At 42.8% G+C, this 144179-nt stretch overlaps 5 protein-coding genes and 2 long non-coding RNA genes across 11 annotated transcripts in view; 2 read left to right on the top strand and 5 right to left on the bottom strand.

Annotated features, from left to right (window-relative positions):
* Nucleotides 1-54497, bottom strand: part of galnt2 (UDP-N-acetyl-alpha-D-galactosamine:polypeptide N-acetylgalactosaminyltransferase 2) — a 93370-nt gene extending 38873 nt beyond the window's left edge. For both annotated transcript variants that reach the window (XM_036956100.2, XM_036956101.2), the window contains exon 1: nucleotides 53969-54497. In XM_036956100.2, coding sequence (XP_036811995.1) covers nucleotides 53969-54064 — 96 coding nt within the window. In that variant the 5' untranslated portion in view covers nucleotides 54065-54497. The remainder of the gene's footprint in view (nucleotides 1-53968) is intronic.
* Nucleotides 54498-68721: 14224 nt separating this feature from the next.
* LOC110499274 (URB2 ribosome biogenesis homolog) lies at nucleotides 68722-91019 on the bottom strand. Its single transcript, XM_021576306.3, has 10 exons — nucleotides 90440-91019; nucleotides 89604-89743; nucleotides 89313-89489; nucleotides 85400-88730; nucleotides 84875-85035; nucleotides 84440-84550; nucleotides 83168-83410; nucleotides 74138-74234; nucleotides 72199-72338; nucleotides 68722-71140 (listed from the first exon to the last, which is right to left on the bottom strand). The coding sequence occupies exons 2-10, from the start codon at nucleotides 89727-89729 to the stop codon at nucleotides 70943-70945; spliced, it is 4584 nt and encodes a 1527-aa protein (XP_021431981.3). The 5' UTR covers nucleotides 89730-89743; nucleotides 90440-91019; the 3' UTR covers nucleotides 68722-70942.
* Nucleotides 90954-98879, top strand: LOC110499275 (ATP-binding cassette, sub-family B (MDR/TAP), member 10). Of its 2 annotated transcripts, XM_021576308.3 has the most exons (14): nucleotides 91322-91987; nucleotides 92146-92297; nucleotides 92504-92704; nucleotides 92858-93060; nucleotides 93648-93782; nucleotides 93947-94093; nucleotides 94323-94458; nucleotides 94626-94721; nucleotides 94867-95076; nucleotides 95182-95261; nucleotides 95374-95554; nucleotides 95780-95823; nucleotides 95920-95954; nucleotides 96132-98879. In XM_021576308.3, the coding sequence occupies exons 3-14, from the start codon at nucleotides 92521-92523 to the stop codon at nucleotides 96382-96384; spliced, it is 1704 nt and encodes a 567-aa protein (XP_021431983.1). In that variant the 5' UTR covers nucleotides 91322-91987; nucleotides 92146-92297; nucleotides 92504-92520; the 3' UTR covers nucleotides 96385-98879. The 2 variants fall into 2 exon arrangements, with proteins under 2 accessions (XP_021431982.3, XP_021431983.1); XM_021576307.3 differs by having other exon boundaries at nucleotides 90954-92297.
* LOC149974566 (uncharacterized) lies at nucleotides 95814-97265 on the bottom strand. The gene is made up of 2 exons (XR_016489468.1): nucleotides 97132-97265; nucleotides 95814-96351 (listed from the first exon to the last, which is right to left on the bottom strand). It is a non-coding gene; the product is annotated as an uncharacterized LOC149974566 (long non-coding RNA).
* A 2348-nt stretch (nucleotides 98880-101227) lies between the features above and the next one.
* Nucleotides 101228-111302, bottom strand: LOC149974565 (uncharacterized). 2 transcript variants are annotated; one of them, XR_016489467.1, is made up of 5 exons: nucleotides 111003-111136; nucleotides 103325-104286; nucleotides 102024-102102; nucleotides 101534-101775; nucleotides 101228-101437 (listed from the first exon to the last, which is right to left on the bottom strand). It is a non-coding gene; the product is annotated as an uncharacterized LOC149974565 (long non-coding RNA). The 2 variants fall into 2 exon arrangements; XR_016489466.1 differs by lacking the exons at nucleotides 101228-101437; nucleotides 101534-101775; nucleotides 102024-102102 and having other exon boundaries at nucleotides 102623-104286; nucleotides 111003-111302.
* Nucleotides 111303-111378: 76 nt separating this feature from the next.
* LOC110499273 (actin, alpha skeletal muscle 2) lies at nucleotides 111379-114302 on the top strand. The gene is made up of 7 exons (XM_021576303.3): nucleotides 111379-111437; nucleotides 112213-112349; nucleotides 112504-112828; nucleotides 112956-113117; nucleotides 113254-113445; nucleotides 113544-113725; nucleotides 113858-114302. The coding sequence occupies exons 2-7, from the start codon at nucleotides 112221-112223 to the stop codon at nucleotides 113999-114001; spliced, it is 1134 nt and encodes a 377-aa protein (XP_021431978.1). The 5' UTR covers nucleotides 111379-111437; nucleotides 112213-112220; the 3' UTR covers nucleotides 114002-114302.
* A 17376-nt stretch (nucleotides 114303-131678) lies between these two features.
* Nucleotides 131679-136957, bottom strand: LOC110499272 (ras-related protein Rab-4A). Of its 2 annotated transcripts, none has more exons than XM_021576301.3 (8): nucleotides 136788-136957; nucleotides 136286-136366; nucleotides 136003-136117; nucleotides 135284-135346; nucleotides 134860-135014; nucleotides 134375-134470; nucleotides 134059-134203; nucleotides 131679-132795 (listed from the first exon to the last, which is right to left on the bottom strand). In XM_021576301.3, exons 1-7 carry the CDS (start codon nucleotides 136801-136803, stop codon nucleotides 134088-134090), a joined length of 642 nt encoding a protein of 213 aa, XP_021431976.1. In that variant the 5' UTR covers nucleotides 136804-136957; the 3' UTR covers nucleotides 131679-132795; nucleotides 134059-134087. The 2 variants fall into 2 exon arrangements, with proteins under 2 accessions (XP_021431976.1, XP_090069027.1); XM_090212901.1 differs by having other exon boundaries at nucleotides 134059-134200; nucleotides 136788-136949.
* Nucleotides 136958-144179: the final 7222 nt, after the last annotated feature.

The raw sequence follows: 144179 nt of genomic DNA, 5'->3' as shown, positions 1-144179 counted from the left end.
CCTTAAAGGTTCATTTGTGGAATTTCTTAACTTCTTAATGCAGTTGTGTTGTGAAAGGGTTGGGGTGGTATAAAGAAGATAGCCCTATTTGGTAAAAGACCAAGTCCAAATTATGGCAAAAACAGCTCAAATAAGCAAAAGGAAAAGGACACCAATAAGAAGAGACTTGATTGGGCCAAGAAACACAAGCAATGGACATTAGACCGGTGGAAATTTGTCCTTTGGTCTGGAGTCCAAATTGGAGATTTTTGGTTCCAAACGCCTCGTCTTTGTAAGATGCAGTGTGGGTGAACGGATGATCTCCACATGTGTATTTCCCACCATAAAGCATGGAGGAGGTGTTGTTTTGGGGTGGGGGGTGCTTTGCTGATGACACTGTCTGTGACATATTTAGGACCCAAGGCACACTTAACCAGCATGGCTACCACAGCATTCTGCAGCGATACGCCATCCCATCTGGTTTGGGCTTAGTGGGACTATCATTTGTTTTTCATCAGGATTATGACCAAATACACCTCCAGGCTGTGTAAGGGCTATTTGACCAAGAAGGAGAGTGCTGCATCAGATGACCTGCATCAGATTACCTAGCCTCCACAATCTCCCGACCTCAACCCAATTGAGATGGTTTGGGATGAGTCGGACAGCAGAGTGAAGGAAAATGTGCTCAGAGTGCTCAGCATATGTGGGAACTCCTTCAAGACTGTTGGTAAAGCATTCCAGGTGAAGCTGGTTGAGAGAATGCCAAGAGTGTGCAAAGCTGTCATCAAGGCAAAGAGTGGCTATTTGAAGAATCTCAAATATAAAGTATATCTTTATTTGTTTAACACTTTTTTGGTTACTACATGATTCCATGTGTTATTTCATAGGTTTGATGTCTTCACTATTATTCTATAATGTAGAAAATAGTAAAAATAAAGAAAAACACTTGAATGAGTAGGTGTTCTAAAACTGTTGACCGGTAGTGTACATACAAGCACTGAATTATACAGTGAGTTAACATAGTGCATGCCAATCAAAGCCAAGCTACTCTTAGGGGGAGGGGAGAGACTGAAGACTGAATGTCCACTTCTGCAGATGAAGCCAGCTCTGTTAAGAGGTTAGGAGCTGTGGAACCTGAAGGTTTAAGTGGGTTTCGATGGTGTCTCAGCTGTTCTAGATACATGGCTGAAAGCCCTGCAATGAACAGTGAGCACATCTCTTAGAGCTGGGAGGAGGAGAAACATTCCACCTAATAACATCAGCCTGAACATCCCACAGAGAGGAGGCAGAGCAAGGCTGGCCTCACACCAACTGTGCTCAGATGGATTATATTTGCCTGGCTAGACAGGGCTGCAGAACTGCACAACAGCATGTGCAGTACACAGAAGTCCCGTTATTTGGCGATAAATTGAAAGAGACCGCGAACACCATCTTCGGTTGCCAACTTCAGTTAGATTAATGACAAAGTATGAATCTTGAGGGTATTCTTGTACACACTGGCTTATGGTGCTGCACATGCTGAAATGTCAGAGCCAGGCAACACTATGATGTCAAGCATGTAGTATTACGTTATTTATACTTTTCACATTTTGGCATAAAAACACAAGATGAAGAGTCTGCAAATCTATGAACAGACTAGGAATCTTGAAATGTTCTTATAGCTTATCTCACACAGCACAGGCTTTTACCAATGGACAACTGAAAAGGTCTACGTCACCTACTGACAGCAATGGAGTGATTTGCAAAGGTAATTTCAAGATTCTGACAAACTACAAGATGGTGATGGAGAGAAGTCAACCATTTAGGCTTATTCAAACTTAAAACAGCCATACAAAGTGATCAAACAGCACCAGAGCAATAGCAGACCTCAGACAAAGTTGATATTTTCTAATTTAGCTAAACAGTTCTCTGTGTACTTCTCATGAGCCAAACAGTCAGCCAGACAGACACTTATGCCATGAATGTGACAAACCACCACAGCTAGACCTAACCACCACAGCTCATCATGGATGGAAAACCAAACAAGAAAACCTGCTTCACACGTCACCTGAAATAGAGTTCAGGAGGATTCCTTCAACATACTGAAAGTTGCAGATAGAAATGCGATGAATAGAACAGACACAATGTCCAAGACGCGTGTTCTGTTGTACACAATATATTTATATCTTAATGTTCATGAATGTGTCCTAGTGAATGCGGCCTTAGACGTGGACCTTTCTGCTTTGCCCAAAACACTATATACAGCACCTTAGCTAACCAGGAAAAAACTCCATAAAACACAGTGTAAAAAAATCATCTAGCTTTATTTAACCCTCAGTAATGACTCATCTGGCATGGGCAAGTGAAATGGTCAGCACAAGCTAAGCTTAATCAATAAATCAATTAGAAAAATACATATACGAAAGGCTGCCTTCTGCCAAAACGCTGCCTCAGACGGCAAAATTACTCGCTGCAAATAATCATGGCTAAAATGTTGACATTCACTTCTCTAATGTTCTCTTTTTTTGACAAGTTTGACAAGTTCTGGGGTAATCTGAAGTGCATGCTGGACAAGCTAACGAAAAATGAATCAAACGTCCTCCGAAATCAGACGTCACTCAGTCAATTGAGCAAAATTGTGTTGTTTCTTGCATATGTTATATGCAAGAAAGATATATGCAAGATATATGCATATCTCCCTCACTGATTGCTCAGCAAGTCTTTGAATCATCCCCAACAGTTTGAAGATTATTAACCAAAGCACTTGCAGCAGGACGCCTTGGGCTGACTAGGATCTAACATCACACATTCTTATGGCCACCAATTGGGTACATCACAAATTTGTCTCTTTTGGCTCATTCTTACCGACGAGCCTCAAAGATTGTTATCTGGAAACTTGGCAGTCCAATGGTATAGTGGTATATAATTGGATGGCTTTGTTGGAGGAACATGAGGAATGATATCACTAATGTCATTACAGCTAGGATATCAATAATAGATTAACCACCAATGGCAATGGTTCTGCCAAACATTCCTATCATCCTTCTGTAAGACACCATGCTTGCTTAAAAACACTAGTGAGAAAAGCAGCAGTCATATTACCTTCAACCAAAGAATCTTACAAAACATCGAATCATAAAGACACTGGGCTGTTTTCAGATTTGATTATAAAAGCACTTTATAGCATCACTTTCACTCAATGATATACTCAGTTCCATCTGGTACTGGTCTCCAGGAACATGTACTTTCATATCATTGTAAAATGTGGACAGCACACAAGGGTTTGTTTTTCAGGTGGTGAAACAATTCACCCAACAAATATTCATAATAATAGCATTTTAAAGTCATCTTGGGCCCACGTCACAACGGTGGGCCTCGTTAAAATTGTTATATTTTGCCTGTCTTTTCAATTGCCAGAAGATTCAGACCCTACCATTACGCTTGTTAACACTGAGCTGCACTGGGAACGGAATGCAATCATGGTAACATTAAGACACCGTGGGGCGCAAGATATAGATAGGGAAAAATGCTCAAAATTTTACCTTTATCCACACCGATATATCAAGATAAGATGGCGCCGGAGAGGATGGCTGACGTTTTACAGTCGGAAGTTTGTATACACCTTAGCCAAATACATTTAAACTCAGTTTTTCACAATTCCTAACATTTAATCCTAGTAAAAAATTCCATGTCTTAGGTCAGTTAGGATCACCACTTTTTTAAGAAAGTGAAATGTCAGAATAATAGTAGAGAGAATCATTTATTTCAGCTTTTATTTATTGTATCACATTCCTAGTGGGTCAGAAGTTTACATACATTCAATTAGTATTTGGTAGTATTGCCTTTAAATTGTTTAACTTGGGTCAAACGTGTCAGGTAGCCTTCCACAAGCTTCCCACAATAAGTTGGGTGAATTTTGGCCCATTACTACTGACAGAGCTGGTGTTACTGAGTCAGGTTTGTAGGCCTCCTTGCTCGCACATGCTTTTTCAGTTCTGCCCACAAATGTTCTATAGGATGAGGTTAGGGATTTGTGATGGCCACTCCAATACCAATACAATATAATTGACTTTGTTGTCCATAAGCCATTTTGCCACAACTTTGGAACTATGCTTGGGGTCATTGTCCATTTGGAAGATCCATTTGTGACCAAGCTTTAACTTGAGATGTAGCTTCAATATATCCACATAATTTTCTGTCCTCATGATGCCATCTATTTTGTGAAGTGCACCAGTCCCTCCTGCAGCAAAGCACCCCCACAACATGATGCTGCCAACCCCGTGCTTCACGGTTCGGATGGTGTTCTTAGGCTTGCAAGACTCACCCTTTTTCCTCCAATCATAATGATGGTCATCAGGGCCAAACAGTTCTATTTTTGTTTCATCAGACCAGAGGACATTTCTCCCAAAAGTCCAATCTTTGTCCCCATGTGCACTTGCAAACCGTAGTCTGGCTTTTTATGGCGGTTTTGGAGCAGTGGCTTCTTCCTTGCTGAACGGTCTTTCAGGTTATGTCGATTTAGGACTTGTTTCTCTGCGGATATAGATACTTTTGTAACTGTTTCCTCCAGCATCTTCACACGGTCCTTTGCTGTTGTTCTGGGATTGATTTGCACTTTTCACACCAAAGTACATTCATCTTTAGGGGACAGAACGCGTCTCCTTCCTGAGCGGTATGATGGCTGCGTGGTCCCATGGAGTTTATACTTTGCGTACTATTGTTTGTACAGATCGGGCTGCCTTCAGAGAATCTGTAAGCGAGCGAGTAAACTCCCACTGCCTTCCGTTCTACTTGCTAACATGCAATCATTGGAAATTAAAATTGAGGACCTACGATTACAATTATCCTACCAACGGGACATTAAGAACTGTAATATCTCATGTTTCATGAGTCGTGGCTGAACGACGACATGGATAATATAGAGCTGGTGGGATTTTCCATGCACTGGCAGAACAGAGATGCTAAGTCTGGTAAGACAAGGAGTGAGGGTGTGTCTTTTAGTCAATAACAGCTGGTGCACGATGTCTAATATTAAAAAAGTCTTGAGGTATTGGTCGCCTGAGGTAGAGTACCTTACAATAAGTTGTAGACCACACTATCTACCAAAAGAGTAAGAGAGTACGCATCTATATTATTCGTAGCCATCTATTTACCACCACAGACTGATGCTGGCACTAAGACCACATTCAACCACCTCTATACGGCCATAAACAAACAAGAAAATGCTAGCGGTGCTCCAAGTGGCCGGGGACTTTAACGCAGGCAAACTTAAATCAGTTTTACCAAATGTTTACCAGCATGTCACGTGCAACCAGAGGGAGGAAAACAACTCTAGACCACCTTTACTCCACACAGAGATGCATACAAAGCTCTCCCCTGCCCTCCATATGGCAAATCTGACCATAATTCTATCCTGATTCCTGCTTACAAGCAAAAACTAAAGCAGGAAGTACCAGTGACTCGCTCAATACGGAGGTGGTCAGATGACGCGGATGCTACGCTACAGGACTGTTTTGCTAGCACAGACTGGAATATGTTCCGGGATTCATCCAATGGCGTTGACGAGGATACCACCTTATTGATGAAGCTGATGGCTAAGTGCATCGACAACGTCATCCCCACAGTGTCCATACGTACATATCCCAACCAGCAACCATGGATTACAGGCAACATCCACATCGAGCAAAAGGCTTGAGCTGCCGCTTTCAAGGAGCGGGACACTAATCTGGACGCTTATAAGAAATCCTGCTATGCTCTCAGACGAACCATCAAACAAGCAAAGCGTCAATTAAGGATTAAGACTGAATCCTACTATACCGGCTCTGACACTCATTGGATGTGGCAGGGCTTGAAAACTATTATGGACAACAATGGGAAACCCAGACACAAGCTGCCAAGTGTCGCAATCCTACCAGACGAGCTTGATGCCCTTTATGCTCGCGTCGAGGCAAGCAACACTGAAGCATGCACGAGAGCACCAGCTGTTCTGGATGACTGTGTGATAACACACTCAGTAGCCGATGTGACCAATACCTTTCAACAGGTCAGGCTCAATCACACTCCATACTACCCTTTCCCACCTGGACAAAAGGGACACCTATGTGAGAATGCTGTTCATTTACTACAGCTTAACGTTCAACACCATAGTGCCTACGAAGCTCATCACTAAGCTAAGGACCCTGGGACTAAACACCTCCCTCTGCAACTGGATCCTGGAAATCCTGACGGGCCGCCACCAGGTGGTAACACATCTGCCACGCTGATCCTCAATACTGGGGCCCCTCAAGGGTGTGTACTTAGTCCCCTCCTGTACTCCCAGTTCACCCACGACTGCGTGGCCAAACACGACTCCAACACCATCATTAAGTTTTCTGACAATAAAATAGTGGTAGGCCTGATCACCGACAACGATGAGACAGCCTATAGGGAGGAGGTCAGAGAATTGGCAGTGTGGTGCCAGGACCACAACCTCTCCCTCAATGTGAGCAAGACAAAAAGTAGCTGATCGTGGACTACAGGAAAAGGCGAGCCGAACAGGCCCCCATTAACATCAACGGGGCTGTAGTGGAGCAGGTCGAGAGTTTCAAGTTCCTTGGTGTCTACATCACCAATGAACTATCATGGTCCAAACACACCAAGACAGTCGTGAAGAGGTCACAACAACACCTTTCCCCCCCCAGGAGACTGAAAAGATTTGGCATGGGTCCCCAGATCCTCAAAAAGTTATACAGCTGCACCGGTTGCATCACCGCCTGGTATGGCTACTGCTCGGCCTCCGACCGCAAGGCTCTACCGAGGGTAGTGCGTACGGCCCAGTACATCACTAGGGCTAAGCCTCCTGCAATCCAGTACCTATATAATAGGCAGTGTCAGAGGAAAGCTCATAAAATTGTCAGAGACTCCAGTCACCCAAGTCATAGACTGTTTTCTCTGCTACCGCACAGTAAGCGGTACCAGAGCGCCAAGATACATCAAAAAGCTTGAAATGCGGCAATTTTTGTCATCCTCATGCTAGTTAGCAGTAGCCACAGCAGCCATTATGGAACGGCACTGTTGTGTTGAACCACCAAGGAGCTGATTGGCTGACACTGACATTCCAAAATGGCTGCAGTGGCTACTGCTAGCTAGCATGAGGATGACAAAAATTGCCGTATTTCAAGCTTTTTGATGTAGCAATGTGGATAATGGTACAATTTGGAATACAGTGGCATATCCCATCCCTGCATTGAGGAACGTTTTCCAACCCATATCTTTTGCCGGCTTCACAGTGTCTTAATGTAGTCATGATTTCGTTCCGACCCCAGTGCAGCTCAGTGTAAACAAGCGTAACGGTAGGGTCGAATCTTCTAGAAATGTTTTCAAGTGCTGGATTGGATGAGCGAGAGAGAAGAAACAACCATCAGTTTTCTGCCCAGGGCCCTGGTGCTCAGAAAGTAGAGGGCTTACTGAATACCACCTGGCCCAGACACTTAACACTGAGCCACTGAAGAGCTCAGGCATGGCTGCCTTACTCCTGCCCAGGGACAGAGCCTCTAAATAGGTCCAGAACAACTGCTTTACTGTAATGGCCACAGTCAGTAGATCAGGCCAAGGCATCCTCCGTCTCCTCCGCATGGTGACATGCCACCTCAATGTTCTCACTTCCAAACTCACTCATCCTGAAAGCCACTTAAGCCCTGTGTAGAGCCGCCAGAGTCCGGCCTGACCTGGGAATGTCAGCTGGGATGACAATGGAGGCGGCTGTGACGCGAAGATACAGTACTAATTAAAACAGAATGCTCTGGCCTGTCAAGTGAGAGATTCTTACCCTTGATGGATGCAAATAGAATAGCAAAAATGTGAATCCTAATTAAGAGCTAGAGTAGCAAAAGAGACACCAATTTCCATATTGTAAAGACTCACTTGATGAAGTTTGCAAATGATAATAGTAGACATTTTGTTGACCCTTTTGTGAATCTGGATCTTTTGTAATGAAACAATCTGAAGCTGCTATACTCCATTCGGTTTCTTAAGGCTCTGTTCGGAGCAGATTGGTGTGTTGGCTGGTGTAATGACCTTCTCGGAGTTCGTATTAACCTGGGTGATAACAGTCTGTGGTAGGAGGCCGCTTCCCTGTCAGTTTAGATCTGTGCTCGGTGCATCGCCACAGACTCGCTGTTCATGAGTTAAAAATGGAGTTGTCCATTAGCAGACTATCACTAATGTACCAGTGGAGGAGGGTGAACTTTCCCCTTGAGAGAAATCGATACCATCCCCTTTAAACACCAAAACCAGAAAACAACAGAAGAGCCTCTGGGGCCAGCAGGATTCAGGAGGAGTGTAGTGTCACCACATCAAGACCACATTCAGACATAAAAAACACAACACAAAGAGTCTTCCCTCAATTTAGTCTTAGCTCAGGGCAGACAGAGCCAAATGAATAAGCCACTAAATCTTCTTGCAGTCAATCTTTCTCTGAGATTAACACCTGGCATCCAGTCTGTTCCATTTACAGTTTAAGAGCCAACCTGGAACAGAAACACCATCCGTATTCTTCAGAGACTTTGTCCAGATGACACACACTCAAACAATCCACCACTCATGGTCAAACCCATACAGTACAGAAAGAGTGTCAATATGAAGCTGCCATACAGTTAAAGTATATCACCGGGGGACAGGTCATAAAATCAGTCACGGTTCTTTCTTGAGAGATTTTACTTTGTAGGGTTCTAAAGCCACTAGCCTATAATCTTGAGTAATAGAAGGATCCGTTCTCATGTGACGGTCCACTGAGTCAGTTCACCTTGAACTCTGGAATCACAGTGATTCCTGTATGTCATCACAAAAGCCTCCCTGCCTTGATCTCCAACATGATGTGGCCTCATCTCTGGAATGCAACAGAGACTTTACATCCCACAGGACCTGGCACACACTGATTACGCCATAAAACACGAGACTGTGGGATTGCATTGCTTGTTGCAACCAGACATAATTGCATTTAATGTCTAGCTAGTTTATTGACTGTCGACTATGCTCATGAAATTAGATTTGAGCCAACACGGCCAAGTATAGGTTGGGTTTTTTAAATGTTGGGCTTAGTACTGGCACATGTTTAATCAATTTTCACAGCAAAGCAACTGAAAACATCTCGAGTTGAATCTCAGCTGAGTGTATGAACATAGTTTTTAGAGGTCTGGGCTATATGCACAGTCACACGGGCTGATGTCGAATTAGGACTCTGACCCTCAAATGAACCTACATGTGGCAGAAAAGTGAGTGCAACAAATACGCTGTGGACAAAACAAGCTTTATTGTTACTCAGATTATGAATTTAACACAATTGTTTTTTCTATTGTGAGGAGATAAACAAGGCTTTAGTCTCTTAAGCCAAGATGTTATCATAGAGCCCAACAAAATTCCAAGGTAATGTTACATTTTTTATGGAAAGATACAAATACCTGAATTACAAATCAATGTTAAAAGGAGTTAAACTTGCCAGTTAAATTAGTACCAATAATGATGTAATGTGATCAGAACCTTGTAATAAGAAGATGAAAGAAAGTGATCCAGTGCAGTAGCTAAAGAATATCCAAAATAGAAGTCGACCGATTATGATTTTTCAATCGGCCGATTTTTTTATATGTATTTGTGATAATGACAATTACAACAATACTGAATTAACACTTATTTTAACTTAATAGAATACATCAATAAAAATCAATTTAGCCTCAAATAAACAATGAAACATGTTCAATTTGGTTTAAATAATGCAAAAACAAAGTGTTGGAGAAGTAAAAGTGCAATATGTGCCATGTAAAAAAGCTAATGTTTGAGTTCCTTGCTCAGAACATGAGAACATATGAAAGTTGGTGGTTCCTTTTAACATGAGACTTCAATATTTACAAGGTAAGGTTTTAGGTTGTAGTTAATATAGTATTTATAGGACTATTTCTCTCTATACCATTTGTTTTTCATATACATTTGACTATTGGATGTTCTTATAGGCACTATAGTATTGCCAGTGTAACAGTACAGCTTCCGTCCCTCTCCTCGCCCCTACCTGGGATCGAACCAGGAACACAGACAACAGCCACACTGGAAGCAGCGTTAACCATCGCTCCACAAAAGCCACGGCCCTGGCAGAGCAAGGGGAATAACTAGTCCAAGTCTCAGAGCGAGTAACGTTTGAAACGCTATTAGCGCACACCCAGCTAACTAGCTAGCCATTTCACATCGGTTACACCAGCCATTAGGCTGATAGGCTTGAAGTCATAAACAGTGCTGTGCTTTTGAAGAGCTGCTGGCAAAACGCACGAAAGTGCCGTTTGAATGAATGCTTACGAGCCTGCTGCCTACCATCGCTCAGTCAGACTGCTCTATCAAATCATAGACTTAATTATAACATAATAACACACAGAAATGCGAGCCTTTGGTCATTAATATGGTCAAATCCGGAAACTATAATTTCGAAAACAAAACGTTCAGTATTTTATCTAACGGGTGGCATCCCTAAGTCTAAATATTCTTGTTACATTGCACAACCTTCAATGTTATGTCATAATTTACGTAAAATTCAGGCAAATTAGTTCGCAATGAGCCAGGCTGCCCAAACTGTTGCATATACCCTGACTCTGCGTGCAATGAACGCAAGAGAAATGACACAATTTCACCTGGTTAATATTGCTTGCTAACCTGGATTTCTTTTAGCTAAATACGCAGGTTTAAAAATATATACTTCTGTGTATTGATTTTAAGAAAGGCATTGATGTTTATGGTTTGGTACAGTCTTCCAACGATTGTTAAATCATACCCCAGCATTGCATCTATTATATGCAACGCAGGACACGCTAGATAAATGAGTAATATCATCAACCATGTGTAGTCTTAACTAGTCTATAACTAGTGATTATGATTGATTGATTGTTTTTTATAATATAAGTTTATTGCTAGCTAGCAACTTACCTTGGCTTCTACTGCATTCGCGTAACAGGCAGGCTCCTCGTGGAGTGCAATGAGAGGCAGGTGGTTAGAGCGTTGGACTAGTTAACTGTAAGGGTGCAAGATGGGATCCCCCGAGATGACAAGGTGAAAATCTGTCGTTCTGCCCCTGAACATGGCAGTTAACCCACCGTTTCCAGGCAGTCGTTGAAAATAAGAATATGTTCTTTTAACTGACTTTCCTAGTTAAATAAAGGTATAAAAAAAAAATGATCGGCAAAATCGGTGCCCAAAAATACTGATTTCCGATTGTTATGAAAACAACCCTAATCAGTCGACCTCTAATCCAAAATGATCAAAATGAAGTTCTGCACTAAATCTAATTTCTGGGAAGCATTGGACACTGTGGACACTTTCATGGCTTTTGAGCCAGAAAAGGGATAGACGTGTCATATTGGCCATCAACACTTTAAACAAACCAAGAGATAAACCTGAGCTAAAACATACCCATTATGTTTTGCTGATGATTAAGTGTGTTTTATTTGAGTCACGGACTGGAGGAGGGGCATTGGGGAGTCTCTGTCAAAGCATTATTGTTGCCTGAATTGACACTCAGTCAGTCACCAACATGACATATTACTGCTGAAGGGCAAGCGGCTGACAGTGTGTTACTATGTGAGAGACAGAAAATAAACAACTTTATGAATAGGAGTTATAGTCTTTTGAAGGAGTAGGTTTATGGTAAAATATCAAACTACAGTATACTAATCCTGTTGAACTATTTTAATAATTCCCATAATGATAACTGTTATTAATTCATTTCTGTTAATATTTTAAAAAAGGATAACAGCTGAACAGTATAGTGATGAAAAAGTAGTTTAAAAAGTAACGCGGCTATCACTTTTAATTTTCATTCCATCTCCTCCGATCCTTTTCATGTCCTTCCATGTCAGTGAGATTACTGAAGCGCAATTCCTCAGTGAATTGCGGTTTAAAACCACAGCAGTAAATTACCTGTCACCCCACTACAATAATAGCGGTAATGACATATCACAGAAACCAAGAATGGATTGAACTATGACAACCTGCAAGTGCCTGTTCAAACGGAGGACTCTTCCCTGGATGTTACAGAAAAATAACACTAGTCAAAATGATGATCATGACTATGGCATCAGCCTAAGATACGTATATAGCCTACCCATGACATTAGACCGTCGTGAGACAGGTTAGTTTTACCCTACTGATGATGTGTTGTTACCCGAATTGACAGCCAGTCAGTCACCAACATGACATATTACTGCTGAAGGGCAAGGTGGCAGTAAACCCTTAATACAAATAGGAGTCTGATTCAATTAATCATTTAGTAATAATAAATAACACTATAAATAAATAACTATAAACTATTTATGCCTATGTGCAAAAAATAAACAGATGTTAGAGATGGAGAGAGTAGCCTCATCATTGGTGTTTCATATTTTTCATGTAAAGCTATAATCTCAGAGATGTAGTGTGTGCTTCAGGGGAAATCGCCAAAGCATACACTGCACCTCAGGGTCCACACAAAGCTCACTGATTAGTCTTGTAACTATGGTTACCACCCCAACCCCATGTTCCGACAACCGCTGCTTTGGAATAAACAGAGATATTCCTTCAAGTCCCCTGCTGTTTCTAATTTATCACTAAAGGCGTTTTCAGTTGGACCCTTGAGGCCTTTGAACACAGTTGGAGCTGGGGGCAGTTACAAATGAGCTACCTGAGAGGTCGACTTCACTTAATTTAACAACCAAATCAGGAGCTGGGAGGCCTAAGGAACCAGGAAGAGCTGCCACCATCAGCGGCACATCAGGGTGCCAAGTACCCCATAACCTCTTCATAAATACCAAACCTACTGGGATTTCATTTTTATTTTTGAGGAGTTTAATTTCCTGCTCCTACCTTGTCCTCAACACATCAGAATCCCATTATGCGTGTGAATGGGAGAACAGATCACGCTAATAATACCCAAGTTGAAGTCAACATTTATACTTCAGAGAAATGGTTGAATGACCGAGCTTGAGAAGGCTTGTATACCTATAGATTATTTCTAAGGCACCACCTTGACGAATGTAAATGGTAGGTCACAAATACTGTAACCTAGCATTTTCATAGAGGTACCAATTGCGATAAGTCCCTGCCTTACAGTAAACCTACACCTGAGGGAATTACTGTTTAACAGTCTCCGGACTGTAAGCCTGGGGATTTTGGGCTTTGTATTAACCCCTTTCCATTCTCAAGGTCTGTGGTCCACTCCACCCTCTCACACACACACACACACGCTGGGACTGCAGTGCCCACCTGTTCAAAGCTCTGCCCAGTAATGCTGCTTTTGTGCTTGATTACAGCAGCTTGACAGGGAAATGTCCTTCTTCCTTTTCCTCACAGGACTTAGGAGAGAGCTCAACCCCCAGTCCCCCACTAACCCTAACTTTACACTTGTGATAACAGTGGGGTCATTTCTTTTGTTGAAATTTGTATGGCTGCCATATAAACGGACAACTCTTTTTCTTAGAGTGGGTACAAAGTCCTCTTCCTGCCAGTCTCCTTACCTCCTCCCATTGGAGCAATTAGACATGAGACAGCAGATCTGCATGTGTTATGTTGGTTTACAGGGAAAGGGAAGGTAGTACTGATGGACAGTAAGAATTATTGGCAGGTCAATACATGGGACATGTCAGGTGTGAAGATAGTCTTTTTAACTTTAATCTATGTTGAGTTAAGTAAACTACACGTCGAGTGTGACAGATGGTCCAATTTGACTGAAACATCCACTGGGCGGATCTCTGAGCCTGTCATTTTCTGCAGGTCTAATGAAAGCGATTCTGCCACTGCCCTCATGGTTATTTCAGATGTGCAGGATGCATGGGCTGCTACTGAAGGCTACAGATCACTGAGTGGCAGTTCAAAACCAAAGGCCTGGCATTTGAAGTTAAATGGTCTTGCCTCTCTGACTGAAATGATCAATGGACCAAGAAGTTTCACTTGTGCATTTTCCGGCCTAGTCTCTTTATAGCCTTTGATGAGCTTGACCAATACTTTCTGAATTAAAGCCTTTGTCAGGTTTTTTCAAAGGATTAGTGGGAAGAAAACACACAGAGCGTACCAGATGCTTGTATTTAACTAATGCTTTTAACATTGCAAGCGCGTAGGGGCTCCACGAAGGCTTCATCATTGCTTTTATCATACCATACAGGGTCAATGGAGGCTGCTACACATGAAAATATGCCTCAAGAGTGACATTTTAAAAGACATCAAGTGAATCACAGTGCTTTGGACTGATGGTTTATGTCAAGCAGTCACTTGTCAGCCAAAGAGCAGACATCAATCTAATGTCAACCTGGAATGGCAGCCAAAAAAACCGAACAATTAAATAAAGATGCTTCCAGCACTTGTCCGCTGTCATCTTCACCTAACACACAACATGATGTTGTTAAGTTTAATGGCCGCATTAATGGGTGAGGTACATCCTTCACACCGTTTAGGAGTAAAAACAGCCCATTCAAACCTGATTTATAGAAAAGGGGAGGATAAATTCCACCACCGTTCACTGCACCATTAATATGGACTTGGTCCCCCCTTTGCCGCTTTCAGCTATACTTTTCGTGGCTGTTTATTTACCACCACAAACAGATGCTGGCACTAAGACCGCACTCAGTCAGCTGTATAAGGAAATAAGCAAACAGGAAACCACTCACCCAGAGGCGGCGCTCCTAGTGGCCAGATAATTTAATGCAGGGAAACTTAAATCAGTTCTACCAAATTTACATCAACATGTTAAAAGTGCAACCAGAGGGAAAAAAATTGTAGATCACCTGTACTCCACACACAGAGACGCGTACAAAGCTCTCCCTCACCCTCCATTTGGTAAATCCAACCACAACTCTATCCTCCTGATTCCTGCTTACAAGCAAAAATTAAAGCAGGAAGCACCAGTGACTCGGTGTATAAAAAAGTGGTCTGATGAAGCAGATGCTAAACTACAGGACTGTTTTGCTATCACAGACTGGAACATGTCCCGGGATTCTTCCAATGGCATTGAGGAGTACACCACATCAGTCACTGGCTTTATCAATAAGTGCTTTGAGGACGTAGACCCCACAGTGACTGTATGTACATACCCCAACCAGTAGCCATGGATTACAGGCAACATTTGCACTGAGCTAAAGGGTAGAGCTGCCACTTTCAAGGTGCGAGACTCTAACCTGGAAGCTTAGAATAAATCCTGCTATGCCCTGCGACGAACCATCAAACAGGCAAAGCGTCAATACAGAGCTAAGATTTAATCGTACTACACCGGCTCCGACGCTCGTCTTATGTGGCAGGGTTTGCAAACAATTACAGACTACAAAGGGAAGCACAGCCGCGAGCTGCCCAGTGACACGAGCCTACCAGACGAGCTAAATCACTTATATGCTCACTTCGAGGCAAGCAACACTGAGCCATGCATGAGAGCATCAGCCGTTCCAGGCGACTGTGTGATCACGCTCTCCATAGCCGACGTGAGTAAGACCTTTAAACAGATCAACATACACAAGGCTGCGGGGCCAGACCGATTACCAGGACGTGTGCTCCGGGCATGTGCTGACCAACTGGCAGGTGTCTTCACTGATATTTTCAACATGTCCCTGATTAAGTCTGTAATACCAACATGTTTCAAGCAGACCACCATAGTCCCTGTGCCCAAGAACACAAAAGAAACCTGCCTAAATGACTACAGCCCCTCACTCACGTATGTAGCCATGAAGTGCTTTGAAAGGTTGGTAATGGCTCACAACACCATTATTCCAGAAACCCAAGACCCATTCTAATTTGCATACTGCCCAAACAGATCCACACTACCCTTTCCCACCTGGACAAAAGGAACACTTACGTAAGAATGCTATTCATTGACTACAGCTCAGCGTTCAACGCCATAGTACCCTCAAAGCTCATCAGTAAGCTATGGATCCTGGGACTAAACACCTCCCTCTGCAACTGGATCCTGGACTTCCTGATGGGCAGCCCCCAGGTGCTGAGGGTAGGTAGCAACACATCTGCCACGCTGATCATCAACACTGGAGCTCCACAGGGGTGCGTGCTCAGTCCCCTCCTGTACTCCCTGTTCACCCACTACTGCATGGCCAGGCACGACTCCACCACCATCATTAAGTTTGCAGACGACACAACAATGGTAGGCCTGAATACCGACAACAACAAGACAGCCTATAGGGAGGAAGTCAGAGACCTGGCCGGGTGGTGCCAGAATAACAACCTATCCCTCAACGTAACCAAGACTAAGGAGATTGTGGACTACAGAAAAAGGAGGACAGAGCACACCCCCATTCTCATCGACGGGGCTGTAGTGGAGCAGGTTGAGAGCTGCAAGTTCCTTGGTGTCCACATCAACAACAAACTAGAATGGTTCAAACACACCAAGACAGTCGTGAAGAGGGCAAGACAAAGCCTATTCCCCCTCAGGACACTAAAAAGAGTTCCTCAAAATGTTCTACAGCTGCAACATCGAGAGCATCACTGCCTGATATGGCAACTGCTCGGCCTCTGACCGCAAGGCACTACAGAGGGCAGTGCGTACAGCCCAGTACATCACTGGGGCTAAGCTGCCTGCCATCCAGGACCTCTACAGCAGGCGATGTCAGAGGAAGGCCCTAAAAATTGTCAAAGACCCCAGACACCCTAGACTGTTCACAGGAGTGCCAGGTCTAGGACAAAAAAGGTTCTCAACAGTTTTAACCCCCAAGCCATAAGACTCCTGAACAGGTAATCAAATGGCTACCCGGACTATTTGCATTGTGCCCCCCCCCAACCCCTCTTTTTACACTGCTGCTACTCTCTGTTTATCATATATGCATAGTCACTTTAACGATACATTCATGTACATACTACCTCAAATCGGGCTGACCAACCAGTGCTCCCGCACATAGGCTAACCGGGGTATCTGCATTGTGTCCCACCCACCACCCGCCAACCCGTCTTTTACGCTACTGCTACTCTCTGTTCATCATATATGCATAGTCACTTTAACCATATCTACATGTACATACTACCTCAATCAGCCTGACTAACCGGTGTCTGTATGTAGCCTCGCTACTTTTATAGTTTCGCTACTGTATATAGCCTTTCTTTTTACTTTTGTTTTATTTCTTTACCTACCTATTGTTCACCTAATACCTCTTTTGCACTATTGGTTAGAGCCTGTAAGTGAGCATTGCACTGTTGTATTCAGCGCACGTGATAAATAAACTTTGATTTGAACAGCATCCACTCTTCTGGGCTTTCAAATAGATGTTGGGACTTGCCTCCATTCAGCCACAAGAGCATTAGTGAGGTTGGGCACAGATGTTGGGCGATTAGGCCTGGCTCACAGTCTGCGTTCCAATTCATCCCAAATGTGTTTGGTGAGGTTGAGGTCAGGGCTCTGTGCAGGCCAGTCAAGTTCTTCCACACCGATTTCAACAAACCATTTCTGTATGGACCTCGCTTTGTGCACAAGGGCACTGCCGTGCTGAAACAGGAAAGGGCCTTCCCCAAACTGTTGTGACAAAGTCGGAAGCAACAAAATCATCGAGAAAGTGGTATGCTGTAGCGTTAAGATTTCCCTTCATTGGAACTAAGGGGCCTAGCCCGAGCCAAGAAAAATAGCCCCAGACCATTACTCCTCCTCCACCAAACTTTCCAGTTGGCACTATGCATTCGGGCAGGTAGCATTCTCCTGGCATCCGTCAAACCCAGATTAGTCTGTCGGATTGCCAGATTGTGAAGCGTGATTCATCTGTCCAAAGAACATGTTTCCACTGCTCCAGAGTCCAATGGTGGCGACCTTTACACCACTCCAGCCGACGCTTGGCATTGTGCATGGGGGTCTTAGGCTTGTATGCGGCTGCTCGGCCATAGAAACCCATTTCATTAAGCTCCTGACAAATAGTTCCTGTGCTTCCAGAGGCAGTTTGGTTCTCGGTAGTGAGCGTTGCAAACGAGGACAGGCAATTTTCACACACACACAACACGCTACAGGACTCGGGAGTCACGTTCTGAGCTTGTGTGGCCTACCACTTTGCGGCTGAGCCGTTGTTGCTCCTAGACTTGACCGTTCACAATAACAGCACTTACAGTTGACCGGGGTAGTTCTAGCAGGCCGAAATTTGACGAACTGACATGTTGGAAAGGTGTCATCCTATGACGGTATCACGTTGAAAGTTACTGAGCTTTTCAGTAAGGCCATTCTACTGCCAATGTATGTCTATGGAGATTAAAATGGACCACACAGCCATGCATACACCGGTCAGAAACGGGTGTAGCTGAAATAGCCCAATCCACTAATTTGAAGGGGTGTCTACATTCTTCGTATATATAGTGTATTTTCAGATCACAAAAATGTTGGTCTTATGTCATCACAACTGAAGTGCAAAATTCTCTCAATGCAAGTCATTTCCAATTAGGCCTATACTAATATGCCTTTGTTACACCCTGAGCAATTCAAGAATTCAAACAAACACCTTGTTGTACAACCATTCAGTGCAATTGTAAATACTCCAATATGTTGTTCAGTTGGGCATGAAATTGACCAAGAGAGATCTCAGCAGCACAGCAATTTGGATACTCAGTAGCGAGATGATCTGAGAGCAGCCTGGGCTATCTTAGGAGAATTCCTGCAATAGAAGACCATTACAGCTCTACCCTCAGGGCAGGGCACCGACACACACTGCCTGGACAAAACCCAGACCCAGCCAGGCAGGGATTACAAATGATCTGAAGGAGTACCTTTTTTTTCTCTGCGTTTCAAATTGCTTCTCTGCGTTTCAAATACACCATGGAGGGTCATAAAATAGGGGAGCCCTGACAGTGCAGTAACTGGCCTTCCCCTATCAAGGTGTAGCAGAGCTGGGAGCCCACAGCATAGTGTAGCACTTCATAACACCCTGCTGAATCTCAAGACTCCGCAGAGCAAACTGTGAGATGTCATGCAGGCGTGCAAAACTAGGAGGGAGGAAACTCAATGGGGCAATTGTGTGTGCTGGCCAGCCGCCTGGACCCCCATCTGCGTGAGGAAACCAGACTGCAGAGTCAAGGGAGTACAAGTGGAACCAAGACTGAGGCAAAACACATGGCAACCCAAACTAGCCATCAATACCACCCTGCATTGCATGCAGCAAGACTTGGGGGAAGATTTGTGTGAAACAAGAATAGCCGTGCGTTCGCCGGAGCCTCACCTTTTGGAGGACAGAATGAGTACTGTCCATTGGAGGCTCACGTAATGTCTAGGCTTACCAGACGCAATTGACTAGGAACACCATAGAAGCACAGCCAGGTACTTACTAAATTACCAAATATTTCATCTAAATCTTCCAGCATACAAAGAGCTAACTGAAAAACTGAGCTGATTTACAAGAGGCTTACATTACGGCCCTTGTTCGATGCATCCGTTCCCTCGCTTCTTCCCAACCGACACAGACATGGTTTTATGTTCAGCGAGGCACAAAGTAAAAGCAGATCTTTCACCATGCCTGTCTATGAGTTGCCTGAATGAGAGACGTAGCAGGTCAGAGGATCTGGGCTGCTGGAATTTCAAACAACCTTTCTGCAGACAGAAATACAAGAGTCCTAAGGACAATCAGACCCCTCGTCATTACAGCCGGCAAGAGGAAACACGAGGAAGTTTAATGACAGCCTGTCATTGGAGAGCTTGGTTTCTCTCTCATTCCCACAACCACACACACAGCCAGCCTGGGACCAGCCTACATGCAACAGAACAGAGCATGTTCTGGCTGACTAATCCTTCCTTTACAGGTTAAATTTTGTTACATTTTCTTATTTATTAGTATCAAAATACAAAACTCACTTGCTGCAGAAAATATGCTTTTGAAACTCGGGGATAGGGATGGCTTTAATTTCCTGAACTGACAAGACTTCCAATTAAATTGACACCAAGCCCTGAAAAAAAGCCATGTCAAATATACCCTACCAGTTACGGTTGCAAAATGATCTGATATTGGGCAATATTTCCATGCAGCCAAAAGCACATTTTTCACCAAAAGCACACACAGTGAGTAATGAACTGAATCAGCAGGTCAGAGTTCTCCCAGAGCATTCTGTTACCATGTCAACCCGCCAGGGAATGGTACAAACATATCACCCCCATCACTACCACCACCAGCCTGGGGAAGAGAGAGAAGGTCCCCAAGGGAACAATCCTCACCACTGACACAATGTGACAGGTGGCAACAGGGCTGGAGACACATGGTAGGATGAATGTTTTATAGTGCAATGACATCACACTGAAGAAAGAGGCAGAGAAAGATTGAGCGAGAGAGAGAGAGAGAGAGAGAGAGAGAGAGAGAGAGAGAGAAAGATGAATCATTTATGTGTCAGCATAGAGAGAAAGTAGGTCATGGTGAGGGTGGGGGATAGAGGGGTAGGTCCCCACACTGTACTTTGCTTCTAATTATCTTCGATTCCTTCTGGCAGCTGTGTACGATGCTGTATAAAGTGGCACTTGCTAATTGTTCAGCAGATCAAATCTTCCTTTACATAATGTGTGGCTGGAGTCATAAGTGCCAATGATGCTGATGAAATGGCACTTAGCTCTTTGATGTTCAACCATTTGGACTGACCAGATTAGAGGGTGGTGACATTTGCCCTTTAGTGTCCATTGTCAACGTCTCTGGAAGCCTGGAAAAGCATCCACTTAACTAGCTACAAACATTCATGAATTGACCTTAATCAATGGTTTTCTGATACAAGTTGACATACTGGTAGCGCTGTTCAATATCCATGGACAAAAAATCTATCATCCATATTGTGATCCTTGCAACACTTATCCCCACCTCATCCGTATGGCAGTGGAACAGTCTTTTCTCCCATTGGGAGGCTCAGCCTATAGACTGTGACCCACTGCATCCGAATAGGAAAACCAATTGGCCCATAAATGGGTTTGGGTACACAGAGGTAAACACTGTGTTAAACTCTGACCATGTGAACATCCATATAGCAATAAATCTAGATTAATAATCCACAACATATCATGCAGCAGGCTGACAGATCATTGCCCAATTGAAATCACACCCGTGTCCTTAGGGCCATCTAATTAATATTCCTGCCATGGTCGCAGTGGAAAGAAGTGATGGCACAAGATAAGCCTCAAAAAGACTACGCGCAGTTGTAATTCAGGTGCCCAATTCAGCCGTGCATTAATCCAATGTCACACTCCCCATTTCTTGCTCTGCCCACGGGGAGGACGAGAGAAAAAGGAAGTGTGACAAGTGAGGAGACAGACATTTAGCTGCCTCCCGCCACAGATTTTAGAAGCTTCTGCTGAGACTCTCGCAGAGGGAACAGAAGGAGAGAGGAAGGAATGGAAGGAGGAATGGAGGAAGAAAGAGCCGACAGCCTCAGTCAGTGGATCCGGCTGTGTGGGAGTCACTCAGACATGTGCAGTGGAGTGTGAATATTACACTCACACTTCAGCCTATGAGGGCCACCTCCTCTAGGGAAGGCAAGGCAGGCAGTCCCTGAAGGTCAGTGAGCAAACCTGCTCCAGCTGGGCCCAGGCAGGGTAGATGGGTAGGGAGACGGAGTATACCAGACCACCTTCCTCCAAGTACAAGTAAACTTTTCATAGGCTCACTTTAGGTAAAAGGTAAACTGGATGTATGGTTTAAGAATGACCCTGTCGCCAGATGTCCTGTCAGGAGCGGTAGAATGAGGCCAGCTTTTAATATTTGCTTAAATACAATAGGTTTTTAATGGTGCACCTTTTCCTTATCAATGATAACAGTTTAGACTAACCCAAGCTGTTGTTATCAATAACTCACACACACAGCCAGACTGTTATGATAAAGCATTCCAAGTTCTTGCTCGACTCAGTGGATAGCAGACAACAGCCTGCAGTTCCATCCTCAGGAGTCACCATCTTGACTAATCCAACCATGTCATGACAAGGCAGAGTTGTGCCAAGAACTCTGATGCAGAACATTTAAGGGAGCAAATAGTTTGGCCATTTAGTTCATGATTCCACCCCCTGCTTTCATAATTTGAACTGTCCTTGAGGTAACAAAGATGGTGAAAAAAAGGCAGGGAGTACATAAAACTATAAAGCACTGTCAAAAGTAAAAGGCTGTCTCTTGCAATTAAAAGGCTCTGAGGTCATCTGTTTAAAGCAATCAGCTCTGACTACAGCGGCTATTTTTGTGGCATTTCACTGTTTTCTTATTTTGTTTCATATAGCCATAACACAATCTAAAAGAAAAATACAACAATAGCAGTTATTATAGGTTACATCATACCATGTAAGTGGTGGTGGAACCACTTCTCCCAAAGAACTTTGGTTGGAAAACAAACAGATAAAAAAATAATACTAATCTTCCCATACCAGCAAAAACCCATTTGTGGGATGCAGCACGGTCTCCAGTTTCAGGTTTTGCTACATGAGCCTACATTCTGTCAGCTGGGGAGCACTTCCTTTGGGCTGTTCTCACATGGGCCCTATGGCTGTGGACGCTAATGGCTACCGAAACCCAGCTCTTCAGTATAATGCTTCAAACAAGGCACCTCCTCGATAAAAGGGGGTAAAGTGACGTGGCTAACCAGTGACTATACACTGTGATGAAATGCCTATGTGCTGGAGTACTGTATTTCATTAACAAATTAATAATAAAAATGGGTTAGTTAGAACCGGTCCTTACATCTGACTCGTTGCAAAATGTGGCAAACGCTATTTCTTCAACCCTTTGTCATGACATTTGTTATAAATTATTTGTGAAGAATCTATGAAAGGGTTTATGAAGACTCCATGAAGCCTTAAAATTGTTTGTGACCAAAAATAGGCAACCTACAGAGAGAGTATTCAATGCTGGGGCAATTGAAAATCCACAGATGGAAATTTCGGTTCAGAAAGGCAAAATCTTGCCAGTGATGATGTAACACATGACAAAAAAAATGTAAAGGTAGAAAACACAAAATAACTGCCATCCAAACTGGTGCCATTCTCCTCTTTTCACAAGTCTGGCAGCAACTAAAATAACATTCAGCGAGGTTTGGCACACCAGGTATAGCAGCTAACACAGAGCACATTTCCATATGGCAAAAGGGTAACTAAAGATTTTATTACATCAATTCACAGTGAAATATGGCCTGACAAAGCATTTGTAACCATTTACCATCAATGCACTGCAACAGAAACACTGTGCCAGACTAAATGTCTACCTCCCCTCATGCTGGGCTCCCGAGTGATGCAGAGGACTAAAGCACTGCATCTCAGCGCAAGAGTCATCACTACAGTCCCTGGTTCGAACCCAAGCTGTATCACATCCGGATGTGATTGGGAGTCCCATAGGGCAGCGCAGAATTGGCCCAGAGTCATCCGGGTTTGGCCGGAGTAGGCCGTCATTGTAAATAAGAATTTTCTTAACTGACTTACTTGCCTAGTTAAATAAAGGTTAAATAAGCTAATTGCTGATCTTACATCTGGCACCAAGTATAAAGCTCAACTCTGGAGGACTAGCTTCATGGTTATGTTGAATGATCACATGGTGGAACTAATCAGCATGTTAAAATGTGAACCAACTAGCGCTGTCCCCGACTAAACTAAAATTTTGGTTAACCACAAGTCATCTGCTATTTGCGCAAGGGATAACAAGTAATCAGGAAGGCCTATTTTAAGACGTTTCCACTGGATGAGAGCATGACATTTCTCCCTTCCACGCCAAATGGTTATCGAAAGGGAGAGAGCTGAGTAACTATTGTCGTTGGATGTAAAAACATACTTTGTTTGCTTGCTGTTTGAGATGACGAATGCATTACTTTGAGAAGCATTACTTACAATCAGATGCCCAAATGGGCACATTTATATGTCTACATTTGCGTACATTCCAGGTAGCCTATAGGCGTACTTCAATATGCAATCAGGTGCATGTCCTTGCTCAACATTGACAGGAGCGCTCCAAACGAAAGACAATGACTACATTTACAAAACTCATAAAACAGAATGAAATAAACCAAAACTTCTTCTCACAAATGTAGCATAGGTTGTGCGCTCTGCAAACAATGTGTCCACTCTGACAATGAGAACGGTAACTCTGGAATAACAATATATTGAATGCATTAACAGAAATGACCGTAACCAAACAAACATTGTAGATTAGAAATTCTAGGAATGAACAATAAATGTACTACTGATGATACATGTAAATGGGGAATTGAGAGACACTAACAATCAAACGCAAACTATTTACACAATGAAGTTATGAAAACAATGAATGTGCACAAATTGGTGGGAGAGAGCGGATTCTGGGGAGAAATGTGCATCTCAGCCACACTCCCATTCTTCTTGGACTGTGCCATCCCGTGGCCTCCACAATAGATTAGTTCACTGAGATGGGCGCGAATAAGACAGGTGTCTCTTGTGCCATAAAAAAATAAAACATATATATATTTGCTACAGCTCTACAAAAAAAAAAAAATCTCGGTCGACCAACAGCCTATTGACCAAACAATCAACCGGTAGACCAATTGGGGTCAGCCCTAGACCAAACCAACCAACCAAAGGCTCCTGATCATCTGGTAACATTGAAGGATGTGTTCGTGTGTGAAAATGTGTTATGAATTTGAATGAGTAAGCACATTGTTGATAACAATATGCTGCTATGAAATCAATCAAAGCATTTGCAATACAAGACAACTAGTAACAGGATGGTTTTAAATCGGGATATTCTTATCTACATTAGTCAGTGTTCCTCCCCAAGGACTAAAACAATGAGCCGTTTGGGGGAGCATCCGTCCGCTTCACAGAGCAATTGGTTTGGAATACTGATTCTAGAAAACTAAAGACAGGGACAGTCAGATATTTTATATACTTGGAGAAAATAAAAACACTTTCTGGGACCCTTAGCTGCTAATCAGGAAGCATTCAGGTTCTTCAGAAGAACACACACAATACGAGGTGGAAAGGAAGAATGTCATGGTTTGGATCACTCACTACTATACTTGAAGTGGAAATGCAAGGGGAAAAGTGGATGGTTCAGACACAATTTCAGAACCATCTCTCTGTGGTACCTGCCTTCGGGAAAAAATGGTATGTATGACATAGCCTAGTTTGATCAATCATTCTGTTTTTTGTGCAAACTAGGATACCTTTAGAAATTAAATCTTACTTCCCACTACATATCCAAGCATTTTCTTTTTTGCACATCAGTAAGGATTTTTTTCATTAGTAAAAGGACAGTCGGATATTCTCCTTTTCCCCCTGTTATTATCAAACTATAGAATTATCTGACCGCACCCTAAATCATATTCAACCAAATCTAGGCAATGTCCTACTAAACCACCACATTGCATGGCTGTTCAAAATCACTGCTGTTATAATTCACAAACAATGTGCTAAGATGACTTTACATGTCTCCCCCACTCACAGTGACAGGCAAGCTCACAGTTGATGGAATAAGAGGAAGCATCCATCAGAGCCTCGGCTCATGCCCAGCAGTGTTAAAGACCATAGATATCATTGTAAATTACCTTCTCTGTGAAGGTTGACACGCAACGGGGCAAGGTTAAATGCTGATGAAGACATTTTAATTTTGCTGTTGATGGCTGCAGATACAGCCAACTGCTTCGTCACTGCACATCCAGCCGCACAGAGTCAGTATTAACTTCAGACTTGCACTTGGGAGCAACTTCTCTTCTTTTGGGCTCCTTGTCTCTTCTAAATCAGAATTATTAAAATGCAGTTAAAGCCAGGGCCTGTGGAGCATGAAAGACATTCTTCCAATCCTACAGTTGGAGCTATAATTAGTAAGTAGCTACTAGCAAATCAGCATGAAATGAAAACGTGCTAAACACACTGCGGTATTACGCCAAACTGAATCAGACACCTTGTCAGCTGATCACGCCAACGCGGATACGAAGGGGCGGATTGGTTCTGAAAGAAAAGAGAAGCAGGCGGGAGGATGAATTTATATTGGGCATTCATTTTGTTAAATAGAGACAAGGGCAAATTGGAGGCCTTCCGCCTCAGTGTGTCAATCAGGCGTGGCCTTTTCCTCACTCTCTCTGATCCCAAAAGGTGTTGTCCTTCACCCATGTAACAGAAACCCAAATAATCTCCTGCACTCAGATGTGTAGCTGTGGGTTACTCGGGGAATATGAAATGTGGTGTCGAGGGGAAGACGACCTGAATTGCAATGAGCCGACTTCATACACAAGGTCTTTCTAGCCAAACCGTTCAAAAATATTAAATATTCTGGAGATGGAGAAGAGCAAGGGCAGGGTACAAAGGCTTTAACTGTGCAAGTGATTCCTATAAATAAGTCCTTGCAAATAGCAAGGATGACATTTTTAGAGGCATGGGATTTTTGGAACAGGCCTAACCTCAATCAAGGTTGTAACTAGTAGGATACTCCATTCCTTGATTGACTTAAAAGGGAAATAAATCCATACATGTCTAGCAAGCTGATGTTTATAGGGATACTTCAAACAACAAATCAAATATTAATCACATGTGCCTAATACAGGTGTAGGTGTAGACCTTACTGTGAAATGCTTACTTTTTACATTTGTTTAACTAGGCAAGTCAGTTAACAACAAATTCTTATTTACAATGACAGCCTGCTTACAAGCCCTTAACTATATTTCTTGAACTGCATTGTTGGTTAAGAAAATATTAACTAAATAACGCAAAGTGAAAAATATAATAAAAAGTATCCCAATAAAATAACAATAGTGGGGCTATATACAAGGGGCACCGGTACCGAGTCAATGTGCAGGTGTTCAGGTTAGTCGAGATAATTTGTACATGAAGGTAGGGGTAAAGTGACTATGCATAAATAATAAACAGTGAGAAGCAGCAGTAGCAGGAGTGTCAATGTAAATAGTCCAGGTGGCCATTTGATTCATTGTTCAGCGGTTTTATGGCTTATGGGTTGAAGGTAGGAGCTGTTAAGGAGCCTTTTGAACCTAGACTTGACACTCTGGTACCAACTAACAGAGAACATAAAATATTTTTTGGGTCGATTCATCGGGTTGTTTTTGAGCAACAAAAAAAGTTTATCCGTTTTAATAATTCAACTCTTCAGAGCATCCGCCTTGGTGTTTCAATACCTTCTGGGATTCAATCCAACGTAATAGGTTGAGATTGGCCAATTTCCCCTTTAAACTCTAGCCATTGGCAATTGGCATGAAGCAGAGCTCAATTGTGGAATGCAAGAGCCTAGATTGGCCGAGGCCAACTCTCATTATCCAAAATGGCACTGAATAAAAGCCTCCAATGTTCCACCAAGATCACAAAAGGAGATTAGTGATAAAATCCAATAAATATCCACATCGTTTTGGTAGAACCAGCAGACACAGTGCAATCAATCTACAGGGGACTGATTGAGAGTCATGAGCCATCAAGTAGGCTGTTTTTAAAAAATTATTTAAAAAGGCGGTATTTCATAATCATGATAACTCAAGGTAACGGCACATTGTTGATTATTTCTTAACAGCTTGTGTAGATGTGAGGAGCAAGGAGCTCTGTGCTGCCAGCCAAGGCTGTGAAGGTGAGTTGGGTCTGTGGAACGGGGGAGGCGGTAGTCACGCTCTGGATGACATAGCGAAGCGTTTGGGCGGCAAGGGGTTGTCAGGTGATGATGCATGGGCAGCACTGAGGAAGTCGCAGGCTTGGCTCCAGCTCCCGTTCCCGGGAAACGTCTGCTGCAAGCATCAGATAAGCCCTGAAAATACAGCAGACACTCCCCAGCTGATAGTCTTGGGAAAGACCAGATTGTATCCAAATGAGTGGTGGCGGATGCAAATAGGCACTTCAGTGGAAGAGAAAATATCTCGGATACAAAGACCAAATCACTGGAGGGACTGCGTAGTTGGGTGAGGACTGTAGAAGGGGAGGGGGGGGGATCACTGGAGGGACTGCGTAGTTGGGTGAGGACTGTAGAAGGGGAGGGGGGGGAGATCACTGGCGTGACTGAGTTTAGTAAGATGAGGACTGTGGATGGGTAAGGTCACCACTTAAGAGGCAGATCGGTTGATAACATTAAACAGAGATTATAGACTCCATTGAGAAGTTTGTACGCATGTACAGTAGATCCATAACATGATAGTGTTATCTTCCGAGCACAGGATGACTACAAAAAAGGATTCAATGAAACCAAAGCAAAACTATTTTGGATGAACAATAGAATTTGAATGAAAACACCAGATGCTTTGATCATTTGCTTATTTTTCTTATCTTTAACTCATTTTGTGTAACTTATTTTGCATTGTTTGGAAAAGGACCCGTTAGTCAGCATTTCACTGTTAGTCTACACCTGTTGTTTATGTGATAAATACAATTGACTTGATTTAGTATTAATTCCATGAGAATTTGTATTCAAATTTCTTAATTTGTATTCATCCCCATATATAAACAGAGAGCCAAGTTAGACTAAGTTTTACTCTAAATAGATGCCAATGAAAATTGATTTCAGATTTGTTTTTTAAGTAGTCCTGGAGCTTTCCCATGGTATTGAGAGGCTCAACTGGAACCTGTAAGCTCCAGTCTCCATAGGGGCTGAGGTTCCAGCCTGGGACAGGAAGGTTTCCCACAATACAGCCAACGAGAATCAGCATATTAACTGTTGCTCATGTCTCCACTAAGTAGCCATGACGTGCATCATTCACTGGACGGGGGTTAAAAGTTTGACAAAGTCATGTGGTTTGCCCAATTTCTCAGTTTCATCTGATTTGGAGGCTTCTATAAAAATTGTTGACAGGTAGAAAAATAGCAGAGGGTTTAGCTACAGTCATTGATGTCTTGAAGTTCAGCCTACCTCCATGTCAACGTAAACCCCTGAGTGTAATGAATTTAACATATCCCCAACAGTAGTACTGATTACATTTTTATTTTGGCATTCTCAAAAGATCTTAGTTGAATTGGAATGCAGACATTTTGGTTGGCCTGAGTGAGTAGAATAGAGTGCTGAGAAGCGTGACATATACAGAGAACAGGAAACATTTTCTTATTAGAGCCTGGGTTTCACAGACAGGCGGATGGCTCCCTTAACTGTCAATCCATCAGGATCCATGGGAACAAACCCACTATTTTCCTTCTCTTCATTTGCCAATAACTCCCCTATACTCCAAGAACATTGTCCTTGGTCCACCGTGCTGGACCACCCTTGCTGCCAGCTGCGACTGATATTCTTTGGAAGCCATCATTCACACACTCACGTTGCCAGTTTTTAAGTCATTCTAGAAACGGTGCCTATAACAATTCATGCTGCAAGCTCATTTCACAACAAACCATTCAAAGTGTTCATTAAGTATTTCCCCAAAACTGGAATGAAATAGAGGCGTCATGTAAAAAAGTGAAAGCTGACATGATTCTGATACAAATTTTTAAAACCCCTAGGAGAAAGATGGTGTTTTAGATCAGATCAATAAGATTGCTATCTTTACTTAATTCAGTGGTAAAAAATCCTACCAAATGTCTTTTCCCCCCTTTGGAGACAGAGATTCCAGTGAAATTAGCATAGGACAATCACGACTGTATCCCAAGACTGAGGCCTGTATACCGTGTATCCATTCCAAACGGCTTTATAGTGATTTTTGACAATATATCCTATCGCTTTAACAATATCGCCATATCGTTTTTGCGCTAGTTGGCTGTACCTAGGGGCAGGGTAGCCTAGTGGTTAGAGCATTGGACTAGTAACCGAAAGGTTGCAAGTTCAACCCCCCGAGCTGACAAGGTACAAATCTGCCGTCCTGCCCCTGAACAGGCAGTTAACCCACTGTTCCTAGGCCGTCATTGAAATAAAGGTAAAATAAACCTGCAACAAAATTCCAGTACGCCAATTTGTTTTCAGCACTTTTATTTCCATGACTGATCAAAACTCGTTCTCATGTCTCTCGCTCTACACTTCAAACATTTGAAATAGTTATTTATTTATTTTATTTTTTACATTTGGATAAAAGTAGAGACTCAGAGCTACAAAATGTTTTATCATACCCTCCAGTTGAGGAACTAACGGAAAGCAATTCTGCTTTGAAAATGGATAAACTTGTAACCCCACTTTTGAGAAAATGGCCCTTGAATGTTTTGTTACATCTTCTGGAGAGCTCTTCTTTGTCGACACCTATTTAGCATCTTTCACACCATCTAAAGCCTTGGTCCCACCCATCTCTTTAAGGATTCACATGAGACCATGTGCTAATCCGAGTAAGTAAGGTAGAGTAGTAAACAACTAAAGATAAAGACTAAAAGTTGTCAATGTAGTAGCACACAATAAAGGAAAAACTCCAGGTAAAAATACACTTTATCTAGTCCTTCACATTACCGTCGCTGGTAAACAGACACTATATCAAATCAAATCTAAGTTTGTCACATGCACAGAAGTTGTATACCGTACAGTGAAATAGTTAGTTGCATATTAGCAATATCAAAAACAGAACATGTCATTGTTAGATGATGCTTACCCAGACAAATTGATGGGTCATATGAAAGAAATGTATAACCACACCCCAGCCACATCTAGCTAAGTGGATGGGTCACTATTGTCTAGTCATGTACATAGGTAGGCCGTCATTGTAAATAAGAATTTGTTCTTAACGGACTTGCCTAGTTAAATAAAAGGTTCAATAAAATATATAAATAAAATGTTCATGAAATACAATATTATGGTGAGCAACATGTTAGCAATAAAATCACAGTATTGAATAGAGTCGCAATACATATCATATCGGCACCTACTGTAAATATCGTGCTAATATCCTATCGAGGTCCCTGGCAATTCCCAGCCTATTGATTTAGGAGTGAGTTCAGTCAGGCTTAAAGTCATCGATAGAATAAGATGGGGATCAGGGACTCATTATGGCAATACTCATGTTGTATGCACAAGTAAAGCAGAGACAGCCTGTTCGACCTTTTCTCTGCAATGGAATTACTTGGTTTCAAATCAGAATGATTTTGGAAGAACGGGGCAAGAGCTTTTGCCTCATTGTGTTGTTGCAGCCACGGAGGGAAACAAATACAAAGGTTTTCCATCAAGCCAAATGCAAACAACATCGCTTTATATTGGGGTTTATTTTTTAGGAAGGTGATGTGATATTAATTGACAACAATCCTTGAGATATATTCTACAAATATTTTTGTGTTGCATTTGTGGCCACCGAGCAAGAGGGGTGAAATGTATGACTTCCGCTTGTGATCTTCGTTGCTCAGTCAAATCATGGCCTCTAGAACACTGGTTAGCCTAAACATCCATCTTCATTAATTAACTGTAACAGCAGCTTAATTTGCTGTTAAATTAACTTATGTCAACAGCAACAAAAAAAAAGACATTTGAATTTGGTCTCAACTGTGAAAGCATTGTAACAACAATCCACAGATTTACATTTGTTTGCCTTAGTAATTTCCTCTTGTTACAGACAGTCATCTCTCTCTGGATGTCTCAAAGTTGCCCCCAGGTTTCATTGCTAAGCCAAGTTTTCATGAGAAATCTCAAATGTGACATCATTTACAGTATATCAACAACTGCTAATGTCACAGAATGGTTGTCCTAGAGCTCTCTGATAGTATAAGTACTACTCAGAGTAACAACTTTGGTGTTGACTGTACCTAACACAATCAGGATAGTTGTAAACTGAATTTAAGATCCCATTCATTTGAATTCATATCTGTCTTGCTTCCCATATGCTCAACATCTAAATGTAAATATAGCAGTGATATCAAAACATGGATGTCTCTGAGAGATGGGTTGGTTATAAACTTAGAGCTACGAGCACGGTGTTTTAATGGCATGGCCTTACAGCATTTCCTGATCTATTTGCAGGTTATTCTGGTTAACCAATAGCAACATGTCAACCATGGAATTTACATCCCAGCACCTAATATAAGGACTTCTCTAAAGAAGCACACAGCTTCAATATATAGTATTTAGGTATTTTAACTTAGATTTAGGAACCCTAAAAAACAATTTTGTGCAGTGTGGATCTACTGTAAAATGTACGGCTAGGGAGTGAACATTACTTAAATAAGGGTTACATGGAGAAAATCTGACCTTAAAATGGACAGCCCTCCATTCAGCAAAACATATTTCACCTAAACCCTCCCTGAACGCTTGAATAAACAAGCGACACTGCCATACCCAAAATAATAATTCAAACAAAGTGGATGGCAGAGAATATGTCTGCCGTTTACCCTCACTTCTTGGACAGACCAGAGCCTTAGATATGTTCTTCGTCCTATAAGCATTACATGGCAACGCAGAAATTGTTGTACTGCACAGGGCTACAGGCCAGAAAAAGCCTTATATAGAAATGCATGCAAGACACACATCAGTGTGTCTTATTTGCAACAAAACTGTCCCTGTTTGCAAATCATTGAATCTGAGAAGTCATTAGGAATTAGGAATCTGAGCAGAAAAATGTAAGCTTTAACTGCTGGCTACTCTTCTTCCATGGCTTAACCCAACAAGTGTTTCCCTAAAAGCTGTCTGGGTTTAAACACTGATTGTAAAGAAAGTGAATAGCTTAATCAATTGATAGTGACAGAATTAGATTACTTCCCAAGCAAAGTCAGCCTCAATGTCAAAGAATGGAAACAATGATATCCCCATATGCATCAGAGTCACGTCTTTCCCTGGTATTTATTTTACAGCTTGTTTCTAGCATAAAGGATCACAGACCAAAGCTCTGTTATAGATCACTTTATATCATTGGATAATTTTCTTCCAAATCTTAAGTTAACAAGGGTAGGCCTGTGCTTTGACATTTTCTTTAATAAAAAAGGTAGGCCTATGGCATATTGTCTTATAAAACCAAGACTCGAATTGAGGGTGTAACTCAACAGCCCTTCACTGACACAGAGGTAGGCTATTTAGAGTGTGCATGGTGGGTGGAGGAATTGACCGACAAATCTAAGAATATAGAAGCCTATAACCTAATGTCGTCTGTGAAACAGGTAGGCCTAACTCTTATTTATTAAATAGGAATAAATAGGCTCCAACAGAAAGCCCGCTTGTTGCTTGTAAAGTCTAATTCAAATGAAAAATGGAATTTAAATGAATTTTGCCTACTTGCAGCACCATGAGCTTTCCATTTCCAATTGATTGTGCCGTGGTTGCTGCTTCAAGTTTCAGCACCACAATGTAAGTCACTCGAAATCGGGCTTATTGGCAGGTCTATAACTCTGATAAATAAATAATGGGCGAGAAACATTGTTTTTAATCAAATTAATTATAGCAGTAGCAAGCTATCAAAGTTGACCTCCGGTCCTCCTCCTCAAACTGAACAGAAGAAATGCTATAGGATAGTCTGCACACAAAAATATGCATTTTTTTGGACTAGGACTAATCAACAATTATTTTTTGGAATAAACCTTCGACTCTCCTCCTGAAGTGCCATCGTAGCCCTACGTGGCACAGCCATTGCTTAAGCAGTACACAAAAAAGTTTATGATTAGCAAGAGCAGACCGGGGCTCAGGGTTGGAATATCCATTGCAGTGTTATTTAGATCCATCCCATCAGCTATCTTAGAAATATAACTTTGCTCTCTGCTTCTCCGATTATGCACTTTGTAGCCTATAGGCTATGGCTCATTTAATTGAGACTACACTAAATAGCCTATAGACGCACTTGACATTGCATGGCAAGTGGAGAATGAGAGATGAGGGGCTGCATCGGGCACACATCGAAACACAGCCTAATAAGCAACTAATTCTTAAAAACAAAAATATTGAAATTATCAATCAAATTTCGATCCATCCCGTAGTGAGTAAAATAAAAAGTGGTAAAGTTTAGCTAAATTACACTGTTTTTCGGGGTAATATCTAATGACCGATGGATGTGAAAATTAGACCATTTTTCTTTACGTTTAAACTGCAAAAAAAAAAAAAAAAAACATTTAAGTTGAAAATGTCAAAATTCCATATCAAATCCTTTTGCGTGGGGGAATGAAGTTCTACTGCAGCCACACAATCTGCTTCGGGCAGGTGAAATGTTGTCCCGAATACAACCGTTAGGCCTAATTCACGTTGACTCTAGTATCCCTAACATGGGATACACAAACAAAACTACAGACGAGACACATTCCTTGCCAAATCACGACAGCTTTATCACAAATTCAAAATGGACTGGCTGATTAAAGTAGGTGCATGTGGTCCAACCGTGAGCTTCTTAAAGTTAAGGATTCGATTTTGTTTAAACGTACACAGAACAAGAGAAAATAAGAGGGTATCCTCTACTGTCTTACATTTATGCCTCCAGGTGGGCAAGCCTCTGGCTCAACTTCCCGTATGAATCTACAGTGCATTCATACAGTATTCAGACCCCTGGACCTTTTCCAAAGCCTTATTCTACTTTATTTAAAAACATTTATTCCCCTCAATCACACAATACCCCATAATGACAATGCAAAAACTGTTTTTTAGAAATGTTTGCAAAAGTATTCAAAAATATATATATATATATATTAATGCCACATTTACATAAGGATTCAGACCCTTTACTCAGTACTTTGTTGAAGCAAGTTTGGCAGCGATCACAGCATTGAGTGTTCTTGGGTATGACGATACAAGGTTGGCACACCTGTATTTGGGGAGTTTCTCCCATTCTTCTCTGCAGATCCTCCAGAGATGTTCCATCAGCTATTGTTGATCAGGTTCAAGTCCGGGCTCTGGCTGGGCCACTCAAGGACATTCAGAGACCTGTCCTAAAGCCACTCCTGTATTGTCTTGGCTGTGTGCTTAGGGTCAGTATTCTGTTGGAAGGTGAACCTTGGCCCAGTCTGAGGTCCTGAGCGCTCTGGAGCAGGTTTCCATCAAGGATCTCTCTGTACTTTGCTCCATTCATCTTTTCCTCGATCCTGACTAGTCTCCCAGTCCCTGCCGCTGAAAAACTGGCCACTCTACCATCAAGGCCTGATTGATGGAGTGCTGCAGAGATGGTTGTCCTTCTGGAAGGTCCGCCCATCTCCACAGAGGAACTCTGGAGCTCTGTCAGAGTGACCATCGGGTTCTTGGTCACCTGCCTGACCAAGCCCCTTTTCCAAATTGCTCAGTTTGGCTGGGCGGCCAGCTCTTGGTCTTGGTGGTTCCAAATTTCTCACATTTAAAAACCACTTGATACTTCCCATCCCGGGTCCGGGAGCGTAATCATCATCTGACAATAATTAGCATAACGCAACGGACATAAATATTACTAGAACATATTCAGATTCATGAAATCACAAGTGAAATATGTTGAACCACAGCTTAGCCTTTTGTTAATCACCCTGTCATCTCAGATTTTGAAAATATGCTTTACATTCAAAGCAAGACAATCATTTGTGTAAGTTTATCGATAGCCTAGCATAGCATTTTGCCTAGCTAGCAGCAGGCAACCTGGTCACGAAAATCAGAAAAGCAATCAAATTAAATAGTTTACCTTTGATGAGCTTCGGATGTTTTCACTCACGAGACTCCCAGTTAGATAGCAAATGTTCCTTTTTTCCAAAAATATTATTTTTGTAGGCGAAATAGCTCCGTTTGTTCTTCACGCTTGGCTGAAAAATCGACCGGAAATTGCGGTCACGAAAACGCCGAAAAATATTCCAAATTTGCTCTATAATATCAACAGAAACATGGCAAACGTTGTCAATAATCAATCAATCATGGCTACCTCTGTATTTTACGCAAGAATCACTCAGAGCCATCAGGTGACCACTTATGCAATATAGTCGCTTCCGCTCATTCTTCAACATAAATTCGCAAAACTACGTCAAAATGCTGTAGACACCTTGGGGAATACGTAGAAAAAGGAATCTGGTTGATAGCCCATTCACTGCTCAATAGGGACGCATCGGAACGCAGAGCTTTCAAAACATGAGTCACTTCCGGATTGGATTTTTCTCAGGCTTTCGCCTGCAATATCAGTTCTGTTATACTCACAGACAATATTTTTACAGTTTTGGAAACTTTAGAGTGTTTTCTATCCTAAGCTGTCAATTATATGCATATTCTAGCATATTGTCCTGACAAAATAGCCCGTTTACATTGGGAACTCTATTTTTCCAAAAATGAAAATACTGCCCCCTAGTTAGAATGATGGAGGCCACTGTGTTCTTGCGGATCTTCACTGCTGCAGAAATGTTTTGGTACCATTCCCCAGATCTGTGCCTCGACACAATCCTTTCTCAGAGCTCTACGGGCAATTCCTTCGACCTCATGGCTTGGTTTTTGCTCTGCCATGCGCTGTCAACTGTGGGACCTTATATAGACAGGTGTGTGCCTTTCCAAATCATGTTCAATTGAATTTACCAGATGGACTCCAATCAAGTTGTAGAAACATCAAGGATGATCTATGGAAACCTGATGCACCGGAGCTCAATTTCGAGACTCATAGCAAAGGGTCTGAATACCCGTTTTTGCTTGGTCATTATGGGCTATTGTGTGTAGAATGAGGGAAAAAAATACTTGAATCCATTTTAGAATAGGGCTGTAATCTAACACAATGTGGAAAAAAGTAAAGGGGTCTGAATAGTTTCAGAATGTACTGTATGCACCCTACTCTCATTGGTTGACCATTTTATGGATAAAGTACTAGCCTGCACAGATCATTTACATAAAAAGTTAAGTTTTCTGACCAAACATTTCCCTAATCCTTTCTAAATCTACCAATAGTTGAAAGGAGAGTAAAATCTGGTGTTTTGGCTAGGTCGAACACAAAACAAGAAACAGGTCAAGTAGGCATATTAATTAAAAAGGAGCGCAAAAAGCAGTTATCTAGCCAAGGTATGACTCAAGCCAAAAGAAAAAAACAAGAGGCAACAGATACTACTACAGCTCTTGAAATTACACTGAACAAAAATCTAAAATGCAACATGTAAAAGTTTTGGTCCCATGACTCATGAGCTGAAATAAAAGATCAGAAATATTCCAGACGCACAAAAGCTTATTGCTCTCAAATTGTGCAAAAATGTATTTAGATCCCTGTTAGTGAGCATTTCTTTTTGCCAAGATAATCTATCCACCTGACAGGTGTGGCATATAAAAGACGCTGATTTAACAGCATGATCATTACACATACCTTGTGCTGGGGACAATAAAAAGTCATTCTAAAATGGGCAGTTGTGTCACACAATACAATGCCACAAATGTCTGAAGTTTTGAGAGAGCGTGCAATTGGCATGCTGACTGCAGTAATGTTCACCAGAGCTGTTGCCAAATCATTTAACGTTCATCTCTCTACCATAACGCTGTTTTAGAGAATTTGGCAGTATATCCAACCAGCCTTACAACCACAGACCATGTGTATGGCGTTGTGTGGGAGAGCGGTTCGCTGATGTCAATGTTGTGAACAGAGTGCCCCATGTCTGCGGTGGGGTTATGGTATGGGCAGGCATAAGCTACGAATGAACTCAATCACATTTAAATGGATGGCCATTTGAACGCATAGAAATACCGTGATGAGACCCTGAAGCCCATTGTGAGGCCAACACTGTTAGAATCATGCCTTCACTTAGGCTGTCTGCAAGCCTGTACATGTTCAATAAGACCTGGAACGGGCCATCTTCTTCAAACAGTGCCTTCGTTGTGTCTAAGGCAACCAGCATATTTCTGAGTGGGTGGGTGGGGGGGGGGGGGGGGGGGGGTAAAGGAAGGAAAGAAATCCCAACATTGTCTCTAAACCCCATCCATACAATGACTGAATACATAACAAAAATCTTAGATACCGTAAAGATTGACAGTAAGAAGTAATTCAAGCTATATAAAAATAGACTCAGATCTTCGGCATCTGGTAAGATACCTACTGTAGATCCAGAGATACACACCACCACCCCCCAAACCTCTACAAGCAGCGATGTTGCTGATAACTACTATGTTGAGTGAAAATGTATTTGCTCTGATCGTAATATGTTGTCGTCTCACCTAGTTATCATAAAATGAATGTACTAATGTAAGTCGCTCTGGATAAGAGAGTCTGCTATATGATGGCAATGTTAAATGTAAGAAGCGTATATAGCCGGGGGAAAGGGTTGAGAGCAGCAACCTACGAGTGCTAGAATGTAATGGGTGCATTCTTTTCAATTCACAGTGAGGGGAAACATCCACACACAGCAAATTGAAATCTGAATATCAAGCATGAGACAGCACTAGGGCTGGGGAGTATTTGTAAATTGTAAACTCTAATGCTGAAATTTGGCTGGCAAGTGCATTGTTCCTCCTTCCACTAAAACAAAGCACGTCATTGTTGAAGAAGGCTAGGAATAGGACTTTTTCCATGTTCTATAAAACTTCAATATGCATGATTAGCCTAAGGCAAATACATTGCAACACGGTCTTAGGGCAAATCTGAGGCAGCAGCACTGTCATTAAGAGCACAAAGAGGCTCTATTACAGTTAAAGCTGCTAGTCCTCCGCTCATCACTACTGGCCTGTGGCCGTCACACAATCCAAAACTCTACTGTGAAGTGCAATCTCTCAAACACATGAGATTGTTACAAACTCATTCTCAGCTATGACAAAACAAAAATACACACGTGTTTTTAGGGCTATGGCTCTCTCTCTCCCTCTCTACACAGCACAAGCAGTGAAAAAAAAAACTGTTTTATCAGCGGAGTAGTGAGGGTGGCCTGTGAGTTAAATCCTTGTGTCAAAGTACACATTTCTGCTGGTGCCATCCCTGGCCAGTCCCTTCAGAGTCCTATTACTGTCTTATAGTGGCTTTAGCCCCTTGTTAGATAATACTGTAATACTGTCAGGGAGACAATCTCCTCATTTATCCAAGTATCACAACCATGTGTGGGTCACCAGAGTCTGAGTCAAGCTGTTTTATTGCCCTCTATTATACAGAGACTAAACATTGCAATACTTTGTTAATACCTCATAGTAAGCACTGAGGATATGTATTTCTTACAAATTACTATGAACATATTTTAAACTTGCATGCCTAATCTTTACAGTCATAATACATTGGAATTGCTTTACATTCACATGATATACACAAAAAATATAAATAAAATACAAATCAACCAGCACTTGCACTTGTAAACACCAGAGTAGTGGGTTTGATTCCCGGGACCACCCACACATCAAATGTATGCACGCATGACTAAGTTGCTTTGGATAAAAGTACCTGCTAAATGGTATATATTGTTATTATTATCATATTACCTGTTACGTAATCAGCAGTGATGAATATGTCCTATGAATGCTTTATTATGAGAGTCAATGCAATCCTTCTCATGGCCGTGGTACATCTTTAGAGCGACAGGACTTATGGAAAATGGAGCCATTGTGTATGGGGGCAGCGCAGACAAGTGGGGTTTTGCCCAATAGAGCCTCTGGCTCACTTGACAGAAACGTGTGGTGGTGAAGCATTTGTGACGATGAATCTAATGACTACGGCTATGAACTCCAAAATCATTTCTCCACTCAAAGCAGCACTCCTCCGTCACTTTTGTCTTTGTCAAATATCTCCATTGAGCAGTGGTGGAAAAGGTACCCAATTTTCATACTTGAGTAAAAGTAAAGATACTTTAATAGAAAATGATTCAAGTAAAGGTCACCTAGTAAAATAGTACTAAAGAGTAAAAGTCTAAAAGTATTTGGTTTTAAATATAATTAAGTATCAAAAGTAAATGTAGTTGCTAAAATATACTTATGTATACAAAGTACAAATAATTTCAATTAACCTTTCTGGTCTCCCCATCCCGGATCCGGGATCGTGAATACAGACTCAAGCTCATTACCATAACGCAACGTTAACTATTCATGAAAATCGCAAATGAAATGAAATAAATATGCTAGCTCTCAAGCTTAGCCTTTTGTTAACAACACTGTCATCTCAGATTTTCAAAATATGCTTCTCAACCATTGCAAAACAAGCATTTGTGTAACAGTATTGATGGCTAACGTAGCATTTAGCATTAGCATTCAGCTGGCAACATTTACACAAAAAAACAGAAAAGCATTCAAATAAAATCATTTACCTTTGAAGAACTTCAGATGTTTTCAATGAGGAGACTCTCAGATAGCAAATGTTCAGTTTTTCCTGAAAGATTATTTGTTTAGGACAAATCGCTCCGTTTTCTGCGTCACGTTTAGCTATGAAAAAACCCCTGTATCCAGGATTGTGTAAATCTATCAGCAAGCTCATTAGCATAACACAACGTTAACTATTTATGAAAATCGCAAATGAAATGAAATAAATATGCCATCTCTCAAGCTTAGGCTTTTGTAAACAACACTGTCATCTCAGATTTTCAAAATATGCTTCTCAACCATAGGAAAACAATCATTTGTGTAAAAGTAGCTAGCTAGCGTTAGCATTTCGCGTTAGCATTTAGCGTTAGCATTAGCGTTAGCATCCAGCACGCAACAAAAACATAAAAGCCTTCAAATAAAATCATTTACCTTTGAAGAACTTCTGATGTTTTCAATGAGGATACTCTCAGTTAGATAGCAGATGCTCAGTTTTTCCAAAAAGATTCCTTGTGTATTAGAAATAGCTCCGTTTTATACATCACATTTGGCTACCAAAACAAATCTGAAAATTCAGTCCTCAAAACGCGAACTTTTTTCCAAATTAACTCCATAATATCGACTGAAAACATGGCAAACGTTGTTTAGAATCAATCATCAAGGTGTTTTTCACATATCTCTTCATTGATACATCGTTCTTGGACACATGCTTTCTCCCCTGAATCAAATGGTAAAGTAGAAGCAGCTGGCAATTGCGCACCGAATTCGACGCAGGACACCAGGCGGACACTTGGAAAATGTAGTCTCTTATGGTCAATCTTCCAATGATATGCCTACAAATACGTCACAATGCTGCTAAGACCTTGGGCGAACGACAGAAAGTGTAGGCTCATTCGTTGCGCAATCACAGCCATATAAGGAGAGAATGGAAAACAGAGCTTCAGAAATTCTGCTAATTCCTGGGTGATGCATCATCTTGGTTTCGCCTGTAGAATGAGTTCTGGGGCACTTACAGACAAAATCTTTGCAGATTCTGAAACTTCAGAGTGTTTTCTTTCCAAAACTGTCAAGAATATGCATAGTCGAGCATCTTTTCGTGACAAAATATCGCGCTTAAAACGGGAACGTTTTTTATCCAAAAATGAAATAGCGCCCCTAGAGCTCTAACAGGTTAAGCAAACCAGATGGTACCATTGAATTTTTTATTTTAGGAAAGCCAGGTTCACACTCCAACACTCAGACATAATTTACAAATGTGTGTTTAGTGAGTCCGCCAGGTCAGCGGCAGAAGGGTTGACCACGGCTATTCTCTTGATAAGTGCGTGAATTGGACCCTTATCCTGTCCTGCTAAGCATTCAAAATGTACTTTTGGGTGTCAGGGGGGAAAAAAATCTTTAGGAATGTAGTGAAGTAAAAGTTGCCAAAAAATATAAATAGTAAAGTACAGATATCCCAAAAAACTACTTAAGTAGTACTTTCAAGTATTTTTACACCACTGCCATTGAGACGTAGTGACACTTGTCAAAATAATATGCCTAATTATCTGTCCCCAGTACCCATGATCATAAAAAACATGCATAATTTGTCATTCATGGACGTCACACGTCATAGAAAAGGGTCAGTTATATATTTCTCCGAACAGGAAATGAGTCAGCAAATTGAAAGCAGTATTACAACATTTATTTAAAAACTCACAATGGGATATCAAAAAACAAATGATTTCTGTGTAAGCTACTTTCCCTCATCATGGCACTGAGTGGCAGCACTGTTGGAGGTGATTGACCAGCTCGTGGAAGAACACTAGCAGTTTTGTTCATCAGTGGAGCTCCTCAAGCATGGCAGATTAGGACAAATCAGCTCTCTGAAGAGCAGAGCGTTAGTGCTCCAAACCAGGTCCATTTGTATGGCTTAGCCTGGCAGCAGACAAGAGTAACACACATCAGATAAATAAAGGTACACAAACAACCTACAAAACACAGTAGTCCAGGGTGCTCATGCTGATTAGATATGTTTATTAGTCACATGAACATGTAATTGCAGGGTACAGTGACATTCTTAAGCTCCAAAAGGTCAAAAAGAGAAGTGAATGAAACAATATACATGCATTTACAACTGTAACAATGACACTGTAAATGTCTATTGGAGGGTGAAGACATGTTTTTTTCCATGATGCTCCTATACTGCCCGCTTCTGAATGATGGAAGGGTGAGAACAGACAGTGGCTCGGCTGGCTGAGGTCCTAGATGATCTTCTGGCAAGATGGCGGCGACGAACACGGTAGCTCCTACACTCAAGCTCCTACAAAACTTTCCAGGTTTCTACTTTTTCTTGTGTTTTCCTCAAATTTTCATAGACCCGGGTAGAACTATTGGAATATGAATCGCTGGTTACTCACCATCCACCCGACCTTCCCAAATTCCCGGAGATGGTGGAACAATGGCGCCGGGTAGCCTGGGAGTCCTACCGGAGAGAAGGAAACGAAGATGCCGGCGGAGAGGCAGTCGTGCAGGGGTCTTTGTGAGATTGAGAAGCCGGATGACCCATCCTCCATTACAGAGCATACTACCTCGCCAATGTTCAATCATTAGTGAATAAACTCAGCACGAGGATCTCCTTCCAGAGGGACATCAGATTACGCATCACTCTCATACTGCAACAAAATATTTAGCAGTTTTTTCTGAAACTTTTGCTTTCCTTCGACATCCAAATGGATTATATAAAACCAGCAGGTTTTACAGTTTATCAACTGGATAGGAAGCAGGCTCTCTCTGGCAAGAACAAAGGCGGAGGTTTCTGATTCATGAACAATAACTAGCGGTGTAATGGGGGCAACGTGCAGGAAATTGTGAGCTTCTGCTCTCCTGAGTAGGAATACTTGGTCATCAAATGTTGCCCTTTTTACTTTCAGAGGGAGTTCTCAGGGACTATCGCCGTGTATATCACGCCCAGGGTTTCCGTTAGGAAAATGTGGCGTCAGACATTTGACCGGCAGTATTTTAATTAAGAAAGACATAAAATCACATTTAGTTTAGGGAAATTCATTTCAACAAGCAACTCTGACGCAACCGCATGCCTTACCGAACTCTGATGAGCAATTTGAAGATGTTAGAAAACATAGGCGGCGTATCCACAAAGCTCGGAGAATCAAGGCATTCCCTAAAGTGAATTGAATTGCCAAAATTATATAGCCTAATTAGCTTACTCCTGTCTATACAGAAATAAATAAAATCATTCAAAATAGGCCACTACACCAGAAAGCATGATTTGGCCACAGAGGATCATTAGTTCATAAGTAATAAACTAGATTGTTTTAAAAGCGCATCGCCTACAGTCAGACGGGCCCACAATTTGCGCAGAGCACAACGCAAATAGCAAATCGATGATTATAAATCATAAATCATAAGTCACAACGCAGCAAAAAAGACCCAGCAAGGCATATCGCAGTATTTAAAAATACAAATCACTGAAAAACTATTCAGAAAACAAATGACTATTGCTGTAAAGAGAAGACAATAAGAAGACTCCAATCAGTCTTTTAGTTATCAAAATTCTCAACTTAATTGAGCAAAAAGTAGCACAATGGCACCAGCAGAGAACATCAGCCATTTCCCCGGTAAGTAAGCATATTCACTGTCTTTATCATTGGATCAGTGCCACTTTTGTTTGTTTTTGGAAAATAATTTCCTCCTCCAGGTTATATGGACGTCATATTGTATGACTTTTTCCACTTTGTTAGGTTACAGCCTTATTCTAAAACTGATTAAATAACTGTTTTCCCTTATCAAACAAAAGGAATTGTCCGTGGAGCTCAGAGACAGCATTATGTCGACACACAGATCTGTGGAAGGGTACCAAAACATTTGTGCAGCATTGAAGGTCCCCAAGAAGTCAGTGACATCCATCATTCTTAAATGGAAGAAGTTTGGAACCATTAAGATTCTTCCTAGAGCTGTCCGCCCGGCCAAACTGAGCAATTGGGGGAGAATGGCCTTAGTCAGGGAGGTGACCAAGAATCCGATGGTCACTCTGAAGGAGCTCCAGAGTTCCTCTGTGGAGATGGGATTCTGGAAGGTTCTCCCAACAATCTCCGTAACATGCCAAAAGGCATGTCTCAGGTCATGAGAAACAAGATTCTCTGGTTTGATGAAACCAAGATTGAACTCTTTGGGCCTGAATGCCAAGTGTCATGTTTGGGAAAAAATCTAGCACCATCCCTACGGTGAAGCATGGTGGCAGCGTCATGCTGTGGGGATGTTTTTCAGCGGCAGGGACTGGGAGACTAGTCAGGATCGAGGGAATGATGAATGGAGCGAAGTACAGAGAGATCCTTGGTGAAAACCTGCTCCAGAACCTCAGACTGGGGGGCGAAGCTTGTAGCGTCATACCCACAAAGACTTGAGGCTGTATTTGATACCAAAAGGTGCTTCAACAAAGTACTGAGTAAAGGGTCTGAATACTTATGCAAATGTCATATTTCCATTTTATTTTTGTATTTTTTTGCAAAAACTCTGAAAAACTGTTTTTTCCTTTGGCGTTACGGGGTAGTGTGTGTAGATTGATGAGGGGGGAAAAAAACAATTTAATCCATTTTAGAATAAGGCTATAAAAAATCAAGGGGTCTAAATACTTCCCGAATTAACTGTATTCAATGCCAAAGTGACAACGAACAATGAAATATTAGAATCAAATGTGAAAATCATTATCATCACAACAATTACTCTAGCAAATCAAACATCCAGTAACCTGTTCAAAAATGTAACCTGAAGATGATCAGTTATGATGCTCTTTGTCAAGCGTAACTCATAGTCCTGTGATAGTCCAGTGTCACTTTGTGACATAGCTACGCGGTTCTGAGACCACCATCCGCAGGGGACAGGGATGCACAACTCGAACGAGCACCTCCCCACCATACCAAACCAACGTGACTCCGGTATGAGTCCTCCTTTCATTTTCAATGTATTGACAGATGGCGAAATTGCATGAGCTGCGCTGAGAAAAGTATGAAAGCCTACGGTCCAATATTCTAGAATGCTGCTGTGCGTACTCGTTCACATTGAGAAATTCTCTACCTTTTCTTCAAAACCCACTTTTTCATTTACATTTCTTTATACTTGCAAATGAATCAATTCCAAAAAGACCTTTGACTTAAAAAGCTGAGGAAGCACAGCATGGCCCTTCTTTACACTAGTGGGCGCAACTACACTGTTGGCCGCTGAGCAAAAGCAGAACAATCAGTTTATCAATAATTGTGTTGCAGAGCAGAAATCAGATCAAACCCTTTGGAGCAAGAGATAAAAGCTGACAATCTGGTTACCATACACATCCAGTGAGTGCATTCTCACCAAGCCGCAGCAGCTCCCAATACAATCAAGTGGGAGGTTGGGGAAAGCATTAACCCTCTGACCCGGCTGCTTACATTGAGGATCTCAAACCTGCCATGACTACATACGCCTAATTTTAGGCCTCTCGGTGTATAGTTTCCTCAGTTCAAGGCAGCCACTCTCTGGCGTCTTCACAGTGAAACTGTAGGTTTGGAACTGTAAATGTCTGGGTGACGTTTGTTGGTTTGTGTAAAATGTAGGTCTGTAAACTAGAATTTCCTAGGTGGAGAGCAATAAATAACATTCAATTTCAATGGTTAAAGAGGCCTCTTGAGCAGTCATAAAGATAGAAGCCTAAACATCTTCTGTATATTCCATATCACACGATTCAAACTAAGATGCAGACTTCCTCAGAAAAAAAGCATACTTCATGGGATTCATTCAATTGAAAACATGTTTAGGTGCCATAAGGATATAAATACATTCTAGCTAAAATTGGATTACTACAGGAGCAGCAGTAAAGGGGACTTTCAATAGTCCAAAACAGCAGAGGGATCCAGTCTGCAGGAGCCTGACTCCTGCTACTGCAGACTGGATCCCTCTGCTGTTTCGGGCTGTCGACAGGCTCCTGCAGACTGGATCCCTCTGCTGTTTCGGGCTGTCGATAGCCCGAAACAGCAGAGGGATCCAGTCTGCAGTAGCAGGAGTCACAGGACAAGAGGGAGCATAATGGTGTTTGGCTCTCTGCTACTGTGGGCACCTTTTACTGCTGCTCTCCTACAAAGCAAGATCTTCACCTTCCCAAATCACAGACAGACCTAGAGCTGACGGACTAATTGTTGAGATAGCAATAGCCTGTCTAACATATGGATAGAACTACAATAAAAGTGCATTATGTTTAGTGATGAGGGAAAAAAACTGATAGTTACAGTGCCTTCAGAAAGTATTCACGCCCGTTGACTTTTTCTACATTTGTGTTACAGCCTGGATTTCAAATTGATTCTATAAAAATAAAAATAATGTTGTCACTGGCCTAGACACAAAAACCCATAACGACAATATGGAATAATGTTTTTCCAAATATTTAGAAATTAAATTACAATTGAAAAGCTGAAATGTATTGAGTCAATAAGTATTCAACTCCTTTGTTATGGCAAGCCTAAATAAGTTTAGGAGTAAATATTTGCTAAACAAGTCGCATAATAAGTTGCATGGACTTACTCTGTGTGCAATAATAGTGTTTAACATGATTTTTAAATGACTACCTCAGCTCTGTACCCCACGCATACAATGTTCTGTAAGGTCCCTCAGTCAAGCTTTCTCCTAAGGATGGATAAACAACATTGTAGTTACTCCACAATACTAACATAATTGACAGAGAGAAAAGAAGGAAGCCTGTACAGAATAAAACATATCCAAAACATGTTCCAAACAGGATGCAAGACAGTAATACTGAAAGAAATATGGCAAAGCAATTCATTTTTTTGTGTTATGTTTGGGAAATCCAATACAACACATTAACTACCACTCTCCATATTTTCAAGCATAGTGGTGGCTGCATTATGTTATGGGTATACTTGTAATCATTAAGGACTGGGGAGTTTCACGATAAAAAAAATAAACTAATGGAGCTAAGCACAGGCAAAATCCGAGAGGAAAACCTGGTTCAGTCTGCATTCCAGCAGACACTGGGAGATGAATTCACCTTTCAGCAGGACAATAACCTAAAACACAAGGCCAAATCTACTAGTTGGTTACCAAGAAGACAGTGAATGTTCCTGCATGGCCGAGTTACAGTTTTGACTTAAATCTACTTTAAAAATCTATGGCAAGAACTGAAAATGATTGTCTAGCAATGATCAACAACCAATTTGACAAAGCTTGTAGAATTTCAAAAAGAATAATGGGCAAATATTGCACAATCAAGGTGTGCAAAGCTCAGAGACTAAAAGCCAACTTATGCTTCATCTGGACATGAGGTTTCGTATGCAGGGTGTGACGAATTGCAGAGCCTCTGGAGGCATACAGAGGCCAAATTGAGCTCCGTACCGCATCATTGTGTGCCTCCCAGATTTTGTAACAATGCGGAGGGCACCGTATAGCTCCGCATTGACATGATTGGTTGAAGGTAGGTGGGTGCAAGAGGTCTTGTATAAACACAAACTCACTTCCTTGAAGCACAAAACATGTATGAATCATCCTAACCAGCTTTCCCTCCAAATACACCTCCTCTGTTTTCAACCAACATCTCAGCGATCACTGCCTCATTGCCTGCATCCGTAATGGGTCTGCAGTCAAACGACCACCCCTCATCACAGTCAAACGCTCCCTAAAACACTTCAGCGAGCAGGCCTTTCTAATCGACCTGGCCCGGGTATCCTGGAAGGATATTGACCTCACACCGTCAGTAGAGGATGCCTGGTTAGTCTTTAAAAGTGCCTTCCTCACCATTTTAAATAAGCATGCCCCGTTCAAAAAATGTAGAACCAGGAACAGCTATAGCCCTTGGTTCACTTCACCTGACTGCCCTTGACCAGCACAAAAACATCCTGTGGCATACTGCATTTGCATTGAATAGCCCCCGCGATATGCAACTTTTCAGAGAAGTTGGTAACCAATATACACAGGCATTTAGGAAAGCTAAGGCTAGCTTTTTCAAACAGAAATGTACATCCTATAGCAAAACAAGTTCTGGGACACTGTAAAGTCCATAGAGAATAAGAGCACCTCCTCCCAGCTGCCCACTGCCTGAGGCTAAGACACATTGTCACCACCAATAAATCCACTATAATTGAGAATTTCAATAAGCATTTTTCTATGGCTGGCCATGCTTTCCACCTGGCTACCCCTACCCCGGTCAACTGCCCTGCCTCTCTTTCTAAAATTATCTGACGAAATTGTTGCAACCCCTATTACTAGCCTTTTCAACCTCTTCCGTATCATCCGAGATCCCCAAAGATTGGAAAGCTGCCGCGGTCATCTACCTATTCAAAGGGGGAGACACTCTCGACCAAAACTGCTACAGACCTATATCTATCCTACCCTGCCTTTCTAAGGCCTTCGAAAGCCAAGTTAACAAACAGATCACCGAGCATTTCGAATCCCAACGTACCTTCTGCGCTATGCAATCTGGTTTCCAAGCTGGTCACGGGTGCACCTCAGTCATGCTCAAGGTCCTAAACGATATCATAACCGGCAATAATGTGCAGCTGTATTCATCAACCTGGCCAAGGCTTTCGACTTTGTTAATCACCACATTCTTATCGGCAGACTCAACAGCCCTGGTTTACCTGGTTTACCAACTGACTGAGTTCAGTAGGTCAAATCCGAGGGCCTGTTGTCCGGACCTCTGGCAGTCTCTATGGGGGTGCAACAGGGTTCAATTCTCAGGCCGACTCTCTTCTCTGTATACATCAATGATGTCACTCTTGCTGCTGGTGATTCTCTGATTCACCTCTACGCAGACGACACCATTCTGTATACCTCCGGCCCTTCTTTGGACACTGTGTTAACTAACCTCCAGACGAGCTTCAATGCCATCCAACTCTCCTTCCATGGCCTCAAACTGCTCTTAAATGCAAGTAAAACTAAATGCATGCTCTTCAAACGATCGCTGCCCGGACCTGCCTGCCAGTCCAACATCACTACTCTGGAGGGTTCTGACTTGGAATATGTAGACAACTCGGAAGTTTACACACACTTAGGTTGGAGTCATTAAAACTCATTTTTCAACCACTCCACAAATGTATTGTTAACAAACTAGAGTTATGGCAAATCGGTTAGGACATCTACTTTGTGCATGACACAAGTCATTTTCCCAACAATTGTTTACAGACAGATTTGTTCACTTATAATTCACTGTATCACAATTCTAGTTTGTTAGAAGTTAACATACGCTAAGGTGACTGTGCCTTTAAACAGCCTGGAAAATTTCAGAAAATGTCATGGCTTTAGAAGCTTCTGATAGGCAAATTTACATCATTTGAGTCATTTGGAGGTGTACCTGTGGATGTATTTCAAGGCCAATTGTCAAACTCAGTGCCTCTTTGCTTGACATCATGGCTGATTTCTTTTGATTTTCCCAAGACCTCAGAAAAAAAATTGTGGACCTCCACAAGTCGGGTTCATCCTTGGGAGCAATTTCCAAACACCTGAATGTACCACGTTCATCTGTAAAACAATGGTACGCAAGTATAAACACCATGGGACCATGCAGCCATCATACCGCTCAGGAAGGAGACGCATTCTTTCGCATAGAAATGAACGTACTTTGGTGTGAAAAGTGAAAATCAATCCCAGAACAACAGCAAAGGACCTTGTGAAGATGCTGGAGGAAACAGGTAAAAAAAAGTATCTATATCCACAGTAAAACGAGTCCTATATCGACATAACCTGAAAGGCTGTTCAGCAAGGAAGAAGCCACCGCTCCAAAACCACCATTATAAAAGCCAGACTACGGTTTTCAACTGCACATGGGGACAAAGATTGTACTTTTTGGAGAAATGTCCTCTGGTCTGATGAAACAAAAATAGAACTGTTTAGCCATAATGACCATCATTGTGTTTGGAGGAAAAAGGGGGAGGCTTGCAAGCCGAAGAACACCATCCCAACCGTGAAGCACGATGGTGGCAGCATCATGTTGTGGGGGTGATTTGCTGCAGGAGGGACTGGTGCACTTCACAAAATAGATGGCATCATGAGGCAGGAAAATTATGTGGATATATTGAAGCAACATTTCAAGACATCAGTCAGGAAGTTCAAGTTTGGTCTCAAATGGGTCTTCCAAATGGACAATGACCCCAAGCATACTTCCAAGGTTGTTGCAAAATGGCTTAAGAACAACAAAGGCATGGTATTGGAGTGGCTAATACAAAGCCCTGACCTCAATCCTATAGAAAAAATTGAGGGCATAACTGAAAAAGCGTGTGCTTTGTGAGGAGGCCTATAAACGTAAATCAGTTACACCAGCTCTGTCAGGAGGAATGGACCAAAATTCCCCCAACTTATTGTGAGAAGCTTGTGGAAGGCTACCTGAAACGTTTGAACCAAGTTAAACAATTTAAAGGCAATGATACCAAATACTAATTGAGTGTATGTAAACTTCTGACCCACTGGGAATGTGATAAAATAAATAAAAGCTGAAATAAATCCTTCTCTCTACCATTATTCTGACATTTCACATTCTTAAAATAAAGTGGTTATCCTAACTGACCTAAGACAGGGAATTTTTACCAGGTTTAAATGTCAGGAATTATGAAAAACTGAGTTTAAATGCAGTTGGCTAAGGTGTATGTAAACTTCCAACTTCAACTGTAGGTGTCTGGTTAGACTGTAAATTTTCCTTCCAGACCCACATTTAGCATCTTCAATCCAAAATGAAATCTAGAATCGGCTTCCTATTTCGCAACAAAGCATCCTTCACTCATGCTGCCAAACATACCCTTGTAAAACTGACCATCCTACCGATCCTCGACTTCGGCGATGTCATTTACAAAATAGCCTCCAACACTCTACTCAACAAATTGGATGCAGTCTATCACAGTGCATTCCGTTTGGTCACCAAAGTCCCATATACTGCCCACCCCTGCGACCTGTACGCTCTCATTGGCTGGCCCTCGCCTCATACAAGTCTTTGCTAGGTAAAGCCCCGACTTATCTCAGCTCACTAGTCACCATAGCAGCACCCACTCGTAGCACGCGCTCCAGCAGGTATATCTCACTGGTCACCCCCAAAGCCAATTCCTACTTTGGCTGCCTTTCCTTCCAATTCTCTGCTGCTAATGACTGGAACGAACTGCAAAAAAATCACTGAAGCTGGAGACTCATATCTCCCTCACTAGCTTTAAGCACCAGCTGTCAGAGCAGCTCACAGATCACTGCACCTGTACATAGCCCAAATGTAAATAGCCCATCCAACTACCTCATCCCAATACTGTATTTATTTATTTATCTTGCTCCTTTGCACCCCAGTAGCTCTACTTGCACTTTCATCTTCTGCACATCTATCACTCCAGTGTTTAATTGGTATATTGTAATTACTTCACCACCATGGCCTATTTATTGCCTTACCTCTCTTATCCTACCTCATTTGCACACACAGTATATACTTTTTCTACTGTATTATTGACTGTATATTGTGTTTATTCCATGTGTAACTCTGTGTTATTGTATGTGTTCTACTGCTTTGCTTTATCTTGGCCAGGTTGCAGTTGTAAATGAGAACTTCTCAACTAGCCTACCTGGTTAAATAAAGGTGAAAAAAAGGTGTGTGTGTGTGTGTGTGTGTGTGATGTATGTATACACATTTAATCAATTTTGAATTCAGGCTGTAACACAACATGTGGATTGAGTCAAGAGGTATGACTACTTTCTGAAGGCACTTCATATTGTACCGTTTTGACAATAGTGCTAGTTTGCTGTACCTGCACCAAAACTCCAGTAACTCCAGTTTCCATCATAGCTTGTCCTCCAACTTCTTTTTAAAATCAGGAGCAAATTTGTTTTCAGCATTTTTCTTTCCATGACTCATCTTTCCAAAACTCATTTTCACATGGCTCTCTAGTCTCTCTGCAGCAGACATATGGTGAGCAATATGCTGGCAACATTGAATCACAATAAAATCGCTAAACATATCGTATATCGGCACCTAAATATTGTGATAATATCGTGAGGTCCCTGGCAATTACCAGCCCTAATTCTGTTGCAGGCTCATCTCCCTCCACAACAAAAGTCAGACATCAGATGCCCCCTTCCCACAGACAGGAAACCAGCAGCATTGTTATCACCCCTATTTGAGTCCAACGTGGGAGCTTAGCATTGTGGTGGCGTTCCTGAGCAGTTCCTTGTGATTTGGCCTTGAGGTATCCCTCTGCCTTGCACTCGCCAGGGAAATTGGAAACTACTCACTGATAACTACCTTTAGTGGAGACTGGGCCTTTGTTAATCAAATCAGAATGTCAATAGGTCCCTTATCTAGCTGCACCACCTATCAGCATAATGTCAAATGAAAGGTGCCAAATGACAGAGCACACACTGACAAGAGGAGAGCAAATAGTGGCCCAATAAAGGGGACAGGTGTTATCACAGGGGTTGGTTACATGATAAACCACGTTAATATATTTGCTGAATGCACAACTTAACAATAAGTGACGTGTTTGACCTCGTAGTTTTTGTTTATTAACGGTTTATTAACGGTAACAGAGAAAGAATAATAAGCCTTGGGAGAGAGCTATACAGTACTTAGGTTATAAACTACAGGCAATAGCCTATTCCTCACTTGTAATCATATGACCATAGATAAGCATGAGTTTTAAACAATGGCAAACAACACAAAAGGTTTGAATATTTTGTTACAATGTAGCCGATATAGGCTACTTCCTGCCACTATTGCAGCAGTCATAGTTGAATTAAGGAAGTGGTGTGTGCATTAAACACAGCTCTTGATAAAGTGGTTACGGTGGCCTAGCTATTCAATCACACATCAAAATGATAGGCTACGATTAGTCCGATTAATTGGTATGTACAGCCTGAAGCTAATGCCTGAAAAAATTGGTAAATGTTCCTTACGAATGTTGAATAAAATTACATTTAAACTTACTCTACCTGTTGTCTGTGTGGTTTGTCATTCAGCTGCTCGAAATATCCACAGAAAAGTATTGTTTATCTGACTTTTTGGAGATCATTAGGTATGTTATATGTTTGGCTCAGAGGTCAAATTAGTTTTATATTGGATATTCGGTTCTCTCGTCAATAGCAAATTAACCAAGCACGCCGTGACAAGGAAAACGGCATATCCTGAATCAGGGGAGGAAGGAGGACAATCAACACATTTTCTGTTTGAATTGTACATTTTTTATTCAGATCTTAGCCTTTAAAAAATGTACTATTCCCCAAAATAAAAGTGTGGATTGTTCTCCACTCTCCCTTAAATCGATTATAAACTGGGCGGTTTGAGCACTGGATGCTGATTGGCTGACAGCCGTGGTATATCGAACGGTATACTGCGGGTATAACAAAACATGTATTATTTTTACTGCTCTAACTACTTTGGTAACCAGTCTATAATAGCAATAATGCACCTCAGGGGTTTGTAGTATATGGCCAATATACCATGGCTAAGGGCTGTATCCAGACACTGCGTTGCGTGTTGCCTACGAAAAGCCCTTAGACGTGGTATATTGGCCATATACTACACCCCCTCATGTGTTATTGCTTAAATATACAATTTTCATGGCATGCTTGGTTCATTACCTATTGACGAAAGAAACTAATTTTATATCGGTTCCCGAACCATACAGCCTACCGGCTCTCTGAAAAGTGGGGTAAACAATACTTTTCTTTGGACAATTTGTCTCAAATTTCGAGCAGCTTAAGTACAAACCGCAAAGACAACCCGTGGAGTAAGTTAAAAATATAATTGTATAAAACATTCTTGCTTGTAAGGAACATTTACACGATTTTGTAGGCATTAGTTTCAGGCTGTATATACAAATTAATTGTGTATTACAGCCTGTTTAATCAGACTACGCTACGATTAGCTTCCAGACCGCACAACGTTCAAAGCATGCAATAGCTGTATTCCTATTAAGCAAATACAAATAATCTAGTTGATCATGGAAACAATAGATTTCTTAACGGTATACACTCGGAATTTGCTTTCCATAATATTAGCAGACTATCAAAATAGCCATGATAAAAATCTACACAACATGGTTCGCTTTTGTCTTGAAGCCATTCCATGTACTGAATTCTCGTTGAAGCGAGCTCTAATGAATTTTCAATAAGCTCAGAAAAGAGTCGGGGAAACATACCTTTCGGCTCAACGTTGTTCCTGAATAGAAATAATATGCTATGCCAAGCACCCAGAGGACAGCAAAGCATAGTAATATCCTCGATTTCCTTCGCATTGCTGTCTGTTTGAATGTGAAATAATTGTCTGATAGGCTTTTGCTTTGATTAAAGCGTCCGGTATCTGAGCTGTGTTCAGTGGAGCTTCAGCAGTCGAGTAGAGAGACCAGGAAACAGCCAACATCACCGGGTTAGAGGGGAAAGGGTAACCGTCTCTAATCCAATCACACTCCGTGGAGACACCATCGAAGGAGGAGTGATGGGGGTTTGAGACGCTTGTCCATGCATTCTCGAATTTGACAGAATAAACATTGTTTACAATATTGTAGCGATTTATTAGAGAATGTATCATTTGAGCGTTTGCAACATTGTCGCAGTGGATTATAAAACGATCCAGCAGTTTGTGTAACAGATTAGGCGGAGCCTACCTTCATGGTCAGTGTAGATGAGGTGGTAGCCAGCAGATCTGACCAGCTTTCTTACAGCTGCAATAGGGTCGGACAGCATTCCTGTGTATATTATTAAGAGACCACGGAACTGTGCGAAATATTGCTCAGAAAATGTACCTTAATCCTTAGATGATAAATGTGTTGTACTCCGAATTGCTCATTATCCCAACTGTTACACAGGGAAGATTGAATGACTGCTAGTTTAAATGAACTGCCATTTCGTCCTCATGCTTGCTAGCAGCAACAGCAGCCATTATGGAAAAATTATCCCAGCCATTATCACCTTGGCTGCTATTGGTTCATGCACCTCAGTCATCTACAAACACATAGCCCATTAGCTGTAGTGGCATACAATTGTAATGTCATACCCCTGAAAGGGGGGAAATATGATAAATTATTCACACTGACACATAGCATCAGCGACAACCAATCAAATTAATTGTTTTTAACTGTAGCCTATTTGCATGTGATGTACCCAGGCCTATATGGAAGATGGGACATGTGGAGCTGTATATATATATTTTTTTATTTATTTAAAGGCCCTAACTTGTTTGATAAAGTTAGTACAGGTTTTCTCAGAGGACCCCCCATTTAGAAACCACTGTACTCTCTCTCGGTCTCCACTGCTTCCTCCTGCATACATTGCAGCCTGCCTCAGCTTCACCACTGAGCGCAATGCAAAGACGCATGAAAGCTGTGATTGGAAATCAGGGTTATTCCACCAAATATGGATTTCTGAACTCTTCCCAAGTTAAAACATTAGTATTGTGTTGTTTAAAAATGAATATGAACTTATTTTCTTTGCATTATTCAAGGTCTTTTTTGTTGTTGTTATTTTGAGCAGATGTCATTTTCTGCAAATAAATGCTCTAAATTACAATATTTTTATTTGGAATTTGGGAGAAATGTTGTCAGTAGTTTATAGAATAAAACAAAAATGTTAATTTTACACAAACACATACCTATAAATAGTACAACCAGAGAAACTGATCATTTATCAGTGGTTTCTTAATTTTTTCCAGAGCTATATTATATATATATTTAGGGGGTGGATCAGCTTTTATATTGCAGATTGATGGAAGCTTCCATATATTTTTGGTAAATACAGTGCCTTTGGAAAGTATTCAGAACCCTTTACTTTTTCCACATTTTGTTATGTTATTCTAAAATTAATTATATTCGTTTTTTTCTCCTCATCAATCTACACACAATACCCCATAGTGAGAAAGCAAAAACAGGGGTTGGGTCATTGTCCTGTTGAAAAACAAATTATAGTCCCACTAAGCCCAAACCAGATAGGATGGCGTATCGCTGCAGAATTCTGTGGTTGCCATGCTGGCTAAGTGTGCCTTGAATTCTAAATACATCACAGACAGTGTCACCAACAAAGTACCCCCACACCATAACACCTCCTGCTCCATGCTTTATGGTGGGAAATACAAATGCGGAGATCATCTGTTCACGCACACCGCGTCTCAGAAAGACACGGCGGTTGGAACCAAAAATCTCCAAATTGGACTCCAGACCAAAGGACAAATTTCCACCGGTCTAATGTCTACTGCTCGTGTTTCTTGGCTCAAGCAAGTATTTTCTTATTGGTGCCTTTAGTAGTGGTTTGAGATGTGTTGATGTTGAGATGTGTCTGTTACTTGAACTCTGTGAAGCATTTAATTGGGCTGCAATGTCTGAGGCTGGTCACTCCAATGAACTTATCCTCTGCAGCAGAGGTAACTCTGGTCTTCCATTCCTGTGGTGGTCCTCATGTGAGCCAGTTAACTCTGATGAACTTATCATCTGCAGCAGAGGTAACTCTAGTAACTCTAGCCAAATACATTTAAATTCAGTTTTTCACAAACCCTGACATTTAATCCTAGTAAAAATTCCCTGTTTTAGGTCAGTTAGGATCACCACTGTATTTTAAGAATGTGAAATATCAGAATAATAGTAGAGAGAAGGATTTATTAAAGCTTTTATTTCTTTCATCACATTCCCAGTGGGTCAGAAGTTTACATACATTCAATTAGTATTTGGTAGCATTGCCATTAAATTGTTTAACTTGGGTCAAATGTTTCGGGTAGCTTTCCACAAGCTTAAGTTGGATGAATTTTGGCCCATTCCTCCTGACAGAGCTGGTGTAACTGAGTCAAGTTTGTAGGCCTCCTCACTCGCACACGCTTTTTCAGTTCTTCCCACAAATTTCTATAGGATTGAGGTCAGGGATTTGTGGCCACTCCAATACCTTGACTTTGTTGTCCTTAAGTCATTTTGCCACAACTTTGGAAGTATTCTTGGGGTCATTGTCCATTCGAAAGACCCATTTACAACCAATCTTTAACTTCCTGACTGATGTCTTGAGATGTTGCTTCAAAATATCCACATAATTTTCCTGCCTCATGATGCCATCTATTTTGTGAAGTGCACCAGTCCCTCCTGCAGCAAAGCACCCCCACAACATGATGCTGCCACCCCGTGCTTCACAGTTGGGATGGTGTTCTTCGGCTTGCACGCCTCCCCCTTTTCCCTCCAAACATAACGATGGTCATTATGGCTAAACAGTTTTATTTTTGTTTCATCAAACCAGAGGACATTTCTCCCAAAAGTACGATCTTTGTCCCCATGTGCAGTTGCAAACAGTAGTCTGGCTTTTTTTACGGCAGTTTTGGAGCAGTGTCTTCTTCCTTGCTGAGCGGCCTTTCAGGTTATATCGATATAGGACTCGTTTTACTGTGGATATAGATACTTTTGTACCTGTTTCCCCCAGCATCTTCACAAAGTCCTTTGCTGTTGTTCTGGGATTGATTTACACTTTTCGCACCAAAGTACGTTCATCTCTGGGAGACAGAATGCGTCTCCTTCCTGAGCGGTATGACGGCTGGGTGGTCCCATAGTGTTTATATTTGCGTACTATTGTTTGTACAGATGAACGTGGTACCTTCAGGCATTTGGAAATTGTGACCAAGGATGAACCAGACTTGTGGAGGTCTACAATGTTTTTTCTGAGTTCTTGGCTGATTTCTTTAGATTTTCCCATGATGTCAAGCAAAGAGGCACTGAGTTTGAAGGTAGGTCTTGAAATACATCCACAGGTACACCTCCAATTGACTCAAATTATGGCAATTAGCAAGCTTCTAAAGCCATTACATCATTTTCTGGAATTTTCCAAGCTGTTTAAGTAGATGTCCTAACCAACTTGCCAAAAGTACAGTTTGTTAACAAGACATTTGTGGAGTGGTTGAAAAACTAGTTTTAATGACGCCAACCTAAGTGTATGTAAACTTCCGACTTCAACTGTATGTATGTATGTGTGTATGTATATATTCTACTGTTCAAAAGTTTGGGGTCACTTAGAAATGTCCTTGTTTTCCATGAAAACATACATGAAATGAGTTGTCAAATGAATATCAAATATAGTCAAGACGTTGACAAGGTTATAAATAATTATTTTTAATTCCTCATAGAATCCTCCATTTGCAGCAATTACAGCCTTGCAGACCTTTGGCATTCTAGTTGTCAATTTGTTGAGGTAATCTGAAGAGATTTCACCCCATGCTTCCTGAAGCACCTCCCACAATTTGGATTGGCTTGATGGGCACTTGTTACTTACCATACATACGGTCAAGATGCTCCAACAACAGCTCAATAGGGTTGAGATCCGGTGACTTTGCTGGCCACCCCAATATAGACAGAATACCAGCTGACTGCTTCTTCCCTAAATGGTTCTTGCATAGTTTGGAGCTGTGCTTTGGGTCATTGTCCTGTTGTAGGATGAAATTGGCTCCAATTAAGTGCCATCCACAGGGTATGGCATGGCATTGCAAAATGGAGTGATAGTCTTCCTTCTACAAGATCCCTTTTACCCTTTACAAATCTCCCACTTTACCAGCATCAAAGCACCCCCAGATCATCACATTGCCTCCACCATGCGTGACAGATGGCGTCAAGCACTCCTCCAGCATCTTTTCATTTTTTCTGTGTCTCACGAATGTTCTTCTTTGTGATCCAAACACCTCAAACTTAGTTTTGTCTGTCCATAACACTTTTTTCCAATCTTCCTCTGTCCAGTGTCTGTGTTCTTTTTCCCATCTTTATCTTTTATTTTTATTGGCCAGTCTGAGATATGGCTTTTTCTTTGCAACTCTGCCTAGGAGGCCAGCATCCCGGAGTCGCCTCTTCACTGTTGACGTTGAGACTGGTGTTTTGTGGGTATTATTTAATGAAGCTGCCAGTTGAGGACTTGTGCGGCGCCTGTTTCTCAAACTAGACACTCTAATGTACTTGTCTTCTTGCTCAGTTTTGCACCGGGGCCTCCCACTATTTCTATTCTAGTTAGAGCCAGTTTGCGCTGTTCTGTGCAGGGAGTAGTACACAGCATTGTATGAGATTTTCAGTTTCTTAACAATTTCTCACATGGAATAGCCTTAATTTCTCAGAGCAAGAATATAGTGTCGAGATTCAGAAGAAAGTTCTTTGTTTGTGGACATTTTGAGCCTGTAATCAAACCCACAAATGCAGATATTCAACTAGTCTAAATAAGGCCAGTTTTATTGCTTCCTTAATCAGAACAACAGTTTTCAGCTGTGCTAACATAATTGCAAAAGGGTTTTCTAAGGATCAATTAGCCTTTTTAAATGATAAACTTGGATTAGCTAACACAATGTGCCATTGGACACAGCTGAAAACTGGCGTGATGGTTGCTGATAATGGGCCTCTGTACGCCTATGTAGATATTCCATTTAAAAAATCAGCTGTTTCCAGCTCCAATAGTAATTTACAGCATTAACAATGTCTACACTGTTTTTCTGATCAATTTGATGTTATTTTAATCAACAAAAAAAATGTGCTTTTCTTTCAAAAACATGGACATTTGTAAGTGACACCAAACCTTTTAACGGTAGTGTATATATTTTTTTCCTATATTCTTTTTCACTAAACAAATCAAATGTATTTATATAGCCCTTCGTACATCAGCTGATATCTCAAAGTGCTGTACAGAAACCCAGCCTAAAACCCCAAACAGCAAGCAATGCAGGTGTACAAGCACGGTGGCTAGGAAAAACTCCCTAGAAAGGCCAAAACCTAGGAAGAAACCTAGAGAGGAACCAGGCTATGTGGGGTGGCCAGTCCTCTTCTGGCTGTGCCAGGTGGAGATTATAACAGAACATGGCCAAGATGTTCAAATGTTCATAAATGACCAGCATGGTCAAATAATAATGATCACAGGCAGAACAGTTGAAACTGGAGCAGCAGCACGGCCAGGTGGACTGGGGACAGCAAGGAGTCATCATGTCAGGTAGTCCTGAGGCATGGTCCTAGGGCTCAGGTCCTCCGAGAGAGAGAAAGAAAGAGAGAAAGAGAGAATTAGAGAGAGCATACTTAAATTCACACAGGACACCGGATAGGACAGGAGAAGTACTGCAGATATAACAAACTGACCCTAGCCCCCCGACACATAAACTACTGCAGCATAAATACTGGAGGCTGAGACAGGAGGGGTCAGGAGACACTGTGGCCCCATCCGAGGACACCCCCGGACAGGGCCAAACAGGAAGGATATAACCCCTCCCACTTTGCCAAAGCAAAGCCCCCACACCACTAGAGGGATATCTTCAACCACCAACTTACCATCCTGAGACAAGGCCGAGTATGCTAGTTGGACTCTGGAGGGTCCGGGCTAAACCTACCACCCCTCCCATAATTGGAGTAAACGAATGAACAACAACACTTGGGCTTCTCTTTCCAGCTTTTACATACTGTATACATTTTACAAACACAATCTATTTTACAATAGTTATATTTTGTAATTTTTTCTTACAGATTGTTGTTTTAAATACAACTAGCATCCTACTGGCTTTCCAATTGGACCACTGTTGGTTACCCCATGTTTTTACATTTTTATTTGTGTAACGCTTCTCGTTGGTGGAAGGAGAAGAGGACCAAAATGCAGCGTGGTAAGTGTTCATCATGTTTTAATTGAACAAACTGAACACTACACAAAATAATAACGAAGAGAAAACGAAACAGTTCTGTAAGGTGAACAGACACTAAACAGAAAGTAAACACCCACAACCAAAATGGGGAAAACAGGCTACCTAAGTATGATTCTCAATCAGAGACAACGAACAACACCTGCCTCTGATTGAGAACCATACTAAGCCAAACACATAGAAATATAACAACCTAGAAAAAAAAACATAGACTACCCACCACATCTCATGCCCTGACCAACCTAACACAAAGACATAAAAAGGAACTAAGGTCAGAACGTGACAGTACCCCCCCCAAAGGTGCGGACTCTGGCCGCAAAACCTGAACCTATAGGGGAGGGTCTGGGTGGGCGTCTGTCCGCGGTGGCGGCTCTGGCGCGGGACGTGGACCCCACTCCACCATAGTCTTTGCCCGCTTAAGAGGCGCCTTTGGAGCGGCGACCCTCGCCGCCAACCTCAGACTGGGTACGCTTGCAGCGGGCCCCGAATAGATGGGAGACTCCGGCAGCGCCGGATAGGCGGGAGACTCCGGCAGCGCCGTAGTGAAGGGCGACTCCGGCAGCGCCGTAGTAAAGGGCGACTCCGGCAGCGCCGTAGTGAAGGGCGACTCCGGCAGCGCCGTAGTAAATGGCGACTCCGGCAGCGCCGTAGAGAAGGGCGACTCCGGCAGCCGGAGTGACGGGCGGCTCTGGCAGCTCCTGACTAACGGGCGGCTCTGGCAGCTCAGGACAGACAGGCGGCTCTGGCAGCTCAGGACAGACGGGCGGCTCTGGCAGCTCAGGACAGACGGGCGGCTCTGGCAGCTCAGGACAGACGGACGAACCTGGAGGGAGGAGACGGAGAGACAGCCTGGTGCGTGGGGCTCTGGCACCTCAGGACAGACGGGCGGCTCTGGCAGCTCAGGACAGACGGGCGGCTCTGGTAGCTCAGGACAGACGGACGAACCTGGAGGGAGGAGACGGAGAGACAGCCTGGTGCGTGGGGCTGCCACAGGACCCACCAAGCTGGGGAGACCTACAGGAGGCCTGGTATGTGGAGGAGGCACCGGATGGACCGGGCTGTGAGGGAGCACTGGTGCGCATCCTTGTCATCACTCCTCCAGGCTGGATGACCACTTTAGCCCGGACCCTCCAGAGTGCAGGCACAGGTTGAACCGGGCTGTGGGTGAGCACTGGAGATCTGGTGCATACCACTCGCACCTGTCCCTTAGGCTCAATGCCCACTTTCGCCCGGCACGGGCGGAGCGCAGGCATAGGACGCACTGCACCCTCCCAGCGCCCCGGAGACACAGCACGCAGAGCCGGCGCAGGATACCCTGGGCCGAAACGGCGTACCGGAGACCAGACACACTGAGCCGGCACAACACGCCCTGGCTGGATGCCCACACTCGCATGGCACTTGCGGGGGGCTGGCCTATAGCGCACCGGGCTATGAAAGCATACTGGCGACACCGTGCGCTTGACCACATAACACGGTGCTTGACCAGTACTGCGCTTCCTCCGGTAAGCACGAGGAGTGGGCTCAGGTCTCCAACCTGACTCCGCCACACTCCCCGTGTGTCCCCTCCCAAATTTTTGGGGGGCTGCCTATTGTGCCTGTTGCGCTGCCGTGCTACCTCCTCATATCGCCGCCGCTCAGCTCTCGCTGCCTCCAGTTCTTCCTTGGGGCGGCGATATTCCCCAGCCTGTCCCGAGGGTTCCTTACCGTCTAAAATCTCCTCCCATGTCCATGAGTCCAGAGAACGCTGCTGCTCGATACCACGCTGCTTGGTCCTTGATTGGTAGGTGTTACTGTAACGAATCTTGTCTTCGTCCGAGGAAGAGTAAGAAGGATCGGACCAATATGCAGCGTGGTAAGTGAACGCACAAAACAATATAACAAAGTGAAATGGAAGAAACGAAACAGTTCTGTAAGGTGACATACACTAAACAGAAAATAACCACCCACAAACAAGAGTGGGGAAAACAGGCTACCTAAGTATGATTCTCAATCAGAGACAACGAACGACACCTGCCTCTGATTGAGAACCATACTAGGCCAAACACATAGAAATATAACAACCTAGAAAAAAGAACATAGACTACCCACCCCAACTCACGCCCTGACCAACCTAACACAAAGACATAAAAAAGGAACTAAGGTCAGAACGTGACAATTTGATCATTAAATGTACATAGAAGTCTGTTCCAGCCCAACAGTGAATAGGCCTACATCAAATGATCTGGGATACATAATAAAGCCTGCAGGCTTATTTCCATTATTTCCACTGTGGTCCTCTCATAAGTTGAGCACAGCCAGATGGTACTAAATCCATTAACAAAGCATTGTTTAGTAACTGGAGATTCTATTTGTATTATTTCCAACGTTTATTCACAAGTTCTCTCATATCAACAAACTGTTGACCCACAGTGAAGAGGCTCACTGAGTATTTTGGCTAATGTAACTAGCGAATAGTATGTCATCTATTTGTTTCCCCACAATTTCATGATAATGATTGAGAAGGCCGCAGTTATATCTACTTCATGTCTTAAACCTTAAATGCTGTGCATTAATCCTTCTCTGGCACTAATATAATTCATTTAATGGCCTAATTAATGTGGTCTCACTCTCAAAGTATGACATCCTAGCCTAGGCTACTGATCATAGAAGTTCACACAATTATAGTTAATATCACCAAGGCTTTGCAGCCACCACATCTCTTTGTACTCTTCTCTAATACTTGGCCCAACACTGCCTAACAGCCAGAGTCTTTCCCAATGAAATACTTTACAACATGTATTCAGCTAATCCATTAACATACAAAAGAATACAAATGATTATAGCACCCAGTTGTCCTCTAATAGGAGGCTTTTTCCCAAATATATACATAATACATTCTAGCAGTATCAAGGAAAATCTATTTTTGCATGACATTTTTCAGACATCAGAGAAGGCATCTCCCTAAATAACCTTTCCCTTGTGCTCAGGGCACACAATGTAGTAATTAGTATCTCTCTCCATCTCTTATTATGAAAAGGAAGAATAGAAGGTTTAACACGCCTCTGATTGATCTCAGTGAATTTAGCGTCGCATACAAACAGCTTAATGAATCAATTAGGCTCCATACAAATCAACATTAGAGCATCAGTGAGAGGTAAGCCCACGTCAAAATAGATTTGATTATTAAATTGGCCTTTTTTTGTCCATATATTAAATGGAGACAGCAAACTGTATACTGCAAGTTACTTTGTAGGCCTACTTTGGTTCCTTGTTGTAAAACCACAAAGCTGTATGCAGGGTCAGAGAGCTTTTCCATGTAATTAATCAACACCTATGGTGAGGTGGCATCTGTTACTACAGAGTTACTGACTCACAGAGGCCTGCATCTCTAGGCGGAACTTCCAAACTCCCATTTAAAACACAGAAGATGGAGTCCCTGATCAAAGGATTCCCTAGCCACTCCCAAAGACAGAGCAAGTAGGACAAGCAGGGTTCCAGAGCTGTAATTGCCATTGACAAGAGGCCACATGGTAGTTCTGCCAGAAAAAAATAGGTTCCCCTCATTAAAGTAAGAGGAGCTTAAACAAGAGTTGTCAAGTAGACTTCAAGGGCTATTATAGGACTTCAATGACTATTGGAAAGACACAGGTTAATGAATATTGAAGGGATGTCCAGATGAAAGTGACTTCTGAGCATCAGTATGAATCGTTTCAATTACAGTACCTCCTCACACGTCAGAGCGGTTGTCGAGCTGTTACATCAAGGGGGGAACAAGATGGTGTGAACAGAGGAGATGATTAATTAACGAGTGGTGATCCAGAATGCAGACAATGATACTTCCCAAATAATCATATGAGTTTAACTAAAATCACAAGAGGCTACATTTGGTTGTCAGTTGAAAGGTGTTTCCTACACACGTTGGTGCCCCCTCCCCCCCATCGGGGCAGAGAAGGGCTCCTGCCTTGGAGCTGGACTGGACGCCGTGTTCGGACTGGAAATTGGCGTAGAGGAAGACTCCTGTCTTGGAGCTGGACTGGACGTGTGAGAAACTCGTCATCATGCAAGCGGTCAGAGAAGTGAAAATTATGGTCAGTAAAGAAAACTTTATGCTCGTCTCTCAATTTAAAAAAAAAAACGTGTCAATACTTTGCCCTTTGATAACCAGCGCACTTCTTTCTGTACGTTGTAAAATCGTTACATGGTCACTGCCCATATCATTGCATAGTGCAGAAAATACACGAGAGTTCAGGGGCCTTGCTTTAACAAAGTTAACCATTTACACTGTAGTGTCCAAAAATTATTTCAAGCCGTCAAGCATTCACTTGGCAGCAAGAGCCTCTCAGTGGATGCTACAATGTACCCAAGTGGTGTCGAGAGCAACTGCTTGCACGCACGTTACCACTCCACTATATCTTCTCATCATGGCTTTTGCGCCATCAGTACAGATACCAACATGAGCCGTTAGTGGAATTCCCGCGAGAGAGTAACGGTCAATGTGATTGGATGTTAGGCTACCTGTATTTGACATTGTGTTGTTATTTCGCTGTACACTAGATGGTTTAATTTTATTTTTGGCAGTGGAACGAGGCTACTCAGGCAAGTAAAAACCTCACCCAAATGTATTGCCCCATTGGAAAATATAAATGTGTTTGAAAATGTGAATAATATTATAAAAATAAAAAAAATCATTAAAAAAAAAAATGTATCACATTATACTACGGCAACTGAGTTAGGAAGGACACCTGTATCTTTGCAGTGACTGGGTGTATTGATACACCATCCAAAGTGTAATAATAACCACCATGTTCAAAGGGATATGCAATGTCTGCTTCTTTGCAAGGCATTGGAAAACCTACCTGGTCTTTGTGGTTGAAATTCACTGCTCAACTGAAGGATCTTACAGATAATTGTTTTTGTGGGGTACAGCAGAGAAGAGGTAGTCATTCAAAAGTCATGTTAAACAGTATTATTGCACACAGAGTACTGGCAACTTATTATGTGACCAGTTTTTGAATTGTTTTTGCCCTTTTTCCTCCCCAATTTCATGGTATCTATCTAATTGGTAGTTACAGTCTGGTCTCATCGCTGAAACTCCCGTACGGACTCGGGAGAGGCGAAGATCGAGAGCTGTGCGTCCTCCGAAACACAACCCAACCCACTGCTTCTTGACACAATGCCAATTTAACCCGGAAGCCAGCCTCACCAATTTGCCCAGAGGAAACACAGTACATCTGGGGACCTTGTCAGCGTGCATTGCGCCCATCCCACATGAGTCGCTAGTACGCGATGGGACAAGGACATACCGGCCGGCCAAACCCTCCCCTAACCCGGACGCGGCGACAGAGCCTGGACTCGAACCCAGAATCTCTAGTGGCACAGCTAGACCACTGCACCACTCGGAAGGCCCATTATGTGACTAGTTTAAGCAAATCTTTACTTATTTAGGGTTGCCATAAATGGGTTTAATACTTATTGACTCAAGACACTTCAGGTTTTCATTTGTATGACATAATTACACTGGGACATTATGGGGTTTTGTTTGTAGGTCTGTGATTTTTTTAAATCGTAATTTAATCCATTTTAAATTCAGGCTGTAAAACAACAAAATGTGGAAAAATTCAAGGGGTGTGAATACTGTATTTTTCAAGTAATTACCTATTCCTACAACAGCATATGCGTGACAAACACAATAATGCAGATCTTTATTGACCTTAACAGAGCTATACATACTGTACAACGGCAGGCTGGTGTATTAGCATAACTATATAACATTGTTACCCCCATACAATAACTCTACAGAAATCCGCCCCATAATTCTACATTACTTTCCCACCCTGAGCAAACATCATTATAACAAATACAATGGAAGTCATTGTAGCTTCTTCTGGGACCTCCCTACACAATCTTGATATACATTGTTAGTTGGACAGAATCAAATCAACTCATTATATATTAGTTGATAGATTAGTTTACTTAGCTTTACCTTATGGGGTGGAATTAATTTAACATGTTAGTTCAGTGATTGACATCCTACAAGCAGCCATTCTATTCTGCTTAACTTTTCAATGTTTAACTAACATGAATTACAGGTTTTCAGTGATGCAATAAGATCTTGGAAGGTTAGTGCCTTCACTGAATACCATGCTTTTCATTAAATATAGTTCTGTGTAAGACTTCCCTCTCCTTTAGAATACAAAGCACCTGAGTCACCTTTAGTAAAGGCCATAGTTGCACATTGTGAAATCTTTCCTGACATTTTTCCATCTCAACCGTTGCCCAAAAATAATTACAACAAAATGCCTTGTGTTAAAAGGGAAACACATTCCACCAATCCCTTACTAGTACCTGTACACCACACCAATACACCATCTATACCCCAACAAACACTGCACTACATTCCTTGCACAGACAGTGTGCTGTTCAGAAAGGCCTCGTCTTTATTTGTAGTACCTATGGTTGGGTGGCAGTACCAACCATTTTTTACTGTACAGTGATACGGATGCATGTCATTCCCCCAGCCTGGCTGTTTAAGCCTGAAGCTTCTCCCTTGTTCTCCACCCACCAATCCCCTGACATCTGAAATGTTATGGCTAACACACTCATACCCAATCACACATCACCCATGCTGCCTCGAGGGGTCTACCAGTGAGATCAGAGCCCCCAGAGTTTGTGCAGCTGCAGGAAATATAGAAAAGGGTCTCTAAAGTCCTCACTGGACCAGCACACACGGCTCCCTTTCTCAGGAGTGTCATACACCCCCAAAATCGGAGGGGGCACAACATATGTGAGGATGACTAAACACCTGAAACATTCTCCTGCAATCTAGAGCCATAATCATTATGCTACTATAAGTTTACCTCTTGAGCTGTCTGTATCCTGACTGGTGGTTCTTTTTTTTAAATAAACTAAATGTGCTTGTCTGCATCTCTGTTAAAATCTGGGTAAAGGATTGAAAGGATGTGAGTCTTATTCAGTACATTTAGTTATTGCTTGCTTTTCTAAAGTCTACCAACCTTGCCACCAGGCATGCCAGCTAAGGTAGCTTTTTACTCTAACTTGATTGATAGGTATGATAGAATTACATATACCATGGGTACAAGTTGTCTGTTTACCCTCTCTGGTCATTTGAAGGCCATAAGGGATATTCACTAACACAATTATGCCCATAAATGGCACCCGGTTGACACACAGCAACCCTATGAGAATAGGCAGACAGTAATTGTTCTAATTTCTTCGTGTTTTGAGGCAATGTCAGGGTTATGACTTTGGGAGAACTGAGAATGGAAAGATGCCAGCAGAACGCTCCTTTTAGCAAAGTAAGGAGGGAATGTGTAAGGGAGCCAGAAATGCCCTGCTTCATTATTTAAAGCAGAAGTCTTTCCACTTTGCCTGGATGTCACTGGCCTGCAAGTTTTATATAAACTTTTGGCCAACTCAGTGATTGCAGTGGCCATTCACTCTAATTAAATAACCAGTTTAATTAAATAAATGAGCTTCAGTGAATCTTATAGGAAACCTTGCCAGGCAAGTTGGTAGATTCAGGCATTGTAAATCATGACAGTTGCAGAAAACCGCAGGGAGAAATGGCAGTCCTGCCAGATATCTGACCTGGCTAAGTAAAAGCTTTGGCTAAATAAACAAACAGTCTAAGACTAAAACAATCCGTGTTTATGTAATTACTTCACAATATGTGTTTATGAGATTTAAGAGTATTCAAATGGAAACTACATGACCATGGTGCTTACCTACGGAACAGAAAGAGGAACTGCCCCTCCCTACCTTCAGGCTATGCTCCAACCCAACACCCAAACCTGAACACTCCGTTCTGCCACCTCAGGTCTTTTAGCCCTCCCACACCTACCCGTTCAGCCCAGTCCAAGCTCTTCTCTGTCCTGGCACCCCAATGGTGGAACCAGCTTCCCCCTGAAGCTAGCTTCCCCCTGCCAATCTTCCAAAAACATCTGAAACCCTACCTCTTCAAACAGTATCTTAAATAACCCTCCTCACCTCGACCCCCCCCCCCCCCCCCCCCCTTCTAGCTCTGACTACGGAGGTCTACATTCTATGCTTGTGATATGCGGTTGTCCCACCTAGCTATCTTAAGATGAATGCACTAACTGTAAATCGCTCTGGATATGAGCATCTGCTTAACAACTCAAATGTAAAATGAAACATTTAAGACTGGCTGCTCAAACTCAAGGTTGGTAGTGGATAACACACACACACACGAGAAATGTCCCATATATTACACGAGGGAACAAATACTTATTGAGACAAGAGAAAAGGAAAACAACACTTGCAAAATTAAGATATTGAGTTTTACTGAAGGATTTACACTCGCTTGAGGAGCCCTTATGGAAAATGATAACGTTCAAAAACTGTAGTTCCATAATGACCTTCGCCTGTAAAACATATCTGTCATACTGTTCATTATTTATAAAATTATAAGATGTTCTGTATTCGTCTGCAAAAGCCAACCCCAAATATAATACACATTTCTCCTAAGATTTTCTCATCTGGTAGTTAATAACAAATGTATGGCAAATCACAAGGGAAAGTTTCAGGCACAATGTTTCATGAGGAATGCGTGTGATAAAGTCAATGACATTCCCCTCCACTATACAATGAGTGTAAAAAAAACATTAGGAACACGTGCTCTTTCCATGACATAGCTTTCACCTGGTCAGTCTATGATCCCTTATGTCACTTGTTAAATCCACTTCAAAAGCAGTGTAGATTAAAGGGAAGAGACAGGTTAAGGAAGGATTTTAAGCCCTGAGACAACTGAAACTGTGTATGTGTATGGGTGGTAGGTAGCTTAGTGTTTAAGAGCATTGGGCCAGTAACCGAAAGGTCACTGGTTCGAATCCATGAGCCGACAAGGTGAAAGTCTGTCGTGTTGCCCTTGAGCATGGCACTTATCCAGAGCAATTAGGGTTAAGGTTTTTCACGCTCAACAGTTTCCTGTGTGAGTCACGAATGGTCCACCACCCAAAGAACATCCAGACAACCTGACAGCTGTGGGAAGCATCGGTGTCAACATGGGCCAGCATCCCTGTGGAACGCTTTCGACACCAACAAATTGATGCTGTTCTGAGGGCAGAAGGGAGTGCAACGCAATATTAGGAAGGTGTCCCTAATGTTTTGTACATGCTGTATATGTTGGGTTAAACCATTTCCAATTTGCCTTTGTAATGGTATAGTAATCATTTACTTGTATCCTTTTTCATCACATCTGAAACAGAGTTCCCAGATAAAGCATACAGTGCCTACAGAGTATTCACACCCCTGGACCTTTTCCATATTTTGTTGTTACAATCCAAATTGAAAGTTGATTAAAATTGAGATTGTGTCACTGGTCTACCCATACAATACCCCATAATGTCAAAGTGGAATTCCTTTTTTAGAAATGTCTCCAAATGAAAACAAAAAAAGCATAAAATTATTACATCCCTTTTATATTATGCTTAAACAAGTTCAGGAGTAAAAATGTGCTTAGTTTCTTTTCTTTTTTTAAGTTGACGTCCGCACCCAAGTGGAATTGAAATTAGTGTTGGATGCGTTTCAATCCACCGCATCCGCCTATGTCCCACTTCTGCATCTGCTGTGAAAGGTGACAGAGCTAGAGCAGTGTTTTTCAGACCATGAAAATTGGTCTTCTCACACAATAGTCTGGAGCATCTGAACGGTTTTGGATAAAAAGAAACCGAATAGAGCTAAGCGCAGGCCAAATCCTAGAGGAAAACCTAGTTCAGTCTGCTTTCTAACAGACACAGAGACAAATTCACCTTTCAGCAGGACAATAAACTAAAACACAAGGCCAAATATACACTGGACTTGCTTACCAAGACAACATTTAATGTTCTTGAGTGGCCTAGTTACAGATTTGACTTAGATCTACTTGAAAATCTATGGCTGGACTTGGAAATGGCTGCCTAGCAATGAACAACAACCAACATCAGAGCTTGAAGAATTTTTGTTAAAAATAAATGTGCAAATATTGTACAATAAAGGTGTGCAAAGCTCTTCAGAGACTTTCCCAGAAAGACTCGCAATTGTAATCGCTGCCAAAGGTGATTCTAATATGTATTGACTCAGGGGTGGGAATACTTTATTTATTTTTGAAAAACATGTTTTCACTTTGTCATCATGGGGTATTTATTGTGTGTATATTGGTGAGCGAAAAAACAAACATTTTAATCCATTTTGAATTCAGGCTGTAACAATTTTTAATAAGTCAAGGTGTATGAATTACTCTCTGAAGGCACTGTAAATCAAATCTTGAAAATTGGATAGTCTAAAGTTACAGTACATTAGCCATCAATACAAGAAAGGCCAAACAATGTATTAAAATAAAACACACTTGAGACATCATTTGTTGTCGATTACCTTTTTTGTCCCACTACTAAACCAACACACAAACATAAAAAATACAATTTACATGTTTAAACAGTTGTTTAAGAAAAAAAAAACTTGGCTGCTATAAAGAAAAAGTATTTCTGGAAAGAGATGGTAGAGGGGAATGTCAGGCTGTGTATTTCTCCTCTCCTTGCCGCTGGGTTTTATGGTAATGAGAATAACTGCCATAGAGATCGTTGAACACCTCTCTGACACCCATCTGGAGGGTGGTGTTCAAAAACTTAACGTCCTGCTCAACACAGAGGTCCAGGATCCTGTAAACTCCCTCTGTCAGGTGGCTCTTGATGTCTGGTTGCAGAGTAACCTTGAGGGTGTGGAGTAGAGTGGAAAGGAGAAGAAGGGAGGCGAGGGTTTCAATTTGACAGAGTGAGGCTGGGGAAGGGGTATTAAAATAGACTCAGAAACATCATAATGTTGGTGTGATGAGTGAGATGGCTGATCAGTGTTTTGCCTCTTTCTTACACCTTTATTTGTGAATGCAGCTGAGGCAGTTCTGAAAGCCCGGTAGGAACATAATGTACTGCCAGCTGTAAACTGGACAGTGCCTCAACAAAACCTCTTAGAGAGATGCCAAGGCACATACTGGAGGTGTGTTTGTTGGCTTAGTTAACGTTGAAAGAACAATGGTAGCGTTGAACTATTGCTTTAACCAATCCTTTGTTTAATTCTTACTCAAAGAGTTTGCTATTACAAATCAATCCTCATGCATCTTAGAGTTTGCAAAATGACATGTTAGCCATTTCATTTAGCAGACGCTCTTATCCAGAGCGACTTACAGTAGAGGGCATACATTTTCTTCCCTCTCTCTGCCTGTTCCATGGAAAATGCTGACTATGGCACGCAGTCAAGTAACGTGAATGCAGTCTCGTAGACCCTAGGAAAAAATGTGGTTTCTCCACATTGAGACAGTGCCAGATATGCTCAGACGGCATCACATAATGAGACGGACAAATAGTCTACCAGAGTCTACAGTAAGTACAGTTCTTTAGAGGACAAGTTGGCGCAGGTTGGGACTAGATTATGGCGGAAATGAAAATGTTGACTTCTCTTTCCTTCAAATCTGAGAAGTCCAGAGGACTTGCCTTAGCAGCTCTAAATGCAATACCAAGCATGGTTTAACTCCACAATAACAAACAGCAATGGATCAAATTAAAATCCTGGTATTCAATGTGCAGATAGTGTATTTCCTTCAGATGTAAGGGCTTGTGAGGGATGATAAAGGAGAGAAGGAAGCTCTGGAGGCCATTTAAGGACGAAAATTCATGTTTTCAACCTGCAAAAGTATAATAAAATAGCCTAATCGCCTTTTAAAACTGTGAGCGAAACGTCACGGCCATCTTCCTTGATGAGAGAAGATCTTACCTTCTGTAGCTCGCTGACGTACTGTGCTACCATGAAGGAGGAGAGGATAGTGAAGCCCTCGGCTGTGGTGGCGATGTGGGAGTACATGCGTTCCACCAGGCGAGCACACTTCAAAAGCACCTCCGCATCGATCTCAGGGGCTGGGGAATAGAAGAGGAGAGCTTTTTGAAAACTAGACCACACCAAACGCTGAAGGATAAACATTTATTTCAGCCAGAACTCCAGAAGTGGTACAACTTGTGCAAAATGGTGACTGAGTGATGCAGCAGTGTGTTCAGAGTGCACTGTTCTCCTAAAACAGACTTGGGCTGTATTGCTGATGAAAGCACAGCATTTGAATCAAATCCCAAGGGTGCGGGCTGAGAATTAAGATATTGTGAATGCATTGTGACAGAGCAGTACAATAAGAATAGGGTTTTGTATAAGTTGAGATTTCAATCATGATAGCTAAGACCAGAATATGGAGCAACAAGAGCCATTTAACCATTCTAATTGTGTATAGACTAATGTTTATGCTCACAGTCTGCATAAAACAGTTTAGCCCATTAGACAACAAAGGCCCAGTTGGAACAATTTATCCATCCCTTTTTTCCTCTTGTGACTCATTGGATGTACAGTATAGCTATAGCCACAGAGGAGAAATATGGCCACCATTGTCTGGGTGGCAGGTATTGCCAAACAACCCAGTCTCCATGAAATGTATCCCGTGAGGGTTACTATATTTCACAGAGCCAGCCAGGAACTAATGACATGACGCGCTGAGCCTGACATGCTAGTTAAAACGAATGAGTGGCTCCACTCCATTTTTCCTTCTTGACCCTTCCTGCTCTGTCTGGAACAGGGGAGATCTGCCCAGATGTCTGCAGTGGTGGCCTCCTTTGGCTATGGAAGACGAACACAAACAGTCTTCTCATTAAGAACGTGTTATCTATGACATCAAAAAAATAAACCCCACCTGAAGACAATTACTGTTGAATAATTGAGTATGTCATTATTTCCTGTTCGTCAATAACGTCAGGTAAGCTCTGATGTTGAAATCATGTTGCTGTCTTATGTTGTTCCTTTCAAAAACAGGAAAACAATGTATCCTGAATATGCTGATCACATAGCTGAATACAGCTCCTCAACACTGATTCAACTCATAAGGGATGCATTTAGCAGTACAGGATTACAGGGTTTTAACAAGGTGTTCATCCACGAGCTTGGCTGGGACTCCAGCTGTGCTTTTCATGTCTCCTTCGACAGTTCCGTCACCCTCAGTGGGATTTGTTTTTTGTATTTCCCTCATGTTGGTTTTGATCCAGTCCACGGGGACCAGCAGGGCATACAACCAGCAACAGAAATGTAACATTACTGAAGGAGAAACCATTATTCTCCTTTCTCTCTTCCCACAGGGTAAGGTCAACAGATTAAAATAGGCCCAGTTTCATGTGTAGTCTGCTTGGGAATGTGGAGCGGGCACGACCACCTCTTACATAGTGTAACATGATACGACTCACCTATAACATACTTAAATGCCATGAAATACTCTTGCCCGATTAACAGGACTGGTTAGCCTGGCGACAGTATGCTGGCGTCGTTTGACACTGACAGCACATATCTACAGAGGACTCCTTTGGGAGGAACCCAGGCTAAATATTATGTCAACTTTTAAAACAACAGGCGGTGTCATACTTATCAAGGGGCGTGATGATTAAATGCTGAAAAATACATTTAATACACATGAAGATGGGTGGTTGCTCTTCTTTAAATGGGAACCAACAGGAAAATAGAAACTGCTAAATAATTTATTGGAAGAACATTTAGCCAATTCCTGTAAACGCCAATGTCATTCCTATCACTTGAGGTTATGAGTTAATAGGAGAATACTTAGATTACTGTATGAAGTGGTGGATGGGTGAGTGAATAAATTATTGAATGCATGAACCGATGGCCTTACCTCTCTCGGCCTCGCCCTTCTGTCTCCCCTCATGCATGATGGAGACCACCAGGCGGTAGAAACAGTTGAGGAAGGACGGTGCCGCTTTCAGCATCACCTGGGTACATACCAAAATAGGGCCACGTTACAAAAAGTTAAAACTTTGACAACATTGCATTTGCAAGACATTCAGATTTTACTAGATTTAGTCATATGCCATCAGTCTCTAAACGAGAGCAAGAGATAAAAAAAAACTGGCCCACAATTCTCAGGCACTGTGATATTCCTATGAGTCATCAGTCAGCGAGGTAATAGTTTCCATGCACCCTCCAGTGTTCACGCCAAAGACGTGCCCCTCTCCAGAGCACATCTGCCTCCACTTAAGCGCCCCTCTGGCACAGACCAACAGCCCTTTCCAGAAATTGATTCTGATGTTTGTCTCTGAGAAAAGAAACTGCTTCTTTGCCTACAGCGGGAGGCAGTGGGATATTTTCCCTGGTTACCACCCTCAAAATATGTTCAATGTCAGATTGAAACAGGCTAACTTAGGTGCTGGCCTGGATCCAAGGTTGACGGAGAATAATGGTCAAGGCGAATGGGGAAGGGGTAAGCGAGTCACTCCCTTGGGCGCTTGTGTAAAAGGCTGAATCAAGCCAGGGAAAGATTCTGGTTGTGTTCCTCTGCTCAGACGTTGCTGACGCATGTCAGATCTTTCAACGTCTGGATAAGTATTTTTTTGTATCAGCTAACATCATATGTTACAGTAACCTGGTGCCCAACGGGATTAAGACTAAAAAACCTGCAGCATAGTTGTTGTCAAAGTACTGCAAATAGGATAATGTTATTGTGAATTTGGACATATGATTCAAATTCTGGTACAGTGAGAATTTTTCTTAGAAACCTGAGTTGCCAGACAATCTTTCTAAGGGTCAGTCCGTAGATCAGTGGACACTGAATGCACAATATGATTTCCTGGGTAAATTATAAAACACTAGCAACAGTCATCAAAATTGGACAACGGGTGAAGATTTGTACAATTTTTTTAATCCCCAGATATTGACTGAATTTTTTGCTGGCATGGACAAATATAGAAAGTTCAGGTATTTTTGTGGGAATTCAGGTATTACTTTTTTCCCCTTAAAAATGCACTTGTATATTTTCTTATTGTATCAGGTATTTTTGTGTATGTTAAAATAAAGAAAACGGGTGCCTCCCGGGTGGAGCAATGGTCTAAGGCACTACATCGCAGTGCTAGCTGTGCCACCAGAGATACTGAGTTCGGGCTCTGTCGCAGCCGGCCGCGACTGGGCGGCCCATGGGGCGGTACACAATTGGCCCAGCGTCGACCGGGTTAGGGAAGGGCTTGGCCGGCAGGGATAGCCTTGTCTTGCCAAAAATCCTCAATCTTCATTCTAAATTACAACCATCCCCCTTTGGGGGGGGGGGGGGTACATTATCCATTTCAAATTCTAAGTTTATACATCGTACCAGTAGGCTGCCACTCAAAAGAAATCAAATCAAAATCAAATCAAATGTATTTATATAGCCCTTCGTACATCAGCTGATATCTCAAAGTGCTGTACAGAAACCCAGCCTAAAACCCCAAACAGCAAGCAATGCAGGTGTAGAAGCACGGAAAAACAGTAAGAATAATGTATTTAGTATAAACAAGAAAAGAAAACAACGTCCAATCCCATTCCCCAATCCCACGTCTCCATTCAGAGGGTGAATGGCCAAGACAAGAGTGCCTTGTGAACAGGGTATGGTAGCAGGTGCCAGGCACTCCGGTATGATTGTGTCAAGAACTGCAAAGCTGTTGGGTTTTTCACACTTAACAGTTGCCCGTGTGTATCAAGAATGGTCCACCACCCAAAGGACATCCAGCCAACTTGACACAACTGTGGGAAGCATTAGAGTCCATATGCCCAGCATCCCTGTGGAACACTTGACCCCTTGTAGAGTCCATGACGAATTAAGGCTGTTCTAAGGGCAAAAGGGTTCATTATTGGGTATTTTAATGGACAATAAAATTAGCTTTTCTTTCAAAAACAAGGACATTTCTAAGTGACCATAAACTTTTGAACGGTAGTGTATATGTACTTATGTATGCATGTATCTCTATATTAGAGGTCGACCGATTATGATTTTTCACCGCCGATACCGATTATTGGAGGACCAAAAAAAGACGATACCGATTAAATAGGCTGATTTATATATTTGTAATAATGACAACTACAACAATACTGAATGAACACTTATTTTAGCTTAATATAATACATCAATAAAATCAATTTAGCCTCAAATAAATAATGAAACATGTTCAATTTGGTTTAAATAATGCAAAAACAGTGTTGGAGAAGAAAGTAAAAGTGCAATATGTGCCATGTAAGAAAGCTAACGTTTAAGTTCCTTGCTCAGAACATGAGAACATTTGAAAACTGGTGGTTCCTTTTAACATGAGTCTTCAATATTCTCAGGTAAGAAGTTTTAGGTTGTAGTTATTATAGGAATTATAGGACTATTTCTCTCTATACCATTTGTATTTCATATAGCTTTGACTATTGGATGTTCTTATAGGCACTATAGTATTGCCAGTGTAACAGAGTATAGCTTCCGTCCCTCTCCTCGCCCCTACCTGGGCTCGAACCAGGGACACATCGACAACAGCCTCCATCGAAGCATCGTTACCCATCGGTCCACAAAAACCGCGGGGGGACTCTGCAAGGGGAACAACTACTTCAAGGTCTCAGAGCGAGTGACGTCACCAATTGAGTTAGAGCGCACCCCGCTAACTAGCTAGCCATTTCACATTACACCAGCCTAATCTCGGGAGTTGATAGGCTTGAAGTCATAAACAACTCAATGCTTGAAGCACAGCGAAGCGCTGCTGGCAAATGCAGGAAAGTGCTATTTGAATGAATGCTTACGAGCCTGCTGCTGCCTACTACCGCTCAGTCAGACTGCTCTATCAAATCATAGACTTAATTATAACATAATAACACACAGAAATACGAGCCTTAGATCTTTAATACGGTCAAATCCGGAAACTATCATTTCGAAAACAAAACGTTTATTCTTTCAGTGAAATACATAACCGTTCCGTATTTTATCTAACGGGTGGAATCCCTAAGTCAAAATATTGCTGTTACGTTGCACAACCTTCAATGTTATGTCATAATTATGTACAATTCTGTCAAATTAATTACGGCCTTTGTTAGGAAGAAATGGTCTTCACACAGTTCGCAACGAGCCAGGCAGCCCAAACTGTTGCATATACCCTGACTCTGCTTGCACGTAATGCAAGAGAAGGGACACAATTTCCCTAGTTAAAAGAAATTCATGTTAGCAGGCGATATTAACTAAATATGCAGGTTTGTACAAACAATAGTATATACATGTGTATTGATTTTAAAGAAAGGCATTGATGTTTATGGTTAGGTACACATTGGTGCAACTACAGTGCTTTTTTCGCGAATGCGCTTGTTAAATCATCAGCCGTTTGGCAAAGTAGGCTGTGATTTGATGATAGATTAACAGGCACCGCATCGATTATATGCAACGCAGGACAGGCTAGATAAACTAGTGATTATGTTAATATTGATTGTTTTTTATATGTTTAATGCTAGCTAGCAACTTATCTTGGCTTCTTGCTGCACTCGCGTAACAGGTAGTCAAGCCTGCCACGCAGTCTCCTCGTGGAGTGTAATGTAATCGGCCATGATCAGTGTCCAAAAATGCAGATTGTTATGAAAACTTGAAATCGGCCCAACTAATCAGCCATTCTGATTAAATCGGTCGACCTCATATATATAAATAAATGGGATGGCGTATCACTGCAGAATGCTGCGGTATCCATGCTGGTTAAGTGTGCCTTGAATTCTAAATGAATCACTGCCAGTGTCACCAGCAAAGCACCCCCACACCACCTCCTCCATGCTTCACGGTGGGAACCACACATGCAGAGATCATACGTTCACCTACTCTGTGTCTCAAAGACATGGCGGTTGGAACCAAAAACCTCAAATTCGGACTCCAGACCAAAGGACAAATTTCCACTGGTCTAATGTCCATTGCTCATGTTTCTTGGCCCAAGCAAGTCTCTTATTCTTATTGGTGGTTTCTTTGCAACAACTCGACAATGAAGACCTGATTCACACAGTCTCCAATGAACAGCTGATGTTGAGATGTCTGTTACTTGAACTCTGTGTAGCATTTAATTTGGCTGCAATTTCAGAGGCTGGTAACTAAGGAACTTATCCTCTGCAGCAGAGGTAACTCTGGGTCTTCATGAGAGCCAGTTTCATCATATCACTTGATGGTTTTTGCAACTGCACTTGAAGAAACTTCAGAAGTTCTTAAATGTCTGTATTGACAGACCTTCATGTCTTAAAGTAATGGACACTTGTTTCTCTTTACTTATTTGAGCTGTTCATGCCATAATATGGACTTGGTCTTTTACCAAATAGGGCCACATTCTGTATACCACCCCTACCTTGTTACAACACAACTGATTGGATCAAACACATTAATAAATTCCACAAATGTATTTTTAACAAGGCACACCTGATAATTGAAATGCATTCCTGGTGACTACCTCAAGAATCTGGTTGAGAGAATGCCAAGAGTGTGCAAAGCTGTCATCAAGACAAAGGGTGGCTACTTTGAAGAATATCAAATATATTGTGATTTAAAATAAAAAAATGTTGGGGTTACTACATGATTCCATGTGTTATTTCATAGTTTTGATGTCCTCACTATTATTTTACGATGTAGAAAATAGTACAAAAAAAGAAAAACCCTTGAATGAGTAGGTGTCCAAAATGGTACTCTGTGTGTGTGTGTACTCTGTGTATAAATGTATTTGACTATGTAAACTTCCGACTTCAACTGTGCGCGTGTGTACACACACACACACACACACACACACACACACACACACACACACCACACCACACACACGCGCACAGTTGAAGTCGGAAGTTTACATAGCCAAATACATTTATACCCAGTTTTTCATAATTCCTGACATTTAATCTTAGTAAAAATTCCATGTCTTAGGTCAGTTAGGATCACCACTTTAATTTAAGAATGTGAAATGTCAGAGTAATAGTAGAGAGAATTGTTTATTTCAGCTTTTATTCCTGTCATCACATTCCCAGGGGTTCAGAAGTTTACATGCACTCAATTAGTAGTTTGTAGCATTGCCATTAAATTGTTTAACTTGGGTCAAATGTTTTGGGTAGCCTTCCACAAGCTTCCCACAATAAGTTGGATGAATTTTGGCCCATTCCTCCTGACAGAGCTGGTGTAACTGAGTCAGGTTTGTAGGCCTCCTTGCTCACACACACTTTTTCAGTTTTGGCCACAAATTTCTATAGATTTGAGGTCAGGGATTTGTGATGGCCACTCCAATACCTTGACTTTGTTGTCCTTAAGCCATTTTTGCCACAACCTTGGAAGTATGCTTGGGGTCATTGTCCATTTGGAAGACCCATTTGTGACCAAGCTTTAACTTCCTGACTGATGTCTTGAGATGTTGCTCCAATATATCCACATAATTTTCCGTCCTCATGATGCCATCTATTTTGTGGAGTGCACCAGTCCCTCCTGCAGCAAAGCACCCTCACAACATGATGCTGCAACCCCCGTGCTTCACGGTTGGGATGGTGTTCTTCAGCTTACAAGGCTCCCCCCATTTCCTCCAAACATAACGATGGTCATTATGGCCAAACAGTTCTATTTTTGTTTCATCAGACCAGAGGACATTTCTCCAAAAAGTACGATCTTTGTCCCCATGTGCAGTTGCAAACTGTAGTCTGGCTTTATGGCGGTTTTGGAGCAGTGGCTTCTTATTTGCTGAGCGGCCTTTCAGGTTATGTCGCTATAGGACTCGTTTTACTGTGGATATAGATACTTTTGTACCTGTTTCCCCCAGCATCTTCACAAAGTCATTTGCTGCTGTTCTGGGATTGATTTGCACTTTTCGCATCAAAGTGCATTCATATCTAGGAGACAGAACGCATCTCCTTCCTGAGCGGTATGACGACAGAGTGGTCCCATGGTGTTTATACATGCGTACTATTGTTTGTACAGATGAATGTGGTACCTTCGGCGTTTTGAAATTGCTACCAAGTATGAACCAGACTTGTGGAGGTCTACAATCTATTTCTGAGGTCTTGGCTGATTTCTTTTGATTTTCCCATGATGTCAAGCAAAGAGGCACTGAGTTTGAAGGTAGGCCTTGAAATACATCCACAGATACACTAAGTTGACTGGAGTTGATTGGAGGTGTATGTAAACTTCTGACCCCCTGGAATTGTGATACAGTGACTTATAAGTGAAATAACCTGTTTGTAAACAGTTGTTGGAAAAATTACTTGTCATGCACAAAGTAGATATCCTAACGAACATGCCAAAACTATAGTTTGTTAACAAAAAATTTGTGGAGTGGTTGGAAAATGAGTGTTTACATACACTTAGGTTGGAGTATATGTAAACTTACGACTTCAACTGTAATATTGCCTGCTAACATGAATTTCTTTCAACTAAATATGCAGGTTTAAAAAAATATATACCTCTGTGTATTGATTTTAATGCATTGACGTTTATGGTTAGGTACATTCGTGCAACGATCGTGCTTTTTTGCGAATTAGCTTTTGTTAAATCATCCCCGGTTTGGCGAAGTAGGCTGTGATTCAATGATAAATTAACAGGCACAGCATTGATTATATGCAACGCAGGACAAGCTAGTTAACCTAGTAATATCATCAACCATGTGTAGTTAATCACTAGTTATGTTAAGATTGACTATTTTTTTTATAAGATAAGTTTAATGCTACCTAGCAACTTACCTTCGCGTGGTCAGCCTGGTGGTCAGCATGCCACATAGTTCTCGTGGAATGCAATGTAATTGGCCTTAATTGGCGTCCAAAAATGCAGATTACCGATTGTTATGAAAACTTGAAATCGGCCCTAATTAAATTGGCCATGCCAATTAAATCGGTTGACCTCTAATCTTGACAAACAGACAATACATCCCTCCCTACCTTGTAGGCTTACCCAGTTTTGAAGGCTTGGCAATCTCTGAATGTCATTAACATTTTTGGTGTTTCGTAATAGATGTGTCTTTCCATTCATCATTTGGACTCTATACAGTTTGGATTGGTTGATTCATTTTATTTATCAATATAAAAAAAAAAAGTTTGGAGACCTACTCATTCAAGGGTTTTTATTTTTACTATATTGTAGAATAATAGTGAAGACATCAAAACTAACTTTGTCAGATGGCTACTGCGTCTGCTATACAGATTTTCAATCCAAATATTTTGTACAAAGACAAGCATAATATTGTTATATTATAGGTGTAACTCTTGTAGTTTTCCCTCAACTGAAGTTCAACTGTCGGAGTCAGTTGGAGCGCTGGGGCTCCCGAGTGGCGCAGCGGACTAAGGCACTGCATCTCAGCGCTAGAGGCGTCACTACAGACATCCTAATTCAAATCCAGGCTTTATCACAACCGGCCGTGATTGGGAGTTCCATAGGGCAGCGCACAATTGGCCTGCAGTAGCTAAAGCTTAATAATAGCCACACCATACCAAACATTCACAAATGTTTCTCAACTTTATTAGGGTAATATCAAAAGTCAGTCAAGCTATTGTTTATAGGGAAAATACGAGCAGAAAAGCAAATGTTAAGCAGGGAAAATAAACGCACTACCATCCCGTGCCCCCCAAAAAACACAAACTTCCGCAAAAAAAACAATAATAATTTTGCCCCTCCCCTATTTTGGATCACCCCTCGACCCCAGTAAAATTAGATCCCTCCCTAATAAAAATCACACCTATCTAAACATACTTTACGTTGTTTGCGAGATCAAACATATCATCATTATAATTTGTGTGTTCATTTTTGGAAGTTGTTTTAATTTCAGAGCATCTAAATTTGTAAACATTTCAATTGTATGTTTTTAAAATTCCACAAAAAAATGAACACCCATCAAAATAAAGTCTTTATTTATCTTTTATCTTTCTTCTCTTTCACTCTAACATGCTAACTACACCGCTTGCCTCGCGTGCATAGCAAAATACATTTAGACAATCATGTTATTCAATTATTGCACCCACACTGCTCACGTGCGCCAATGAGCGTCTGCGTTGTCAAAGGCTAAAATAGAAGTCAGTTCTATTTGTGACGCTGATCGCGCTGCAAGTCCTGCCTCTCTCATCTCATTGGTTTATAGAAGCACATACCCACGTGCCATTTCCTCATTGGTTATACCCACGTGGGTGACTGAAAGACGATCGGAGGTCGGTGGTGGTTATACACCTTTTAGGAAAGTTAGTTGCCAATCGCCATATAAGTCCAAAGAAGAAATTCCTGGAAGGAGGAGAGATGACTACAAATGACTTGGTTGACCGTTTTATCTGTGGATTAATTGTCGGATTAGAGGACCTTGTGCATTTCAGGTAAAATAACAACAACATTTATATCCCAGGACAAATTAGCTAGCAACAGCAAGCTAGCTAGCTAAATAGGACAAATTAGCTAGCAACTGCAAGCTAGCTAGATAAATTGCCATACATTTTTAATGCTTTTCGACCTGTCCCCAAATTAATATAATTGGTTCAGAGTTTGTTTTGATATTTTAACCTGCGTGTCTTGATCGCGTTTGGTGTGGGGGGACAAAATCCATTTGCGCACGGTGGCATGTGCGAGGCCGGTTTGGGTACGGTGTAAGTGTCGAGACGGTATGTTAAATCCCTGAGAAGCTTTAGCGTTCTTATAGATTCAACAGAAAGACCATGTATTCTATTAAGACCATTTCAGCCATTACCGGAGTGTGTTTGATGGGTCATTACATACGTTTCCTCGGTTGTAACATTAACGGGAGGGAAAAAAACAACAGGAACAAGCAAAACTATGAAAGTTAAAGTGACAAGTGGATTTTGCATTCCTCAAGCACAGGAAATAGATGGCTGAAAAAGACAGATCCTCCGGTGGACGGTGCATGTGCGTTGCTAAAAACACATTTATCGAATCCAGGCCACTAACCTGCGGGTGACACTGGATGACTGCAAACAGAGCCTCGTGAATGGCCTCAAAGGTAGCGTGGTAGACTTCCATCGTCAGGTGCTCAAGGGGGACAAACTGCAGGGCCCCCAGCACCATGGTCACGTGGTGGGGGTTGGAGAGCATCCTCTCCCCCTGACGGAGCATGGCTGTCAGAGTGTCCAACACTGGCACGGTCAGAGCAGCAGTCAGGGTTGGCTCCTTGCCAGCCTCCTTCACTAGAAACTGAAAGAGAGCAGAGAGCACCGTGGGAGTTGAACCAGAGATGAATATAATGAGGAATATGGATTTAAGATGGAGGACAGAAAGAGAGAAACTAGCAAGGAGTGAAGTACTACATCCTGTATGGGTTCTCAAAATGTCTCAATGTTTTACTATGGTTGATGACAACAAGTAAATAAATGTGTTAATTAAGCAATGAAAGTTTAAATTTGGATTTGGCAATAGGTCTCAGTAAGCCATAGAGAGAACAGAGAAAAACTGATATACTGTAGACCAATTAAGGTATGAGGCAACATTCCTGTTTGTGTTGTGAACACAGTGAGGGATTGTAGTTGTGTTGTAAAACCTAACGTCAGTTATTCCTGCAGAGTTGCAATGAGGTGAGAAGGGGCAATATTGATAAATGAAACCAGATTCAGCTTGATTAAATGGGACAGTAACAGGGAGGGAGAGACACTTACTGCTGCAGCCCAAAATTGGCTTTCCCCAGCTAAATAAATTCTTCCCCCGTATCAGATCCAAGACCCAGGAGACAGTGCAGCGGAGGAGAAGCGTGACATGCTTTGTAACAGACAGCCAGACTGTGGTTCTAATTACAGCGCTCTCTGCAATGCCCAAAGGGGGTTTCTACGTTAGATAGGAAACACATTTACCCTTTAAGTCGATGATAAGTCTATGCCAAAGCCAATGCTTTGTCCCTCTTGAAGCATGGACGCAGGTTTTTAAGTGAGAAGGACGCAGGTTTTTAAGTGAGAAGGACGCAGGTTTTTAAGTGAGAAAGACGCAGGTTTTTAAGTGAGAAAGACGCAGGTTTTTAAGTGAGAAAGACGCAGGTTTTTAAGTGAGAAAGACGCAGGTTTTTAAGTGAGAAAGACGCAGGTTTTTAAGTGAGAAGGACACATTGTACCTTCACCATAACTGGATTTTGAGTGATTCTAGCTCAAATAATATTTTTCAGTGGCATCAATTGATTTGGATAAACAATCCTTCTTTATCCAAATCAGCACATCAAATGTCACAGTGAATACTTACTACTAAGGCAGATATGATCTGAGGTGCAATGAGCCAGAACGCCTTTAAGCAGGTTTCTGGAAGCAGGCCGCTGGCAAGCAGCTTCGTTATCGTCACAGTTGAAAGGACTTCCTGTAAAATACAGTGTGCTCTTTGTAGTGTGTCAACAAAGCCCACATAACCATTTTAGGGAAAATCTCTGTAGAGGAGAACTGAGAAGAGGGAAAATTGAGGGATTCCTGTGCTGAATTATTTAGTTGGAAAAATATAAAGCTAGGTTTTAAAGGTGGCGTTAAATACAATTTAGTAGCCCATTATGGAAATGTTATCCAGACTTCAGTGTTTAAGTATTCAGGACACCAAATACAGTAGCTTGTAACTCAGATAGCATCATTTTACAGTAGCTAGTAATATCACAACTTGTACAATAACACTTGCAGTAAATATAACACCTACCCTATGACAGCCGCTCCTGAACTTGGAGGTATCCAGTCCGTCTCGGAGCAGCAGCAGGAGAAGGTGGAACTGTTCTGGGGTACTCCTGACCAGCAGCTGGTCCAGAAGCTCCTTTACTGGCTCCTCCAGGGACCTCACCTCTGATACTGACAGCCATGGTGCTAACATAGAAGAGTTACGGTTAACATTAAATAATTATACATTATATTTATCCATTACTGGGAAATGAGATGGTTTCTAAATGTACAATTATTTTGAATAACATTTTGTTTAATAATAATATGTATTATTATTTTGTGTTCAAGAGAAATTCTGTGCAAATTCTTAATTATGCCTGTTTTAGTTATCAATGTCTGTCAGCAATGGTACAGGAAATGTACTTTGACATTTACTTGAGCACTATTTTACAGATATTACGAGCAGTAGGAAATCACACAACGCACACACAGGAGAGCATCTCAGAATACACTGTACCAAGTCTGATTAAAAAAAAAACTTTCATTGTTGTGGAGTAAGAGCGCGTACCTGCAAGCAGTTTGTGGACATTCTGCAGAATTGCCACAAAGAGCTCCTCCTGGCCAAGGGCTTTGGTCATCTCTGCAGCAGCATAGTACGCTGAGAGGAAGTGGAGCGATGAGACCAGGAAGTCCATGGGGCGCTGGGATGGGCACAGCTCTCTGAGAATCTGCTGGCTGAAGCTCCTGTACATGCCCATGTGGCTTAGACTCTCCTGTGTGATGCCCTCGCTAGGCTCATCTTGGGGGCAAGCACAGGCCAGCTCGCTCCTCACCATTCCGGTCACCACATCCACGGAGAAGGCCTGGCCTAGTAGACTGCCTGTCTGAGCCCTCAGGCTGGCCTGGATGGCAGGGCCCATGACAGCAGTGGTCTTCCCCAGTAATTGACTCAGGGTCTCATCTAGCTGCTTGGTTGTCCTGAGGCTGGATGTCATGGCCTGGCACAGTGTGTTCATAGAAGCAAGCAGGAGCTGTACGGCGAACAGGCCCCCTGTTTCAATGTTTCCTGGGAGAGAAGACAAAGCCATAACGGCAACCTCGCTATTGACCAAATAGGTGGTGAATTTCTCCAGGTTAAGGCGGACACTGCTCTTTCTGTGGATTATCAATAGGATCAGGGACTGGATGAAATCCTGGACGGTTTTTAGGAAAGTCAGCCAAGCGGAGCTGTCCACGGTTTGAAAGAGGCCCTTATTGCTGTGTGAAAAGAGAGCTGTCAAAGATGCCTCCAAGAGGCTACTCCCATGCACAATCTTTAAAACATGATGGGAATTATTCCCTGCCAGAAGCAACCCCATGAGACTGAAGAGCTGATTCAGCAGATGTATTGTTACGGCAGGCTTCACATCATTATGTAGCTGTGTGTCTGTGACCATGAGGAATAAGAGTAAAAAGAGCCCTGAAAAGTCTTCAGAGGACATTCCATCTGGGTTAAGAGAATTGGTGACTTGAAGTAAGCTTAAAAGGTTATCGGCTTGACTTTGAGATAGGGTTATAGAGGCTCCGGTCGTACTAGAGTTCAGTATGTGTTGGGCTATGGACTCCAGTCTCTTCAAAGCAGAATGGGATTCACTGACATCGCGAGTTACTGCACTTCCTTTGTCTCCAGCTGTCAAACAGCTTACTTCACTCAACTTCATGAGTGCAGGACAGACAGAGGCCATGTCTGGGATGCCGCTGAGAATCCCCGCAATCCTTTGAGTGACACATCTGACAACAGCAGAGTAAATAGTGGGTAACTCGACAAGAACAAGGCTCTCAAGCAGATCTTTGGAAATGAGAGAGACAGACAGCCTCTCAGTGGTGTCATCTGGTGTCTTCTGAAGTAGGGAACTGAGGAGAACATCAGCTATATGACACACTTCGTCCTCAGTGAGGAATGGCGAGATCATGGGTAGGTTTGTGGTAACGAGGTACCAATGTGCCACTGGGTACGTGCTGGCATCCACACTACTGACCTGACGGTCCCATAGCTGGTCACTCTGCTGGCAGAGTTGAGGATCTCCTCTCCCCACAATGTACTGGGCTGCTCTGCGGAGGACATCTGAAGCTCTAGTCTGTGCCAAGAGCTCATTGCTTAGGATAACTTTCTTCATTTGTTGGAGAGTGAGCAGTTTTTGCAGGAGGTGAGTCATGGGGCTACAGTGCTGGCCGATGGGAGAGGCCTGATCTTCACCTGTCGCCATCACACCAGAGAGGAGAATACCTATGTCGTCTAGTATGTTAACGCTAGCTGGGTCCGCTGGGGATGTGTATTTCGTACAGTGAATCTGAAAGAGGGTGTCCACCTCCACCCAAGTGTACTTTAGCAGAAGGCCTGCATCTTGGACTTTCTGACACCCAGGGACGTCTGGGGCCTGGCCTTCAGCCAGCTGCAGCACTGGCTTCACCACCTGGAGCATCTTCTCCATCAGAGCCTGGGTTTGCCTCACAACAGGAACTGGTGTGCTGTTGTCCAAAGTTTTCAGGCTGAACAACACAGAGTACAAGAGCACACTCAAGGAGAACAACTTCAGGGACATGTCTTCGTTTCCTTCCAGATCCGGGAGTACATAGCTTGTTACATTTTCTAAAATGAGGCAGCATATTTCCAAAGTATGGCTGGTGGGGTTGTCCAGAAGGCATGTGCTGAGCGTCCTATGCACGGCCTCTGGGAGAACGGGCTGTCGGAGCTCATCCATTGCTGGGCGGCAGATGACAGCCAGGAGCTCCTCGAAGAGCTTGGGGAGCTGCCTCAGCTTGGCGTAGATCTGGAGAACAGAGGAGATGAGGGCCTCGCGTGCCTTCCTAACCCGTGGCTCTGTGCAGTCGGAATCAATCCATCCTGCCGACAGCAGCTCGTCCAGGTCCGGCTCTATGATCAGGTGGTTGAGACTGAGCAGGGCTTTTAGACAGCGGTACCATGCTGATATGGTGGGCTGGGCATTGTCGAACAACAGCCTCACCACCTTCCTGTAGAAAATCAACTGAACCTCCTCGTACTTTATCCTGTCAGCCACCACATTGTAAATGTCTGCCGTCAAGCATAAATTCAAGAGGTTCTCCAAAGACAGCAGAGCTAAGCTCCAGTTTTCACCATCAAACAGGTCTTTGAGAGTCACCTCATTTGTGAAATCCAAGGCAGTGATTAACTGTGTTAACATGTGAAAGCAGAGTACTTTATTATCTCCTCCTTTACAGTAGGCATCCAGAGAGAATTTGAAGAGCAGTGGGAGGGAACTCGACCTGACCGCAAAATGGAGATCAGTGTCACAGTACCCTTGTGCACAAATCTTTGAGAGTATCGAGTTGACTGGGGAGAGTAGGCTCTTCCCCGCTGCTCCCTTCTTTATCCCTGGCTCCTCCTTTGAGAGGAGCTCCTCCTTATAGGCCTGGAGGTGGTCTGGCAGGAAGAGAGCAGACTGCAGGATGGTGTCCACTTTCCCACGGATGTCCCTACTCAGGTGCTGGCGGACACGGGAGTCATCCTCGGCCATCCAGGCCCTGGAAGTCAATAGGTGTCTGAGCAGGAGGAGGGGCTGGAGCAGGTGTGTTGTGACTTGGGCAAACACGCGGTTGGCATTGGCCTGCTGCTTTTGGACCGCGAGGTAGCTACTCAGGGTAAGGAGGAGGACCTCAAACACCTGGGGTGTCAGGGGGTCTGTGGCTTGCTGCTGACTGAGCTTGGAGCAGCCCAGGGTACACAACTTGGCCAACAGCTCCACCAGTAGCTCGTACTTAGTGGTGAATGTGACAGAGAGGACTGAGGAAGAAAGGATGCCCTGACAGCAGCTCAACACGGTGGAGACAGACGCTGAGGAGGTCCCTGAGGCAAACTCCTGAATCCTTTCAATTATAACCTGGAAAGAAAAATTACCTGTCAGAAATCAATACATGCAATAAAACAGGTGTACTTTTTTTTTTTACAATTATTTTACCAGGTAAGTTGACAGAGAACACATTCATAGTTACAGGGGAGAGGAGGGGGATGAATGAACCAATTGTAAGCTGGTGATGATTAGGTGACTGTGATGGTATGAGGGTCAGATTGGGAATTTAGCCAGGACACCGGGGTTAACACCCCTACTCCTTCAATAAGCGCCATGGGATCTTAAGTGACCACAGAGTCTGGACACCCATTTAACATCCCACCCGAAAGATGGCAGCCTACACAGGGCAATGTCCCCAATCACTGCCCTGGGGCATTTGGATATTTTTTTTAGACCAGAGGAACAGGTGCCTCCTACTGGCCCTCCAACACCACTTCCAGCTGCATCTTGTCTCCCATCCAGGGACCAACCCTGCTTAGCTTCAGAAGCAAGCCAGCAGTGAGATGCAGGGTGGTACCATCAATGTCCTTATCTTGAAAAGCATCAAACTAACTTAAGCTGCTAAAAGTGTAGCGATTACATACTGATCATCGGCACTTATGACCAACTTACTTGCGCTACTGCCAAACGAAGGCTGATGGTTTTTCCTTGGCTCAACACACTATGTAGCTTCTTGCTGTGCAAAATATCATCCAGGTAGATCCACAAGCCTTCCACCACCACCTGTGGCAACTCCACTTTCTTACTGTAAAAGCCTGTCAATGCATGACTTATCCAATCAAAGAGTACCTGTAAGGATATATAGGACACAGCACTTCAATATAAAACAAATAAGGTTTACAGAGAAAATAGGATAAACATGCTGGAATAATTCACCTAATATCTGATGGGCAGATGTGTTACCTGTTCTTTGTTAGGAAGTAAGCACTGTGATGAAATCCATGCAAAACGGGCAAGCTTCAGTTTGTCCACCCAGGGTGTCTTGGGGTTTTTGAGCTTCAAGTGAATACCAGAGTACATGGCAGCCATATCTGAAGCCTGGCCTGTGGAGAAATTGACCTGAGTCAATACAGTTCTCAGACTAAAGGACGTACCTTATCTGGCCAGTAGAGGGAGACGTTTACTTAAAGTTCAATTCTGACTGCTTAGTATAATGGAGCAAGCTGGTGAATGGACTTGAAACCGCAAGAATCCACATGATTGTGAAACAAAAATTAAATACATTTGTATGTCACATGCACCATATACAACAGGTGTAGGTAGACCTTGCAGTGAAATGATAAATGTACCATGCCTGGAGTGCACTGGTCAAACAAACGTGTAATCAGATTTGTTTTATAGCAAATAGCATTGACGGCTTCTAGTACAGATATACAAATATTTGGTACTAGCTTTAGTTATTAACTCGCCAAGGTTGTTTCTGCAATGCTAACATCTGTCAAAAATGACATGTCAAGTAGAAAGAAGTAAATAATACAAGTGAAAGTCATTCATATTTAGTGTCATGAGGTTGTAACAAAATCGAAGGAGACGCTAGAAAGAACAAGCGAGAATCTACATGATCAACGGCTAGCATGCACGGCTAAGCTAAATCAAGTTAAACTAATCATGGGTCTTTCAGCTGTACTTTTAACTAAGAAAACACGAAGCAATGTCTGAACAATTCAAACACTCTAATTTTAATAAAATTATGAATTATAAACCGATTTTGTTAGCAAATGATGTTAGATATTACTTACTATTATAACACCAACACGTGTTCCGGTGTTTTCACAGACAAACTTTAACCTTTACCCTTTGAACGCCACTGTATCCAGACAAAAACAATCGAGTGCTGATGATTGCTCACTTTTTTTTTACGCAACCTTAATTTAACTAGGCAAGTCAGTTAAGAACAAATTCTTATTTTCAATGACGGCCTAGGAACAGTGCAGGGGCAGAACGACAGATGTGTACCTTGTCAGCTCGGGGGTTTGAACTTGCAACCTTCCGGTTACTAATCCAACGCTCTAACCACTAGAGCTGCCGCCCTAATGTGGTACCCTTCCTGCAGGCTCATCCTGACATGACCCTCCAGCATAACAATGTCACCAGCCATACTGCTCGTTCTGTGCATGATTTCCTGCAAGACAGGAATGTCAGTGTTCTGCCATGGCCGGCCGGCGAATAGCCCGGATCTCAATCCCATTGAGCACATCTGGGACCTGTTGAATCGGAGGGTGAGGGCTAGAACTTGCAGGTGCCTTGGTGGAAGAGTGGGGTAACATCTCACAGCAAGAACTGGCAAGTCTGGTGCTGTCCATGAGGAGGAGATGCACTGCAATACCTAATGCAGCTGGTGGCCACACCAGATAATGACTGTTAATTTTGATTTTGACCCCCCCCCCCTCCTCCTCCTCTTTGTTGAGGGACACATTATTCCATCAATGTTAGTTACATGTCTGTGGAACTTGTTCAGTTTATGTCTCAGTTGTTGAATATTGTTATGTTCATACAAATATTTACACATGTTAAGTTTGCTGAAAATAAACGCAGTTGACAGTGAGAGGACGTTTATTTTTTTGCTGAGTTTATATGTTTCTGTGGAAGATGACATCGATTAATCGAGGTCGTTTAGCAATGTCTTTCAAAGTTTTTCTTATATCGTCGGCCATTGATTTCCGTCAGGGACTTTAACAAGAAGCAGCTAGGTTATTTTCCGGGGGTCACCTTTTCTATTGAACAGAGAGGTTTTTCTTTTCGTAGAGTTGTGTGTACTTCTGACAGTCGGTTACCGTTAGGCTGCCTTGTCGCCTGCAGATTGTGTCGACATGTCACTCCTATCGACAGACATATTGTTGTGACAGGGCGCTCCCAGCGCGATAAAGACAACTTCGCCTAAATGTGGCTGTCACGAACAGATAATGATGAATAACCGCCAGGAACCCACGATGTAATAGACATTATCATTTGTCGTTAGTGTTGGCTGGACACGAAGGAGGACGTTGACCTAACTGTGTTTTTATGTTGGAATTCGCTGGCCTCCTCGTATGTGAAATGGAACATGCTCGTTCGCACTTTCTTGCTATGTTTTGGTCATTTGGTAGGTAGCTGGCAAGCCAACGCACTTGAGTTTGTTTTTCTTGCTTTTATGTGTCTGAGTCGCTCACTAGCTGTCTTGCAGAATGGGACTGTTGCTGTTGCAATTGTCAAAATGTCCAGGCGTGAATATTTTGAAGCGCGAGGTTCACTCCCGTGTACATAAACTATTTTGGTTAGAATGCCAGACGTCCAGGGGACGACGAGAGGTGAGTGGGAAAAGGTTCGAACCTGTGGCACGCTCTTCGCTTTCACACCCGAGGAGATGCAACTCTCTTGTGCCCTGTGTACCACTTAGACAGTTCACCATACCCCCCCATTTGTTGAGGAACTCATGGACAGCAACTGTAAACTTTGCCAACTACAGCTCTTCGACGGACTCAAAACAAGCAACACAACAAGAAGTTGACAGCAAAGATCTGCAATCAAAGGAAACAAAACAATCCCCAACTCGGATACCCACTGAGGATGTCAAAAGGATTTTACAACTTGCCCACCCTGAGCGCTTGCGACTGTCAGGTAGGCCATGTCATTTAAGGTCACCACAGGGATATCTTCGAAAATGACCAACCTGGCACTGAAATAATGTTATCACCAACTTGTGCCTGTGTAGGGTTGACTAAATTACATAGTTTATTTGTTGTCAGTTTCCCCTTTTAAACAATAATACAGTAATGTTACTTGTTTTGATTCTTATATTTTGTTTTCTATACCATCCTCCTCAGCGGCTGTGGGCTTCCTAATGGTCTCCAGCGCTGTCACAATGTCGGCGCCCTTCTTCCTGGGCCAAGTCATTGACACCATCTACACCAGCTCTTCAGAGGACTTCAGTGCCTCCCTCCGCTCTCTGTGTATCATGCTTTCAGGGGTATTCCTTTGTGGGGGCGCCGCTAATGCTGCCCGTGTCTACCTCATGCAAATCTCAGGTGAGCGTCACCGTTTGCTCTCAGTGCATGCAGAGTGGGTTTACATATTAAACAGATGTCCATCTCTGGATTTTTTGGGGGTTATTACTATCGTGACTTTGATGCCATACAGAGGAACTAATCGAACATTTAAAAAATATGTGACTCTTGCAGGGCAACAGATTGTGAGAAATCTACGTGTATTCCTATTCTCCTCGATTCTGAGGCAGGAGGTAGGTTTCTTTGATAAGACCCGTACCGGGGAACTCATTAACCGCCTATCTGCAGACACGGCACTCATCGGCCGCTCCGTCACAGACAACCTTTCTGACGGGCTCCGCGCTGTCGCCCAGGCAACAGCTGGGGTCAGCATGATGGTGAGAAACAGCCCTCTCCCCACATTTGTTTGTAAAGGGTGTGTTGGGGTGTTAAAGTCCATTCTACTCTGTACAGGGATCAGTTCTAAGATTTTGAGTCACATGGGAATGCAAGTTGTATTCAGAGGTGAAACTGGTTTGTCATTAGGAAGATGTGATTTTTCATCCTTTCATGTACAGCTTTCCTTAGCGGTTCCATTATTCTGGTTACTGTCATTTTTCTTTGTCATTGTTCTGGTCCCTCCACATAGGATCTGGTTTGACCCAAGTTCTTCATGTTACAACAAGTATATTTAGAATTTATCGAGTTAATTCCTTGAGTTTCCTCCTTGGTTACTATATATTCCTAGGATGTCATTTCTAAAACGGATGACCCCGTAGCAAAATATCCATAACTCATTTATCATAGTAAATATAGTACAGTTGAATACATTCATGATAAATATGTTAACACATTCTCTCCGGTCATTAGTGGCTTTACAGGTTCAAAATCCCTTTATAAAAAGGTAACCGAGCAGGCTTAAAAGACTTGGGCTGAATTGCCTCCTCACATTTCCTGGCATCTCCCTCTCGCTCTCTGCCAACAGTTTTACGTGTCACCAAGTTTAGCAGCCTTTGTGCTGCTGATTGTGCCTCCTATGGCTGGCCTAGCTGTCATATATGGGAGATACCTGCGCTCCATATCCAAACGTACACAGGACTCTCTGGCTGAGGCCACACAGGTAAGACGAGACCCGTTCTAACTGCACAGCATTAGTCATTACTGAAGCAGTGTTGCGCTGTAGATTATTCTCCAAGCAGAGTACATAGACACCAGGTCTTTTAATCATATATTTTTTTCAAAATTGAAACCAATTGATCAGACTGATACTGTATTGTCTTGTAGTTGGCAGAAGAACGCATCAGCAACATGAGGACAGTTCGGGCGTTTGGTAAGGAGCTGACAGAGGTGGCCAAGTATACGGAGAAGGCCAACTATGTTCTCCACCTGGCCAAACAGGAAGCCGTTTTGAGGGCTGGCTTCTTTGGCGCGGTGAGCATCCAACAATTCAATGTTGCCCAATGTTCCTTAAAGAGAAATGGAGTGGTTGTTAACATTTTCTCAATCAACGGCAGTTGAAATGTAGTCAAGCCCTTTTGGCCTTTTGAAAGACTGGAACCACAGAGTTGTGCGATCTGTTTTAGAAGCTTCTGCTTTTATGACCTGTGTGTTTCTTCGGGGGTCATTGGGTTGTAACTGGTTTTGTATGAGTCTCTTTTAGACTGGACTCAGTGGCAACATCATCATCCTGTCAGTGCTGTATAAGGGAGGGCTATTGATGGCCAGTGAACACATGACTGTGGGAGAGCTCTCTTCCTTCCTCATGTACGCCTTCTGGGTGGGCATTAGCATTGCAGGTAGGGCGTATATAATTGTCTCATTGCCTATGCATTCTGAGGAAAACCCCCGCTCATTAATCAATGAACAAATCACACTGTTAAAATTTTCATTTTAATAAGAAACTGATTCTCTCTATCCCCTAGTCTGTCTGAGCAGCTGTTTAAATGTCTGTTTCGTTGAACAGGTATGAGCTCGTTCTACTCTGAACTGATGAAGGGCTTTGGCGCAGGGGCACGGCTTTGGGAGCTACTGGACAGGAAGCCCGAGTTCCCCCTCAATGGTCAGCATCAAGCCCTGCCATTCTAGACCACACTGAGAAAGCATTGTGCAAAACACCTTAATTACATCACACTTGGCTAGTAGTCCTCTGCATCTAAACAGGCATGTAAACGTACATGTCCATGTTCCTCCTCATTTCTCTGAAGAGGGTATTGTGCTGAGGCCGGAGCAGCTTAAGGGTCAACTGGAGTTCCAGAATGTCTCCTTTGCCTACCCAACCCGCAAAGACGCCCCCATCTTCCAGGACCTGAGTCTCTCTGTGCCTGCTGGCTCCGTCATGGCCGTGGTAGGGCCCAGCGGATCGGGCAAATCCACTCTGGTCTCCCTGCTGCTCAGGCTCTACGACCCAGTTGCAGGTGAGGACTACAGCTGAGGTAATCTCTTACAGCAGCTTCATGTCACTGTATGTCTTCCATTTCGTCAACAGTCTTATGATATAGAGATCCTTTTTTGCTGTATAGGTGTGATCACTATCGACGGGCATGATGTGAGAGATTTGAATCCTTATTGGCTGAGGAGTCACATTGGAACTGTTAGTCAGGTAATTGGTCACATGACGATTATTAGTAGGCAATATGTTCCCATTGTTGTGGCTAAGCAGTGCTTTGACATGTGGTCTAACCCTGTGGTATTCTCCCTCTGTGGGTCTGCAGGAGCCTGTACTCTTCTCCTGTTCCATCGCTGAGAACATTGCCTATGGAGCGCCCGACTCTGGCACGGTCACAGTTCAGGAAATCCACCGGGCTGCACAGATCGCCAACGCTTATGAGTTTGTCCGAGGTTTCCCAAAAGGCTTTGACACTGTGGTGGGAGAGAAGGGTGTTCTTCTCTCAGGTGAGACAAATGCATGCGTATCAGGAATTTTCTTTGATTTTGTGATGTGATTACGTAGTTGATAGGTGTTCCTAAAGATTTTTTTTTTTTAAATTGTTATGGTGTTGGACTTCACTGGGCATTCCTCAAACCGGAATGATCTGACTACAGAGTTATTGTTCATAACTAAAACCATCGCTTCTTTAACAGCTTTAATGTAATGACTAGTTTTGCTTTAACCAACAGGTGGTCAGAAACAGAGAATTGCTATTGCAAGGGCTCTGCTTAAGGTATTTTTAATTACACCTGATTACATGCATCAACAATTTTATGTTTTAGTCAAATGGGCAAATGTTGTAATGTATGCATTCTCTCCCTTCTCTCAGAACCCCAAGATACTTCTACTTGATGAGGCAACAAGGTAAGACATTGTGCATGGTCTAATCACATTTTACATGAGTCGCTCTTCCTCTGTTTTGGACAGTTAAGCAAGGTCAATCAGCTGGGTGAAGCAGGGTCAAACAACCCAATGACATGTGAGCTATAACTCATGGACCTCTCACTTTTGCCCTCTCTTTTCCATCCCCCTCTTCCTCAGTGCCCTGGATGCAGAGAATGAGTTCCTGGTCCAGGAGGCTCTAGAGCGGCTCATGGATGGGCGCACAGTGCTGATCATCGCCCACCGCCTCTCCACCATCCAGAACGCTGACGCCGTGGCTGTGCTGGACCAGCGGCGTGTGGTGGAGTGTGGGCAGCATGCACAGCTCCTGGGCAACCGCCAAGGCCTCTTCAGGAAGTTGATGGAGAAACAAGCCTTCCTTCAAGAGGGGCAAAAGCAAGCGTTGCGGTGAAAAGAGCTGGGGAGGGGCCTTAAATGTAGAGAAACTGCCTTTAGCTGTGTGGTGACGTGCTAATCACGCTGCGCTCTGCTACACTCCTCAGTCTGTCAGTGGTGTGTGTGAATCAGTTTAAGCTATTTGCAAGGGAGCATTTGAATATCAACTGGAACATCGATGATTTTAATATTGCAGAGCCATCTCGTAGCGCTGACGGGGATTCATTTTGAGACAGCCAGTAGGTTTGGATTCTCTTCTTGAGGACACCCAACTTATTGAGTATCATTCTTCAAGCTGCAATATGTACCTGACCAAATTTGCATAGAAATGTTATAGATAAGTCACTCATTGAAAGCAAGTCTAAGAAGGGGTACATCTGTTCTATGTGCGCTATTTCTATGCTTCCTGTTAAGTTTAGTTTTTACGTCTTTTACTTTCGGTTTTGTACACCAGCTTTAAAAAGCTAGAAATATCTTTGATTCTGAAAAATATATTTCACAGTGGTTTAGATGGTACAATGATTCTCTACACTGTGCTTCCTAGTTTTGTCACACTAACTGAAATTAGGCAAACTATTAGTTTCAGCTACCAGGAAATGGCGGCGGGAATTCTGCATAGTGCATCTTTGAGGTTAGGATATGCAGAAAATATGAATCACACCAAAACTTTGAAGTACGGCCTATGTGAAGTAAATATTATAACTGAGTCACTATGCCTTTTCAAGAAAACAAAAGCTATCTTTTGTATTAAATAACTACTTACCAGACTGAAACAAATATACACTCAGTGGCAAGTTTCTTAGGTACGCCAACCCGTTCACAAAATTGGGTCGAGCCTTTAGATAGTGAGTCATGTGGCTTGCGATATAAAGCAGACGGACAGTCATCAAGGCATTTAGTTACTGTTCGATTGAAGGTTAGAATGGGTGAAACGATTGACCTAAGGGACTTTGAGCATGGTTTGATCGTCGGTGCCAGGCATGCATGCATGCCTCCTAGGCTTTTCACGCACAACCGTGTCTAGGGTTTACCGAGACGTGAGACAAACAAAAAAACATCCAATCAGCAGCAGTCCTGTGGGCGAAAACAGCTTGTTGATGAGGTCGATTGAGAAGGGCAAGAATAGTGCAAGCTTACAGGCGGACCACAAACAGGTAACAAATGGCGCACAACGACATCTCGGAACTCACAACTCATCCGTCCTTGTCACGGATGGGCTATTGCAGCAGACGACCACACCAGGTTCCACTCCTCTATCAGCTAAAAACAAGAAGCGGCTCCAGTGGGCACGCAATCAATTGACACACTGGACAATTGAGGACAAAAAAAACAACATTGCCTGGTCCGATGAATCTTGATTCCTGTTGCGTCATGCCAGAATCAGGATTTGGCATAAGCAGCGTGAGTCCATGGCCCATCCTGCCTGGTGTCAACAGTAGAGGATGATTGGGGTGGTGTGGGGAACGTTCATTCCATTGATAACAATTGAGCAATGTTTCCATGCCCTGAAGAATTCAGACTGTTCTGGAGGCAAAGGGGTGTCCGACTCGGTACCAGATGGGTGTACCTAATAAACTAGCCACAGTGTGCATTTATTTGTTACAAGTTATCCAAAACGTGAAGCTAGCATTGTCAATTATGTAGGCCTATTTCAAAGACAATGGCAAACATACAGAGCACTGATATACAAGCAACATTGGCATAAATGTGGACGATAATCAAATATCTTACATTGCAGTTGATAAAGCAAACAAACCACCACTGATCAGTTATGAAAATGATGTGCATATCCATGCAAATGTTCTGCTATATCACCTATTTCACCACTGGCTATTATTTCATTGATGGTATGGTATGCTGGATATTTGATTTACATAAAATACAATCACAAAATTAATCTTCAAAGATGCTTTTGGGTCTTCCACTGGTACCAATTGTACATTTCTGAACAATCTAACATTCAATAGGTAGAATTTGACCAAATCCATGTTATCTTGACAGTATGTATGACTGAAAGACCTTGCAGACTTTTTAGTATTTGGATTTAGAGTTCAGCAAAATCCTTTATACTAATGGGATATGTAGATCTTTAAAATGTGGCATTATAAGCTCATAGTATCAAATAACATTTATTTTCTTATCTGACACTGATGAATAGATTTTTCTCACGTACCTGTGACACTGGATGTACTGTGCCTGGATTGTACTGCAAAGAAACATTCACTGCTCTGTTTTGTGCCATTTTGCTCCTCACATTTTAATATTGGATTCAGTAGTCATCCTTGTGCAATAGAAAGGCAAGAACAAGAATGGTAGGGAGATTTTAAATAACTTTGAGCTTCAACCAATGCCATACCAATGTGTTTGTGTGTAAGTCCTATATAAATGTTCTCTACAGAAGGCTCCTTGGTAAAATCAGCATGTTGTAATAATGTATTCAAATATAATATTTTAATGATTTTGTGTGCTAAATTATTAGGCCTTTGTGAAAAATAAACGATTTTAATAATATTCTGTGATTTCCTTTTCAAATATAAACCCTTTAATACAGAACCTTACTATGCAGGAAAAGTTACATTAACTGTAAAATGTTTTTTTATATTATCTCAGACTCAGTCATATATCTTCTCAGAAAATATTTCATCTAACCTAATCTCTCGTGGACAGATGAAACAGCAAGAAAAAAAAGAGTAAATGACAAACTTTCACAAGAGAATTTTACTTCTGGGTAACAAAAATGACCAAAAGAGGGTACTAATTAACCTATTGTTTTTTTTCTCTCCAATCTGTGTGTGTTTAGAACAGTTATATATCAAATGAATGAAATTCTAAATGTTCAGTCGAGACAAATCTGGACCATCCTCATCCATTCTATTCATACACCTTTGTCACCCCTTTGTCACCTCAAATAGATCAGTTCAGAGCCCATGACATGCACTGGCGTTGCGTACTGGACACCTGCGCTCAATATGTACTATGAAGCTAAGTAGTTATTTCTTGGCATCAAATCACATATCTACCATAGCTTTGATTGGACTGATCATGTCAACATCATACTTTCAATATCTTAGCTAGCAAGCTAGACAAGCAGTCATCTTCAAGAATCAAGTCAACAATCTACTGGCAAATCCTGTTCAATCCTTGTCATATGAAGATAAATTATAGATAAAACGTATCGGTACTCATCAGCCATTGGACATAACACAACAATGAGTGGTTTGGAAGGAATCAGTGGCTAACTGCAAGTGTTGCAAAGCAATCACTAGCCTGCTACTCAGTGGAAAGGGTGTGTGGTCCAAGTCTGGGTTTAAGGGTCTCTTTTCCAAGCTTAAAAGGATAAGCATTCACATGCAACACCATGGGAATGAAAAGGTTGAATTCATTGGCCATGCTGTCAATACAGCATGACTTCTGCCGCATTCAAAACAACTGGAAACTTGGAACTGGGAAATCTCAGACGTCAGTGAGTTCAAGACAGCTGGGAACTCAGGGAAAAAATGAGCCCCGACTGGGAAAATACATTTTGAACAGTCATTCAAGTTGGAATTCCAAGTCGGGAACTCATGCCATGATTCAACCTTGTTTAAAAAATATATATTTTCCCCCTTTTTTCTCCCAATTTCAATTACGATCTTGTCTCATCGCTGCAACTCCCCAACAGGCTTGGGAGAAGCAAAGGTTGAGTCATGCATACTCCGAAACTTGACCCACCAAACCGCACTCTTTAACACTCGCCTGCTTAACCCAGAAGCCAGCTGCACCAAAGTGTCAGAAGAAACACCGTTCAGCTGACAACCGAAGTCAGCCTGCCGGCACCCGGCCTGCCACAAGGAGTCACTAGAGCGCGAGAAGCAAAGCGAAGTAAAGTATTTATCCTACGGTTCTGACTTGTGTACAGGGAGATTACTGTAAGAACGGTCCATGTTATGAATTCTGTACCTGTACATTTCAAAAGTGCTGAACAAATACTTATATTGACTACATCCATCCTAGCTCGCTCATTAATGTCTTAATCGAAATTACGGATTGCCTCTTATCAACTGACAAACATCTCAAATGTCAGTAGAATCCACATTTGTTTAAGCAAGTCAGCCATATCAGCTATGTTTTTTAAAAAGGCAGTAAATGAGGCTGAATTAACTGTTTCGCTGCCAGACAAGGCTCTATTCATAGCCAGATGTAAGGATTCACTCCATGGTGCTGAAAAGAAAGCTCTGCTGTTGGGACAGATTTATGTAGTTTGTGGGCACCATTTGTCACCGTTATAGTGCAAATAATGTATTGTTTAGTGGTGTGTTGTGTAGTGGCTTTGCTAGCTTGCATCAAAACATTTGGGGGGAGTTTGCCCCACCAAAATCTTCATGCTAAAATCGCCACTGCTCAGGCCTTGAAAATGAAATGGCCTAATTGAACTGATGGAAAGTAAGTGGATTTCGGTGAAGAAATGCCGTGGTTAAGACTACGATGGTGCCAGTGCAGAGTGGAGCATACTCAGGTGTTCAAAAGCACATATCAGACCGAGACCCTAATGCTTCGTTCTTAGGTAGCTCTTTATGAGTTTTAGTTGAGAAAACCTTCTCTCCGCTGAAGCGACAGTTACAGGGATGGTTAAAAACAACTTGATTGCCATAGCAACATCAGGGAACAGGGCAGAAGGGAGTGGGGATTCAAATACAGCAGCTCTGTAACATCTTTAATTGAGCCTCTCATTCTCCTTAATTTCCATTCTCAAAACATTATGGAAAGAGTTTAACTGTAGCCTATAGGATGTTTTGGGACAGGTCCACCTGGCAGATGCAAACAGATTGGCAGATGCAAACAGATAAATACAGGATAAGGTAGGATGAAGGAGTACTCACCCTGGTCAACGAGCAGAGGCAGCAGGTCTGTGGAGTAGCTGCACTCAAGGAAGGCAGTGTGTGGGCCACCTTCACAGGCTGTATTTACTGTGCAGCCCAGTTTCACTGGTGAATGGTTCTGTGTCATCATGACAATGTGGGTGAGTGCCTCCCCATCTGGCAGGAAGTCCTCCATCCCTCTACTTTGACTGAACTGAGTTATCCATCTACCTACACACACACACGCAAATATAGGTTAATAGGCCGATAGGTTAAAGGTGACAACAAGGAGATGAAATAAGGACTTGAACCCCAGCCCTCTAGTACCTTTGAAGTAGACAACACACAGAGCAACCAAGGCAGCACTTCTTCACACAGGCTTTGTCAGGATGCGATCCACCTTGCAGGCAGTCTGGTTGATTGCATTAATGGTTGTGCCTGTTTTCAATCTTTCCGCAAGATGGCGCCAACTCTCCATGTTTTGTAAATGCTCAGTACAATGCTCATGTGCTTTCAAAATGGTCCCGTATTCTTCCACGAACGAAAACCATCACTGTTCAAATGAGTCTCTTTTTCCAAAAATGCCACAACAAAAACAAAAAACTGCATCAGATATACTTGAATACACAAGCTATGTCAGTGTCATTTTTTCTCAATTTTTCATACATATTTCATAGTTGTCACTAAATCTCAGAGGGACTGGGTCCCCACTTTGAGGGAATACAAAATCTCTGATCTGTTTTGACCCTTTTTGACAAGATGTTTGTCAGACGGGGCCTCTGGCCACAATTGTGCATCATCACATAAACACACTCACGTTCTGTAGTAGGTCCACAAACTGGTATTTTTGTGACTGGAACAGCAAGTGCTGGGGGTGAATCAGACTCCAGGTGTAGCTGGTTGAGAAAATGCCAAGAGTGTGCAAAGCTGTCATCAATGAGTAGGTGTTCTAAAACTTTTGACTGGTAGTGTAGCTGATATTGCTGACTTGCTTAAACAAATGTGGTTTCTACTGACAACTGAGATGTACAAGCTATGGCATAAGGGGATGACAAGCGGATAAGAGGCTATCCATAATTTCAATTAAGACATTAATGAGCGAGCGACGACAGAAGTAGTCAATATAACTATTTGTTCAGCACTTTTGAAATGTACAGCGACAGAATTCAGAACATGGGCCGTTCTTACAGTGTTCTCTTTGTACAACAAGTCAGAACCATAGGATAAATAAAGGGGGCATATAAACAGACAATGAAAGCTCTTCCAATATTCAATAATTACATTTCTCTAAAACAGGTTATAGGCTACATGTGCACCCCCAAGTTAGAACAGTAGGCAAAATGAAGAGGTGAAAATAGATTGAATGTAACGCTCAATGAGTGAATAGGTGTGGAGTCAGGCGCAGAGAGCAAAGGATGCGGGAAAAAACACGCTTTAATGTCCAAAATAATCACAGGAACAACATAGTATACCCAAACCAGGTATAACTACAAAACAAAAATGTACCCTATCGTGAAATACAAGGACAGCGAGAAACCCAACGAAAACACTAACCACTCTAACACATACAGATGAACAAGCCCGCACAAACAGAAGCGGGCTGAACGAACTTAAATAACCCCACCCTAACAACCAAACAAGGAACAGGTGAAACCAATTAGACAAAACCAAACGAACACACAACAAAGGATCGGTGGCAGCTAGTAGACCGGCGACGACGACCGCCGAGCGCCACCCGAACAAGAAGGGGAGTCAGCTTCGGTAATATTTGTGACATTGAATTGTTAGGGTGAAGCACATTGAATGCCGTTTGGGTCTTTGCGTATCAAAAAACATACACGTCATATAACACTATTTGACACGTTAAATAAGCTTTTAATTTGACACATCAAATGACACAATTCTATTATAGAATGTTGTGTGTGCTGAATTTGCACGTGCAAGCCAAGCGCCCCCACTACTATCAGTAGCACTGTCAAAGCTGTACAAAAAAGTTTGCTAACCAGGCCATGAACGATGTGTTTGCAATACCGTATTACCTTCTTAGCTACAATATACATATCTCCGTTGCATATTACATCATTTATGCAGCAACATACAAGATATTTTTGGACTCACCTTGTGAAGGTGGCGCAGCGGGCCTTTGTGGGCAAATTTTGGCATTCTCTGGATTTGTGGTGGGAACTCTGGAAAAAAAACACAGCCACTCCATTGAATAGCAGGCTAACGTTAGTGGTTGCTTCGCAATGCTTGCAGTTAGCCACTGATTCCTTCCAAATGACTCATTGTTGAATTTGTTGTGTAATCTTTATGTCCAATGACCGATGAGCACCGATACATTTTAGCTATAATTTCTATTCATATGACAAGGATTAAAAAGGATTTGCCAGTAGATTGTTGACTTGATTTATGATGATGACTGCTAGCTAAGAAAGTAAGATGTTGACATGATCAGTCCAATCAAAGCTACTGTACATATAACGTGATTTGACGTAATTTTATCTGTGGCCAATCAAATCAAATCAAATGTATTTATATAGCCCTTCGTACATCAGCTGATATCTCAAAGTGCTGTACAGAAACCCAGCCTAAAACCCCAAACAGCAAGCAATGCAGGTGTAGAAGCACGGTGGCTAGGTAAAACTCCCTAGAAAGGCCAAAACCTAGGAAGAAACCTAGAGAGGAACCAGGCTATGACCGGTGGCCAGTCCTCTTCTGGCTGTGCCGGGTGGAGATTATAACAGAACATGGCCAAGATGTTCAAATGTTCATAAATGACCAGCATGGTCAAATAATAATGATCACAGTAGTTGTCGAGAGTGAGGCAAGTCAGCACCTCAGGAGTAAATGTCAGTTGGCTTTTCATAGCCGATCATTAAGAGTATCTCTACCACTCCTGCTGTCTCTAGAGAGTTGAAAACAGCAGGTCTGGGACAGGTAGCACATCCGGTGAACAGGTCAGGATTCCATAGCCGCAGGCAGAACAGTTGAAACTAGAGCAGCAGCACGGCCAGGTGGACTGGGGACAGCAAGGAGTCATCATGCCAGGTAGTCCAGAGGCATGATCCTAGGGCTCAGGTCTTCCGAGAGAGAGAAAGAAAAAGAGAAAGAGAGAATTAGAGAGAGCATACTTAAATTCACACAGGACACCGGATAAGACAGGAGAAGTACTCCAGATATAACAAACTGACCCTAGCCCCCCGACACATAAACTACTGCAGCATAAATACTGGAGGCTGAGACAGGAGGGGTCAGGAGACACTGTGGCCCCATCCGATGATACCCCCGGACAGGGCCAAACAGGAAGGATATAACCCCACCCACTTTGCCAAAGCACAGCCCCCACACCACTAGAGGGATATCTTCAACCACCAACTTACCATCCTGAGACAAGGCCGAGTATAGCCCACCAAGATCTCCGCCAAGCCACAACCCAAGGGGGGGGCGCCAACCCAGACAGGAAGATCACATCAGTGACTCAACCCACTCAAGTGATGCACCCCTCCTAGAGACGGCCTGAAAGAGCACCAGTAAGCCAGTGACTCAGCCCTGTAATAGGGTTAGAGGCAGAGAATTCCAGTGGAAAGAGGGGAACCGGCCAGGCAGAGACAGCAAGGGCGGTTCGTTGCTCCAGAGCCTTTCCGTTCACCTTCACACTCCTAGGCCAGACTACACTCAATCATATGACCATTCCATAAAAATTGGCAGACCATTCCATAAAAATTGAGCTCTATAGGAGAAAGCCCTGCCTCCAGCTGTTTGCTTCGAAATTATAGGGACAATTAGGAGGCCTGCGTCTTGTGACCGTAGCGTACGTGTAGGTATGTACGGCAGGACCAAATCAGAGAGATAAGTGGGAGCAAGCCCATGTAATGCTTTGTAGGTTAGCAGTAAAACCTTGAAATCAGCCCTTGCCTTAACTGGAAGCCAGTGTAGGGAGGCTAGCACTGGAGTAATATGATAAAATGTTTTGGTTCTAGTCAGGATTCTAGCAGACGTATTTAGCACTAACTGAAGTTTATTTAGTGCTTTATCCGTTTTTTGTTTTTAGGGGTGCAACTGCATCTAGGGTATTGCGCAAGGTTAGATTGAGTTCCTCAGTTAGGTGGTTAACTGATTTTTGTCCTCTGATGTCCTTGGGTAGGCAGAGGGATTCTGGAAGGGCATCAAGGAATCTCTGCGTTGTCTTTGAATTTATAGCACGACTTTTGATGCTCCTTGGTTGGGGTCTGAGCAGATTATTTGTTGCAATTGCAAACGTAATAAAATGGTGGTCCGATAGTCCAGGATTATGAGGAAAAACATTAAGATCCACAACATTTATTCCATGGGACAAAACTAGGTCCAGAGTATGACTGTGACAGTGATTAGGTCCAGAGACATGTTGGACAAAACCAACTGAGTCGATGATGGCTCCGAAAGCCTTTTGGAGTGGGTCTGTGGACTTTTCCATGTGAATATTAAAGTCACCAAAAATTTGAATATTATCTGCTATGACTACAAGGTCCGATAGGAATTCAGGGAACTCAATGAGGAAGGTTGTATATGGCCCAGGAGGCCTGTAAACAGTAGCTATAAAAAGTGATTGAGTAGGCTGCATAGATTTCATGACTAGAAGCTCAAAAGATGAAAACGTCATATTTTTTTAATGTTAGCAACACCTCCGCCTTTGCGGATATGGTCACTAGTGTAACCAGGAGGTGAGGCCTCATTTAACACAGTAAATTCATCAGGCTTAAGCCATGTTTCAGTCAGGCCAATCACATCAAGATTATGATCAGTGATTAGTTCATTGACTATAACTGCCTTTGAAGTAAGGGATCTAACATTAAGTAGCCCTATTTTGAGTTGTGAGGTATCACGAACTCTTTCAATAATGGCAGGAAGGGAGGTCTTTATCCTAGTGAGATTGCTAAGGCGAACACTGCCATGTTTAGTCTTGCCCAACCTAGGTCGAGGCACAGACACGGTCTCAATGGGGATAGCTGAGCTGACTACACTGACTGTGCTAGTGGCAGACTCCACTAAGCTGGCAGGCTGGCTAACAGCCTTGAGCCTTCTTGGAAGGGCACTTGTAATATAACTCTATGGCAGGACCCAAAGGGCTGAAATGTTTGATATTTACCCTTACTAAGAACTTAAACTTGGCGATGACGTACTATCCCCATGAGTGACAGAACAATGAGCCAATCAAGGCGCAATGATCCTATTTTCTGCTCGCTCGCCCCACCGCCACAGAAAGCACTGAGTTAGGCTGAAACACCTGCATTTTGGAGCTGCCTTACTCAAGAAAACAAAAAAGAGACCATGTGTGTATGCAGCTTTATTAATAACTGAATGATACATTTTTTTACATTGTTTGCAAACTGATATGTGACATGTATTAATGCCAAAATAACATGCAAAACAGGCAATACCCCCCCCCCAAAAAATACATATATTATTATTATTTTTTGTTAAAAATGTGGGGCTCAAAACATGAATGAGGGGCCACCACTGGCTCTATGCCTCTCGCAACTGCAACATGTTGGATAAAGCAATTTCACAATTTCGGCTGTTTTGAATCTTTGCTATGCTGTAATAAAGGCTCTCTGGTATTACTTATAATTTATTTATTGTTATTTACACTGTTCCAAACAGTCAGAAATATAATAATACTGCAATCTAAAAGCACCTGTTTATCACACATAATAAGCTGCCCACTCAGCTCTTGCTCCTATACACTCATTTCTTTCTTGATCTCCTTCTTATTGTTATTATTACAATTGTGATTATGATCGTCAGTATAATAATAAGTCATGTCATTATCATTCATAGGCTTAGCATAGTAGCCTTGTTTTACCACCATCGAGCTGTAGGCCTAAGAGTGCATCCTGTTCAGCTGTCTTAATACTGTAATTTAGGCCTATATTTCAATATAGCCTAAAGGCTACAGTGTTAATAAATCAATCATTCATTCGTGCATGTCATCACACAGCATACAGGTCATTATTCATGCTTTGAAATGCCATTAAGCTTTTTTTGTTTTAAAATTAAATAAGAAAGGGAGCCTCGAATAATTAGCCTAAACAATACATCTACTGCAACATGTCAGCAATTGCATTCACAAATCCATGCGACTGTTTTTAGTCTTTGCGGGAATAAAGGCTTTCAATTTTTTAAAGTTAGAATAGACTCTCTGGTACAGTTATAATTTATTAAGTGTTGTTTACACAGTTCCAAAAGGTCAGAAAAAAATGGATATTGTAATCTTCCACAACTAAGTCAAATGTCTTCCACACATTGGACTTCCCCTTTGCCCCATGAGCAACCAGTAAACATTCCCCATTTGGAGTTAATTTGTCACATCCTCTGCACCAATATACTTTCAAATGTGTTATGGTTTTCGGAGTTTGCTATAACCAACTTATTGATGTGATTATGATATGCTATAGGTCAGGCCCTATTGGTCACGTGCATACGATGCATAAAGTGCATTCGGAAAGTATTCAGACCCCTTGACCTTTTCCACATTTTGCTATGTTACAGCCTTATTCAAAAATGTATTTCAAAAAATCTATTGCCTCATCAATTTTCCCTTAATGACAAAGCAAAAACAGGTGTTTAGACATTTTTGCAAATGACAATACATTTACATAACTATTCAGACCCTTTACTCAGTACTTTGTCGAAGCACCTTTGGTAGTGATTACAGCCTTGAGTCTTCTTCGGTATGACTCTACAAGCTTGGCACACCTGTATTTGGGGAGTTTCTCACATTATTCTCTGCAGATTATCTCAAGCTCTGTCAGGTTGGATGGGGAGTGCTGCTGCACAGCCATTTTCAGGTCTCTCCAGAGACGTTCGATCGGGTTCAAGTCCGGGCAACTTAAGGACATTCAGAGACTTGTCCCAAAGCCACTCCTGCGTTGTCTTGGCTGTGTGCTTCTCCCATCTCCACAGAGGAACTCTGGAGCTCTGTCAGAGTGACCATCAGGTTCTTGGTCACTTGCCTGACCAAGGCCCTTCTCCCTTGATTGCTCAGTTTGGACGGGCGGCCAGCTCTAGGAATAGTCTTGGTGGTTCCAAACTTCTTCCATTTTTAGAATGATGGAGGCCATTGTGTTCTTGGGGACCTTCAATGTTGCAGGCATTTTTTGGTATCCTTTCCCAGATCTGTACCTCGACACACTCGTAGCACTGGACAATTACTTCGACCTCATGGCTTGGTTTTTGCTCTGACTTGCACTGTCAACTGTGGGACCTTATATAGTAGACCTTATATAAACCATGGCCAATCAATTGAATTTTCCACAGGTGGGCTCCAATCAAGTTTTAGAAACATCTCAAGGATGATCAATGTAAACAGAATGCACCTGAGCTCAAATTCGAGTCTCATAGCAAAGAGTCTGAATATTTATGTAAATATGTTATTTATTTTTATGTGCTAAAATTTCTAAAACCTGTTTTCACTTTGTCATTATGGGGTATTGTGTGTAGATTGAGGCCGATTTTTATTGTTTTATCAATTTTAGAATATGGCTGTAACATAACAAAATGTGGAAAAGGGGAAGGGGTCTGAATACTTTCCGAATGTACTGTAAATATGAAACAGTCCATGGGTGATTAATGACACTTGTTTCTACTATTATGAGAAAAACATGGATTATATGAATATTGATATAAAATGTATATGTAGAGAAATACATTGTTGATCTATTATGAATTATTATTCAGTTGAAAGGATTCATTTACTTTTTTTGAGGTATTGTTTGTCAACAATATGACCTCATTAACCTGGGCACAGTGCTCATGTCATGCAGGTTCAGGTAGGCTATACAGGACAATTGTATTTTTTGTTAATAGACAACATTTATCCATTAGCTAAAGCAAAGCCATAGGCTACATTCCCTGGCACCACAGAAAGGCTATCATCGATTTGATAGGCAGCTGTATAGACATACCACAATTTCAGCACCATGGACACAAATCAGTAGTCTAAACTTGGTGAGTGACTATCTGACTGACAGATTTTGTTTTATTTTAGGGAAGGTGGTGGGAGAGGAGAGTGAACTCTGACCTTGTGGGGTCCAGAGAAACTACATTACGCCAGTGATGGCGTGTAGCCTATCTGTCATGAAAACAGAGGAATGCATGTGTCTAGAAGAGGCCTCTGAACCTCATTAAAGCTAGAATCCTTAATTGAAACAATAACAAAGTGGGCAACCCACCTCTGTTTTTGTAAAACGCTGAGGGATTGGCTTGGAGAAATGTAATCACTCAAATTCATAGAAAGAGCAATGGATGCAAGGACTGACCATCCATGATTTCAAAAGTATAGTTTTAACCATGATTTGAGGCTGTTTGTTTATAGTTACATTGTTTTCAACCATTGGAGCAAACCAAGCTTATATTTTGGGTTCTGATGGGGTACAACAGTTGAACTAAGCTCATGAGGCGATCGGATTGAATCCCAGCCTTAGTCTATTCTTGTCCTATTACACTCTAAGGAAAAAAGGTTCTAAAAGGTTTATATTACTTGCTTCATATATGCCACCCCTAAAGGTTCTAGGCTTTTCAAGAAAAGGGTTAATTGGGGTTCTATATAGATAGAACCTTTAAGCGTGCCATAATATATGAAACAAAGTATAGAAAAAACATATATATAGAACCAAAAAGGGTTCTAAGAGTGTAGGGTTCTCCAGCCCAGGCTGAAGTGGTCTTCTGAACGAATAAGCTGCTTATTTTCCCTTGGTGACAGGGGGAGACATAGTGGCAGTTGTCCCTCTTGCTTCCTCCCCTCCTACCAAACTGACACGTACCCCACAGACATCACCTGCTGGGGCAGACAGTGGAGTGGCAGCAGCTGGGCAACAGACCCTGTCAAACCAAGCAAGCCTCAAATGTAGACCTACTAAAATAAATGCTTTATGTACTGTATTTTGAGTTCATGGAATAACTGTGATTTACACGGGAATTTCAATGGGAAAAAATGCTTTGCAGCTTTTCATTTTCTTTGAACACAGCATTAGAAGGTTGTATATGAGGTTCTTGGATCGCTTATTATGTCATATGTTCAGGATACACATCTGAACGTTTGAGACATGGTCCTCATGCCAACACCGAGTTAACTCTGGGCTCCTGTTGTCTCTGTCAACAAATGATTTGACTTGTGTGTTGCTGTGAGGATATGACCTGGCCACTATGTGTTGAAACGTCTAAAGTATATGAGAAGTAAAAAGTCACATTCTCGATGTATTTGACCAACTGGAATTTGTATGTTTAAAAAAAAAAAGAAGATGTTTAAATATAGCCTGTGACAATACCAACAATAAATAGCCTATACGGCTAGCTGTTATCAGCTGTTTCAGAGAACCTGTCGGATGCTGGCCATAAGATGATAGAAAAGAGGTCAGTCTATGGATGCATAATGATGTAGGCTAATAATAATAATAATGCAATCTTTATTGGGTCTCGTCACAAAATAAACATTTCAAAATGTTTTACTTTGCATGTAATTAGCCCCATGCAAATAGTTGTATTAAACGTAGCCTATGCTATGCCTGAATCAATGCGGCATCTGTTATTGTTTGGATAACCTACAGCTACCCCACAGTAGGTATGCACCGGGTTCTAGAGCTCTAAACTGAGTAAACCCTAAAACCCCAAGCAGCAACGATTACAGAGCACAATGGCAAAAAATTACAGACCAATCCATTGTTAACACGGCTGTGTAACTGCAAATCCAAGCTCAAATGGACATTACTATGTTTGTAATCAACCTGCAGTAGTATGACAGAACAATAATTTAAACTACCTTCTTTCCTTCGTGTTGTCGTTCCTATATGGCTATACAGTTGCGCTCCTCGATAAGGGCTTTCCAACCGGGATCCTGTATGCAGTTGTAGTTTGCTGTGCCACGAGGGTGTCTTACAAATCATAGGCTCTCCATATACGGCCCTGGCGCCGTGGCTTCGAATCAGGACCACAGTCCCATACATGGAGAGCCCTGCTCACTTTTAAACCGGGGAGCCCTTTAGCCTGCCTGCGAAGTTTCCCCCGTCACACCGAAGAACCTAATATGGATGACGCTGGAAAAATGTCCAATGGAACACGTAGACATTCTCAATGGTGGGTAAGGGAAATAGGCCGAACGCGGTGAGTATATAAGGTTTGAAGTGCCACTATAGCTCGATCCAGCAGCAGTTGCTTTCCGCCTTCTGAGCTTAATCTGAGACAGACACCACCAAAGGTAAGAAAAATGGAATCAACCCAAACCTCAAAGACTGGATCTACTATTCATGGACTGATATCAAAGGATGTACCCTTCTTTTTATTTTACATCTGCGGAGCCAATTAATATGATAAAATACACAGATAGTGATGTTAGTCTCTTCACCTGAAGGAATTGCGCATGCCAATTACGCATGGATTTATTGTATAGGCTACAGAAATTAAACAAATTGCGGAAGAGTAGAAGAGAGATAAAATACAAATGTTCCTTTCTGTAAAATTACTTGATAAACCCTTGGCCTTGTTTGTAGACTTAATTTAAACAAACAACTGGCCAAATTGCCTGGGTTGGCTACCTAACGATTTAACAGCATTGTGTTATTGAAAGAAATTAGAGTGGTTTCATGGAGTTCAGAAACAATGCATTTTAATTGGATAGATAATTTCACTCATACAACAAATGAGTGTGTAACATGCATAATATAACCAGTAGGGTATTCAACAGGTGACAATATCAATGCGTAAATCTAACCAATGACTTGTGCCTAAACTCAATTCAATATAATTTCGACATAGTAGCGAATTAACTTGCAACAACCTTTTGAGTAAATGCAATGATTTTCTCACTCAACCAGGCTGTTAAACTGTCATCCGTGACTTGTACAATATTTAGTGTTAGACAACGTTTAGGTGTGCATCGTGAGTTATGTTGTTCTAATGTGTTTCACAGCTCCGGCATGTGTGCGTGCACTCTGGAGAAATATGATAGTTATTTGTGTATGTGTATTATTAAGAACTCAAGATGTGTGACGACGACGAGACTACAGCTCTGGTGTGCGACAACGGCTCCGGCCTTGTGAAGGCTGGGTTCGCCGGTGATGACGCCCCCAGGGCTGTCTTCCCCTCCATCGTTGGCCGCCCTCGTCACCAGGTATGATCTGCACTCCGAAGACGCCTGCAACAGGCCCATATTACGCAATTTGCCCCTTTATTATCCATTATCTATCTATGCGTTCCCACGTCATGTTTTGACTGGGATTAGGCTATGCCACCATATAGGCCAATGAGTCTCGTCTTTCCTCCAGGGTGTCATGGTCGGTATGGGTCAGAAGGACTCCTACGTAGGAGATGAAGCTCAGAGCAAGAGAGGTATCCTTACTCTTAAGTACCCCATCGAGCACGGTATCATCACTAACTGGGATGATATGGAGAAGATCTGGCACCACACCTTCTACAACGAGCTGCGTGTGGCCCCCGAGGAGCATCCCACTCTGCTCACTGAGGCCCCCCTGAACCCCAAGGCTAACCGTGAAAAGATGACTCAGATCATGTTTGAGACATTCAACGTCCCCGCCATGTATGTTGCGATCCAGGCTGTGCTGTCTCTGTACGCCTCCGGTCGTACCACTGGTATGGAATGCAGCGTTTACTCATAAACAATTAACTTAAAACAACGTGTCGGCTACGTGTGGCCTACCATGTGTCTATACTATGAGTTTTTGTCAACTGAATATTTACGTTTTTGTTTGTGTTAAAGGTATTGTGCTGGACTCCGGTGATGGTGTGACCCACAACGTACCCATCTATGAGGGTTATGCTCTTCCCCACGCCATCATGCGTCTGGATTTGGCTGGTCGCGATCTGACTGACTACCTCATGAAAATCCTCACCGAGCGTGGCTACTCTTTCGTCACAACCGGTGAGATTTCGTTTGCCTTGTTTGACTCACCATGAAAATACCATGCATAATCTGTAAAAATGCGCTAAAACGCACAAGACGTGCGTAATTGCAATGATTTGTTCCATGTTCTGAGCAAAATAGTTATTCATTACAGCCGAGCGTGAGATCGTGCGTGACATCAAGGAGAAGCTGTGCTATGTGGCTCTGGACTTCGAGAATGAGATGGCCACCGCCGCCTCCTCCTCCTCCCTTGAGAAGAGCTATGAGCTTCCCGATGGTCAGGTCATCACCATCGGTAACGAGCGTTTCCGTTGCCCAGAGACCCTCTTCCAGCCTTCATTCATTGGTATGTAATAATCATATAACGAGTAATGATAATTTATACGCCTATTATATTGGTCAAAATAGAGACATGCTGTTTCTAATACGTTATAATCCGAACAGGTATGGAGTCTGCGGGTATTCACGAGACCGCCTACAACAGCATCATGAAGTGCGACATTGACATCCGTAAGGACCTGTATGCCAACAATGTCCTGTCCGGTGGTACCACCATGTACCCTGGTATTGCTGACCGTATGCAAAAGGAGATCACCGCCCTGGCACCCAGCACCATGAAGATCAAGGTATGACATATATGACAACCCAATAACACTATTCGTATTTATACCTTCCAATAAACATTTATTTTTTTAACAATAAAACCTTCATAAAAATATGTAATGGGTTTTACTCATACTCAACTTCTTTCTCTATAGATCATTGCCCCACCTGAGCGTAAATACTCCGTCTGGATCGGTGGCTCCATCCTGGCTTCCCTGTCCACTTTCCAGGCTATGTGGATCACCAAGCAGGAATACGACGAGGCAGGCCCCAGCATTGTCCACCGCAAGTGCTTCTAAATGTATCATCTCCTGCGTCTGTTTGCTCTGGATCCCCAAGAGGAACAACACAATGTTGTCACTGGACTGTTTTTGTAACCGTGTGTTATCTGGAAAGAAAATCTGCAAATGTGAACCAGCATCAACAAGAATGAGACATGACATGTTATTATTCAACATGTGAATGTAAATGTACATAAATACTAAGTTATTAAAGTCCATTATTTGGTATTTTGATATATGTCTGTTTTATAATCATAATGCCGCAATATGTTGTAAAGCACATAACATGATCATCACACAATAAACCAATAGGCCTTCAGTCCAATAGTCGTGGTCACTCGAATGCATGGTATGTTGAGGATTTCCATGCTGAATATGGCATGGTACTGTAGGATAATGTTAGAGATAATACTCTATAGTAAATGCAAAGGATTTATCAAACCATTCAAACTGCCATCAATTTACACAAATGCAGAATTATAATAGGCTACTGCTATAGTGCATCCTGTTTTGCGTCGAGTCTACTACAAGAGATTTGACTCTTGATTTGGCATGGCGAGAGTGAAAGGGGACTGTCGGGCATGACTTCGCTGGAATGTGCCATGCTTGCTCCTTCACGTCCACTTTAAACTTCGCAACAACACAGATTTGACATTTGATACCAATCTCATATTCCATGGACAGCCTGAAGAAGCCTTGTATAGAATGTATTGCATGGGCAAATAACCACCTTGCACACTGAGTCTAGGGTAATAGTAGCTGCTCACCAGGACCTTGTTAGAGCAGGGTTGGAGCATTCTTCTGACATACATTTTAACAAACAGATTATTGTATTCTAACCAACATTTACCATCTGAATGTACAAAACATTAGGAATACTTGCTCTTTCCATGACATAGGCTGACCAGGTGAATCTAGGTGAACGCTATAATCCCTTATTGATGTCTTCTGTTAAATCAACTTCAATCAGTGTAGATGAAGGTGTGTGGGGGGGGGGGGGCAGGTTAAATAAGGATTTTTCAGCCTTGAAACAATTGAGACATGGATTGTGTATGTGTGAAATTCAGAAGGTTAATGAGCAAGACAAAATATTTAAGTTTCTTTCAAACACCTGTTAGGAGGAAACTGACTTTTAAATGCATCTCAACTATGGGCGGGGTTAAAACGTAGCCAGCCTATAATTACTGCACACGAAACACCATCTGTTGTGTTTTGCTTCCGTGAAAACCGAGCCAGCAAATATATATGCTGTAAGTATAAGACATAAGAATGTTCAAACCTGCGATTTGCAATACATTTTCAGACACACATTCTCTAGTTCTGTGCAGATTAAAAATCGGATATAGGCTACACTATGCATAATCTGGTTCTCTTCCACATTTTGCATTCATTGCAGTGTAGACATTAGGCTACATATTCGTTTAATTTTCTTACATAGTATATTCTGACAATAGAATATGAAGATTGATATGCTATCACTTAAATAGTAGGCCTATGGCAGCATCATGTTACAATAATACTCATGTCATAACAGTTTAATAATAATTTAATAATCAATCAACACTACACATCCAAGTATATCTGATCAAATTATGAAAGACAAGCATTATAAATATAGAATTTCGTAAAGCGAGTGTGGAAGAAGTTTAAAAAATATTGTTGACTATCAACAATGACAAGTCACCGGGGTCTGATAACTTGAGTGGGAAATTACTGAGGATAATAGCGGACAATATTTCCACTCCTATTTTCCATATCTTCAATCTAAGCCAACTAGAAAGTGTGTAGGCTTGGAGGGAAGCAAAAGTTATTCTGCTACCCAAGAATAGTAAAGCCCCCTTTACTGGCTCAAATAGCCTACCAATCAGCCTGTTACCAACTCTTAGTAAACTTTTGGAAAAAATTGTGTTAAACAAATTGACAACAGACTTTCAGCACGCTTATAGGGAAGGACACTCAACAAGCACAACACTTACACAAATTACTGGCTTATTGGCTGAGAGAAATTGATGATAAAAAGATTGTGGGAGCTATTTCAGTGTGGCTTTTGACATTGTCATCATAGTCTGCTGCTGGAAAAATATATTTGTTTTGGCTTTACACCTCCTGCTATAATGTAGATAAAGAGTTACCTGTAACAGAACACAGAGGGTGTTCTTTAATGGAGTCCTCTCCAACATAATCCAGGTAGAATCAGGAATTCCCCAGGACAACTGTCTAGGCCCCTTACTTTTTTCAATCTTTACTAATGAGATGCCACTGGCCTTGAGTAAAGCCAGTATGTCTATTGATGTATGCGGATGACTCAACACTATACAAGGCAGCTACTACAGCGAGTGAAATCACTGCAACACTTAATAAAGACCAGCAGTAAGTTTCAGAATGGGTGGCAAGGAATAAGTTAGTACTAAATATTTCAAAAACTAAAAGCATTGTATTTGGGACAAATCATTCACTAAACCCTAAACCTCATCTAGATCTTGTATTAAATAATGTGGAAATTGAGCAACAAGTTGAGGTGACTAAATTGCTTGGAGTAACCCTGGATTGTAGACTGTCATAGTCAAAACACGATCATACAACAGTAGCCAAGATGGGGAATAGTCCATCCATAATAAAGCACTACTCTGCCTTTTTAACAACACTATCAACAAGGAAGGTCCTATAGGCTCTGGTTTTGTCGCACCCGGACTACTGTTCAGTCGTGTGGTCAGGTGACACAAAGAAAGACCTCGGAAAATTGCAATTATCTCAGAACAGGGCAGAAGAGCTGGCCCTTAGATATACATGGAGAGCTAACATTCATAATATGCATGTAAATCTCTCATGGCTCAAAGAGGAGGAGAGATTGACTTCATCATGTTGACATGCAAAATGGACCGAGGTGTCTGTTTAAACTACTAGCACACAGCACTGACACACATGCACCACAAGACCAGAGGTCTTTTCACAATCCTTCATAAGTCCAGAACAGACTATGGGAGGCGCAGAGTAGTACAGTGCCTTGCAAAGTATTCATCGCCCTTGGCGTTTTTCGTATTTTGTTGCATTTACAACCGGTAATTTAAATTGATTTTTATTTGGATTTCATGTAATGGACATACACAAAATAGTCAAAATTGGTGAAGTAAAAAAAATAACTTGTTTCAATTTTATTCTTATTTTTTTTTAAATGTAAAAGTGGTGCGTGCATATGTACAGTGCCTTGCGAAAGTATTCGGCCCCCTTGAACTTTGCGACCTTTTGCCACATTTCAGGCTTCAAACATAAAGATATAAAACTGTATTTTTTTGTGAAGAATCAACAACAAGTGGGACACAATCATGAAGTGGAACGACATTTATTGGATATTTCAAACTTTTTTAACAAATCAAAAACTGAAAAATTGGGCGTGCAAAATTATTCAGCCCCTTTACTTTCAATGCAGCAAACTCTCTCCAGAAGTTCAGTGAGGATCTCTGAATGATCCAATGTTGACCTAAATGACTAATGATGATAAATACAATCCACCTGTGTGTAATCAAGTCTCGGTATAAATGCACCTGCACTGTGATAGTCTCAGAGGTCCGTTAAAAGCGCAGAGAGCATCATGAAGAACAAGGAACACACCAGGCAGGTCCGAGATACTGTTGTGAAGAAGTTTAAAGCCGGATTTGATACAAAAAGATTTCCCAAGCTTTAAACATCCCAAGGAGCACTGTGCAAGCGATAATATTGAAATGGAAGGAGTATCAGACCACTGCAAATCTACCAAGACCTGGCCGTCCCTCTAAACTTTCAGCTCATACAAGGAGAAGACTGATCAGAGATGCAGCCAAGAGGCCCATGATCACTCTGGATGAACTGCAGAGATCTACAGCTGAGGTGGGAGACTCTGTCCATAGGACAACAATCAGTCGTATATTGCACAAATCTGGCCTTTATGGAAGAGTGGCAAGAAGAAAGCCATTTCTTAAAGATATCCATAAAAAGTGTTGTTTAAAGTGTGCCACAAGCCACCTGGGAGACACACCAAACATGTGGAAGAAGGTGCTCTGGTCAGATGAAACCAAAATGTAACTTTTTGGCAACAATGCAAAACGTTATGTTTGGCGTAAAAGCAACACAGCTGAACACACCATCCTCACTGTCAAACATGGTGGTGGCAGCATCATGGTTTGGGCCTGCTTTTCTTCAGCAGGGACAGGGAAGATGGTTAAAATTGATGGTAAGATGGATGGAGCCAAATACAGGACCATTCTGGAAGAAAACCTGATGGAGTCTGCAAAAGACCTGAGACGGGGACGGAGATTTGTCTTCCAACAAGACAATGATCCAAAACATAAAGCAAAATCTACAATGAAATGGTTCAAAAATAAACATATCCAGGTGTTAGAATGGCCAAGTCAAAGTCCAGACCTGAAGCCAATCGAGAATCTGTGGAAAGAACTGAAAACTGCTGTTCACAAATGCTCTCCATCCAACCTCACTGAGCTCGAGCTGTTTTGCAAGGAGGAATGGGAAAAAATGTCAGTCTCTCGATGTGCAAAACTGATAGAGACATACCCCAAGCGACTTACAGCTGTAATCGCAGCAAAAGGTGGCGCTACAAAGTATTAACTTAAGGGGGCTGAATAATTTTGCACGCCCAATTTTTCAGTTTTTGATTTGTTAAAAAAGTTTGAAATATCCAATAAATGTTGTTCCACTTCATGATTGTGTCCCACTTGTTGTTGATTCTTCACAAAAAAATACAGTTTTATATCTTTATGTTTGAAGCCTGAAATGTGGCAAAAGGTCGCAAAGTTCAAGGGAGCCTAATACTTTCGCAAGGCACTGTAATCACCCCCTTTGCTATGAAGCCCCTAAATAAGATCTGGTGCAACCAATTACCTTCAGAAGTCACATAATTAGTTAAATAAAGTCCATCTGTGTGGAATCTAAGTGTCACATTTAAAAAAAAATTAAAAAATTCACCTTTATTTAACCAGGTAGGCTAGTTGAGAACAAGTTCTCATTTGCAACTGCGACCTGGCCAAGATAAAGATAAAGATAAAGACATGATCTGTCACATGATCTCAGTATAGATATACCTGTTCTGAAAGGCCCCAGAATCTGCAACACCACTAAGCAAGGGGCACCACCAAGCAAGCGCCATCATGAAGACCAAGGAGCGCTCCAAACAGGTCAGGGACAAAGTTGTGGAGAAGTACCGTTCAGGGTTGGGTTATAAAAAAATATCCGAAACTTTGAACATCCCACAGAGCACCATTAAATCCATTATTAAAAAATGGAAAGAATATGGCACTACAACAAACCTGCCAAAAGAGGGCCGCCCACCAAAACTCACAGACCAGGCAAGGAGGTCATTAATCAGAGAGGCAACAAAGAGACCAAAGATAACCCTGAAGGAGCTGCAAAGCGATTGGAGTATCTGTCCATAGGACCAGTATCAAAGAGATTGGAGTGTCTGTCCATTGGACCACTTTAAGCCATATACTCCATAGAGCTGGGCTTTACGGAAGAGTGGTCAGAAAAAAGCCATTGCTAAAAGAAAAAAATAAACAAACACGTTTGGTGTTTACCTAAAGGCATGAGGGAGACTCCCCAAACATATGGAAGAAGGTACTCTGATCAGATGAGTCGAAAATTGAGCTTTTTGAGCATCAAGGAAAACGCTATGTCTGGCACAAACCCAAAACCTCTCATCACCCTGAGAACCCTATCCCCACAGTGAAGAATTGTGGTGGCAGCATCATGCTGTGGGGATGTTTTCAATCGGCAGGGACTGGGAAACTGGTCAGAATTGAAGGAATGATGGATGGTGCCAAGACACCCCTCCAACAACAACACATAAAATCCCACATAATTCTGCCCCAAAACAATAACAATGTCTCTCAACCAGTGGCATATGGGCTTTTTAGGTGAGCTCTGATGCCGCCCTTTGATAAGCAGTGCCCACTTTGTCAAATGCAGGAGGGGCAAAATATTTTGCTTGTCTTTTCTCAGCACGCCCCTCCAGGGTGCTGTTGGAGAGACATCTCTGCAGCGCTCTGCCAGATATAGGATATGGTAGAAAGAGTATCTGGCATTTTCTGTAGCCTACAGGCTGTAGATAATGACAATGTAATGAGACGGACACTTTTTATCATGCAGGTTTCTCCATCAAATAGCCTAACTTAAACGGCACTCAATCCCCCCAAAAATGAGCTGTCATGTTAACAAACAACATTTCATAAAAACCAGGACAGGTCAAAGTAAAATGCACAATATGGAATCGTCATGCCTGTCACCAAAGGAGTACCTCACTTTACATCAACAACATAGCTCAGGTAATAGGAAGTTCTCTCATCCATTTATATGCAGATGATACAGTCTTATACTCAACTCGCCCCTCCCAAAATGTTGTGTTAAATTCTCTACAACAAAGCTTTCTTAGTGTCCAGCAAGCTTTCACTACCCTTAACCTTGTGTTGAACACCTCCAAAACAAAGGTCATGTGGTTTGGTAAGAAGAATGCCCCTCTCCCCACAGGTGTGATTACTACCTCTGAGGGTTTAGAGCTTGAGGTAGTCACCTCATTCAAGTACTTGGGAATATGGCTAGACAGGACAATGTCCTTCTCTTAGCACATATCAAAGCTGCAGGCTAAGGTTAAATCTAGACTTGGTTTCCACTATCGTAATCGCTCCACTTTCACCCAGCTGCCAAACTAACCCTGATTCAGATGACCATTCTACCCATGCTAGATTACGGAGACATAATTTATAGATCGGCAGGTAAGGGTGCTCTCGAGTGGCTAGATGTTCTTTACCATTCGGCCATCAGATTTGCAGCCAATGCTCCTTATAGGACACATCACTGCACTCTATACTCCTCTGTAAACTGGTCATCTCTGTATACCCATCGCAAGACCCACTGGTTGATGCTTATTTATAAAACCCTCTTAGGCCTCACTCCCCCCAATCTGAGATATCTACTGCAGCCCTCATCCTCCACATACAACACCGTTCTGCCAGTCACATTCTGTTAAAGGTCCCCAAAGCACACACATCCCTGGGTCACTCGTCTTTTCAGTTCTCTGCAGCTAGCGACTGGAGCTATCTGCAACAAACATATATATATTTTTTTTTATCCCAAAAGGTAGGCCCACCACATGGATGGGCATTCATAATATTCCATTGCTGGCCAACATGGAAGGCTACACCCCAGTAAGTACGAGCCAATGTCATCTGGACGTCTTTTTTTGGTCTTGTACGGACAAGTTTTTGGGTGTTTACAGTAGGCTTACCACATGGATAGGCATTCCTAAAATTCTATTTCAGGCAACACTGTAGGCTACCCCTTAGTAAGCACGGGCCGACGTTGACTCCTTTTGAACATATTTTTGGGGTGATTTCCATATTCACAGACATTGGTTTTTGGTCCGGATGTCTAGGTTTAGTTCAGATTTGGTGTGGTCCAGAACGGCCTTAATTTGGCCCAAACATAGATGTCTATAAATTACTTATTTCCATTCAGAACCAAAAATGAGACTGATTTCAACATCAGGGAAAAACATATTTTCAACTTTCATCCAGAACAAAAAAATAAGCTGATTTCAACATCCGGAAAATACGTATCTTTCAATGTCCGGAAAAGATGCCTTTTCAATGTCCTGGAAAATATGTATTTTAAATATACTGAAAATACCTTTTCAGCTTTCATTCAGAACCTAAATGAAACTTAAATTCAATGTCATTTTTCTTATTCTAGTTTTGCGGGTGCATTTTTTGGTTTCCCTATTTCGGCAGAATGGCAAGGACCAGCCCTGCTGAGACATATGTTTTTGTTGTACACCGTCCCTGGTCAAATAAAGTTAATACAATAACAAATATTTATACTATAAAACTGTTATGTTATTTGATAAGTTAACATTACATTATATACATCTTTGTATCACTCTCAAATCAAATCAAAGTTTATTTGTCACGTGTGCCAAATACAACAGGTGTAGGTAGACTTTACAGTGAAATGCTTACTTACAGGCTCTAACCAATAGTGCAAAAAAGGTGTTAGGTGAACAATAGGTAAGTAAAGAAATAAAACAACAGTAAAAAGACAGGCTATATACAGTAGTGAGGCTATATACAGTAGCGAGGCTACATACAGACACCGGTTAGTCAGGCTGATTGAGGTAGTATGTACATGTAGATATGGTTAAAGTGACTATGCATATATGATGAACAGAGAGTTGCAGTAGGGTAAAAGAGGGGTTGGCGGGTTAGCCAATGTGCGGGAGCACTGATTGGTTGGCCCAATTGAGGTAGTATGTACATGAATGTATAGTTAAAGTGACTATGCATATATGATAAACAGAGAGTAGTAGCAGCAGCGTAAAAAAGAGGGGTTGGGGGCGGCACACAATGCAAATAGTCCGGGTAGCCATTTGATTACCTGTTTAGGAATCTTATGGCTCGGGGGTAAAAACTGTTGAGAAGCCTTTTTGTCCTAGACTTGGCACTCCGGTACCGCTTGCCATGCGAGAGAACAGTATATGACTGGGGTGGCTGGGGTCTTTGACAATTTTTAGGGCCTTCCTCTGACACCGCCTGGTGTAGAGGTCCTGGATGGCAGGCAGCTTAGCCAGTGATGTACTGGGCCGTACGCACTACCCTCTGTAGTGCCTTGTGGTCAGAGGCCGAGCAATTGCCTTACCAGGCAGTGATGCCACCAGCTATAGAACCTTTTGAGGATCTCAGGACCCATGCAAAATCTTTTTTTTTTTTTGTTTCCTCAGGGGAAACTAGGCTTTGTCGTGCCCTCTTCACGAATGTCTTGGTGTGTTTGGACCATTCTAGTTTGTTGTTGATGTGGACACCGAGGAACTTGAAGCACTCAACCTGCTCCACTACAGCCCCGTCGATGAGAATGGGGGTGTGCTCGGTCCTCCTTTTCCTGTAGTCCACAATCCTCTCCTTAGTCTTGGCTACGTTGGGGGATAGGTTGTTATTCTGGCACCACAAGGCCAGGTCTCTGACCTCCTCCCTATAGGCTGTCTCATCGTTGTCTGTGATCAGGCCTCACTGTCTGTTGACAGTTTCTACAACACTTGCACATATAAAAATCACAAGGTATACTAATAAAATTATAGAACTCTTAAGTATTCCTCATCCCTTCCTAGATGTACAGGGTGCTGTGGACGGAGGCTGCGGAGAGGAAGAGAAGCTGGGAAAAGGATTAACTGCTTCTGAGCCAGGGAGGAAGCCAGAGGCTCAAACTAAAGCCAAACAGTCCAGAAAGCCCCCCAGGGCGAGGAGCCAGCTACAGAAACCCAAAGAAACCGACAAGGAAAACAGGCACCCATTTGCCATGTATGGATGGGGTGAAAGGCAGGCTGAGATGGCTAGCAAGAATACCCACAATGTGGGTCCATCAATCAATCAAATGTATTCATACAGCCCTTTTTAAATCAGTAGATGTCTCAAACGATGACACTGTGGCCCCTTCTGACGATACCCCCAGGCAGGGCCAACCAGGCAGGATATAACCCCACCCACTTTGCCAAAGCACAGCCCCCACACCACTAGAGGGTTATCAACAGACCACCAACTTACTACCCTGAGCCAAGGCTGAGTAAAGCTAACAAAGATCTCCTCTACCTCACAAACCTGATGGGGTGCAAGACCGGACAGGGTGATCATGTCAATGACTCAACCAACTCAAGTCGAGTATAGTGCAAAAAATCCTGGCACCACGTGACGCACCCCTCTTAGGGGCGGCATGGAAGAGCACAAGTAAGCCAGTGACAGCCCAGTGAGTAAATAGGGTCAGAGGCAGAGACTCCCAGTGGAGAGAGGGGAGCCTTAACAGGAAGCCAGAGTATAGGCTAGCACTGGAGTAATATGATGTTTGGTCACTATGGTCACAATTTTTGGTTCTAGTCAAGATTATAGAAACCGTATTTAGCACTAACTGAAGTTTATTTAGTGCTTTATCCGGGTAGCCGGAGAGTAGAGCATTGTCGTAGTCTAATCTAGAAGTGACAAAAGCATGGATTAGTTTTTATCCATTTTTGGACAAAAAGTTTCAGATTTTTGCAATGTTACGAAGATGGAAAAAAGCTCACCTTGAAATATTCTTGATACTTTTGTCAGAAGAGAGATCAGGGTCCAGAGTAATGCCGAGGTCCTTCACAGATTTATTTGAGATGACTGTACAACCATCAAGATTAATTGTGAGATCAAACAGTAGGCCTCTGTTTCTAGAACTAGCATCTTTGTTATGTCCTAGTTTAAAAGTTAAACATTTGCCACCATCCACTTCCTTATGTCTGAAACACAGACTTCCAGGGTTGGCAATTTGCATTGACCCCCTTTTTCACACTGCTGCTACCCACTGTTAATTATCTATGCATAGTCACTTTACCCCGACCTACATGTACAGTACATACAGTATTACCTTGATTAAGCCTGTACCTGGGCACGTTGACTTAATACCAGTACCCCCTGTATATGGCCTCGTTATTTTTATTTTATTTTGTTACTTTTTATATTAAATGTAAAAATGTAGCAAATATTTTGTTACATCCGTACAAAAAAAGCTCAGTATTGTTGATTTAATGGCTGTAAGTAAGCATTTCACGTTAGAGTTAAATGTTCCTCGATATTAAAAAAGACCCAAGCCGCTAAATAATAACAACGCAAGTCTATAGATACACTTTTCTACTCATTCATTACTGCTGGAGTTCTTGTTGTAGCGCTGAGTTGAAATAGGAAGAACGCGCATTTTATGGCTTATAAAAGTGTTGAATACAAAGTGCTGAGTAAGAACTTCAACGTGAACTCACTCATAAGAACAGCAGCCCTTTGCTGTATTCATTGACAGTCTCTCTCTACTCATGGTTTTAAATATTTTGAAATCTCCAGTGGCGTGTATTCATGGATGCCACGGGAAGCCAGATTCCCCAAAAACAGACCAAGAATTGCTTTAAATAATATATATTTTGTCTCTCAGTGTTTCAAAATGTTCCTTCAAGAGGCTGAATGTATCTCACAGGAGAAAGCATCCGAGCGAGCGAAACAGCGCCCCTCTGTATATCTACGTGTAGGTCATCTATCTGATACTGCCTGGTTGTAACGGCATTCAGAGGTGGAAGAAGGATCGGACCAAAGCGCAGCGTGGTAAGTGTTCATGATGATTTGTTCAAAACGAACTGAACACTGAAATACAAAACAATAAACGATGTGAACAAAACGAAAACCAAGACAGTACCGTGTGGCCCAAAGACTCACACGGAAACAAACACCCACAATCCAAAAGTGAAACCCAGGCTACCTAAGTATGATTCTCAATCAGAGACAACTAACGACACCTGCCTCTGATTGAGAACCATACTAGGCCGAACACAAAAAACAACATAGAAAAACAAACATAGACTGCCCACCCCAACTCACGCCCTGACCATACTAAAACAAAGAATAAAATAATAGAACTATGGTCAGAACGTGACAGTACCCCCCCCCCCCCCCCCCCCCAAAGGTGCGGACTCTGGCCGCAAAACCTGAACCTATAGGGGAGGGTCTGGGTGGGCGTTTGTCCGCGGTGGCGGCTCTGGCGCGGGACATGGACTCCACTTCACCACAGTTTTTGTCCACCTCCTCAACCGCCCCCTTGGCCTCTTATGAGCGGCGACCCTCGCCGCCGACCTCGGCCTGGGGACCCTCGCCACGGGTCCCGAATGCACGGGAGACTCCGGCGGCTAAGGACAGGCGGGAGACTCCGGCGGCTCAGGACAGGGGGGAGACTCCGGCGGCTCAGGACAGTGGGGAGACTCCGGCGGCTCTGGACAGAAGGAAGACTCCGGCGGCTCAGGACAGACGGGAGACTCCGGCGGCTCAGGACAGGCGGGAGACTCCGGCAGCTCAGGACAGGCGGGAGACTCCGGCGGCTCAGGACAGACGGGAGACTCTGGCGGCTCAGGACAGACGGGAGACTCTGACAGCGCTGGGCAGGAAGAAGGCTCTGGCAGCGCTGGACAGGCGGGAGCACCTGTAGGGAGAAGACGGAGAGACAGCCTGGTGCGGGGGGCTGCCACCAGAGGGCTGGTGCGTGGCGATGGCACCGTATAGACTGGACCGTGCAGGCGCACTGGAGCTCTTGAGCACCGAGCCTGCCCAACCTTACCTGGTTGAATGCTCCCCGTAGCCAGGCCAGTGCGGCGAGGTGGAATAGCCCGCACTGGGCTGTGCTGGCGAACCGGGGACACCATGCGTAAGGCTGGTGCCATGTACGCCGGCCCGAGGAGACACACTGGAGACCAGATGCGTAGAGCCGGCTTCATGGCACCTGGCTCGATGTCCACTCTAGCCCGGCCGATACGAGGAGCTGGAATGTACCGCACCGGGCTATGCACACGTCCCTCTCGCTCTCCGGTAAGCACGGGGAGTTGGCGTAGGTCTCCTACCAGCCTTAGCCACACTCCCCGTGTACCCCCCCCCAATACATTTTTGGGGCTGCCTCTCAGGCTTTCAGCCGCGCTGCCGTGCTGCCTCCTCATACCTGCGCCTCTCTGCTTTCGCTGCCTCCAGCTCTGCTTTGGGGCGGCGATATTCCCTTGGCTGTGCCAAGGGTCCTTTGCCGTCCAGAATCTCCTCCCAAGTCCAGTTCTCCAAATATCGCTGCCTCTCCTGCTGCTGCCCATTACCACACTGCTTGGTCCTTTTGTGGTGGGTGTTTCTGTGTTTCAGTGTGGTGTGGTGGGTGTTTCTGTGTTTCAGAGGTGGAAGAAGGATCGGACCAAAGCACAGCGTGGTAAGTGTTCATGATGATTTATTCAAAACGAACTGAACAATGAACTACAAAACAATAAACGATGTGAACAAAACAAAAACCGAAACAGTACCATGTGGCAACAAACACTCACACGGAAACAAACACCCACAATCCAAAAGTGAAACCCAGGCTACCTAAGTATGATTCTCAATCACAGACAACTAACGACACCTGCCTCTGATTGAGAACCATACTAGGCTGAACACAAAAACCAACATAGGAAAACAAACATAGACTGCCCAACCCAGCCCTGACCATACTAAAACAAAGAATAAAATAACAGAACTATTGTCAGAACGTGACACTGGTCCAAACGAGTATGACATTGTTTGTTGCTGCTAAACTGAGCGATCTCAACAGTGAAGGGTTTTTCTACTTGCACAAACGCACACAGAAATCAGGACCATGGACAGCCAGATCATTTTTAGCTTATGTTGATTGGACTAAAATGTTTTTGGTATATTTTAGTTGTCACTGTATTAGACTAAGCAGAGGTGATTTGATGTTGAAATGTTGATGTTGAAATGGGGCTGGAATAGTTGAGGCAGCTCCTGTTTTCTTTGCGACTTCCATTAACTCTCTGTGGTTCTAAATCAATAGTTGTTAAGTGGTCCGAAAATGTTGGAAACATTAACTTGCTTGACCATGCTGTAGGTCATGTAACTGTGTTACTGTACATGCAATATGCTTTGTGGACTTCATAGATTGTAATATGGCTTGGCTTCCCCAGTGATTTTACCCATGCACCGCTACTTGAAATCTCACAGTAACAACTTTTCTGTAGCTTTCTTTTAAGCCTGCTACATGACTGCAGACAAGGTAATCCAAGCCATGCGATTGGCCAGCAGTAGTAGGCTTATAGTGCACTTGATTTGCTGGGAAGGTAGAGTTTGTATCTTCAGACATATGAAATGGTTCGATATGGCAACAGTTGCGTACCCAGAGCACAGCTGAATTGGGTGTAACTACCGCCAACAGCACGAGACAAATAAAAATTGGCAGAAATGTTTGGCAATCGACTAGGAATGCCTTGGAGATCGACCAGTTGATCTCCAAGGCGGTATGTACTGCCTGAAGGGGCAGCGGCCCCTAAATGGCAGAAACTGCTCTACAACAGTAACGTTGGGCCCAGGGTTGTAAAACAGGAGAAGGCGGTCCACCCACTTATCCCACAATGACCTGATTGTAGCTAGCTTGTCTCTCTGCCACAGAGCTGGTCTGTTGTCCCGGTTATCGAAGTGGATAATCCTGGAAATAGTGTGGAACGGAAAAGTTGTATGGAAAAGTTCTCTGCCAGTTTCTGCATCCCACAGGGATTCTGTGGATTCCCCATTGGATCTGAAAACACCAGCAAGGAAAGAACCCCAAAGTATGCATGTAAATGAGTTTGATCTATCTCCTACTAACTCTCTCCAAAAATACACCTTCCCTCCAAATTAGTGCAGTCCAGAATGATTTTCTGGATGGTGTCTGGGATGAACATTTCAAAAGAAGACTTTATGTCCTGTACATGAGTAACCACCATCCGCATCGGCCCTGGTTGCATCCTTATCACATTGGCAGCCATGCGTGGTGGCTCATTTCTTGGACAAGAAGACCAGCTCACCTGCAGGCTGCTGATGAGCTGGTTGCTGACAGGCTGGCTGAGGGTCAATCACATTCTCTTCTTCCAACTCACTGTCAGACTCAGAATTGACAGAGACATCATCTTCATATTAAGAAAATGATTCACCTCCAAAGGGGAAGACACTCCTTACACGCTAGCTTCTCTCTCTGCAAAATTAAGGCCCTCTGAGCAGAGATTATTTTTCCATACTGATTGATTGTGGTAAGGAGCTACACATGCAAATCTATTTATTTGTTGTGTCCCTCCCCCAATTTGCAACTGGCTGGCGTAGTGTGGGGAAAAAGCACTTTTTTTTAACAGTGTATCAATATGTTTTGTAATAACATTGCGCAGGTTCCCGCAAGACATTGTGATGTTTCACACACTAAAACGTGCGAGAAAAGCGGAAGACAGACAGCACCAATAACCTGTCTGTCTCCATGCTTATGTTGAAACAGCATGCCGAGGGAGGAGGAAGACCGAGTGAAAGCACAGAGCAAACCTTTTTGTTTCATTTTTACTTGTTTTCACACACACACACTTTTATTACCCTCTGGTCCAGTGGACCCGAACACCACATGTATTTATTTAACTAGGCAAGTCAGTTAAGAAATTAAATTATTATTTACAATGACGGCCTACCCCGGCCAAACCCAGACGACGCTGGGCCAATTGTGCGCTGCCCTATGGGACTCACAGTCACGGCCAGATGTGATACAGCCTGGATTCGAACCAGGGACTGTAGTGACGCCTCTTGCACTGAGATGCAGTGCCTTAGACCCCTGCGTTACTCGGGAGCTGACATGTGTGATATAAACATGTAGGGAGTGTACAGTGTGCACTCAATGAAAATGTGTTCTTTTGCATGTTCTTCATAGAAAATGAGCCAAGGTCAATGAATCTCAGGTTGAAAGATTAAATAATTTGCAATAAATAGATGCAATAAGTCATAGATAACTTGTACTTCTTTTTAAACCATTGTTGACAGTTTGTGCAATATTCTGTTTCAAATAGTTGCAACCGGCCCAATGCTTACAGTGATCATAGCCATGGGATGTGTGCATTAATTGTAATAATCTACCAGCTACGGATAACTATTTATTCACTGACATGTGAAAGTAAGCTGTAGTACACAAAATGTTATTGTGAAGTATGGCACAACAACAATTTTACTACAGTCATAACATTAAGGCCTTTATTCATTGAAAGCTATGGAACATCTTCCTGTCAGTGTAATGGCTTGTCGGTGCTATAGTGAAATATGTTAATGTGAAACTGTAATGAACAAAAATAGAAAAGCAACATGCAACAATTTAAACGAGATACAGTTCATATAAGGAAAGCAGTCACGTGAAGTATTCATTATGCCTAATCTATGGAGTTCACATGACTGGGAAGGGGCGCAGCTATGGGTTGGCCTGGGAGGGCATAGGCCCACCCACTGGGGAGGCAGGCCAAGCCAACCAGAATGAGTTTCTCCCCATAAAAAGGGCTTTATTACAGACAGAAATACTCCTCAGTTTCATCAGCTGATCGGGGGGCTGGTGTCAGATGATCCCACAGGTGAAGAAGCCGGATGTGGAGGTCCTGGGCTGGGCTGGCGTCGTTACACATGGTCTACGGTTGTGAGGCCAGTTGGACGTACTGCCAAATTCTCTAAAATGACGTTGGAGGTGACTTATGGTAGAAAAATTAACATTCAATTCTCTGGCAACAGCTCTGGTGGACATTCTTGCAGTCAGCAAGCCAACTGCATGCTCCCTCAAAACTTGAGACAATTGTGGCATTGTGTTGCGTGACAAAACTGCACATTTTAGAGTGGGCTTTCATTGTACCCAGCACAATGTGCACCTGTGTAATAATCATACAGTTTAATCAGCTTCTTGATATGCCACACCTGTCAGGTGGATGGATTATCTGGCAAATGAGAAATGCTCACTAACAGGCATGTAATTTTTTTAATTTGTTAACAAAATTTGAGAAATAATATTTTTGTCCATAAGGAACTTTTCTGGGATCTTGTATTTCAGCTCATGAAACATGGGACCAACACTTTACATGTTGCGTTTATATTTTTGTTCAGTATAAATTATTTAGAAAAAAAAGTTGAGTTGTGGATCACAGTCAACATGAATGGTAGACTTCTGTGGAGGGAGCAAATATCCAGCTCCAACTGATAAAAAAAGATCACTATTTTGTATGATTAAATGTTTAAGCTTTTACACATTCAAACGGAGCCGATACAGGTATCAGATTGCAATTTGATGTACAAGTATTTTGACATTGTGTGCTAGGCTTAACAAAATTCATAAACTACTTTTTACTAAATCGTTTGACTTATTTGATTGATTTACCTGTCGAAACACATGCCAGTAAATATCTACTATAGTAATGAGATTGAAAAGCATTTCACCTGGATACACATAAATTTATCAGCATGACAAATATTCTTCAAAATAAAATCTGCTGGAGCGTGTCATTAAACAAAAATACAGATAAATGCAATACTGTACTACTCTGAAATGTAACAAACGGGACAAGAGGGAAGAGGACATACAGTACCATAATGGAGGACAGATGGGCAATTTCAGAACTGTAGCTGGCATTGCCTTTTCTCCCCATCGAAAACATCAATCTTCAAAATACTGTAGAACTTGGTCCTACCCTGAGGAGAGGGGATCAGTGGATTTGCTGTCAATCATCTCAACACAATGGTGGCATTGTAGGTTATTTTCTTCAGTCGCATCGAACCTGGGTTAGTTTTAGGTCTCAGGAACTATATTAATACAACACAGCAATCTTGCAAACGGTCAATCTAAGCAGACAGACACAATAACATTCTGGAGCCTGCCATTTCACACAGGCTGCCCAATTCTGATATTCTTCCCACTAATTCGTCTTTTTCAGAGCTGATCTGATTTGTCAAATGACCAATAATAAAAAAAATATCCGAATTGGGCTGCCTTTCTAAACACAGCCAAAGTGCACTGAAAAGCCCCCTGACCTGCATTAGGAAAATGGTCATTGAATTAAATGACTGTCATCAATCATATGAACTTTGGTGCAAGGTGTCAAAAGGGAAGTAGCTCACCGTGCAGCCAGCTTGTGACCCAGTTTATCCACCTGTGTAATAACAAAACCTATACAACTCCATAAATATACTATTACACAGCTATGAATAATTATTAGAAAGTTACTACAGGTATAACAACAATTTACCAAGTATTCTAAATGGATATTACACACTTAAGTAATAAAGATGACAAAGAGGAATCACCTTAGAACAATATACAAACATACATTTTGAATACTTTATTTTAAAAAGAGCTTCTATATCATTGAGAATAAATTAAAAAAGCATGACATGACTAATAACAATTAGGGAGGGAAAAACAACAACTAATAATATCAACACAAAGAACAACCCAAACAACGGGTCAATGAAACCAGCAGGCGTGAGACAGTGCTGATTGATAATTCTCACTATAACATTACATAATTGATAGATTATTCTTCAGCTAATAATTAAATTCTGATATTCAGTCCATAAAATATGCTTTGAGGCAGTGGTTCCCAAACTCACTCAGCCCCGCTCCCCCCCCTTCCATCACTGGGGAACATCCGTCTATTTCCATGGGCACAAGCACTGTCCATGACAGTAACTGTTCACATCCCTTCTTGGCAGTTTTAAAGCTAATTTCCTGCAATTCTACACATTCCGCCATGTCTTGTGTGTTCATGTGATATCTGAGTGACTCAAACATTACAACAATATCAGTGGGCTAAAAAAACCTAGCTGAAGAAACTTGGGCTAGTTGATCTGGACATTTTTTCACCCCAATTTTCGTGATATCCAATTGGTCGTCACAGTCTTGTCCCATCGCTGCAACTCCCCTTCCGACAGGGACACGCCCCACAGTTTGGGAACCACTGCTTTGAGGGACTATATGATGTGTTCTTTATACAGATAACACTGTACATAATGCAATGTGCTATGGGTAGCATAGGGCAGAAGTACAGGGGTGAAAGTAAGATGTCAGGGGTCATTATCATATAGCATCTCAGACTTAGTGTGCTGATCTAGGATTTGGGTTCCCTGTTATCTTGTTCATTATTATATAAAAGGAAAAACAAATCATATCAGCAATCATACTCTGAGAGGCTTTATGAATACAGCCCAGATGATTAAAGGGCTTGAGTAAGATGAAACAGGACTCTCTGCCTGTGTCTGAGGGGCCTAGGAACAAGCTCAGCAGTCCAGAGTAGGGCCAGGAATCCAGGACTCTCTGTGGGTCTCTGACGGAACATCCAGAAGTTGGGAAGATAAAAGGTCAGAGAAGAGTCGCTCCACCATTATGAGCCCTGTTTCATGTTCCCTACATCTCATCTTTCCTCGAAGTCTTCACCAACCTGCCTGAAAACAAGGACAGAGAGAGGTTTGAAACCACACACACACACAGAAATGTGTGGGGATCTTGTAAATTAGCCCCTTTAGCTAAGAAACCTGTGTCAACGTGAGGTTAATAGTTACATTTTGTTACAATTGCGTGCTGGCAATATTTGCCACGTACTCAACTCTACACTGTAATTTACAAATTAATTGATCATGTATTTTTGTAGACATAGTACCCCTCTATTTATGCCTAGCATTTTTTTGCAAAACACTACAATACCCCAAAAAATCTCAGGTAAATGTATCTGCCAAGATAGAAAACTGTATTGACAACAGTTGTGTGGAGCCACATCCACACAGCTTCTAAGCAGGGTCATTCGATCATTCTCAAACTGTTGAGCCCCTTTAGCTTCCCCTCTCACTAAAGAGGCGGAGTCATTTTGGGTGGCTATGGTTTTCTGTATCATCGACACATCAGGCACTTGGGAGCTGGAGGACAGAAATAGCCAAAGGTGGTTCCTTCCTCTCTGTGAGATACCTAAAAATAGCCCCCTGGACCCTATCCAACCACACACACCCACCGACCCAAGGGGGAGATACAGTACAACAGAATAAAACTCTGGACTTTGGGAGTTACATTTGGGACACAGGCATTAACTTTACCCTGAATTCAATATGATGATACTCGTGAAAGTAGCATCAGAGATCACCTTGCAGCAATAGAAAAGTAATCATTACAAACCACTTCAGGGAAACCATTTGAGAAGAACATGGATCCGCATTGTGATAATCTTTTATTTTAGTTGTTTGTTGATTGTTTGTTTTGAGTAAGTACCAAAATTTGAGAGGGGTAAAGAAAGTAGTTAAGGGCACAGATAATCGGCCCAGCCAGGGTTCAAACCCCCCATCGCCAAGGGGGAACGTGATGATTCTGACACCAATAATGCTGATAAAACTAGCCACGTTTCAGCATTTGGTGCATTAAGGCCGAATCTTTAAAGCTCATGGAGGGGCTTCTCAAAATGGCAAATGAATGCTTTACCTGCTCCATGCAATGCAACACAGTCAACTGTAAAATAGAGAGGACTTTTGAATTGCCTCTTACATAACATGTGAATGTGAAAAGCACCATCTACAACTGTATTTCTGCCTGCTATTTTGAGAGGGAGCATTTTCGATGTCACTAAACTGAGCTATTAATTAAGTTACTAGTGTGATAACACAAGGATAAGTCACAGAGCAGAATCCTATGCAGTAGGCAGCACTGAGGGGGAGGAGTCTCACCTTGGTCCTGGGCATACTGAGCGTGTTCACTAACAGCCACATTCCTGAGCGCTCTCGGCCTGTCCCCTGCGAGGGGAGCGCAGCTGGCGCAGCGCGGCGTCTCCGTACTGGATCCCTGATCCCATCCTCTCCGGGTCCAACTCTCCTGGAAGAGAACACAGAGAGAGAGAGAGAGAGAGAGAGAAATAGAGAGAAAAAAAGAGTGAGATGGAGAGAGAGAGGGAGAAGCCCCTGAGCTGAAACAGTAGAGTTCAGTTGGTAAACTACAATTTCATTGCTGTTGGTTAAGGTGAGAAGATACTGAATGCAGAGATACCTGACTCTATCTTGTTGAGGATTTTCCTGGCACACTGCACAAAGGCCTCCTCTACATTCTCCCCTGTCAGAGCACTTGTCTCCAGAAACATAAGCTCTGAAACAGACAAGACAGCAGGACACAATAATAACAATGATTATCATCAATGTTGATAACATTTGAACACAAGAGAATTAGTCAGCATTTAGCTGTGGAGGACAAGAATTGCAACGGTTTTGTGGGCAATAGTTCACACCAGTGAGTTGTCCTACAGTGACCACTAGTGGAGTATACACAGTGCAACAATCAGAAATGAGGATTTCAGGTCTGCATCAGAGGGTAGGGTAGGGGGTAGATTTGGGTCCATATACATCAAGCTTCTCAGAGTGGGAGTTTTGCATTTTTTTAGACTACATAGAGGATCTGCACTCCCAGTCTGAGGCGCTTGACACAGGGAGCAGTTTGGAATTCAGCTGTAAAGGGATCATCATTCATACTAAACGCACCATTTTCCTGAGCAAAGCGAGACGCCTCCAGGAAGGTGACCTCCCGGTCTGCGTCCAAGTCCTTCTTGTTACCACACAGGATTATGACAATATTTTGGCTGGCCAGCATCCTGGCATCTGTCAGCCAGTTGGTCAGGGCGTTGTAGGTTTCCCGGCTGAGGATGATCAGGTCAATGGAGCGAGAGGGAGAGCAGTGGAGACATACAAATCAGACTTGGTGGTTCACTAAAATCACAGTAGGCTTTAGGAAGGTTCGAGCAGTGTTTTCCAAAACAGTCAATCGGGAGCCACTGTGCAACCAATGAGTCATTTCATATTTGTGTTTTATTAAAACAACATACCCCTTGAAGGTCCACCCATAATAAGGCAAGGATTATTTCTCCTCAACTCTCCTGATCACCTATGAGTAGGTAAATTAGCCTACCTGGTGATGTCATATACAAGCAGGGCTCCAGCAGCGCCTCTGTAGTAACTCCGTGTAACAGACCTGGGAGAGGAAAGCAATTGTAACATCAGTTGAAAATACACAAGTGCATAAATATAAACATTTTACACATCCTAATTACATTTATTAAATTGACATTCTCCATCTCCTACATCTATAGTTAGCTATACATAAAAGCATTTAGTGCCATCCAAGCTGGATAAGGAGTTGGTCAATGTGCAAAACAAAATGCTCAAGGTGCTCAGTAACCTTTATTTAACTAGGCAAGTCAGTTAAGACAAAATTATTATTTACAATGACGGCCTACACCCGCCAAACCCGGATGACACTGGGCCAATTGTGCACCGCCCTATGGGACTCCCAATCACGGCCAGTTATAACACATCCTGGATCCGAACCAGGGTGTCTGTAGTGACGCCTCAAGCACTGAGATGCAGTGCCCCAGACCGCCACGCCACTCGGGAGGGGAGCAGTAATAGTGTTTCAGAATTTTAGCTGCGCTACACATTATTAACTCCCCCACAACAGCTGGCCATGATTCATTTTACTTGCTGTTCTAAGGATCTGGCACAAGTTCTCTAATGATCAGCTGGAGATGGACACGCATGAAACAGTCCAAGCTGGTTTGAGAAAAAAATTCTAATGCCCTGCCACAGTAGGAGTAAGTATGTGAAATGCTCTCACATACTGTACAGTACCTGAATCTCTCTTGTCCCGCAGTGTCCCAGATTTGGAGTTTGACATATTTGTTTACCACGTTGATTATCTTTGAGCCAAACTCCACTCCAATGGTGTGATTCGAATCGTCTTTGACTGTGATTTAAATGAAATCATTCCACAACACACAGCTAGATCACAACAATGCCTGTTAATGTATTCAAAGTTAAGTTAATCATAAATTGTAGTCTGTCCCTAAAATAAACTACAAGTCATAGCTAGATAGAAAATACATGTCAAAACAATCAATTGGACATAACTTACATCTCTTCTCAATAAACTGGTGAAGTAGACATGATTTTCCAGTTCCTGCATTCCCAATTACTAGGAATTTGAACAGAAAATCTAGAAGAGGAAAAACAAACAAAGTTCATTTTAATCATTAGAGAATGCGTATTCTTAGGCTAGTTGGATAGAAAGCTGGCTAACGTTAGTTAAGTAACAGGCGCACTACTTGCAGAACAGAAGCTATGTTATTGCTTCATGCAGAACGTTACATTTGCATCGACAGTTGTCTGACATTCAGATGGCTTTCTAGATAGCTAGCTAAGAAACCAATTAATGATAACATTTGACGGAGATGCAAGCGATCAGGCGAAACTAAAGTTAGCCAGCTAGCTAATGTTAGCTAGCTATACCCCCAACAACGAGTAAACATGAAAGCATAGCACATATGCTATTTGTTTTGATGGCATTACAATACACCTGCTCCATCTCATCTGGCTATCTATTGTGTAACGCGACCTGACTGATCAAGATTTCTTACCGTATGTCTCAGACATGGCAATGGTTGTGTTTTATTTGCTAGCAATATCCTATTGTTTTTATTGAGGCACTGCAGCTTCGAAATTAATTGAAGAAAAATCCCTAATAGCCGTGAATCCTACTGGATTTTCCTTCTCACTTCCCGTAGAACGCTTTTTCAAAATAAAAGCTCTATCAATCAACATTTTAAAAACATCGATTGTCAATAATATAGTTAAATATAATTTCATTATTATTGCATGTCTAGTTATATTGAAATATAATTTTTACTTATAAAATAGACAAATCTGGTTACTTTTGCATTACTTCAATTTTCTGAAGAAAATGTGTGCGCTTGTTTCCGCTATTACTATTTGTTTTTTTGTGTATGGTCAATGAGTGGCCCAGGGAAATGTTCTCTTCTGTGGGGACACAAATACGCGCACAGGAACACTACCTGATCTAACGAGCAAACGAGGGGACAGCTTTATTACAGGCAATACTGTTTCTAACTGTCTTAATCTCCCCCATAGAAACAACAGTGACAGCACCGTCAACAAAAACGGAAGGGATCTGTTGCAGCTCTGTAGAAGCCTGGGTCTATACTTTGTCAATGGTAGGTTACGGGGACTCTTTGGGGAGATCCAACTGCTCACTTCTTGGCCACAGCACTAGACTATATGATTACAGACATTGACCCCTTCTCTCTCATCAATCTGGCAGTAAAAAACATCAACTATATATTCAGGCAAATGGCAAAGAAGTACAATTGAAATGGATAAAAAACATTTTTTTTAAAAGATCACAGATGACAACTGGTTTGATGCAAATTGTAAAATTATAAGGAAAAAACTTAGAACACTATCCAACCAAAAGCACAGAGACCCAAATAATGGTGAATTACGCCTTCATTACTGTGAGACTTTAAAACTTTATAAACAAACACTCAGAACCATTACTGTGAGACTTTAAAACTTTATAAACAAACACTCAGAACCAAAAAAGCACAGTGCAACAGCAAGCAGCTGACACTAATTGAGGAGTCCATAAACGCAAACAACTTTGGCAAAATTGGAAAAAACTAAAAAAGTCTAAACAAGAGGAATTGGCGATACAAAATGGTGACATATGGACACCCATTTTAAACACTCTACAACACTGTTCAAATTGACACAAACACAGAACAACAGCAAATTCATGAGAAGTTGAATGGATTAGAAAAAGCTATAAAGGACAATCAAAATCCATTGGACTCCCCAATTACTGAGCAGGAGCTCTATAAGAAACCTCAGGCTCTCAAATTTAAAACATCATGTGGACCTGATGGCCTCCTAAATGAGATGCTCAAACTCACTAGTGCAAAATTTCAATTGGCTATATTAAAACTGTTTAATTTGATCCAGAGTGTAGGTTATTTCCCTGACATCTGGATTCAAGGACTCATAACCCCAATCTTTAAGGATGGAGACAAATTTGACCCTAACAATTACAGAGGCATCTATGTGAACAGTAACCTGGGGAAGGTTTTCTGTAGTATTATACATGTAAGAGTTCTAAACTTCCTTAATAAGCACAATGTCCTGAGTAAAAGCCAAATTGGATTTATACCAAAACATCACACGACTGATTATATTTACACCCTACACACCCTGATAGATAAACATGTCCACCAAAATAACACCAAAATATATGCTTGCTTTATCAACTTCCAAAAAGCATTTGATTCTATTTGGCATACAGGACTGTTCTACAAAGTTATTGAAAGTGGTGTAGGGGGTAAAACATATGGCATAATTAAATCAATGTATACTGGCAATACATGCAGCATTAAAATTGACAAGAAAATAACAGAATTCTTTAACCAGGGGCGGGGCCTTCATCAGGATTGCAACCTGAGCCCTGCACTCTTCAATATTTCCATCAACGAATTGGCCACTGTTCTAGAAAAATCCTCAGCCCCTGGTGTTAGTCTCCACAACTCAAAAGATAAATTCCTACTCTTCGCAGATGAGCTATGCCTGCTGTCACCCACAGCACATGGCCTACAGCAGAGCATGGACCTGCTAGAGCAGTACTGCCAGACCTGGGTCCTGGCAGTAAACCCCAGAAGGTCCAGATCTCAGGGAATTAGAACAAAGTTCTCAATTGGTACAAAATATATAGAGTACTGCACAGACTACAATTACTTAGGTTTAAAAATAAGCTCAACTGGACACCTTAATGAGGCAATGAATGAACTGAGAGAGAAAGCACGCAGGGCATTCTACGCTATTAAAAATCTAATTCAAATTGAAATACCTATTACAATTTGGCTAAAACTAATTTAATATGTCATTGAACCAATTGCACTTTATGGCAGCGAGGTGTGGGGTCCACTTGCAAAACAAGATTTCATCAAATGGGACAAACACCCCATTGAAACCCTGCATGCAGAGTTCTGTAAGATTCTCCTACATGTCCAGAGGAAGACTACAAACAATGCATGCAAAGAAGAATTAGGCCAATATCCATTAATAATAAAAACTCAAAAAAGAGCAATTAAGTTTTGGAAACTTAATTGAAATATAATTTCCAAGTGTAGCGCCCGGGGTATAGTGGGTGAGAAGTCAGGCGCAGGAAGCAGAGAGTTCAGGGTAGTAACTTTTAATGCACAACAACGGTGAACATACGCCAACCAAAACAAATGTCCCAAACACGGGGGACTTAAACAGTCCAGCAAAAACCCAACCAACAGGCGGGCCTAAAACAAACACAGGTGAAACCAATAAACAGAAAAGGGGGAAAGGGATCAGTGGCAGCTAGTAGGCCGGTGACGACGACCGCCGAGCGCCACCCGAACAGGAAGGGAAGCTACCTTCCGTGACAGTACCCCCCCCCCCCCCCCCCGGCACGCGGTTCCCCAGCGAGGCGCAGGACAATCCGGATGGAGGCAATGGAAATCCCTCAACAGTGACGGGTCCAAGATGTCCCCCACCGGTACACAGCATCTCTCCTCCGGACCATGCCCCTCCCAGTCCACGAGGTATTGCAGGCCCCTCTCCCGGTGTCTCGAGTCCAGAATGGCCCGTATCGTGTACACCGGAGACCCCTCAATATCCAGAGGGGGCGGAGGGACCTCCGGAACCTCACCGTCCTGCAGGGGACCAACTACCACCGGCCTGAGGAGAGACACATGAAACGAGGGGTTAATGCGATAATAGGAAGGGAGTTGTAACCTATAACACACCTCGTTTATCCTCCTCAGGACTTTGAAGGGCTCCACATACTGCGGCCCCAGCTTCCGGTAGGGCAAGCGGAGGGATAGGTTTCGGGTCGAGAGTCAGACCCTGTCTCCCGGTACAAACACGGGGGCCTCACTGCAGTGGCGGTCAGCACTCCTCTTCTGCCGTCCACTGGCTTGTTTGAGGGATTCCTGGACGGCCCTCCAGGTTTACTTGGAGCGCTGCACCCACTCCTCCACTACAGGAGCCTCGGTCTGACTCGGATGCCAAGGTGCCAGGACTGGCTGGTAGCCCAACACACACTGAAATGGTGATAGGTTCGTCGAGGAGTGACGGAGTGAGTTCTGGGCCAACTCTGCCCATGGGACGTACCTATCCCACTCCTTTGGCCGGTCCTGGCAATACGACCGCAGAAACCTACCCACCTCCTGGTTCACTCTCTCCACCTGCCCATTACTCTCGGGGTGATAACCGGATGTCAGGCTGACTCAGACCCCCAGACGCTCCATGAACGCCCTCCATACCCAGGACGTGAACTGGGGACCCCGATCAGAGACGATGTCCTCCGGCACCCCGTAGTGGGTAAATACCGCCTCTGCAGTCTGTAGGGCTGTAGGGCTGTAAAGAGACCGGGCAATGGGAGGAGACGGCAGGACTTAGAAAACCGTTTCACAACAACCAAGACCGTAGTGTTCCCCTGAAACGGGGGGAGATTGGTCAGGAAATACACTGATAAGTGAGACCATGGCCGTTGTGGAACGGGGAGGGGTTGTAACTTCCCTCTAGGAAGGTGCCTAGGAGCCTTACTCTGGGCGCACGCCGAACAGGAAGAGACATAAAACCTAACGTTCCTAGCCAAGGTGGGCCAACAATACTTCCCCCGGAGGCCCCGCACTGTCCTCGCCACCCCAGGATGACCCGAGGAGGGTAGGGTGTGAGCCCACCGAATCAGTTTGTCCCGAACACCAAGCAGCACGTACTTACGCCCAGCCGGACACTGAGGAGGTGCAGGCTCCGCCAGTAACGCCCACTCGATGTCCGAGTCCACCTCCCATACCACTGATGCCACCAGCCTCGAGGCTGGAAGGATGCGAGTAGGCTAGGTGTACCGATCCTCCGTGTCATAGAGACGGGACAGCGCATTGGCCTTTGTGTTCAGGGAGCCTGGTCTATAAGACAGAGTGAACCTGAATCGGGTGAAGAACATGGCCCACCTTGCCTGACGCGGATTCAGTCTCCTAGCTGCCCGGATATACTCCAGATTCTGGTGGTCGGCCCAGATGAGAAAAGGGTGCTTAGCTCCCTCAAGCCAGTGTCTCCACACCCTCAGGGCCTTTACCACCGCTAACAACTCCCGGTCCCCCACATCATAGTTACGCTCCGCCGGACTGAGCTTCCTCGAAAAGAAAGCGCAGGGGCGGAGTTTTGGTGGCGTACCTGAGCGTACCCGATAGCACGGCACCCACCCCAGCCTCTGACGCATCCACCTCCACTATGAATGCTAGACAGGGGTCTGGGTGCGCCAACGCGTGCGCCAACGCAACCTATTGAAGGCTCTGGCCGCCTCTGCCGACCACCGCAAACGCACTGGCGCCCCCTTCAGCAGTGAGGTAATGGGGGCCGCTACCTGGCCAAAACCCCGGGTAAACCTCCGGTAGTAATTGGCAAACCCCAAGAACCGCTGCACCTCCTTCACCGTGGTAGGAGTCGGCCAATTTCGCACGGCCTTAATGCGATCACACTCCATCACCACCATCACCAGGTGGAAATGCGATAACCCAGGAAGGAGACAGCTTGTTTGGAGAACACACACTTCTCAGCCTTGTCGTATAGGTCATGCTCCAGCAGTCTACCAAGCACCTTGCGCACCAGAGACACAAGCGCGGCGCGGGTGGTGGAATAGATCAGAATATCATCGATATAGACAACCATGCCCTGGCCAGAGCATTCTTTAACCCATACGGCATGACGAGGTACTCATAGTGGCCCGATGTGGTACTAAACACGGTTTTCCACTCGTCTCCATCCTGAATACCCACCAGACTATACGCGCTCCTGAGGTCCAGTTTTGTGAAAAACTGTGCTCCGTGAAATTATTCCACCGCCATAGCGATGAGAGGTAGTGGGTAACTAAACCCCAATGTGATGGCAATTAGACTTCTATAATCAATGCACGGATGCAGACCTCCCTCTTTTTTCTTCACAAAAAAGAAACTTGAGGAGACGCGTGAGATGGAGGGCCCCTGCCCCAAAGATTCCGTGACATATGTCTCCATAGCCAACGTCTCCTCCTGTGACAATGGGAACACATGACTCCTGGGAAGTGCAACGTTTACCTGGAGATTTATCGCACAATCCCCCTGTCGATGAGGTGGTAATTTAGTCGCTCTCTTCTTACTGAAAGCGATTGCCAAATCGGCATATTCAGGGGGGATGCGCACAGTGGAACCCTGGTCTGGACTCTCCACCAACAGGGCACCGATGGAAACCCCCATACACCTTCCTGAACACTTCTCTGACCACCCCTGGAGAACCCCCTGTCTCCACGGAATCTTAGGATTGTGACTAGCCAGCCAGGGAATCCCCAGCACCACTGGAAACGCAGGCGAATCGATAATGAAGAGCCTAATCCGCTCCTTATGATTCCCCTGTGTCACCATGTCCAGTGGAACCGTGGCCTCCCTGACCAACCCTGACCCTAATGGCCGGCTATCTAGGGAGTGCACGGGGAAGGGAGAATCTATCGGCACTAGCAGAACACCCAGTTTGATGGCGAGTCCGCGATCCATAACGATCCCAGCTGCGCCTGAATCGACTAACTGGGAAGAGGGGAAAAAAAATCAAGTAACAAAATCAAGACAAACATGTGACCAACAGGGGGTTCTGGGTGAGTTTGGTGCTGACTCACCTGGGGTGACCGAGAAGTGTTCCGCCTGCCCTCTCGACTCCCAGATGGGCCCCCCCCCCAGCACCGATCGGCCGTGTGTCCTCTCCGACCACAGCTGGTGCAGGGGGAGCCTCCTCCTCCGGTACCCCTCGGCACGGCCCCCCCTAACTCCATAGGAATGGGAGCGGGAGTGCTAGGTGGTGGAACAGGACCCTCTCCAAACGCCCTCAGGCAGCCAACAGATTGTCCAGTCGGATAGACTTGTCTATGAGTTCGATGTCCCGACACGCTAGCTCCCTTTGGACGTCCTCCCGGAGACTACACCGATAGTGGTCTATCAGGGCCCTGTCGTACCACCCAGCCCCAGCGGCCAAGGTCCGGAACTCTAACGCGTAATCCTGTGCGCTCCTCTTCTCCTGACTAAGATGGAACAGTCGCTCTTCTGGGTAGTGCTCCTTCGTCGAGTCTGGGCCATTCCAGACCGCGTTTGCCCACTCCAGAGCACGACCCGTCAGGCAGGAAACGAGAACACTAACCCTCTCCGCTCCCGAGGGAGTGGGCCTCACGGTCACCAGGTACAGTTCAAGTTGGAGCAAGAACCCTTGACACCCAGCCGCCGCTCCATCATAATCCCTCGGGAGCGCAAGACGGAGAGCGCCGGAGCCAGAGGAGGAGGGAGGAGAAGGTGGATCCAGCGATGGAGGAACCGGAGGTGCAGAGAGGAGACCACTCCTCTCCCATCGGTCCATCCTCTCCATCATTTCGTCCATCACCGATCCTATCCGATGGAAGACGGTGGTATGATGAAGGACACGTTCCTCCATCGATGGGAGGGGGTTGGCAGCTGCTCCTGCTGACTCCATATTGGCGGTGCGGGATTCTGTAACGCCCGTGGTGTAGTGGGTGAGAAGTCAGGCGCAGGAAGCAGAGAGTTCAGGGTAGTGCTAACTTTTAATGAACAACAACGGTGAACATACGCCAACCAAAACAAATGCCCCAAACACGAGGGACTTAATTAAACAGTCCAGCAAAAAAAACAAGCACATGGGAAAACCGTGACACACACACGAACATCGAACAATCCCGCACAACCAGCAGGCGGGCCTGATAAATAAAGCCCAACCAATCAGCCTAAAACAAACACAGGTGAAACCAATAAACAGAAAAGGGGAAAAGGGATCAGTAGCAGCTAGTAGGCCGGTGATGACGACCGCGGAGCGCCACCCAAACAGGAAGGGGAGCTACCTTCGGTAGGAGTCGTGACATGAAGCCCTGCAATGCCAAGAACTGAGCAAAGAAAAGAGTC

Source organism: Oncorhynchus mykiss, chromosome 20 (assembly GCF_057628025.1).
Source record: "Oncorhynchus mykiss isolate SJ-2025 chromosome 20, ASM5762802v1, whole genome shotgun sequence".
NCBI classification, from domain to species: Eukaryota; Metazoa; Chordata; class Actinopteri; order Salmoniformes; family Salmonidae; genus Oncorhynchus; species Oncorhynchus mykiss.
The sequence above is the reverse complement of the archived record's forward strand: the minus strand, read 5'-3'. Positions and strand labels throughout refer to the sequence as shown.

Bases quoted from the DNA above. Each gene is read 5' to 3' on its own strand.
- LOC110499274 (XM_021576306.3), bottom strand. From the start codon at position 89,729: ATGGCTGCCATGTACTCTGGTATTCACTTGAAGCTCAAAAACCCCAAG. The intron at 83,411-84,439 runs GTAAGTATTCAC...GCTCTCTTTCAG, and splicing joins AGATCATATCTGCCTTAGTA to TTTCTAGTGAAGGAGGCTGG. The intron at 71,141-72,198 runs GTAAGATCTTCT...CACACCCTCAAG, and splicing joins ACGTCAGCGAGCTACAGAAG to GTTACTCTGCAACCAGACAT.
- LOC110499275 (XM_021576307.3), top strand. From the start codon at position 91,865: ATGGGACTGTTGCTGTTGCAATTGTCAAAATGTCCAGGCGTGAATATT. The intron at 92,298-92,503 runs GTAGGCCATGTC...CATCCTCCTCAG, and splicing joins TGAGCGCTTGCGACTGTCAG to CGGCTGTGGGCTTCCTAATG. The intron at 95,955-96,131 runs GTAAGACATTGT...CCTCTTCCTCAG, and splicing joins CTACTTGATGAGGCAACAAG to TGCCCTGGATGCAGAGAATG.
- LOC110499273 (XM_021576303.3), top strand. From the start codon at position 112,221: ATGTGTGACGACGACGAGACTACAGCTCTGGTGTGCGACAACGGCTCC. The intron at 112,350-112,503 runs GTATGATCTGCA...TCTTTCCTCCAG, and splicing joins TTGGCCGCCCTCGTCACCAG to GGTGTCATGGTCGGTATGGG. The intron at 113,726-113,857 runs GTATGACATATA...CTTTCTCTATAG, and splicing joins CCAGCACCATGAAGATCAAG to ATCATTGCCCCACCTGAGCG.
- LOC110499272 (XM_021576301.3), bottom strand. The intron at 135,015-135,283 runs GTAGGCTAATTT...GATCATCCTCAG, and splicing joins CTTGTATATGACATCACCAG to CCGGGAAACCTACAACGCCC. The intron at 134,204-134,374 runs GTATCTCTGCAT...GTTCTCTTCCAG, and splicing joins CCTCAACAAGATAGAGTCAG to GAGAGTTGGACCCGGAGAGG.